The sequence below is a fragment of the Microtus pennsylvanicus genome, chromosome 8, assembly GCF_037038515.1.
Source record: "Microtus pennsylvanicus isolate mMicPen1 chromosome 8, mMicPen1.hap1, whole genome shotgun sequence".
NCBI classification, from domain to species: domain Eukaryota; kingdom Metazoa; phylum Chordata; class Mammalia; order Rodentia; family Cricetidae; genus Microtus; species Microtus pennsylvanicus.
In genome coordinates this window covers 20934263-21078441 of record NC_134586.1, presented here as the reverse complement: position 1 = coordinate 21078441, position 144179 = coordinate 20934263, and the positions used below count along the sequence as shown (strand labels likewise).

The window sequence follows — 144179 nt, the reverse complement described above, 5'->3', positions numbered from 1 at the left end:
CTAAGAGGTGTGGCCTTGTTGAAGTAGGTGTGGAAGTGTGGAGGAAGTGTGTCACTGTGGGGAGATTGGTGCTGAGGTCTCCTATGCTCAAGATATGCCCAATGTGGCACACAGTTGCTTCTACTACCTATAGATCAAGATGTAGAACTCTCGGTTCCTTCTCCAGCTCCGTGTCTATGGTGTCTCTTCATAGTGATAGAAACCCTAAGGTAAGAGCAAATTAAACTTAAACAGAAAGAAAGGAAAAGAGTAAGATAAAAGCCCAAATCAAAGACACTGAAAACAGACAAGAGAAGACCCAGCAGAACCAAGATCAGCTTTTCTAATGAGATCAAACTGAGGAGCCTCCATCCACATAGCCTGGCAGAAGATGAGACACGAATTGCCAATGCCAGGGATAAAAGGGGGCATAACTACAGATCCTATAGTCAAAGGATAGCTCTGGAATATTATATAAAAAATTATGGCAATGTATTTGACAGCTTAAAGGAAACAAAAAGTTCCCTGAAAAACATAAATTAACAAAGTGCATTGTGATGGGTAGTTTTGGCTGTCAACCTGACACATCCGGGAAGAGGAAACCTCCATTGAGGAATTATCTTCACTAGGTTGGCCTGTGGGCACATCTGTGGCCATTTTTCTTATTGCTAATTGCCACTGTAGATGACACCACCTCTGGGTAGGTGAGCTTGGGTGACAGTAGTTATCAAGGCAGAGCAAAACCACAGTAAGCAGAGTTCCTCCATGGTCTCTGCTTGAGCTGCAGCCTTGGCATCTCTTAATTAGGACGGTAACCTGTAAGACAAAATACCACCCCCCTACCCCAACTTGCTTTTCACCATGGCACCAGAAAGCAAACCACGATGCCCATTCAAGAATCTATCATCTACATTTATAATTTCAAAGCTTTTCTACAAGCTTCAAGTTCTGTAAAACATTTAAAGTAGCAACAGTAACAACACTACTCGAACCCTTTATAAACCGAAGAGCAGGTGTGTTCCTGTCTGTCTTAATTAGGGTTTCCAATGCTGTGATAAACACCATGGCCAAAAGCACCTTGGGGAGGGCAGGGTTTGTTTCAGCTTATGGCTCTGAGTCACAGTTCGTCACTAAGGCAATCAGGCAAGGACTGAAGCAGGGGCCACCGCTTATTGACTTGGTCAACCCACTTTCTTATGTCATCCATGATCACCTGCTCAGGGTGGGGGCACCACACACTAAGCCCTTCCACACCAATCATTAATCAAGAACATTACCCCACAGACTTGCCTATAGGCAACCTGATAGAGGTATTTTTCAACTGAGGAGGTTCCTCTTCCCAGATAACTCTAGCTTGTATGAACTTGACAAAACCCCAAAGTTGTTACTAGTTATTCAGTGCTCTTACTAAGATAGATGCAAGCATTTTTGACAAACCACTAGTAAATTTAATACAATAACCTAAAAAAGACTTAGTATCAGGGATGGGGATGGCTCAAAGGGTAAATCAACCAAGTGTGAAGACTTGAGTTCTGATGCCATCAGCCATGTAAGATCTGTGTGGGCTGGGCACCTGTAACTCTGTGGGGGTTGGTGGAAACAGGCAGAGACCTCAAATTCATTGGACAGGCTAGTAGGATCCCTGAGCTACAGGTTTGTTGAAAGGCTGTGCCAAAAGATTATGCAGAGAGAGAGAGAGATAGGAAGCTACTCAAAGTCGACCTCGGCCTTCCTCATACAGCACACAAATGTGTGCATGGGCATGCATTACCCTTAGAGCCCAAAAGACAGCTCCAGATGCCCTGGGGCCAGAGTCACAGACAGTGCAGGAAACAACTCGGGTCTTCTGCAAGAGTCATATGTACTTTCAACCATTGAGCTATTCCTCTAGGCCCCCAGACAATTTTTAAAAATGCATGATAATTTATTGTAGCAATAGACAATAGCAAGGAGTGAACGCACTCTTCCAAGCTTGAAATAATCCTCACAGAAAGTTTGCCCGTTTTGGTCCACCAAACCTCTTGTCTTCTGGGTGACCCTGAGTATCTCACTTTTGTGAGGACCAAGAACAAGACTCTAGTTGGCCAAGGTTTGCTGCTTTTTTTTTTTTAAAAAAATGTTTCTTTCTTTCTTTCTTTCTTTCTTTCTTTCTTTCTTTCTTTCTTTCTTTCTTTCTTTCTTATTAACATGTAAAGATATAATCTCTTCTCATTCCCTTTCCTTCCTCCAGATCCTCCCTTGTCCTTTTTCAATCCCTCTCAAAATCCTGGCCTTTTTTTCTTTAATTGTTATTACACACGTACACCACACACACCCATAAATGTACAAATATAACCTGCTCAGTCTGCTCACAGTTGCTAACATGTACATGATTCCAGGGCTGACCACTTGGTGTTGGATAACCAGCCTCCTCCCTGGGAAAGATGGCCTCTCCTGTTCTCGGCATTCACTGGCACCTGTAGTTCTTTGTGCTTTGTCTGGAGTGGGGCCCATGAGATTTCCCCATCTGTGTTAGCCTTTCTATTGGTGTTGGACTTGCTCAGGTCTTGTTTAGGCAGCCATATTGTTGAGGTATCAGGTGTGAAGATCCTCTGTTATTTTTAGGAGACACAGACTCAGGATAGATTTCCCGGTCCTCTGGTTCTTAACATCCTTCCCACCTTCTTTTCCACCATGTTCCCTACCTCAGGTACAGGGCTTGTATTGTGGATGTATTCACTGGATCTGGGCACCTCATGATTGGTTGTGTATCAGTACATTCCACAGTGTGGATGAATTCAGAGGCAGACCACATGGTGGGTGGAAGGAAACTCTTGCAGGAAAGTTTAGGCAAGGCAAAGCTCCATGATAGGTGATGGAGGAAGGTCATTGGCTAAAAAATAAAGAAACTGCCTTGGCTCATTTTATTGGTTAGAACATAGGTGGGTGGAGTAAACAGAACAGAATGCCGGGAGGAAGAGAAAGTGAGCTCAGAGACGCCATGCTCCCCTCTCCCTGGCAGACGTGATAGCTCTGCTCTCTGAGGCAGACACGATCAAGCTCCAGCCCAGGATGGACATAGGCCAGAATCTTCCTGGTAAGCGCACCTCGGCGCTACACACTTTATTAGAAATGGGCTAGTCCAGGTGCGAGAGTTAGCCAAGAAGAGGCTAGATATAATGGGCCAAGCAGTGTTTAAAACAATACAGTGTCCGTGTAATTATAAGCTAGCAGGCGGCCGGGGTGCTGGGAACACAGCCCCACTGCTCCTATTACTACAGATAGGAAGCAAATTTCCTGTATACAGTTGCCAAGACCCATTGGACTATGGACTTGAGATTTATGGATTTCATTATATGCAAATTATACCTCAGTAAATTATCTTTAAAATAACAAATGCTTTTATTCGTTTGATTTCTTTACAGCTTTTGCTCATAGAGATCAACACGGCAAATTGTGTCCTCATCTCAAGTTTTAGAAATACAGCATTCAGAGCTAGGTACAGGGGCTTGCTATAGGACTGAGGAGGCTGAAGCAGGAGGATGGCAAGTTTGAGGTTAACCTGGTCTATTTAGTGAGACTCTATCTTAAAACAAAAGAAAACCAAAGCAGAAAGAGAAGGGAAGAAGAAGAAGAAGAAGAAGAAGAAGAAGAAGAAGAAGAAGAAGAAGAAGAAGAAGAAGAAGAAGAAGAAGAAGAAAAGAAAAGGAGAAAAAGAAAGTGTGTGTGGGGTGGAGGTGGGACTTGGGTGGGTGTGAGGGCAGTGTTCCAAGCAATCATATAATTTGGCTGAGATCACACAGTTGGGGAAAGAATTCAGTCTTCTACCCCTATCCATTCTTCCCCCACTGCAACTTGCTATTTAGTGTTCTTAACTGAGCCACAAAACACAGCGTAGTTGCGTCTTTTATAAATAAGTAAACAGAATATTGTGCTCCATGGTCAAACCAGACCTCCACGTTCCTGCATCCCAGTACTCAAACAAAAACAAGAAGATAAAAATATCCCCATAGTGGTCTCTCTGCAGGCGTAGGCTCGAGGCATAAATGGCAGTCACTGCCCCACCATTTCCCCTACTCTTTGTTAAATCAGAAAAGAAAGCCGCTCAGCAGCAGAGAGCAATTCACAGCTAACCAGCAGAGCCTCTGATGGCTTCTGGGCAGTGCTTGGACTTGTTAGGCTCACACAGACATGAGGCTGCTTTGGACCTGTGCCCACCCCTACTGCAGCATCCATGCCCTCAGACAGGGCTACCTTGGTCTCACAGATGTTCCTGGGAGCTCAGGACAGAAGTGATTGACTTCTCTGCACAGAATCATCAGGCTATTAACAAAGGGCCACAACTGATATGGAAGGAACCGAGCTTCTGCAAGGTCTAGCTGCATGAAGTTGAATACTCAGGGTTCCGCTGCCAGAGGAGAACTAGCAATCGTATTTCCATTAATACATTCACCTTTCAGGCCACTCAATATTTCTGTTACTGTTCTGGGTTTTCCCGCGAGGCATGTGATAAACACGTGCGAATCAATTTCTGGATGATGTTACTCCAGATGGCTTTAAAATATCACTTGATGTGGGCAGGTTCCTGCTTTGCCTGCTTTTCTGGGGAAAAATTTCAGAACAGGTCCCTTCTTGAGCCTTCTGACCTCTAGATGGCGCTCTTCTCATTCCATTCCAGGTTTCAAGTCCCCACAAGCCAGAAGATGGTACAGATGGTATCACATTCTCCTTCTGAGAAGGCTCTCACCAAAAGAGAACAGTCTTTCGTGCCCTCTCTCTCCTCCTTCCCCTGCCTTCCCTCCCTCCCCCTCCCCTTCCCTCTTTCCCTGTCTCCTTTCCCCCCTCCTCTCTTAATGTCCCATCAGAGTTACTGAGTACCATTGCGTGCCATTGCGTGCCAGGCCCTTGAAACTGTAAGGACGATGATGGAATCCTGCTTCCGGTTTCATCCAACAGCAGAGTTCCTTGTGTGTTGAGATGAGCACGAGACAGTTTTTAAAACTCTATGATGAAGTGACAGGTGACCTTGGACTGTTGAGCTGGGTCTACGTGGAGAAGTAGCGTGTACACTTTCCTCGATGGCAGTGGAGACCCGCATTCGCAGCAGGGAGGAGTCGTGGCAGAACTGAGCAATGGAAGCATTCTGACCTGTGAGCGGGTTGAATGGGAACGGTAAGTTAGAGCCTCCTCCACTGCCATGGCCTTCTCTTCTGTCTCAAGTCTTCCTTTCTTTCTCAGGATAGCAAATATCACCACGATCCACTCAGTCTGTTACCCAAGCCACTCACCATTGTAAGTCTCTTTCGTCTACAAGTCTGACCCAAATTGATTCATTAGGTCTGGTTTGTGTTTAAAACATAACCTGACGTCATCCCCTTCTCTCGATCCGCTCTTACGTCATCCTAGGCAAAACCCCATGGTTTCTCTGCACTTTGTTTTAATTGTGCCCCCCTCCCGCCACACAACTCCATTCCTTGTTTACTGTAGGAAAGGCTGGCTGCTCTTAGTCCCCGGCTTCCATTTGTCCTCTGTAGCCACTCTGTATCTGCACCTCCATAGCTTTCAGTTATTCTCCTGCAAAAGCTCATTTGCCTTCTAGAACATACCATTGTGACATTCCCCTATTGGCTTTTTCATTAGCTAGAACTTTTGTTTAAATGCAAGTTCCATGAAAGGACAAGCATCTCACCACAGTACCTTTGGAAATTAAAAGAGACCCTAGCTTAAAACACATATCTTGGGTATGGGAACATGTTTCATGTAGGGACTGTGGAGGTTGTGGGTTGGGGAGCAGAGTGTCTGTGTATCACAGAAGACCCAGTTAGTAGACTCGGTACTCAGTGAGGCAGAAGTGAGGAGAAGGAGTAAAAAATAAGCCTTAACGGTGCCACTTCAGGTAGAGGGGCAGAAACAGCAAGATTGGATGAATCCATCTGTAGAACACAGTAGGGTTCCAAAAACATCTTATGGAATTGGATTACAGGTATTTCCACTTGTCCGTCTATGGTTCTGCGATTTTTAGCATGTTTTAAATATATCATTTTGGGGAGGTGTTTCATTTTGTATATATTATTTCTTTTGTTTTTAAAAGATTATAAGCATATTATTTTCCCCTTCCCTTTCTCCCTGCAAACCATCTTGCAGAACTTCTCTTGCTTTCTTTCAAGTTCGTGCCTCTTTTTCATCATTTGACATACATATTACATACATATATTTACATGCATACATTTATTACATACATATGAATACACGTGTATTCCTGAATACAGAACTAGGGTTTTTTAGCCTGTATAGTGTTATTTGCATGTACATGTCTTCAGGCTTACCATTTGATATTTGATAACCAGTTGGTGTGTTCTTCTCTGGGGAAGAGTATTTCTCCCAGTTTTAACATTCCTTAGAGTCTCTGAGTAGGGTTAGCCTCATGAGCTTTTCCCCATTCATGTTAGCATGTCTGTTGGCATCACCCTTGTTAAGCACAAGTTTAGGCAGTCATGTTGGTGACAGTTTATGGGTGTGGCTTCTGACATTTCTGGGAGACACAATCTCACAGAAAACTTCCTGAGAGCAGTCTTTCTCCTTCTCCTTCAAAATGTTCCCCGAGCCTTAGGTGCAGGAATTGTGTTGTAGATGGGTCGTTTAGGGCTGGGTTCTATAGTTCTGTGTTTTGATTGGCTGTGGTTTTCTGTAGTGCTCTTGTTGCAAAGGGGAATTTCTTTGATGAGGGGTGAAAGCCCCTGGAAAAGGATGTGAAGTATCTGATTGGGTGGAGAGGTTAGCTGTAGGTCAGGAGAGGGCAGGGAATGATGGGTCCTGGCAGAAGCTGGTTGTGGAGCAGTCTAGGGCAGCCAGACTAGGCTCAGACATTGGATGTGGGACCCAGCTAGAACTGGGGAAGAGCTAGGAAGAATTCGTGGAGGGAAGGGGTTGAGTAGACTCTAAATATATTATTTTCAAGTTTAGTTCATCTCTCCATTTCTGTTTTGAACTATTTGTCACAAGAAATATTTCCTTACAATATAATCAAAGAAAATTCAGGAACATTGTAATATATTTTAACTTACCATGTTTCTGTATAAAATATATATTTTCACTTTTCTAACATTAAGTCCTCTTGTTTTCAGAATATTTAGAAATTTCCCCCCAATCACTTGGACTTTTTTTTTTTTTGAATCTTTAACATGCTGAGAGCCCAGGTAGTGAGATTTACTAAATCAAGGTAGAATACAGTTGAGGCAGGAAGCCTTCAAAGATCACATAATTCATTCAGTTGAGTAGGGGGAAAGCCCTTGTTAATCATAGTTTACCCAGTGCCTGATCTCAAGAGCATTCAAGGCAGACTTGGCCAGTCAGTTCTACCAAATGCCACTGCATCTGAACCTCAGATGTCATCTGCGTGCTGGTAGTGGGTTTCATTTGTCCTCACTCCGACTCTGACTGCAGGCCCCTGTTCCACCGCGGTTGCTGCTTGTCCCAGGCACTGGCTAGCCTCACTTTCCACTGCTCTGTTAGCCTCTTCCCACACTCAACTGACCCAGAAATGCAGCCCAGTGTCGCTGTCTGCAAGCCCTCCCTCTTTCTCCCTTCCGCACCTACCACAGGACTTCAACCCGAACAAGTGCTTTGTGTCCTTGCGCCAGCTGGCGCTAGGAGTCTGGAGAGCCACCATAGGAAGGGAGAGAAGGTGGAGAGTCCAAAATTTTGTCAGAGTTCTTCAACTCATCTTAAAGTCTACCTGGGCTCTCCCTGTTTCCCTGTGGGGACCACTTGAGACTCTTCATTTGGAGAGTAACAAAAGTCACACAGTTTTAAGACTACGGTGCATACCTTCTGTCTCCTGTCATTGTGTGTGTAACACAGACCCGTCAGTCTACCTGATATTTGAAACCCAGGCAGAACCCCCTATCTGAAGGGTCTGTGCTCCATGCCACAAATGGTGATCATTTCGTACACTCCAGAGGAGCCCGTTCTAAGCAAACTTCTCAAAGAGGCCAAAACTTTTATTCAGGAGCCACACAAAGCTCCGGTCGCCCAAGGCACAAGAGGCAGAGTTTATTTTCTGTTCCTAGCCTTCCCAAGACCACCGAATGGTGCAGTTCTGGGACTGGAGGAGACCCAACTGTCATGGAGCACAGCCCCCTATATGCTTGTGGCCATATTGGACAGCTTCTCAGGGTTGCAGTCAGTCAAGAGAGCTGGGTCTGGTCTCCGTGATGTAAATGGCTTTCGACTGGAAAGGTTAGCCTGCCTGTCTAGAGATGAGTTCAAAATCCCAGCTGACATTTAATGCCCTACATAACGTGACTCCGACTTGTATGTATAGACTTGTATGTATGTCTCTGAGAGGCAGATGCATATTCTGTGTTCCTCCCAAACATGCCCTGTGCTTGCTTTCCCATTTACAAAGCTCTATTCCACTCACGCGGCTCTCCGTCAGTCTCCATTTCCTTCCCTCTGGTAACTATGCCAACCAAAATTCTGTCCATCCTTGAGCACCAGTTTAAAGGACACTTTCCCACCAGGGTTCCTGGACTGTTCTAGCCTGAAGGATTTTCCCCTTCTTCAAGACTCTGGTAGTTTTCTTGATACCTAGGATATCAACTGTTACCCACTAATGTGGTCATTTATGTCGCCTGTCTACCTCCTGCTCTAATTAGACTGGAAGTTATGTGAGGAAACATCCTTGTTTTTCATCCCTGTATCCCCACAGCATCTGAGCTGGAGTTTTTCACCTCATAGGAGCCCAATCAACATCTGCTGCTGTCTTATTAGGGCTCCTTCTGCTGTGATGAAACACCATGACCAAAAGCATCTTGTGGAGGAAAGGGTTTGTCTGGCTTACGCTTCCACATCACTGCGCATCAGCAAAGAAAGTCAGGACAGGAACCCAAACAGAGCAGGAACCTGGAAGCGAGGACTGAAGTAGAGGCCAGTGAGGAACACCAGTTACTGGCTTGCTCCCCAGGGGTTGCTCGGCCTGCTTTCTTATACTACCCAGGACCACCAGCCCAGGGGTGGAACTGCCCAAAGTGAGTTGGGCCCTCCCACTCCAACCATCTACCAAGAAAATGCCTCCAGAGTCATGTCCATGGGCCCATTTGGTAGGGACAATTTTCCCATTGAGGTTCCCTTCTCTCAACTGACTCTAGTTTTTGTCAAGTTGACAAAGCTAACCGGCACAGTTGTAAAATGATGAAGGATCAAGAAATGAACTGCCGAGGAACCATGAAATGGGTAGCTAAGGGATTCTGTGGCCTGAAAGACTTAGCTGCTCTGGTTCAGACAGAAAGAAAAGGGGCTGCTTAGCTCAGCCCTTGGAAGCAGCCAGCTGCAGCCCCAGAGAAGCGTCTTCCTATTAGGAACATAAGAAACCAACAAACCAAGTTGGCAGTGGAAGTGGTGATGTCAGCCTCTCATTCCTTCACAGATGTGCCACCCAAGTAAAACTCAGTGGCTCAGACACCAAATGGCCACATCTTTACCTCCCATTTTCCACCGATGCCTTTGGGAATAGGTATGTGTGTACATGTATATGGGTGTATATGCACATGTGCGTGTGTACACACACACAGCCACAAGCATGCACATGTGCATACTCATGCACACACACTCATGTACAAGGGATCAGACAGAAGCTTGTATGTATTCATTGCAGCATCCAGGGTTCTTTATGATAGAGAAAGGGGACTAGTGATGCCCGAGCAATAAATACATGTTTCTAATGTTTAGCTCTGTTTTGGTTAAAAGCCAAGATTGTAGCTAAGAATTGATTCCAGTTGGATTTATACCATTCCTGGCATCAAAGAGATTTCCTTTTAATGATGCTGAAAAGGACTGGGAAAACCCGGCACATGGCCCCAGGGATTCTGGCAGGGAAATGGAAGTGTCCACAGAAATGGCAGACGGCTGGAAAGGGCATGGCCTGAGCAGGGCTGGCTGAGGCTAGGGCCGGAGTGGAGTGGTCAGGAAGAGAAGGAAGAATTTACCTCGCAACAGATCTCCTTATCAGGGATGGAGCTTGTCACTCCGAGTTTCCACGTCTTCCAGGGATCTGTGTGTGGTTTGGATAGGTTTTAGTCTTTCTTATGATTTGCAGATTTATTGAGAGATGTTTGCTATATCTTAAAAATTCTACCTATTGCAAGTGAGCAACTTGATGACTTCTAACACATTTGTAGAGTTGGACAACCGTGGTCACTCTCTACTTTTGTAACACTCTCCTCCTAAAATCTCATTAAATGTGCTCTCTCGAGGTGAACTGACATTTCCCCCTCTTTCCTCCTCTCCCAGCTCATCAGCAATCTGCTATTCATCACTGTAAAGTGCCTGTTCTAGACATCGAGCACACACAGAATCACGTACACTGTAGGGTCTTTGACTTTGGCTTTTTAAGCAAACCGTTTGAAGTCAGTCCACATCACACCACGGCCTAGTGATGCATCCTTTCTACAGTGCCCTATCACATTGCACTGAATGTCTGGATGCATTCTGGGGGTTTACCCTTTCTCCAGACATTTGCACTATTTCCAGTCTGAGACCATTATACATACTGCTGTTGCGAACATTCACTCACAAAGTATTCTCATTCCTTCTGGACAATTTTCTCCCGGTGAAATTTCTGGACCTCCTGTAGAGTTGCATTTAATTTGAAGGAAAAACAAAACAGCAACAATAGCACAAATCTGAGTGAAGTGCTTTGTAAAGTTCGAACCACATTCAGTCTGTCAAGACCTTGCCAGCACCCCGCTTTCTCCATGTCTGCATGCAAGGTGATCTTATCAGTTTGTGGTCGTCATTGTACGTAAGTGTCTGTGTAGCTGCTGCAGTGAGCATTGGTATAACGCGACTTGAGCCTGCGGCTCCTGATGACTAATGCCGACTAGCGGCTGAGCTCCTCCTCCTGTGTCTGCGCGTTACCCTTCTATCTTCTTTGACAGAGTTTGCTCGAGTCTTTCACCCATTCTTAATCGGGCTATCTGTCACACATCAAGTCGTAAAGCCTCTATTTAGAACCTCGATATAAATCGTCTACCTTTATCTCAATCTGTAACTTTTTTGCTTAATTTGGGTTGTTTTTGAAGCACAGAAGCTTTTACATTTAATGAAGTGCAATACATCAGGATTTGTAAGGTTTTCAAGGCTCTTATTTATGGACCTACAGAGATTTTGCTAAGTTTCCACCCAGATTTTCCCCCTAGGCGTGTCGCTGCTGTAGCTCCTTTGTTTAGATGACAGCCCATTCGGAGCTAACTTTTACTGTGGAAGGCGAGAAAAAGATGCAAGTTCGTGGACATCCCTGTCTTGGCCCCTGCTGTTGGAGACTATGCTTTCTACAGTGAACTGTCAATTGCTCATGAACGTAACGTTTATATCTGGATTCTCAGTTCTGTTCTAAGAACATGCACCCCTATATATCATGGTGTCTAGGGAATTAAAGCTTTGCAGTAGCTTTTGAAGCTGGGGAGTACACGTCCTTCAATGTTGTCTCTTACAAAAGTCTCTTACTTGTTCCAGATTGGTTTGTAGCTCCATAAACATTTAAAGGCCAACTTGTCACCTTCTACCACAAAGGGTGATGGGATATATGTTGCTTGCACCAGCTTAGGGAGAACTGAGTGTTTGTTGCTGCTGTTGCTGTTTTTTGAGACAAGGTCTCTCTTATAGCTCAGGCTGGCCCCCAATTTGGTGTCTCCTGGGAGGGTGGCCTTGAACTCCTGATGCTTCTGCCTCTACCACTGAAGTGCTGAGATCATGTAGTCAAATTTGGCCTGCCAGGCCACAAGTAATGACACAGAGACTTGCTATTAATTATGAAAGCTTGGCCTTAGCTTGGGCTTCTTCCTAATTAGTTCTTATAGCTTAATTAACTCATGGTTGTTAATATATATTTTTAATATATATTTTGCTGCGTGGCTCATGACCTCATCTGCTTACTGCCCGTTCTGCTTCCTCCATGTCTATCTGGCCATTCCACCTTTCTTCTTTCCAGAGTTCTCTCTCTGCCCAGAAGTCCCACCTATTCTTCCTGCCTAGCTATTGGCTGTTCAACTTTTTATTACACCAGTCACAGCAATACACATTCACACAAGGTACAAATATCCCACAACAAGACCACAAGCAGGCAGCCACACACTTCACTGAAAGATGATGTCTTAATCATGTGATGTCATCTCGTCTATGAACTTTGCCTCTTGATTTATGAAGCTCTGATGTTGCCCTTAATTTTCCTTTCCCTTCCCTAGTTTCTTATGGTGGATACACAGACTGCTGGCTTAGGTGTTTCTTCTTTCCCAAATCACCCATGCCGTGTGCTAAATCTCCCCACCATTGATTTCTTTCACTGCATCCTTCCAATTTTGATGAAGCTGCATTTAATTTTGATTTAATTAAAATATTTGCATTTTTCTTCTCTCTGTGTGTTTCTTCTTCATCTGTTTGGAATGTTTCCAGCTCCCCCCACCCCCGTTATTGATTTCTAATTTGATGCCATTGTGGTAAGAACATACTTTGGTATGATTTTTCATTCTTTTAAATTTGCTATGGTTTGTTTACAGGCTGAGAATGTATTCTGTTGTGGCGAGGGTTCCATAGGAGCTCGAAAATAATGGACATTTCACTGCTACTGGATGAAATAGTCTATAAATGTCAATTAGACTCAGTTGATTAATGGTGCTATTCAGCTCGCTATATCCGTATTGATTTTCTGCTTGCTGGATCTCAATCACTGAAGGATGGGTGCTGACATCTGCAGCCACAGCAGGGAGTGTGTTTATTTCTCCTTGTAGTTCTATCAGTCTGGGCCCCACCTATTTTGACACTCTGATGTCAAGTGCACACAGCAGGGACTGAATAATCCCTTCATTTTATCACCATCATCCACTGCCCCGTTGATCTTTCATATCCCGTGGTTCACTTGGTCTGAAATCAGTATAATTACTGCACTTTTCTTTTGTTTAGTGTTATTTGGTAGCTCTTTAGCCTTTAATCTGTGTCTTTAAAGTCAGTTTTTTATAGATGTAGTCAGGTTCTCTCTCTCTCTCTCTCTCTCTCTCTCTCTCTCCCTTCTCATTGTGATAATCTCTTGTTATTTATATATCCAGACCATTTGCATTTAAAATCAGATCAATTCCAACCTCAACCTCAAGAACAGCTGTCCCCTATTTTGTTCATCTGTTCAATGTCTCTTTCCTAGTCCCCCCCCCCCTTTTCTGCCGTCTCTGGTTCACACTGATGGTTTTGTGTGATCCCGTTTTCTGTCCTATGTTAACATATCAAGCGTTCTTTGCAAAATATTTAGGGTGTGACTCTGATGGCTGGGAGACTCTGCTGTCCTCACGAGTGCCTGGACAAAGGAACTGGTGCTGGCCTCATTTATCACTGTATGCAGCTTTGTGGTAATTCTGCCCTCACACAGCCCTTACACCAAGTGTGCTGCCGTGGTCACTAGGATGTACCCTACAACCATCTGGTGCCCATGCCAAATGTGCCCAGTCACCCCAAGGACTCTTAGGGTATAAGCCTGAAGAATCTGTGAATAGTCCCACTCGTGAATGGAACCCCAATAAAAATGTGAACAGTAATGCTGGGGAGATGACTCAGGGTTTAAGATCACTGGCTGCTCTTCCAGAGGACCCAAGCTTGGTTCTCAGCACCCATATGGCAGCTCACAACCATCCGTAACTCCAGTTCTGTAGATCTAATGCCCCCTTCTGGTCCCCACAGGTACTACATGCACGAGGTACACAGGCACACATGCAGACAAAGCACCCATTCACATAAAATGGAAAGGAAGAAAAGATATATTCTTAAATGGTACTCGAGTTTGCTTTCTATTGCTATGATAAAGACCATGATCAAAAGTAACTTGGAGAGGAACGAGTTTATTTTAGCTTGCATGCCTCAAATACAGTTCATCACTATGGAAGTCAGGCAGGGAGTGAAGCGGACGCCATGGAGAACATATAGGCCATGGAGAACATGACTTATTGGTTTGGTCCCTATGGCTTGCTCAGTCTGCATGCTTACACAATCCACTTGACCAGAAGTGGAACTGCTCACTACAGTCTAGGCCCCCTCATATCAATTATTAATAGAGAAGATGCCCCATAGGCCCACCTACAGGCCAATGTTATGTAAGACTGTTCTCAATTGATGTTCTTTCTTCCAATATAACTCCAACTTGTATCAGCTTGACAAACAAACAAACAAAATACTAACCAGGACAGCTAGGAAATGGAAACAATCTAAATGTCCTTCAGCCACTGAATGGATGTGAACATGTAACCTGGAGTAATCTCTGAAACAAAGAAGTTAAAGATGGAACGTTGGGGTTGTGGGGGGACTCCAAGAAAGGACTTAGAACACAGGTGCTGTGGAGGAAAGGGCAAATGTATATATTTAAGTCTTCTGGCAAATCACTTCTTCAGTCTTTGGTCACCTGGAAATATCTTTACTTTGTCTTCATTATGAAGGGTCATTTGGCTGGATATAAATTTGGTTGATCAGTATTTTTTGTTAACTAGTTTGAAAACAATCACCACGTTTCCACATCCTGGTTTTGGAACTGATCCATTTGTGTGGTTCCCATCTTTTTATTGAATTCTTGCTGCTGTATACTCTCCCTACAGTTTTAAGTAGAGTTTCTGTTAGCTCCCGGGCACATTTACAATAGACACTTTCCAGACGTTTACCTGCTACCCCAGCATCTGGTGACATCCAGAGATGGCTCCTGTTGGACATGTTTTCCTCCTGAACACAGTGTATCTTCTCTCTTTGCCTGACCCGCACTCCGAAACTCTGTATTACACACTAAAAATCCACCGTGGAGTTACACTTTCTCTTGAGTGGCAATGGTGTCCTCTTTGGCTGAAACCTGAGTCTTCCGCCTCAGCAATAACAGTTCGTGGCTGTGTCTATTTTGTGGAGCACTTTTCTCTGAGATAAACCCTCCATCTTGCAGTAAAGTTCATGAAGACACCGGGTGTTCTAAGCGGAGCTAAAACATTTCATCTTATAAGGAAGCTTGTTAAACTCAAGAAGTAAACAATTCGAAGGCTTCAACAAGTTCCTGAAACTGACCAGATTCACTAGGTTTCCTTCCCCTCCAAGCTTATAGAAGCAGAAAGGAGTACTGCGAGCCACGTTCAGATAAACTGAACTTCCAAGAGGAAGCAAAAATCAGTGGGAGGAATTCCAGCCAATGGAGCTACCTCGAAAGGCTGCTCTCCAACCTGCTGACCTGCCTGCTGGCTGGGCATGACGCTCCAGGTTTCTTGTTTCATGAGCAGTCAGCATGTTAAGGTGGGGTTTTGACGATGTGGTATCTCTGAGACATTTTGAGAGGCCCAGGCCCCCACAGATACAGTGAGTCCATAGCCCTAGCGCAACCCTCAAGCCACCTGGCTCCGGTTTAGAGTCAGGGAAGGAAACACACCCTGAAAACAGGACCAGAACCAGGGAAAGAGACACTTTGTCCCCAAACCTAGAGCCGGAGAGATGACGCCCCTCTGACCCTGAAACTAGGACCAAAAGAAGGCACTAAGTTCCTAGATTCAGGACATACCAAAGATACTGGCCCCAAGGTTAGGTTAAAAAAAAAAGCTAGAAAGAACCAGAAAAGAAACAAAGATTGACCTCAGAACTGGAGCCATTTCTGCCTCTAAATTGAAACCACCCAATCCCTGAGCAGGGAAAAGAGGCCAATTAGAGTCTCAGGCAGTTAGTTACTGGCAGTTGGGAATTACCCTCAGCCAATCCCAAATCTGGAAGTCTGGAATTCCCCCCTCACACCACTAGGGGGCAGCCAATCACAAGCCCTGAGACTCGGAATTTCCTGAGCTATGGGTCTGCTATGGATCTCTTCTGCTCTGTTCCTGGGGCTGCTGCTGTCCTTATCACTGATGCAGGAAGAGAGGAACCTGAGTTAACTTGCCAATAAAGACTTTGTTTTTGGAGTCAGTCTCATTGTGGTGATTCAGGTTCCAGAATTCGGGCATAATAATTTCTTCTAAGTCACCCCTCACTCATTTTTATACAAGCAACCCCCAAGATTGGTTCATGCAGATGGTCCTCGCTTTGGCCTGTTATAGGCTGTATGTCTGGGTGAGAAGATCCTTGGTCACATTCCTTGGGGGAAATAGTGTCACACAACAGTCTGATGCTTGATTTGTGTGTGTGTGTGTGTGTGTGTGTGTGTGTGTTTTATTTTTAATTCTGAAAATCTAACGTCACCTCTTGCCTGCCTAGAAGCTTTTCAAGCAAGACTCCCAGTCCCTGCTGATTAATCTGTAAGTGACTCACAGAAACCATCTAGATTGCAGACCCCTAAGGCTGCCCTTGTTCTGGTTTCCCCTGGCATCTCTAAGCTCCTACATGTACATGGGTGGCCAGCCCCTGGCTAGGGTGCTTAGCTGTTCCTGTCTGATAATAGGTGCACACAACCTTTGGCTAGCCCATGTCACCCCAGGTTTTTATCAGTTTCCCCAGGGATGCTTCACTTTCAGGAATACCCTGCTAAATGCCTACCAGTCACCTGGCCAGGGATTGCTGTGCAATTTCGGACTAGGGGAGCCACTACTCTGTCTGTACCCTTGCTTCTGAGATCATCTCTTAAGCTAGCTCTACTCTGGATCAAGTGAGGGTTGTCTACTTGTGGCCCAAGGCTTTGCTGACCTGCCTTGTCCTGACGGAAGTGTCAGAGCACAGAACTGGAGAGAGGAGTGGGAAGGGTTGTAACTACTACAAGTTCACATTGCTTTCACTCTACAGAAGCTCTCGTGAGCAAACACATCTCAGCTTTTTGCCTGCCAAAAGTCAATTTCCAGAACGGCGTGATTGCCTTGGCAGTTCTGAACAAGCATTGCCGTCGCCTTTGAGAAAGCAGTGTATTAACCTCTCGACCCTCTGATACCAGAAGCTGCTCTCTGAGCTCAGTCTGCTGACCTAGAGAAGGGTATGGGGGAGAGGAGGGGCACAGGACTGAGCACAGGATTGGGTCTAGTCTGGACCCAATCACCTACAGCTCTCTCTGCAGTTCACTCTCCCCGGGACAGGAACTTTCTGCATTTCCTTCCATCTTGAAAATGTTAATGTCTAGTACAGCTCAGAGTCAGCTAATAACTCTACACAGTGGACCCCAAATTAACCTGGGACTGGAGAAATGGCTCAGTGAACTTGCAGCTCTTTCAGAGGACCAGCATTTCCTTGGCATTCACATGACAGGCTCACAGCTGCCTGTAACTCCAGAAGAAAGTACTCCCTTCTGGTCTTTATAGGCAACTACAACTACACATCACACACACACACCAAATATAATAAATATTTATAAAATTTATTGATTCTACATTTTCCGTGGTCCTGGGATCATTTCTACCCAAAGTTTATGCCCAAGGAAGATAATGTGGGCAGGTTCCTCTGAACATGAGGCAATGCAGCCTATGGTTCTGGTAGAAGGAAGAGAGAGCTTACTTATTGTTCCTTTCTTTCATTCTTTTGTTCCCCTCCCTGACCTCACATTTTCCCTCCTCCAATGACTGTGAAGCAGACATTGGACAAGTTGTTTTTTATGTGGTGTGTCTCATTTGCTTTTCACCACAATCTTAACAGACAGTTGTGCCCTGCCTTAGTGAGCTTTTATGAATGAGGAAGTCAAAGAGACTTCCTGGATTAGTTAAAGCTGAATACTTATTAAATCTCTACCTATCAGGCTAGAGAAAGAACTCAGTGGGCAGAGGTGCTTGCCCAGTAAACCCGATAACCTGAGTTTAATGCCTAGAACTCAAGCAAAAGGTAGAAGGGAAGAAGCAAGCTCACCAAGCTGCTCTCTGACTTCTGCATGCATGCTGTGACACATGTACACACACACACACACACACACACACACACTTTTAAAAAGAGTTTAAACACCCGCCATCTCTCAACCCCCTTCCATGCCATAGCAACCCAGTGGATAGCTTGAATGTGTAGTGGATGCGATCATATCTTGGTCAGGACTGGAATAAGGGAAGCTCCCCTGGTGGTGCGATCCTAGGAATGTCTTCTCTCTTCCTGCAGCAGGCAAGAGCAGAGCTGCATCTATCGCCAGGCTTTGGGTAGATGTGGCAAGGAGGTCCCTTTAGACAGAGAAAACCAAGTCATCAAGGCATTGGCACTGCTACTGGAAAACGATGCTGGGCTCTGTACAGCCTGGTTGGGACAGAGCAGTGAGAAGCTCATATGGGAAGGTTCATGAGGGCTGTGAAGACCAACCTAAGGATTTTGTGTCTCATCCTGCAAACACAGAAGCTATATCCACGGAAAGATGTTTGTTGTTATTCTGGAGAGAGGCATATCTAGGGCTGGGCTTTTCTGTCTCCTCATTTGGTAGCTATGCTTAGGCTGGAGGGTTGGCTAGAGGAGATACCTAAAGTAGAAGGCCAAGGTCATAGTGGAAGTGAGGAGATAAAAGTCTGAACTGTGGTTGTGCGGAGGAAAGGCAGCTGTGAGCCATGAAGATGAACGCATTGCGGAGGAAGCTCACCAGGCTCAGGAGGACTCATTTCTGCAGGCTGTAAAATTTTGTCCTAATGCTGATGTTTTCCGTTTACTTAGCTATTTCGCAGTGTCTCAATTGTTTGTCCTAGAAATAATATCAAGCAGATGTTGTTTTGATTATTTTTGTATTCTAATGGATCAAAAGATAGCCATAGATTTTTCTAAATAGATCAATTATTTTGTATTTTATCTTTTTTTTAACTCCAAGTTGTTAGTCAGGATAATTTTTGATGCCTAAAATCTATTATCGCCTGAGTGTACCAGTTTAGAAAATCCAGTTCTTGTTTTCTTTTGTCAAAACCAAAAGCATGCTCTTAAAGCCGCTGATGTTCCCTGGCTTAATGGTAGAGAAATTAAACAATTTGGGGCTGTTCCATAATGCCATTTCCAGCAGGTTTTCTTCATCTTCATGTCTTTGGGGAATTGGTTGGTCCCACCAGACTCTACGCCTGAAGACATTCTGTGACATATATCTCCCTCTGCTTGCTGTGATTCTTGTTCCCCTATTTATTGCATGAAAAGTCAGAGGATTAGGGCTGGATTTAAGAGTCTTGTACATTTTCTGGGATTCGTTTGTTTATTTAGTGTGTGAGTGTTTGTGTGTGTACGTGTGTGTGTGTGTGTGTGTGTGTGTGTGTGTGTGTGACTGCGTGAGTTTATGTGCACCACATGCATGCAGGTGCCCCTAGTGGCCAGAAGAGAATTCTGGTTCCCCTGGAGCTGGATGTACAGGCAGCTGTGAGCTATCTGGTGTGGAACCTGGGTCATCCGGAAGAGCAAGTACTCTTAATTGCTGACCCATTTCCCCAGCCCTGGATTTTGGGTTTTATATAAGTTGCATGCACAAGAAAGCAAAATTAGTGAAGATTGTGTGCACTTGCCTTCCTCAAACATTCTGTGAACAGTGCGCTGCGAGAGATGAGTTCCAATTCTCACTATAACTCTGTCTCCACTCTCCTTTGCTTCTGTGGCGCTGCATTGTGAATCCTAGGGCTATGCCTTGTTTATTAGCACATATGGTTTCTTTAGAGGACACCATGATTTTACACACACACACACACACACACCTTTCCATTCTTCAGAAATACGGGATTCATAATGTTGTGATAGAGAAAGAAGATTCCGTGTCCAGACAGTTCCCACACAGATAGCACTGGTTGGGGGTGGAAACGGTAGAAAATTATACTAATCAGACTCCTCATAACTGTGACAGTTACCTGACAGAAGCAATTTAAGGGGAGGATAGGTTTGTTTTGGTTATAGTTTCTGAGGTTTTAGTCCAAAGATGGCCTCTGTGAATTCTAGGCTCATGAGGAGTGAGGTCAGGGCAGCAGAAGCATGTGGGCATTCCCTTGATAGCAGAGAGGAAGTGGAGACAGAACGACAGAAAGGAGCCAGGGATAAGCTACCCCCAGCGACCTACTTCCTACCCCTGGGCTTGTATCTCCTAAACTTTACAAAACCTGTCAAGATATCACCAGGTGGGGGAGCAAGCCCCAAACATGTGAACCTTCTTGGGACACACCATTTCAAAACCGTAATAGAAGCCATGTGTCCTGGCATGGCCACCCACAGGCTGGGGTTTATTGGCCGAGTCTCTCGGGGCTATCATCTCTTCTGTGTTGTACAGGATTGGCTCTGTGACTCCTGTTAGATTTTGTAAATTGTTGTGGTTCAAAGAAAATGGCTCCCAAGGGGAGTGGCACTCTTAGGTATGGCATTGTTGATGTAGGTTTGACCTTGTTGGAGGAAGTGTGTTAATGTGGGAGTGGCCTTGAGGTCTCCTATGCTCAAGCTACTCCCAGTGTCACAGACCACTTCCTGTTGCCTTCTAATCAAGATGTAGCCAGCACCATGTGTGTGCCTGCATACCGCCATACTCCCTGCCATGATGATAATGGACTGAACCTCTGAAATTGTAAGTGAGCCACCACAATGAAATGAAATAAGAATTGTTGTGGTCATGGTGTCTCCTCACAGCAATAGACACCCCTCACTAAGTTATAATTCCCCAGCTCCATCTGAGTGACAGGATGCTCTGGCTGCTGGCTGCAAAGTAGAAAACCACTGACCATGTCTTGCTTGTCTGGCCTTTGGAGGAGTCCAGATTTGAGATGCCCATAAAGGGAGGCCATGCCCAAGAAAGATCTTCAAGGAGGCCTCCATTCTCATCTCATTTCTTCAGAACTGCCATGAGCATCTAGCCTGATTTCCTCTCATAATTCTGTACAAAATCGTTTCTTCCCAACCAATCCCCCCATGTTCCATGGTGGAGAAAATGGAAGATGTGAATACAGGGTTGTCTCCTGGAGCCTGTTCATTCTAGTAGAGCTGGCCAGCCCATAGCTTTCAGCAGCTGTTAGGTATGACCTTTACCGTGAGGCTCTGGAAGCAGGGCTGTGCTTCTGCATGGAGCCAGGAGAGTCAATATTGAAAGATCTGCTTGTTTTCTCTGGCCTCCACCTGGTGGGAAAAACAATTGTAGCCACTTGTGATAAAGGGAAGGGACCTCAGAGGAATTTCTGTTCTGGGACAGCCCAGCTTTCTGCTCTTCCCTTGGAAGAAGCAGAAATAGAAATGGAGTGTGGAAATCCAAGCCAGAGATGCCAGAAAGAAGATTGCTAGCAAGCTGAAAGGAGACTCAGACAGAGGTTAGCACATGTCCATAGATGATTCCCTATGCCTTTCAAGCCCACGCACACCATCGATATTCCTCCTCCCATAGAGTAGCCCCACTGTGGTTTGGACATGGTTCAGTTGTGTCTCTGAAGGCTCATGTGCTAGAAGGTTGATCCTGTGTAGTGATGTTGAGAGACTGTGAAACCTTTCTGAGCCAGCCTAGTGAAAGGGTGTTAGGTCGCCCACTGGGAGAGCCTCTGCTGGACAAGTGAGACTAGTTCTCACGCCAGAGCACAGCTTGTTTCCTAGACAGATGCTTTCATCGCCATGCCTTCTGCCATATTGCTTTGTATTTGGGGGGGGGGCACACAGAGCTAAGCAGGTTCTTGGACCTCTAACCCTGTAAACCAATAAGCCTATTTTCAGGACAATGCACCCAGCCTTAGGTATTTTGATATAGCAACAACAACAACAGCAGAATACAACCAGACCAAGACACACCTTTCCAAGCTCCAGAGGGGAAAGAGCATATACTACAAGGGTCTAAATGTCACTTAACTCTGATGATCCACCCAGAGCCCCTTCCTATTGCCTGGTTCCCTGTATCCCAGAGAAGATGCACTCACTGTTCAGAACTTCCATCTACCTGGTTCTCTCTGCTCCTCCATCATCAATTTCCCACCCAGTTCCTGAGACTTTAGGACTCCCTAACTCACCTGTGCTCTCTGGTCCTTTTTGCTTCTTCGTGAACTTGGGTCTTGGACTTTTGCTCCCTTTCCATCCCTTCTTGCTGCACCAGATCCCTAACCTCGGCCTGTGAACATCTGAGAGCCTCTCCATGGTTTTCGTCTTCTGGCACCCCATGGAACAAAAGTGAAGACACCACCACAAACAACAAAGCTTCTATTCTTAGCTGACCTTCAGACTCCCAGGACTTGCCATATGCATTTACCCGTTCCGCACTCACTTAACTGTCGTGTCTCAAATGCCTGCTAGATGTCATGCATGGAGGCCAGCAGGATGCAAATCCATTCCCCAAACACCCACGTGTCCTTTGGATGAATAGCCCACTGATTTTCATCTGCCATTTGTTTTTCAGCACGGATGACTTTCTCTGTCCTTTTCCTGAGGTTGGCCTGGGTTGGGTAGGCAGACACAACAAAAGGCCTACAGGAGTTTGGAGGAGTCAGGAAGTCTGGGTAAGAGACACATAGAAAAAGTGGAACTTCAAGAGTACAGATTTTCTGGGTATTCCTATTGCTGTCAAGACCTGGTAGTGGGCTACAAGGCTGTTGGGATTGTAGCTGCTGTTTAGGGCTACAGTCTACCCCTGCTCCAGAACTCAGGCTGTCCTCCTAACACAGAGGGAGTATAGGTGGCTGACTAGCAGCTGGGGAGGTTATGTAGCTGGAGAGCATTGCCTGGGTAAGTCTTACATGGCTAAGTCCCTCTCCTTATTCCACACCCCCTGTCTCTCCATGGTCTCTGCCACACCACACTGCCCTGGTCAGACTTCTGCAATGCCAAGTGGTCCTAAGGAGAAGGCCACATTCAGACCAAGCTGTCTAATTTGCATGGCCCAGTGTGGAATAAGAGTCAGGGTCTGTTCAAAAACAATTAAGATCATCCAATAATGTGATGACAGAGAATTAAACCTAGCATCAAGTCCTTCTAATTACAGGCTCTACATATGCATCCATAGGTCATGTTCCAATAAAGCTGGCCTTGCTTAGGCCTTATTTGCCACCTAGTAGATGCCCAGTCAATAAAAAGGGTTGGATCATGAAGGCCATATCATCATGGAGAATAAGGATTCAGGAATCTTACCTTGCTCAAGGCTGAACACACAGCTCAGGGTCAACCCTGCTGTGCCTCAGTTTCCTATCCATACACAGAAGATCCATTTTCCCTCTATCTCTTCTCAGCTGTGGGAAGAGTCTGCAGTGCAGCAGCTGACCTTAGCTGACCCTCAGTGCATCCTCAGGCTGGTTCCGGGCAGTTCTAGGAAGGAATGGTGTCTGCAAACTATAGGCAACATCATGAAGGCACAGATAGTGTTTTGTCCTGTAGTGGCCATGAGCTGGGATGGACCAGCATCGCCAAGTGGCAGCCATTTTTCTGTCATTAAACAGAATGCCATTAGACAGATGAAGTGTCATTAGACACAGGACCGTGGGGACAGGAAGCAGAATGATGTCAGAGACAGGAGCATGTGGGATTGGGAGAGAGCAGTTACCTATTGTCTGTAAAGAATGTAATCTGCTTTTAGGTGGCCACACACCTCAGGTCTCCTCCCTTAAAGGCTAATGTGAAGGGACCTGTTTAGGAGACCATACATAGGAAGTGGGTTCGCCATAAGATAATGTATTTTTCCTTCCCAGAATTCCCATCCCCCAGAGAAGTCCCTACCAGCTAAGCAGGCTTGAAGTTCATTTGGCTGGGTCAGCCTACCTTTCAAGGATCAATTATTTCTTTTTCTTCTCTTCTGTGTTTTTCCTTCAGATGCTGGCACAGCCTGAGGCTGCTTTTAACTCAGTTAATGCTTTGGGCCGTTTTGCTCTTTCTTCTAAAGCCACCCCCCGCCCTGCCATGGACTTTCTGCCATGGAGCTGACCGCTATGGCAGCTACCTTCTCTATTTCCTTCCTCTGGGAAGCTGTAACGTTTACAGTTTGCCTGCCCTGGAGTTTTTCTACTGCCCTGTGATAAACCGTCCTCAGGTTTCTGTTTACGTCACTTATGAGTTCTCTTAGCGATGAAACTAAGACCCTAAGGAGGGACTCCAAATCCCCTGGGTTGCGTGATGACTCTGCTGGGAACCCCCAGGAGTCTTTTTCTCACTGTTAGTTTTTTTTAATTGGTAGAGAAAGTGATGAACATGATCTTGGAACCCTAGATGGCAGCGACTAGTCCCAGCCAGTCCTAGCCTGTTATTCCACCTGGGCTGTGAGGCCTGACAGTGATCAAAGTCATTGGTCAGAAGGGAGAACTGGTCATTTTCTTACACGCCAGCTACCGTTCTAAACCCTCTTAAAAGGCACATTTGTGAGGATCCTAAAACACCCCCTCTTGTATTTGTTTCCATTTTTAGGATTTTGTACGTGAGGACTATATATCATCTCTGCCCCTCACGCTCCCTCCTCCAACTCCTCTCATGTCCCCCAACTCCCTCTCCACTCCGACCCCCTCCTCTTTGATTATTATTGTACATATGCACATGTCCATACACACGATGTACATATAAATACAGCATGCAGAGTCATTTAGTGTTGTTTACATGCTCATATGCTTAGGGCTGACCACTTGGTGTTGGATAACCTATCAGGGAGCTTGCCCTTGAAGAAGACTCATTTTCCCCACCTCTACGGACATTAATTGCCTTTAGCTCTGTACCTAGAGGTAGGGCCTTGTGAGATTTCCTACATCCATGTTAGGATGTCAACTGATGTCATTGTGCAGTCTTGTTTGGGGGACTGCATGGGTGCAGATCCCTGTCATGTACAGAAGATGCTATCTTGCGGCGCACACCCTGGTTCTCTGCTTCTCCCAATCCCCCCTTCCCTTCTGTGATGTTCCCTGAGCCTTAGGTATAAGGTTAGAGTGTCCATGATGCAGAAACGGTTAGCCATCCACTGACAAGAGGCTCAACAACTTGCCAAGGCTGTAGTTGTCAAGATGGAGCTCACATCTGTGGGCTTCGGTCTGTGCTCTTGACTGCTGGTGTCCTAACCAATGAATATCTGGAGAAACTGTGAGAGGAGAATGATTGCCATCCTGTCATTCTTGGGATGGCTGTAGGCGTGGAAGGCAATCCAAGCCTGCAAAGTCAGAGGTGATAATCACAGGATGACCTTGCCCATGACCTTAGGTGCCTCTAAGTTGATGTCTCTGGCCTCAGTTTTCTTCTCTGTAGAATGGGAATGAGATGGCTTTGCGTGAGATGAGTTCTGCAGTCTCTTCTTGCCTTGGGCTCTGGTATAGGAAGGGCCTCTGTTTTAGATGTAGCTGATAAAGAAGGGCGAGTTATCTTTGGCACAACCTAGAAACTCATGTTTTCTAGCCAGTCCTCAAGCTCAAGTGTCATATTGTCCCATCCCAACACTAGGGGCCAACACACGCAGGCATACTCCAGAACATGGAAGGGAAAGCCAGAACACAGAGAAGGGAACTCCAGGGAAGGCAAAGGAAGGGGTAGAGGACATTGGTCACTCCTGAAACTCCTGAAACAGGAGACGGTGAGCTAGCCGCTGCCTGGCAGCGAGAAGAAAGGATGGACTGTGGTAATTTGAGCCAATAGTGTGGGTTTCTGTCTATTTCTGATCTGGGATTAGAGTGTGCTTATCTGTATGTAGGACAGGGGTACTAATATAAACTTACCAGAGGAGAACACCCAGAAAGGACTAGGCCTTCTGCTGAGAGGTAGTGTCTGGGGAAGGGTCCCAGGCTGACATTTCAGGGACCCTAAATGAGTAGGGTTCCAACGGGAAGAGAAGGAAGAGGAGGCAGATTCTGAGCAAGGACAGAGGCCTCTGGTGTTTGCAACGGGTAAGTGCTGAACGGAGGTTCCCCAGGGTGGAGCTGGAAGATGAATATGGCTTGGGAAAGTGCAGGGGACCTTATGGACCAGGTTGGGGGGGGGGGCATCCTTTAGCCTGGAAGCCTTCGAAGAGTTACAGGGTACTTTGTTAAAAAGCATGTGTTGCAGGGGCTTTAATAATGCAAGTATTCTAGCCCACTGTCCAATACATAAGAAATGTCAGACAAGCATCAAGAGCAAAATACTTTTCTGTTTCTATGTGCAGACTGAGCAGCTGGAGCTGGTTTTTCAGCGGTGAATGCGTTCTCTCCCATGGGTCCACAAAGCCCAGAGTAAAGCCAGTCTTTTATAGTGCCATGAGGGGCTCTGGAGACAGAACCGCCGAGCTCCTTGAGCAAGGGCCCAGGAAGGACCAGTGGAGGGAGGGCACAGGAAGCACCGGGCTCCACACTGTCAGCAGTGGCCCCGCCTTCGCCACCTAGGCTTCAGACAGTGGCAGCCGCGTGTTGCTTTTCTAGGCTGCGACCCCACAAACCAGCGTAGATAGTGGAACTCTCGGAGGGGGGTGCTGCTGGAGCTGGACCGGACGCGCAGCAGGGTGGAGGGCGGGGACAGTGGAACAGGTCGGGCTGGCCTGGCGAATTTCTGACAACTAGGAACCCAGAAGACAGGGGACAGCTCGGACAGCTGCACTGGACTTCCCGCCAGGTAACCCTAGGAAGGTCTTGGGAGGCCTCGCCCCAGCCCCTCTGTTGGGTCAGGAGGCCGAACTTCCTGCAGAACAGCGAAGCACAAGGAAATCTTGGGAGAGGCTGGCCTGGGCGGCGTGGACCCAGGGACAGGCAACTCAGCCTTGACTTCCCCAGGACTGGTCCCGCTCCTTTAGGCCCTCTGCCCTGCACCCTAAAGAGGGACTATAGGAGCCCGGAGCGCCAGGGTTTAGAAAGAAGTCACCTCCCCCACCCTGCTTCCCTACCCCGCGACCCTCTAGTCACACCCAGACTGTTTTATAGAGGAAACTGAGGGTTGTAGTGGTAAAGTGACTAGAAACTCGCACTGCTGGCTGACCGGGAAGGGGAGGGAGGTACTGGGAGCCCTCGTGGGCTGGCATGGTGGATGGTGGTTGAGTCTGCTACCCCATGTGGAAGAAAATAAAACTCAGAGACGGTTTGAAAGAGAGAGAGAGAGAGAGAGAGAGAGAGAGAGAGAGAGAGAGAGAGAGAGAGAGAGAGAGAGAGAGAGAGAGATTCCAGAGCAGAAAGCCAGGCCAGAGAATGGGTGGCTCTTGTGACTTGGCTTCCTCCTGATTCCCACTTGTGACTCAGTGGATTCTGGCCCAGGTGTGTATGTGTTGTGTATGTGTTGTGTGTGTGTGTTTGCGTGCCCATGTATGTGCGCACAGGTGTAACACACCATGGTGTATCAGAATATAGTGACTTCTACCCTTGATTGTGGGTGAGTCTCTGAACCAGAATATCTAGCCACTAACCACAGAGTGCCTGAGGGAATCTGCCCTGTTTGTCTTTGTGGAGGAAATCAGGAATCTCCGTAGCATTAGCTTTTGGCCTTAGCAGGCAGAAAGTGTGAATGAGTGAATGACCACAGAGGTGACAGGTAAGGAGGAAGAACCTGAATGGCACATAAGGTGACGAGTCCCTTAACTCTGGAAGAAGCCAGTACATATAAAATAGACTTTTTAATGGCGCGGACACAGGGGTGCGCAGCTAGGACAGTTTGTCCCATGTGAAGTCAAAGTTTAGTTTGAGGGGCCAGGTTCACGGCCTCTTTTTAGGTGGAATGAACATGCATGTCTTCGTGGGTAACAGTCATCCATGAAAGCTACCCTACAGACTTTTGTTTGGGGATGCTGAAAAGGCGGTGTGACCTCCGAGACCCCTTGGCCTCTGAGTACTATAACACCATGAAGGCACAGGGAGGAGGGGGCTGCTCCTTCTGGAATGTGTGGGACTGGCACGACAAGCTGGATGTGGTCCCTAGTCCAGATATTGAGGAGGAGCCTGAGTCTGGATCCTTCAGCCAGAGGGGCACAAATCTTGGAGGTTGTGCTGGGAAACCAGGAGAAGTACCGGCAAGTGCATTGCATTGAGGAGCATTGGCTGCGGCAGAGGGCAGAGGAACTTGAGTGCTGGACCAGGGAATCTGATCTTTGCCATCAGTCCTGGGAGTACTGCGATAGCCTCTGTCGGGGCTAGGCTCAGAAACACGGAATCTGTGCCAGTTCTAAATGGGAGCCACTGCTGCTTGAGGCTGCAAGAGGCCTGGGAAAGTGACTGTGTAGACCGAGCTGGGCTGGTGGGAATGCAGAGGAAAGGGGTGCCACCAGAGATGGCGTGCAGAGAGGGGAGTGGGCGGGTGACAGTTGTGGGTCATTGCCTCCATTGCAGGAGAAGATTCTAGAGTTGGAAAGGTTAAGCAGTTTGTCCAAGGTCACGTGGCAAGTCCGTGGAGCCAGGGATCTGAGACCAGAAGAGGACCCACTCCAGTAACCAGGTAAGTCAGTGACCACTTGTGGGGACCCAGACACTTAAGACCAGGAGGGACGAGCTTGTGATATGGCTCCCTGGATGAAAACACTTGCTGCTCAGCCTGGGGACTGAATTCCATTCCTGGAACTCCATGACAGAAGGAGCAAACTGACTCCTGAAATTTGTCCTCTGTCCACACATATGCTTAAATGTTAAAAAGAAAAGGAAGAAGAAAAAAGGAGTAGGCAGGAAGGATAACTGTAAAGACAGAATTGAGCCCAGGGCTTGGGTACAAGGGAGTCCAGTATGGGATCAGGTGGATCGGTATTGAGAGATTTGTCATTTGTTAGCTCAGCCTGTAGGCCAGCCCTGCCTCGGGACAAGAACTTGGTGGGCCCTTGTGACAGTTGCCTGGGTTGCTGTTGGGAGGGAGCTTACAGGCTGCTGGGGTGCTGGCCTGGTGGCTGGGAGAAGCGTGGCAGGAGGTGAGGGTGTCAGGAGAGTCCCCAGGGACTCAGCATTAGTCACCGAGTTCCCAGCACCCCTTGCTTTCTTTTCTCCCACACAGAAAGATCACAGTGCATAGGGGATCCCTTGAGGGAGGATGGCTTCTGTTTATTGTAGTTTCCCAGAGCCCGGTTCCCTCCAACGTCTCCCCGTAAAAAGGCTAAATAGACAGTTGCAGAATAGCACGAATTGTGTGTGAGGAACAGAGCAGCCACAGGGCCTCTTACGGAGTCACAGCATGGGGTGTTGGAGGGACAGATGGGGAAACGGAAAGTTTAGAAACGCAAAGTCTTTGGTCAGTTGTCAGCGACCGACAGAAATAGTCTAGACCCTGTGAATCCAGCTCTCAGGTTTTGCCTTCTCCTCCTCCACATGGAGATGACGGTGCTAGAGAGAGGCCTGCAGGCATGCAGCACGCAGCCCTAGGGCAGTGTGTGAACAGCTCCCACCACCAAGTGGACCATTTCCGGCTCATAAACATCATACGCACACACAGACACACATAACACACACATACATACCACACACCCATACACCACACAAACACACATAAAACACACACATATACACATATACCACACATCCATATACCACACAAGCACACATAACATGCACACACACACACCCACACATACATACACCACACAAACACATAACACACACACCCCATATACATATACCACACAAACACATATTACACACTCACACATACCACCACACACATTCATATACCACGCAAACACATACCAAACACACCATACACACACACACCACACCACACACATCCATATACCCCACAAACACATATCAAACACACGACACACATACCATACCACACACATACATATACCATGCAAACACGTATCACACATAACATACACACTATATACATACATACATATACTACACAAAAACACATAACACGCACACACACCCCAGGATATCATCTCTCCAGTGTTCGAATCACTTCTTTGACATCTCAAAGTTTTGTTTCTTCTAAGAGTAATTTGACAAGCCACCGTTTATTGAGAGAGCTTGAACCTGTCCCGTCCGAGTGTGCAGGATCAGGAAGCCCCTAGTAAAGACAAAATATGTGTGTGGACTTACAGAACCCCACAGCACAGACAGGGGAACCCCAAAATGAGTGGCTGTGGGAGCAAAAGCAGGAAAGACCAAGCGGGGAGAAAAGAAGCAAGAGTTCACAGAGCTCATGATGTGCACAGCTGCCAGCCTGTGCCGAGCCATCTTCGGGGGTGTATATCAGAAAGCTGGCGTCCCTGTTGCTCAGGAAGCAGACAGACAGACAGACTGACATAACAAGTACAAGGGCAGGGCGACTTTATGAAGTATTGTCCAAACCAGTTCACTTTGTGGGTGACGGGGAGAACGCTGAGAATGTGACTCCTGCCACTCTAATGGTCCCCATGGCAACCAAGCCCCGCATGTGGCAGGTGTGTCCCAGTGACTTTCTGGCCACTCTCTTGGCAGGAGCTTCAACACACCCCATCGAGGAAAACCTCTTTTCCATTTTGCAGGAAAGTTAACTGAGGAGGAGGGAGGGCACACTCTGTCTGTCCACGCGATCTTTCCTCCTCTGCTCTCTCTGATTGGCAATGGTGGAGACAGGATTCAAACCCAGGCAAATGGGCTGTTTTAGAGCCTGTGCCATAAGCAACTTTTGTCCTCGCCAGAGTCACCTTCTAGGCTTTGTCCACCCTGCTCGGCTGCTCTAAAGGGCTCCTTTCATGCTCACCTGTTTAGTGAGGTGTCCTGGCAGACTAGAGTATCGTGGGCTGAGGCAGATATACTAGACCTCTTAAAGGTTAACGCGGGGAATGGATCCTGAATGCCCTTTCCTGCCTGGGCAAAGGCGTATGTGGTCCCTCTTCTTGTGTGGAGAGTGTAAGATTTCTCTTGTGGTAGGTTCTTCTGTTGAGAACGTGTTCCCTAGGTAGTTTATTTTGGCACCCTGCTCTGGCTTCCTCAGAAGGCTGGCGGGACACTTTCTTCCCTTGCTATTTGTTGACACATCCTGGACAGGTGACTGAGGGAGGGGTCTCCAGTGGCCATGAACTCAGGGTGGGTGGAGCCAGACTCCAGGTTACTCTGCCACACCCACACGTTTCTAGAAGATCCTGAGAAGTAACAACAAACTCCAATTTCCAAGGTCTCTCTTTCCACGCGTCTGGGCCAAGGATCACTCCAAAATGTGGCCCACCTGGGAGAGATGAAGGGGGGTGGGGAGGGCATATCAGCTGCTTTTCTGTAGGTAGCAGTGTAACAGCAGACTGTGTAAGTAAGTCTGAACACATAGGTTTATCCTGGCTTGTCATTTTGGAGGTCTCAAGACCAAGGTTCTGCAGCGGAACTGGTTCTGTGTTGGTGTTACTTGAGACTTCTTGCTGCTGTGACAAACAAAATACCAACAAACGCAATTTGAGGATGGCAGGGTTTGTTTTGGCTTCCATTTTGGGGGTGCAGTCCATCATGGCAGAGCAAACATTGTAGATAGAATGGATCTAGCTATGGCGGCAGGGACGGAGGCAGCTGGTGATGCTGCATCCACAGCCGGGAAAAAGAGAGAGCTGAACGCAGCTCTCTACTCCTCTATCCAGTCCAGAACCCAAGTTCTGGATGACGCTGCCTATGTGCAGGACGAGCCTTCTCTTCTCAGTTAAAACTCTTTAGAAACACCCAAAGATATATTTCCTGGCTGATTCCAAATCCAGTCTGGTTGATGATGACTGTTTTGCTATCACGGTAGGACAGGGTATCACATGTCTCTAAAGAGACATAGAAGAGACAGAGAGATAGGGGAGTGCATGTCTCTCCCTCTTCGAATAAGGCCACTAGGATTCAACCCTGTGGGATATACACTAATGACCTTATATAGGCACTTTCTGATGGTCCTACTTCTAACACTAGACTTGACTCAATAGCCCATCTTCTTGCTAGGTATGGTAGCACATGCCTGTCATCTTAAATACTCAGAAGACTGATTCAGGGGGATCTCGAATTTGAGGTCAACCTGGACCACACAGGAAGTTCAAGACAAACCTAAGACACACCATGAGACCTTGTCTCAAAATGAATAGACAGAACAAGATAAGACAAAACAAATTGACAAACAACACACACACACACACACACACACACACACACACACACACACGAATAGCTGGGACTATAGCTTACCATGGAGTCTTTGCCCAGCATACAAAAAGGAGGTCCTGGGTTTATCCCTCCAAAGCCCAGTGTGTGTGTGTGTGTGTGTGTGTGTGTGTGTGTGTGTGTGTTTGATTCCGTCTTCTTTTTATCTCTCAGTGGGGATTAAATTTCAACACTTGACATCTTGGACATTTAACATCTAACAGTTCTCTGTGTATCTAAACCATAGCCATGGAGATGGTGCTTTGCCCACCAATGAGACTGGGTGGGCTCAGCATCCTGATTCTTGGTCCTAGTGTTCTCCTGGATCTGTGGTTCCTATGCCCTTCCAGAGTTAGCCAGGGAAGGGGCATGGGTAAGGCCTGGCATGGGAGCTGCAGGTGTACCAGGACCCACTTGGCATCCAGTGGGAAACCTTTCCTCCAAGAAGCTGTATTTGTGACTCTGACCAGGCCTTCATTACCCTTTTAACTAACTCTCAGGAGCAGCTAGGAAAACAGGAGATGAGCTACAATGGCTCAATTACCAGTGCAGGCAAGAGGAAAATCTCCTATTACCTGCAAGATTGGTTTATCTTCACTTTATTTACCTTAGAGATTGCTTGGTGTGGAGCCCTGGGTCAATATGGATCCAGCCAGTGTTTTGTTCTCTGGATGAAGCTGTGTCACAATGTCTTTCTCAAAGGAGGCTTCTGGGAGGTGGGAGCTTTGTAGGTGCAGTGGGGGGAGGAAACCATTTTGCCCTCCAGCTGGACATCGGATGCAGAGAAGTGCCCCACACTTGGCTCAGAGTTTGATGGAAATTATCTGGTCCTTAGGAAAGCCTGTGAGTTAGGGACTATGATTATTGCCTCCCCACCTTACAAAAGCAGGCGCTGGGGCACAGAGAGGTGGACTAGCTTTCTTAAGGTCGTACAGCTAGTAAGGAACAGAGCTGGGATTTGAATTCAGGCAGCTCAGCTCCAAGGCCATTTCCTCAATCATTGCTTTGTCTACATCCTCTGAAGGCTTAACTTAGGACCAGTTCTGATTCTAACCAGCCATGCATCCTCAGCACTGGCCCCCTAGAACCAAGCTCCTCCTCAGTGAAATGAGGATGGTTTCTTACTTCTCTGTCTCAAATGCTCGCCCCAAGGATTGTAGTGGCATGGTGGCCAAGGCTCCCTGTGATGGCTTTACCTGTCTCAAGTTTTTCTATTGAGTTCCATTGTCTAGTGCATTCTGTTCCTTGCTAGGTCTTCTTGGTATCAGCATTGGTGGCAGGTTCTCCAGAAGGCAGGGACAAAGGTGGCTAGCTCTCTAGCATTTGTGCTTACTGGCTCCTCCTTGGATCTGACGGATGAGTGCAAGGGGGACACAGCTCAGGCTGTGTTCATAGACAAGTGTGTGGAGCCTGTCCCTAAAGCTTTCAGGGGAGGAGAGGTGTGCATGCTGTACCTAGAAGGACCAGCAGGGTGGTCAAAGCAAAACCCGTGCACAGTGCAGAACTTCATGAGAAGGGCCGGGTCAACAGGCAGGGATTTTGGTAGATAGAGTGCCCTGGACTTGCTTTGGTTGTTTTCCAGAAGAGCGCCCCATTGAGCTGGGGAACTTTAATTTAAGTTTAATTTGCCTCACATTAGCGAAGGAGAATGGGAGATGCTCTGGAGTCCTGGGAGTCAGGACGTTTTCTAGAGCACCAAAGGCCATGGCTGGCAGCATTCCCACTAGGGACAGCCTCTGACCCTGACCCAGACCACATCAGGTTTTACCCTTCTGGGGACACAAAAGCATCAGGGAGGTTCGCAGGATGGTTAAACATGCAGGGCTTGCTTCCTGTGATGATGTGTTAAAGTTGGTCATGGTCTGGGCAGGACTGGCCATAGAGGCTCTCTTACCAAGGAGAGGTTTCATGGTGACAGAGACAGCAGCTATGGTTCCTGGATGAGCTCAGGGCAGGAAGCGGTGAGGGGACCAGGTTCTCAGGAGTTTAATTTCTGTGGGTGGAGCCATCTTGAATGGGATAGCCTACCTGGAAGGGTCCACTGGTCCCTACAAGGAGCCCTGCATCTTTCTGTGGTGTTGTGGCCTGGGGTGACTTTCTAGGAGAAGGCTTGATAATCTTCCTCAGTAAAGATAATCCAAGTACCAGGAGAGGGTGCAGGAGGGTCTTGAGTTTAAGGCCTGCCTGGCCTACCTATCAAGGTGTCGAGGGGAGGGAATGAGAAGGGGGAGGAGACAGAGGGAAAACAAAGAAAGAGGTGGCAAAGAGATCTCATGTCTGCCAGATGGTGACCATGTACACAAGGCCTCCGGTGTGGTGTCTCTCCTAACTGACACCACCTTCGCCACAGACCCACAAAGAAGAGCTCACTTTGCCTTTGTCTTTCATTTATTGTTTTCATCTCTTTGGCTGACTGGGGACTGGGATTTGGGTTTGGTTTTCATATCTCAATGTTTTAAAATTCTATCTATCTATCTATCTATCTATCTATCTATCTATCTAATAAAATTGACCATTGTAACTAAGTAGCGCCACATTCCAAATTCTTAGGGTGTGTTTAGCACTGACTATTGGATGTCCCCCTCTGACGTGTGTGACTCACTTCCCTCTCAGCAAGATGGCCTCAGGGCCAAGACTCACTCTGGCTTCTCTAATCCCCCCTCATTGGTCTAGACAGGGATGTTATTATATAAAACCAACAAAACTGCCTTCCTGGGTACATACACTAGCATCTACCCCAAATATTCCACCGTATGATGGATTGGGCTATATATCATGTGAAGCATGTTCCACTAAGATTCGTAACTGGAGCCTTGAGCCAAAAGGATTTGCTTAAAAATAGCTTAATTATATGCCATAGACAAGCTCCTAATGGAATTTACCAAACTACTAAATTAAGCTTCTCCACTAATCACAAGCATATTATACAAGTGTGAGCTTAGCTCTGACTACGGTCCCCCTCCAGGCCTCCGGAGAATTTCTGGAATGCAGAGGCTGGGCACTGTCTCTCTTCCTGTTCTCACATGTGGCTGGCTGGCTTTTCTGTCATCTTGCTGTAGTCGGAGTCAGCATTTGCTTAGGTAAAAGCTATTTATTCCCAGAGTGTGTCGTGGCCACGGACAGTAACCATCTCTATCGATTTCCTGTTTCTCCAGAGGGTCCTCTCTCTAGCATCTCCATCTTCTGGGCTGTGTCCTCCAGCCTGCTTCCTGCTGCTTGCCATGACCTCTCCATAGACCACCCCACTCCTGTTGTGTCACCTAGTGCTCAGATTCTAGGGGCTCAACTTTCCTTGGGGTAAGCCCTAGGGTTCAAACTTTGTAGATGCAGCTTAAGTCTAGGGGAATAGCCAGATCTCCAGCAGACCTTCATAGTTCTATAACCAGGACGAGGTCATGTGCCACGTTAGCTGTGTCTCCGCCATCCCCACTTCTCCAGTGAGCACAGCAAACCTCAGGGAAGTTCAACGACAGGATCTGGATTCCTGTGTTCAGCCCTAGTGGGACTACCTACACTGCAGGCATCTCGCCTGTGGCACCGATCCCCCTGCACCAGCCTGACTCCCTACAGGAGAAGGGGGCCTACAAGGTCACTCTTTGGACAACAGCCTCTCTGATGACTTCCTTCTCCTCTTCTCTGGTCACAGAGTCCTGTTACAGGGCCTAAGCCCGCTGTTTATACTTTAGCCCTGGCTTAGGTCTATAAATGAGGCCAGTTAACTTTTTCTGCCCCAGCCTCTTGTGTAGGGATGCTCACTTTATGCAGTCACCAGCTGGGGCTCTGTCTGGAGCCTGTGAAACCTGTGTGGCTAGCCCGTCCCAGAGAGGCCCTGGAAAGAACAGAGTGATGTCTACAGCTGACCCATCTGTCCTTGCTCACGAAGCACACTGCCCAGTATGTGGCTGATGATGCTTGGCCTATAAACTTCAGGTAGACTTCAGAAGCCCTCAACTGGGCACCTGAGGGAGAGCCCTTATTTTCTGACACAAACTGAGCTTTAAACCGTATTTCCTGCCCTCCTGTCTGGTCCTAATCTCATCCCATAAAGCAATGTGATGGAAGTCTCCATGCTGTTGCTCCGGGACTTGGGCCCACAGAAGACTGGAGGGCAGGTGAGCAGCTAAGTCCTAGAGCAGCAGAGGAGCTGGGCCTACCAGTAGCATAAGGTGCTGGCAAGAAGAACCTGCTCTAACTTGGCTTTATCCCTCACTCTCTGTGGGTCTCAGGCACCTCATTCTAACACAATGGTCCTTCATGTCTCTGAGGTTGGCCTTGATGATGTAGTTAGGCAGTGACGGTGTGAAAGACTTTAACCTTACAATTAGTTAGTTAAGGGCATTGTTTTCCATTGGGTAGTATAGCCCAGACTGGTCTAAAATTTGAAATCCTCCTGCCTCAGGACTCCCAGTCTCCAGGTGCTAGGTAGGATTGCAGGATTGTGCTACTATGGGTCTTGACACCTTTTAAAATAAGGTTCTTTATCTTATTCTGCAGCCTTGTAGTTCCCAGCCACTGTTTTGGGTCACAGTAATGATCTCTGTGTTAAGACAGGCCAGTCAGCGCCGGCTCAGTACTGAACGACTCTTGTAACAACAGTGACCTGCAGAGTTCAGCAAGGGTAGCAAGGCTGTCAAGTCAGGACCTCTCAGGAGGGAGAGGTCCAGGATCTCTGGCACCAGGCTCCCTGGAACCCTGGGCTGTTTCCATTCACACCAGCTGAGACCCTGGTGAAAGAGAGGGAATTCTATGGAGTTGAGAAACGAGACTCTGACAATGAGCTTGGTGTGGTCCCGACAGCCAGAGTCTACCCTCCTTTTGCAAATATTTGCCGAGGGGTGTGGAGGGTGAAGGCCACAATGCAGGATATAAAAGAGGGGTTCCAGGCAGTGCCTATGGATGGTTGGACACCTGTGTACCTAACCGGATGTAGATTCCAGTCAGTCCTGTTCCCGTGGTTTTCACCATATGCAAAGCTCTGCACTAAGAGGGGGAATCTGAGGCTAGAGCAGCACACGGTGACTTGGTTACTGCTCTGTGGCTGTGATACAATACTTGACAGAAAACAGCTTTAAGAAGGAAGGGTGTGTTGTGGATGTGTGGATCTTTCTTATACAGTTCAAGGTATAGTCCATCCAGGCAAGGAAGTCAAGCAACTGATCACGCTGCGTCCTCAGACAGGGAGCAGAGAGCAATGCTCGTTTGCTTTCTCCACTTCATGCCGGACTCAACATACCTGCCAGGTAGGGTCTTCCTACCTTAACTAATGCATTCAAGATAATGAACTCCTCCCTTCAGGCATTGCCTAGAAGGTCATAAAGTAGGTGATTTTAGACTCCTCCAGGTTGGCAACACTAGTTGTCACACACAGCTAGTAAGCGGGACCAGAATTCAAGTCTAGGCCCAACAGCATCAGAGCCTACTCCCAACCTCAGGGTACATGATCCAAGTGATGTCTTCTATGGTGCCATTTGCTGCTCACGCTGCCATTGCTGGGCTCTGCTTTTCAAATTTTATAGCAAAACACAGGTTTTAAACACTATGTCTGATACAGCCAACGATGCATTTAGCATTTCAAATGAAATTATGGCAGTGGAAATATGTAGTCTCCGAGCTGTAAAATGCTCTACAAATAAGATCAAATTATTGTATCTAATGTATGCTAAGGAGACAATCAGAGATGTTGAAAGGTTTGCCCAAGGGCATGGGAACATAAGCTGGTGCTGTCTGGGGTGCCAGCCCTAGTCTTGGGATTTCAGGGTAAACAAGGGAACCAAGAAGCCTGTGCTGGTCTTTAGTGTCCTTTCCCGTTGCTTGAGCTTTTGTTCCTTTTTAGCTCTTAGTGAAACTGAGAGTCAAGGCAGGGACTGGGGTGCGGGTGGTGGAGGGGGTGGTGGTGGTATCTCTCAGGATGGGGTTGTGGTAGTTGAGTCTTCTAGCTGGAGGCAGGGCTCTGGGGCAGGTGGGTGGAGAGGAGAGGCTGGCTGCTCTGTGAATGGGGCAGGAAGGGTTTTATAACCCTATAAAACCCAGGCAATGAGTTATTTTAAAACTTGGAATTAAACTGGAATTTAGGGTATACTCTTCCAGTGTACATATAATACCATCGCAAAACTTCTTAAGTAAAGAAAACAGAAGTATGTTTGTTTAGAAAGATCCAAGGATTGAACCTGGACCTGTGGAAGGTGTCAGCACGGGCTCCGCCGCAGATGTGTGTAATATGAAGGGCTGCAAGACAGACGTAGTCGGTCTTTGCCGAGAACCGCAGATCGCTTGTTTGTTCATTCATTTTCAAAGGGATTTGCTGTCCAGATCAGAAGCCGTGCAGGGACTGTTTCATGTACGTCTGCTTTATTGATTCTTCACCGAGTCCTTGTGTGCCCGGCGCCATTGTAGGAGTTTTTAAGATGAAGAAATGTGCACACGGAGACAGTAAGCAACGTGGCTCCAGTTCCCCGGAGAGCAAGAGATGCAGCGAGATATGGACCTATCTTACAAACGATCTGCTATTTCCTCGAGACATGCAGAAGAAAGCCTTTTCATTTTCTCTGTTCTTAATCTCAGATCTTCTATTTAAGTCTTCCCTCTTCCTCTCTGAAATACGTGCCAGAAACTTTCCTCCAATGAGAGCCGTGCGTGCCAGTTTTTGTTCTTGTTCCTGACTAATGCCCTTGCTTCTCTTCTGAGAGGAGGGGTTTCGCCCTCCTCCTCTGGAATGTTTGTTGCTGATGAGAAGCCAGCTACTCCGAGGTGAGCCGCTGTAAAGTCCTCAAACCTCGGTGCTGCTTTTAGAACATCCCCTTGGGAGTGCAGAGGTGGCTCAGCGGGTATAGAGCAACCACTGAGGTCAACCCTCTGTAGCAGTACAGGCTAGTAATCTCCAGGCTAGGGGATGAGGTCAGGGGCAACCAAAAGGATCTGGAGGCCTCTGCAGCCAGCCAATCAGGGAGCCAAGGTCATTGAGAGAGATCTTGTCTCCTGCATTCCACTACTTATCTAGCTTTCTTTACTCTGACGCAGTTCAGTACCCCCTGACTAGAGACTGGTGCTTCCCACAATGCACTGGGTCTTCCTACATCATTTAACATTCAAAACACAGAGATGTCCAAGCCTGCCAACGTGATTCAGGCAATCCGCCTCCAGGCTCTCTTCCCAGGTGACTCTAGGTTGACATTTAAAAGTACCCATGACAAGGCCTGGAAAAATAGCTCAGCAGTTAAGAGGAAACGCTGTTCTTTCAGAGGACCTGAGCTAGGTTCCCTGTGATAGCGTAGGTAGTTCAAAACCACCTGTAACTCCAGCTCCAGGAGGATGCGGTGCTTTTGGTCCCTGTTGGCATTCACATTCATATGGACATAGCTACATACATACAAATAATTAAACAACAACAACAATAAAAACAGGGTCACAGACAGGAAGTGGGGCTCTGCTCCAAAACCCTCAGGGCCCACCCACAGTGATCTACTTCCACTGGGCTGGTCCCACCTCCTAAAGTTTTCATCACCCCCTTGAAACAGTGTCACCCTCTGGGGACCAAGTGTCCAACACGTGAGTCTATGGGAGGGGTAGTTCCCATTCAAACCGTAACAGGCACGTGTGATTTAGAGGGGGAGAGCGGTCATTCAAAATGCTCTCTGTCGGTTGCTTTGAAATGCCAAGGTGATTCCTATCAGCTGCAGTCGCCATGCCGCATTATAGAGCATTAGAAATAATAATCTGGAAAGCTATGCAAGATGGCTGGAGATATGAAGAAAAGACTCGTGGGTCGCTCAGCTTTCTGCGACTGTAACAATAACGTCTGGACAACCATAACATAATCCTGTAGAGACACAGCTCATTGTGACTCCTGGCTGGAGGTTTTGGTACCTGTTGCTTGGTTCTTTTGCTTTTAGGTATGTGACAAGGTTGTAGATATTAACGAAGTTCGCTGCTCATGTTCTGAAGGATGAAGAATGACGGAATGGTTTGAAGAAAGAGTGTTGGCAGTGGTTTTGTGTGCTGTACAGCTTTGAAGACATAGGAAAACCACTGGGCTGTCAGTGAGAAGGTCCTGGTGACAGTCCATGAAGGGGTGTAAGCAGAAGCCAGAATTATGTGTAGGTGTATCCTCTAAATGAGAGAACATCTTCCATCGTGGGCTTTTTGTTGGTTGCTGGGGGTGTAACTAACAAACAGGATGCAAGTGAGCCCGTATAGGTAGCACAGAAGACAGAAGACAAGCAACAACGACAAAGTAATTACAGGAGAGCCATCTCTTGGCAGGTCAAGCGTGCACCCAGCATGGCTGCTCTGGTCGCCACGTTGTGTATCAAGTGCCCTTCCTAAGTGTATAAGCTTGCTCATTTCCCAAGTGCTGCACCCTTTGACAAGCATTTCCCTGTCTGTGCACATACCCCAGGCGTTGGCAACCACTCCCCTAGTTTCCTCTATGAGTTCAGCGTTTTATGTTTTACCCAAAAGTCAGACCATGCAATGCTGGCATTCTCTGTCTGACTGTCTCTAAGCATACCAGGTTACGTGTGTGTGTAAATGTACATGTACATGTGTGTACATGAGTGTACAAGTGCATGAGTGTGCAAGTACATGCATATGCATGAGTGTACAGTGCATACATGTACATGTGTGTACAGTGCATATGTGTGCATGTGTATACACGTGCATGCATGTGCACAAGTGCACGTGTATTCATGTGGAGGCCAGAGGCCAACATCGAGTGTCTTCCTTAGATGTTCTCCAGTTTAGTTTTTGAGACAAGGTCATAATGTTCAGCAGGCCTCAGAGGGGTGTGTGTGTGCTTGCGCACTTGTGTGTATACGTGTGTATGTGTCTCACAATTACTTTATTACCCTGCCAGTGGGCATGGAGGTTGTTTCCTGTTTTGGTTGTTGATTAAAGTGCTGAAAATTAGCAAGAAAATGCAGAAATACATTTAAATGATTGGATTTTTTTTTAACATTTGGCTAAATTTTTTTTCTATTTTGAAATAATTTTTGCTATCTTCAAACCTTCATTTTTGAGTCCCTAGAGTCCAAAAAAAGTAATATATTAGAGGAGCTACAAAACATCCCATAAATAATGGAATTGGAACTTGTTGTAGTATGTGGCACTGTATAGCAAATAAAACAAAAAACCCAATGGCTCCAGTAAATGGGAAAGGACTGAGGACTCTGAGCAGCGAGGAAGCAGAGATCAAGTGATATTGAAGTCTGGGGATGTGTAATCAGGCTCGAATGTCTTTGACTCTGGAATATGATCTTAGGAGCCTCCTCATATATATCACAGGATAATCTCAGCAGTAGGTTACATCCCCCCTAAAACAATATCCTCAGCTAAATGAATTGAATGATGATAGTTACCCCATGGACAGCAACAAGACTGAGGAAGGTGAACAGGAGTGTCTGATCAGTGAGGCGGTGATACCGTCGGGTTTGTGGTTCCTTCTGCTTTACCCTCATGCTTCTGCCTCTTAGTCACAACGTGGCTGCAGAAGCCCTGCTTAATGTATGAGGTCACACAACATCCTTCAGAGGAAGGATGCCTGGAACTCCCCCAAAAGCCTTCTGTTGTCTCATGTAGGGAGAATAGGTCAGGAGCTCACCCTACCTTGTTGACAGTAATGGCTTTTTTTTTTTTCATGAACTGAGGTTCTGGGGCAGGTGATGAAGTTGACACAGTGTCCCGAGTATGTAAGGAAAGAGGACGGGATGGCTGATGGCTGGAATTGCTTAGGAAAGCAGAGCTGTCTTATTCAAAGCCTGCACCAGGATGAAGCGTCAGCTACTCCAAGGCCTGCTGTGCCCTGACGGTCAACAGTGCATTCCTCAAAGTCAAAGCAAGGGTCTCTTCTCTCCATTCTACCCACAGGCTGCACACCGACCTCAGCTGCCCTTCGGGAGGCTGACACCGAGCCACCAGCTGCTTCTCAAGGCCGGACAGTGGGGAAGTGCCACTTTTCCTCCATGAGCTCAGCCTGGGCCTCTGCTGGATGCTCGACTCTGCCACATCTTCCCCAGGACAGCGTCTCTGAAGGACCGTGGGATTCAGAAGGAGCTCCGGAAGAGTCCAGGCAAGTGTGCACGTGGGTATGAGACTGTTCCTGGGAAATGTGGGGCCTCCTGCATGGCAGGTGAGGTAGAAGCTGAGAGAGGAGTAAGTGTTCTGAATGACGATGAGGAGATCTCTGTGCTCTCTCTCTCTCTCTCTCTCTCTCTCTCTCTCTCTCTCTCTCTCTCTCTCTCTCTCTCTCTCTCGTGTGTGTGTGTGTGTGCGCGCGCGCGCGCGCGCTATTGATTGTTGCACTCTGCCATTAAAACCCCCTGTCAACTCTAAAGTGTGCTTCTCTAAAGTGTATCTCCATCTTCTCCAGTCTTCTTGAGAGTCCTCTAGAGCGACAAATGGGCCATCATCCCCTCCAAGCCCTACCTCCTCCCCCAGAAAGAGAGGGTAGGAGGCTAATGGGGAGACTTGGACCAAGGACAGCAGATCATGGCCATAGGCAGGGGGTTCCCATGACGACACAGAAATTGGCAGACAACCTGACATCTTAAAGTGTGTCCAGCAGACCTGACGAATGTTCCTCTGCAGACACAGGTTTGAGGAGCAGCGAAAAGAAGAGGCAGTAGGAGGGTGAACCCCAGAGGGAACAGCAGAGTGACAGGCAGCTGAGAGTGACTTCTAGGGCATCCATTGGCAGGGCAAGAATATATGAGACTCATTTGCCCCTTGTGATGTGGTTGTATTTTATGCCTTCCTAGAATCTTCCATCCGAGTGTTGATTCCTTCAGGGAAGTCATGAACTATTTTATTTCTCTTCTCCTCAGCGGCAGTCTTCAATTACTGTTTCTTGACGCATTCCTATAAAACAGGCAGGCCAGTCAAGATCCTAGAGTTTCCCTTCCCAGTGCTGTCATCCGTCTCTGCTGAGAACACACTCAGAAGTGACAGTATCAGACTGGAGGTCACTCTGAGGTTGACTTTCCTAGGGCTGTTGTGACAAAACCCAAGCTGGGTGATTTCTGACACAAACATCCTGTCCCCCAGAGCTGGTGGCAGGAAGTGGGAAATCCACTTCCCAGACGTTGCTTCCTTATTGATGTATGGAGACTCCTCCCTACCGCTCCCTAGTAATTGGCCATCTGCGCCAAGCTAAGGGATCCCTTAGCTTGCAGCCATATTGCTCCGTTTTGTCTCTGTTCCATACAGCATTCTAGAATCCTTGTGCATCCTTACTGGGACGGCTCATTAGCATACAGTCACATTTCCTTTGGGGCCCCTCCTACTCCAACATGGCCTCATTTTAATTAATTGCACCTCACAACCAACTGTCTAAATGACATTGTACTCTGAGATACTGAGATGCTCACTAGAGCTTTTTCTTTTTGAGGTCAAAATTCATTCCAATGACGTTAATTTGTTCACTGTGACAAGGAGAAGGACATAAGGAGGGGTAAGGGGTCAGTGTCAACCATGTCCCTTTGTGCTGAGGGAGAAGCAAGGGACAGAAGGAGCATGCGGCCTCTGCTCCTGGCGAGGTGTAGACATGTGTGTAACAGGTGGGGTTTAGAGGAGCACCCCACAATACCATGCTCGAGAGGAGAAACTGTACCTTCCAGTCCCTTCCCATGTCATAGGACAACTAGGTCAGGTACCATGACAGAAAAGAACAAGGCAGCCTTAAACGTTGGGGGACGCTTGGAAACGCCACCTGCCCAGTGCTGGAGACTTCAAAGGTCCTCGCTGTCTTGAGGAGCTGAGTCATGGCAGAACTGAAGGAAATGTCTCCCCTAGGCAGCTATGGAGGGGTCCATTACCCCTGGGGCGGGGAGAGCTACTGGGCTCAATCAGTGCCTTGCTGTGTTGAGCCCGCTGCTGCTCCCAAACCTGCAGCTCAGTCTCTCTGCTGCCAACTTCTGCTCTCACCATCTGGGAAGTCTTCAGGGTGAAGGGCAGGGGCCTGAGGCTACCAGGTCGTCTGAAACCTGACTGTGTTCTTCTCATGTTGATTGTTTATTTATAGGTGCAATGGCTGAAAAATCAAGTCACTGCAGAAGGTGTTTAGTGAGATATTGTCCCTGCTTCATTTACACATCCTGTCCTGTCCCTAGTAGTTTTAGTAGTGTCTTATGCATCCTTCCAGCTTTGTTTTATAAAAATGTAGTGTGTGTGTGTGTGTGTGTGTGTGTGTGTGTGTATGTGTGTGTGTGTGTGTGTGTATGTGTATGTGTGTGTGTGTGTGTGTGTGTATGTGTATGTGTGTGTGTGTGTGTGTGTGTATGTGTGTGTGTGTGTATGTGTGTGTGTGTGTGTGTGTGTGTGTGTGTGTGTGTGTGTGTGTGTGACAGTGTAGAAGTGGAGCCCAGTTCTCTCCTTCAACTATAGGGGTCCTGGGGTTCAAACACAATTCATCAGGCTTGGCAACAGGCACCTTTGCCCCAGGCTAATGTCAAATTTATCATCCTCCTGCCTCAGCCTGTCTAGTGCCGGGCTGCAGACAGGTGTCACTGCTCTATCCATTCCCTCACTGTATAGTTACAGCGGACTGTCCACACTTCTAAACCTCACCTTTTCCTTAACTCATCCTGCTTTCTTCCCGTGGGGCTTTCTCAGTTTCTCTGATTTGCTGAGACAGTGTTCCACACAGCCCGGGCTGACGTTCAGCTCACTCACTATGTAGCCAAGAATGACATTGCATGCTGGGATTACAGATGTGTAGCTCCACAGCCCGGTCTGCTGGTCACCAAACCCAGGGCTTTGTGCAACCCGCAACAAGTCCCCTGCCAGTTGAGCCACATCCCCAGCTGGGAGCTTCCCCGTTGTGTAGTACCCGACAGGGTATTTTAAGTCATTTAGTGTTACAGGTAATACTGGCCTGAGTTCACCGCCTTGTTGTATTGTGTCTGACTATGTATAACATTTAAGATTTCTGAGTTACTTTTGAAGTAGTCAAAGGACCCCAGAATATGGCTAGCTTCTCTGTAAATGGGACTCTACTTTATTTGACTAGCTGGGTTGTTTATTCCTTTGCCTTAAACCTTGAACTTGATTTGCATTGTGAAGTCCATGTCCTTGTCTCAAAGACGGGAAAGAACTGGGTTGTTTGGTTGTCCTACCATTGTCTGGGTAGTGACTTAGTAACCAGCAGTAAAAATGGGTAGAATTATATGTGGATTACTTTTCTCTTTGCTGCAATCAAATACCCAATGAGAAGTAGCATGTAAGCAGGAAGGTTTCTTTGGCTCCCTCTAGGGAAGGCATGATAGGAGGGTTGGCTTTAGGCGTTGCTGGTGGGAGTCTGTGGCATGACTTGCTCCCATCCCAGCACCCAGGGAGCAGAAAGCTTAGAGCCCCTTTATCAATTGTAATCCTTAGCTCTGCCTCCCTTCACCTTTTGGTGAAGTCCCACATCTAAAAGATTCCAGAACTTTCCAAAGCAGCGTCACCAGCTGGGGACAAAGTATTCAAATTCACTAGCCCATAGTTGGCAACTGGACCTCGTGGGTGTGTGTGTGTGTGTGTGTGGGGGGGGTGATATGAGATAAAGACACGGCCCCAGGGAAGAAGTTTCACCACTATCCATAGCTCCTTTGGACCCCAAACATGAATATTGGGCAACCTCTGCATGCCCGGCCCCTGTTGGGTTTGAGAGATAAAATGAGTTACATCCTGATACATCTCCCTTAGGATGGGGCAGCAGAGGGCTCCAGTGCTACCAGGCAAGTGTAACATGGGAAGGATGCAGGTGTGTCAGCTGGTTCATGAAAGAAACAAACGGAAAGGATTCACCCCGGAGTCAGGAGGTGGCCAGTTCCTGACTGTCTTGAATTGTTATCATTTTTTTAAACAATGCTTGATGCAGGAAGGAAGTGGGGGCCCGGAAGTGGAGGCTGTGAGCTAAGGTGTTGAGCCATCCTGCCCACAGCTCCGATGACTGGCCATGACAAGGTAACAACGGCCAGATGGGCTGAGCTTGCTTTCAGTTTTTCTCATTCATGATCGATTCCTTCTCCAGCCCGTTAGCTGGGTGGCCTTCTCGTTGGACACTCACCTCTTCCCAATGAAGGTAATGAAGCCCAGACAGTCACTGGACAGAGGAGAGGAGGGTCAGGACCAGGAAGGCATGATTGATGGGTCACAGCATTCTGCCACATCCCCAGAGATGGGATCTTCAGACTTGCAGGCCTGGGCTGCTTGCTGCTTTCGTGGCTTTGTACTGATGCTCCCCCCTCCTCTCACCCGCTACCCATCCTCTGTGTACCTCCCATGGCCCCCAGTTTGCAGACAGCAGCATCTAGTATCTGTGGTTATCTTTGAATAACTGGGTTTTGCTTTGTGTGTATTCTTTCTCGGAGTGTGGCAGTACAAACCACAGCAACCTGCCGGCAGAACTGGTGGGGAGGGAGCCTGCTGTTTCTCAGACAATGCTCGGTCCGCAGCAGCAGCAGCAGCTGATGCCAGCAGGGACATGGTAGAAAATGAAGGCACTGAAACAGCCTCTGAGTGGTTACTGAGGTCTCTGCCTTGTGCTACAGATGAAGGAGAAATTAGGGCGTACTTGTTCCAGGTTGAAAGGGACAACAAACTCCTGGTGGGGTTCAGACAACAGGCATATCTAATGAGTGTCTCTGTGTTGATCTCCGCGTGGTGACTCGAGATGTCCTGTACCCTTCCTGTCCTTAAGGAGCTAGTTAGTGATGGGCAGAGGATCAAATTGGATGGCTTACCCAACGTTTCTAGCTTTGCTCCTCAGAGAAATTAGCTGGAGTCCTAATGAGGTCGGTGCTGCCCCCTAGAGGGCAGAGTCATAAATTGTCAGAGAAATTATGCCAGAAGCCCAGGGAAAGTAGTTGGGGAAGAAAAGTATAAATAACATAAGGACAAAATCTTGAGGTGGTGTAATCCTTTCCCCTCGTCGATCTGTCTAGCTTAGATCATTTCCAATGACTCTTTGAACTGAAAGGCCCCAGTGTAGCATACCGTTTCTGTGAAAGCCGGAAGCCACCCACTGGTTTATAGCCTCAGAGTGGAGGTGCTTTGGAAGTTGTTGGGGTCAGAGCTAGGCTCCAGCAGTGCCACAGCTTGTCCACACGTCCCCCTATATGGCAACAAAAGAGACAAATGAGGAGAAAGCTCAGTGGACAAAGCGCTTGAGAGCCCTAGTTCAATCCCCAGTATTCTTATAAAAGATCGGGTGTGTTAGCAGCTGCTTGTAATCCTAATCCTGGGGAGACAAAGACTGGCAGATCCTGGGGGAGGGGAGCTCACTGGGCAGCCAGCCTAGTCTAATCAGTGAGTCCCAGGTCCACTGAGAGCTCTCTATTCTTCAATATTCACCTCAAGGGGCTGGGGAGACAGCTTGATTGGGAGAATTGCCCGACCTGCTTGAGGTCCTGGACTCCATCCCTAACAATGCATGAAACCCCACATGGTATGGCATGCTTGGGGCTGCTTGCTTGTTTCCCAGCCACGCAGACCAGAAATACTCACAGAGAAATTATTTAATATAATATAACAATACTGTTTGACCAGTAGCTTAAGCGTATTTCTAGCTAGCTCTTACATCTTAAATTAACCCATTTCTATTATTTTGTATTTTACCACGAGGCTGGTGGTTTACTGGTACTGGTGCATTGGCATCTTTCTCCTCCAGTGGCTACATGGTATCTCTCTGATCTCGCCTTCTTCCCTCCTCTATCTGCTTGGAATTCCCACCTTACTCAATTCTGTCCTGCTGTAGGCCAAAGCAGCTTTATTCATTAATCAATGGTATTCACAGCATACAGAAGGAAATCCCACATCAAATCTCAGTACTTGGAAGGCAGAGGAGGGAGGGTCACAGCATACAGAAGGAAAACCCACATCAAATCTCAGTACTTGGAAGGCAGAGGAGGGAGGGGAGGCTCAGAAGTTGAAGGTTATCCTTGTCTACATGGTATCTTCAAGGACAGCCTGAAATTCATAAGATACTGTCTCAAAAAAAGTTATTCTGAGACCCTAACAAACACCTCCCAGCTCTACCTCTCTCTCTCTCTCTCTGCACTGTTTTTTTTTGTTTGTTTGTTTGTTGTTTGTTTTTTGTTTTGTTTTGGGTTTTTTTTTTTTTTTTGGTTTTTCAAGACAGGGTTTCTCTGAAGCTTTTGGAACCTATCCTGGAACTAGCTCTTGTAGATCTGCCTGCCTCTGCCTCCCGAGTGCTGGGGCTAAAGGTGTGTGCCACCACTTCCTGGCATTTTTTTCTTAATATGTTAACGATTGAATTATGTCTCAATCATGTGGATTGGGGACGTGTTTGCCGTGACCTGTGCCACATCACAGCACAGTACCCCTGCCCTTGGATACAAGGATGAGCCCATGTGCACTCCTTCACTTTCTCTGCGTTTACATCTGTGCTTGGTTTTGGTCATCTGTGCTTCCACTGAAGGCGTTTCCTTCTTCCTCTCCTCACACACAGGCTGGAAAGGGATTTGTCATCCCTTAGCCTTACACTGATAAAAACAGTTCCTGTTGCCTCCTACATGGATCTGTTACTTACCTGCATTTTTATGGGAAGTGGATCCCATTGTTCTTCCATTCAATCCAAATGTGCCCATGGTCAGGCCGTGTATGCATTGACTGTCTCAGGGCCGTCATTATGACCATCTTCATATTGACTTACATGCCATTAAAAAACTGTGAATTTGGGGGCTGGAGAGATGGCTCAACAGTTAAGTACACTGGCTGTTCTTCCAGAGGACCTGGGTTCAATCCCCAATATCCACACTGTGTCTTACAACCATGTGTGAATCCAGTCTCAGGGGATCTGACACCCTCTTCTGGCCCTATGGGCCTGTTGTGCACAGACAGACATTTGTGCAGGCAAAACACCTATACACATAAAAATAAGCAAAACTTTAAAAGAATTTTAAAAGTTGTGGGGGTTTTCCCCCTTTAAGATTTCAATTAAGGTTAAATGATGCAGATAACAGAACTACTTTATCTAGAGATTTTATTCCAGGAGGTAAAATGTGACTCTCTAAATATATGCCATGGAGATGGAGCACTTGGAATACCGTAGCATTAAAGAATCTCTAAGGTTGGGAACATTCCATGCTGTGTTTATGGGACAGTAGCTGATTGCCTGAGGTTGCACGTCTAACTTTCTGTTGCTCAGTCAGATCGTTAAACAGCGCATGTAGTCATCTTACACTGGTACGCCCCCACTGTCCCGCTATGGTGGTTTCATGAATGCGGGCAGAACATTTATATCCCACCCCTGAAGGTCTATTGATACTTGCAGCATCATTGCGGGGGGGCGGGTCTGTTGTTGAAGTAAATCCTGTACCCCTTCCTGCAGAATTCTCCAACAGGATCATAGCATCCCGTCCTCAGGCTACCAGCTTGGACTGAGAACAGTGGACATGGGAGTGCCCCTGGTTAATGATCAGCCAGTTATCTCATGTGTGGAGGCATCTCCAGGATGCAGGAGTGCAGCTCCATGCCCTGTTTCCTGCCAACTTACACAATGAACCTTTCATTAACGGTGCCCAAAGCAAAGTTTTCTCTGACTCCAAGGCTGGCTCAGCAGGAGAGAAGCTGAGAGGCTTGCAGACTGCTGTATAGGAATTCACAAACTGCATTAGTGGATCTTGTATGTGTACTCCCAGACCTGATTTGGAAGTGTGAGTTCAGAAAGGGCCAGTAGTGTGGGAGCAGAGGTGTGACCTGAAGATGACACCATCTTCTAAATATACCTGGAAAGAAACACCTAGGGACAGCAATGTCTTGACTAAGGGCAAGGGGCAGGGCTTAAAGAACAGGGGGTGGGGAAAGGAGAACAAAGATTCATTATTCTTAGTCTCTAGGTGTGAGCTTTGTTGACATTTGATGGACCATTGTCCTAGAAATGAACAAAGCGCATAGGAATACCTTTGTTTCACTTTGTAAGAATAATGTTTTCACAAAAGGAGAGCTCTTCCTTCCACGGATGGATGAGGTCATCTGGTACTGCTGGGTAGATCGCTTCTGCTTCCCTCCTTTGCTTCCCCTGGCTGACTCTCCTTCTGTTTCCATGCCCTGTGCGCACATACGTGCTGTTGCTAGCCCTTCCTGGGTCCCTGTGCCTCTAGGGCAGAGGTACAGCTGAGCAATAGCGATGCCTCCTCCTGCTTGACAAAAACCAGGGTCTTCCCAGAGTGGCTAGAAGGGTGGATAAAGACATACTAACAGATACCTTGAGCCATGGAAAGAGAAATGACTCCACCAAGGACAGGACATGGCAAGCACGAGACACTGACTGCTCCTTTAGGTTCACCCTACTGTAGTAGGAAGCAGCTTGTTCATTTCTCAGCTACTCAGACTCCCAAAATAATCATACAGAAACTGTATATTTAAATCACCGATTGGCCAATCACTTAAGCATTTTGCTAGCTATTTCTTACATCCAGAATTAACCCATCTCTATTATTCTGTGTATCGCCATGTGGCTGTGGCTTACAGGCAAGATTCCAGCTTGTCTGTTCCTGGCAGTGGCTACATGGCATCTCCTGGCTCTGCCTCCTTTCTTCCAGCATTCAGTTTAGTTTTCCCTACCTAGCTCTGTTCTGCCCTGCTATAGGCTCAAGACAGCTTCTTTATTCGTTAACCAATAAAAGCAACACATATAGAGAAGGACTTCCCACATCACCCTACTGTGAGCAGGACAGACAGATCCTTGCGTCAATGGGCTCAGAATCTCGCAGCAATATCGGTGCTACCTGGTCACACCAGGGATTACTTAATTAGCATGAGCATAGAAATACTGAGAAGGGTGCATCATCCGTTCCCCTTGTACACGAACATGCAACCAAAGGCCTGGAGGATTTCAAGTCATAGACAGGTGAAATCCAAGGTTCAGAGCAAGGAAGAAAATTAGCAAAGGTGGCCTGGTCTGGTTTATGAGTGATATGGAAACAGAAGCCACTTCTGCATTACTCACCCCATCCCAGTCCTGCTTTCATCAGAGCTAGGGATGGGTTGACATGTGTAAGGGCCAGCTATACCAGCATCTTCGTGGACTTGTTTAGACCAAGGGGCTTTTAATGAGGAATATAATGGATAGGAGAATAGGTGAATACTTGTGAATATATTCCGTATAGGTTCCTGCCTATATTCCTATAATATAATATAATATAATATAATATAATATAATATAATATAATATAATATAATATAATAATGTATAGGCAGGAGCTTTTCTAAGTAAAAGGTTAGTCCCCATGGGTACCGTGTGCCTCTGTGTTGGCATCAGAGATAGTAAGCACATACGATGCGGTTGCTAAGAAACAGGTCAGCTCTCAGACACAGCAGTGCACTACGCCCCCCAGCCCCTTTCCTTACTTCCATTCTCTGAGTGTCTGTGCTAGTCTACATTAGGGCTTCTTAAATGGTTATCCTTGTGAGCCTTTTTCACCTGAGAAATTTTTATGTGATCTGGGCTTATAGATATATATAATAAGAATACAAATCAAATATTTACTACTAGTAAACCATAATAAAATTTATTTTAAAACAATTATTTGAGACACATGATCTTTCTATTTGTTAAAGAGGAGAGAGACTTTGCATACCAATGAGGCAGCTGTGTGTATTTATTTTTACATAAAAATTAAATATCGACTGAATATTTTACGCTGCACCTTTAATCAATATTTTGATTTTACAGTCATCAATACTAAGACTGCTGCCTCCATAAATACACAGTATGAAATGCCATAAATAGGTTTAGGATGATTTCAAAAATCACTGGAAGTTCTGCCCTAATTCCAGGCAAAAATTTATTTGACAATTTTTAAAACAAATTCAAGTCAGTAATTCAAACACCAATTAAAAATTGATTACTTTCTAGTTATTATGTTATTATTATTTGTGTGTGCACATGTGCGTACATGCCCACATGCACATATCGCAGCATCTGTATGGAGGTCAGAGGACAAGTTTCAGGAGTCCTTTCTTCCACTGTGTGAGTCTAGAGCCCTGCGCTCAGGTAGTCAGGCTAGGTGGCATGACCTGCCGAGCCTTCTCACCAGCCCTAAACATCGATTTTAAAACCATGCATCTACTACGATACAATTTAAAGCGATGCTAATTTAACATATGAAGGGATGTGAAGGAAAAGCCTTGGTTTTCCTTGGTTCCCATTATGTCTCTATGAGAAGAGAAAGCATGCGTGTACAGTGAAATCACGCCATTTGTGACATGCATAGTCTCACATCTGACCTGAGGTGTTTCGGGATGCATCTTTAGCGTTGCCTGGTGTGATGGCGTGTGCAATACAAAGTGCACATGTTCTGTGTTCAGAACCAGGGCTGCTCTGAAGTCATGCCCTGTAGCATGGACAAGCACTGACACATACACTTTGGGGCCATTGTGTGTTTGATTTTGAATTAATTGTGGTCTTTGTACGTTCAGAAACCTCTTTACTGTTACCAAATTTCTCATGACCTCCACACTCAGTTACCCAATCCCCTGCAGCCCACAGTTAACAAGCTACAATCTAGTGCCTAGATGGTGGCCCTGTGCTGCTCTGGTCTTTCACTCTTTAACTCCAGTTTCCAGACTGTCTCCAGTCTGATATTTGCTCTCTAATGGCTGTTTGATGCTGGGCATGGTACCCAACTGTTCAGATCGTAGTGTGAGAATGAGGATGGGCAGCATCCCGCAGAATCTGGTTAGGATCCTTGAAGGCAGCTGAGGGGTCTAGCTCAATGCCGGCCTCGCACACGTTCCCATATGAACCCCCATTCTGAGATTCACTCCACAAGTAAAGGAATAGCCCTGTTAGGATTCAAAGAGTTCAGGAGCTTGCTGAGGTCTGCATATGCTACTCACCATGCTGGGAACTGTGGGTCTAAAAATGAATGAGCCTCGAATGTAAACAACCAAGTATAACCCAGTGGAAGCAACGATGCTAACGAGAAGCGCGGAGACCACAAGAAGAAATGGCTGGACCACTTGGTGCAGGCCTGAGCCTGACTCTCTGGACCCTTTCGCTCTGCCCTGGACTGATGCTAATTATCCACTTCCGTTTTCCTGATTGCATCCTTTGCTTCTCCCCTCCTCCTGCCTCTCCTCACTGCTCCTGACCTGGCCTTGCCTTCCTCATTTTCTAGACGCCCAGCAGGTACCACCCCTACTCCCCAGCAGAACCCATTACCCTCCTCTTTGTCCTTCATTATCTTTCCTAATTTCTTTTTTAAAACATCTTATTGTAATAAATATGTATATAAAACAGGATAAAAGAAAGTACCCCCATAAGCCCAATAAGCAGATAACCACCATTCATGTTGATTTTCTTCTGTTTTTTTTTCAGTATCTCTCTCCCTCCCTCCTCTCTCTTGCTAGTTTCAGTTTCTCGTGTACTTTTATTTTAATTGGATTGTAAGTTATTGAGACCAGAAAGGGGCCGTGTGTCAGAGACTTCATACCGCTATTATCTAACACAACGTCTTAAACCAGGAGTCCCTTCATAGTGACCAATGGGAAGCCTCAATTCAAAGTAAAGAGTACCTGTAAATGAACAAACACTGATTTGACTCAGTGCTAAGAAACCTCTTGTTTTTGGAGCAATGAAGGGAAAAGAGGGGAGAAGAGGCAGAAGCAGGGAGGGGAGGAAGAGGTAAAGGACAGTGTATCAGCCCCCACACACTGTTGAGAAGTGAACAGGTGGAATCTGGCGACTCCCTGGACACCAGTGAAGACAGGAGGAGCTGGAGGCCAAGTGACTTGCCGGAGGTCAGGACTGGATTCAGCGGCCACGTGGCACCTAACACCTGCCAATCACTACAGTTCCCGGGGATTTGGTGGCCTTTTCTAGCTCCACTCCCCGGTACTACCTACATGTGGTGCATAGATCTTCATGCAGGCCAAATATGCACACACATAAAATAAAAACAAATCTCAAAAATATTGAAAACACTAATAACGCAGTCAGTTCCCCACCCAGTGAACACCAAGTATGTACCAGGCCCCTTGCTGAGGACTCCGTGTGGGGTGTGGCTCACTGTCTTCACTGTGACTTTACTATAGTGTTGCTGTTTTTATACATGTTCAGAGACTAAAGCAATCTAATGATAACTGCTATAGGCCACACACACGCTGAGTGCTGTCCTAGCACTTAAACCTAAGGCTGTTTAAATCCACAGCCCTGTGTTTTCTGAACAAAGAAAACAGCAATTCCCATCAGGGGTCACACGGGAGCTGAGCACAGGCTCTCAAGCCTCCATATAAGCCTCACCCATTTGAAGGTCACTCAGCCAAGCTGGAAGGGTTTGAAGACAAAGGTGTCACCTGAAAGGGTCCAGATGAGACATTTGCATGTCCAGGCCCAGCCCTCCACCAGCTGTCAGCCAGGAGCTGTAGCTGCAGGCATGTTTTTTATTACAAATGAGATAGTGCAATCTTTGAAAGTCATATGAGAATGTTTGTGTATTGCAGATAAGATAGTAACTTATAAATGAGGGGCATAGATGTTAGACATCTTTGTGAACCCTAAAATGCCATATAAGTTTTTCTGGTTATCAGTGTTGACATTATTCAACTGATGGTGTGTACAGGGAAGTCACCATAGTCTGAATTACAGGGCCACTCCCTGGAAAGTCTAATGGCAACTGAGGACATACTATGAGACAAATTCTATGTCCCTACTGGACCAGAGTGCCAGGAAAGTTCTAGCGGGTGCTTGTGGAGGTACTTCAGGAAAAGCTCAGTGTGCCAGGATCCGCCTACCCAGGTGTCTTCAGCACTGGCCACCCTGTCCAGTGCGGACACCAGGCCTCATGTTCAGCCTTGAGCTTCCCTAGATGTTCAGAGCACAGTAGGGAGATAATTAGCAACCTGACAACAAGCCCAGGACAGGTAAGAGGCCAGAAATCTAGCCACCAACATCTGGAAAAGAAAGGGCTCACTCCTGAGGTGAGCTCCACAGCCATGTTCATACCCTTTCTAAATAGAATCACTCCAAGGAATATCTAAATCTGGAACTGGAGAGATTGCTCAGCGGGTAAAGTGCCTGCTGTGTGAATATGGGGTTCTGAGTTCTCATACCCAGTGGTGCACACTTGTAACCCCAGTGCTGGGGTGCAGAGACAGGAGGATCCCTGGGGTTTGTGAGCCAGCCAGTCTACCCAAATCTGTGAGCTCCCGGGTCAGTGAGAAACCTTGTGTTGCAAAAACAAAAAGTCTAAGAAGCAATTAAGGAAGATGCCTGATATCATCCTCTGACCTTCTTGCACATCCACGTGCATCCACTTGCCACACCCCCACCCACACAAGACAGACCGCAAACAGGTCAGAACACCTAAATCCATCCCTTTCCGAAGTGGGCTTTGAGCCCCGCCTCTTCCTCCAAAGATGGTCCTGACATTTCAGCCACTAGCTGCCATTCCCCCATGCCCTTGGTGTCCTGTAGAACTGCTGTGTCATCCCTTCCTCCACTGAAGCTCCTCCACTGTGTTTTTGCTGGCTGGAGCTGTCATCACTGGTTGTGCCCTCCCCTCCCCCAATTCCTAACCTTCGATGACCTCTCTAGGAGATGGCCATGTACAGACTTAGGGCATCTCTCATTGGCTGGCTGATTGCCCTCCTTGTTCCAAAGAGGGGGAACAGGGCCCATTTCGTTATTGGAGATGCACACCTTGTTTTTAATTAACTGTTCATTTTGCTGTGCCCGGCATCTCTTCATCTAGAACATGCATCTTTTGAGAATCAGGCTGGTCTCTGACAATCTCAGTCTCCTCTTCTGAACATCTGTCTGACTTCTCTTGGCGGTAATCAGGGACAGTGTCTGGCTGGATCCCGAGTGAAGGGCTACTGTCCCAACCCAGTTCTGCCCCCTCTGATGCTGGCTGCTTGCATGCTGCCCTGTCCTTTTCTATTACTTCAGCGACTCTGAGCCGCTGCAGTGACTGGGAATTGACAGATTTTGGGGGAAAATTAATTCAATAAATGAAAGTGTGATCGAATCTGAGGCAGGAGTACAGAGGAGGGGGCGAGGCCCTGGGGTAGCCTGTTGGCTGCTTCTGCATAGCTGTGCCCAGCATACCCGGCTGGCATAGACAGTGTAGGGGAGGGAGGCCTTATTTTGGCTTACTCTTTCAGAGGATTTGGTCCACAGCTGCTTGGCCTCGTACCCTGCAGAGCACATCATGGCAACAGAAGCATGTAGTGATAAGGACTTCATGATGGAAAACAAGCAGGGGGCGGAGCAGAGGAGGTCATGGTCAAGATATCACCAAGGACACACCCAAGTGACTTGCCCTCTGTAGACACCACCTCCTAACGTTTTAAGAATTTCAAAATACTGCCACCAACTGGGGACCTGGGCTTTAACACCCGAGTATATGAGGGGCATTCCATAGTCAAACCACAACAGGTCTTATTAGCTACCAGAAGGCTTCAGCTTCAAATAGAAGCAAGGTCAGCTACAGACAGCCTGTGAAATAATAGAGCATGCACTGGCCTGGTGTGGGAGGGCCTCCTGTCTATGTGTTGCTTTTATTGGTTAATGAATAAAGAAACTGTCTTGTTCTGTGATAGGGCAAAAGAACAGAGCTAGGCCAGAAAACCTAAACTGAACGCTGGGAGAAAGGAGGAAGGGTCAGAGAGAGAAGTCATGGAGCTGCCAGAGACAGATACTGGGAACTTTAGCCAGTAAGCCACAGCCACATGGCAATACACAGGTTAATAGAAATGGATTAAAATAATATGTAAGAGTTAGCCAATAAGAAGCTAGAACTAATGGGTCAAGTGGTGATTTAACTAATACAGATTCTGTGTGATTATTTTGGGTCTAAGCTAGACAGGAGGCGAGAAAAAAAAAAAAACAAGTGGCCTTTCTGCAGCACTGACTTAGAAGAGAGGGACCCGAGAATCCCTTTCATACACTAAGACTTGCTTCTTATGTAGCCTTGAGAAAGTCTTGTAAGTCTCGAAGGACATACCTTTGTGAAATTGCTTTGTAAGCCTGGGAACGGCATCACAGTCTGGCCTCTGCCTACTAGGTTGAAATGTGCTTCTTATTCACTTGTGTTCGAGAGGCCAGTCTTTTTATTTACAAAGTTGTTTTTCTCCCCTTATTGTAAATATAGTAATAGATTGTAATACAAAAATAGAAACCTTCCTAGTACAGTTCCTCATGTTGCGGTGACCCCCTCAACTATAAAATTATTTTCTTTACTATTTCATAACTGTAATTTTGCTACTATTATGAATTGTAATTCAAATATCTGATATGCAGGATAGCTGATATGCAACTCCCAAAGGGGTCATGACCCCCAGGTTGAGAACCACTGACATAGAAGAAAATCGGAACAATCCCTTTAAGATTTTCAGCTAGACAGAACACCATTGTTGTGAAATGTCTCCACGGGCTCATAGTTGAAGGCTTGGCCCTCAGCTGTTGGCATTGTTTTAGAAAGAGGTGAAAACTAGGAGTTGATGCCCCCTAGTGGTATAGGTCACTGGGGCCTGTATTGGGGTTGTGTTCGCTCTGCAGGGACCCTCTGTCTTGCTCCCTCAGCCCACCTTGTCCTCCCTGTCGTCAATACAGCCTCACCAGAGCCCAGAAACAACAAATTTGGCTTACCACAGATTGAAAGTTTTGAAACCAAACAAATCTTTCCTCCCTCGGGGACAAAATACCAGAGCAACACAGCTATTAACATCTCATGTCTGGCCCTTGCCATGGTTTTCCAAAGAAGTGTTTTGTGTGTCTGCAGCTGGGACCAGGGCAGGGCAGCATTTGTTCTTCCCTCCTCCCATTCCCCTGGCTTTTGCTGAGGGTTGTTAGTGGGTAACCAGTATAAGAGAGGTTGCTGCCAGAATCCTGATAGCAAGGCCGATGAGTTATGGACTCCGTGAGCACCAGTAGGCGTCTTAGAGGAGGGAACGTGCATCACTTTTCACTTTTTGAATGTGCTTATTGGGTGTGTATATTTATTGCTTGTCATTCCCCGTGGTGTGCGCTTGCTAACGTCACCTGCTGCTGACTCCTGGCACATAGGAAAGTGCCTGCTCATAGTAAATGATCCCAGAGTGAATGGATGAGGACGGTGGCCTCATACAGAACTGGAAGCACCCGATGAGTATTGGCCTCACTTGGACTGAGTGCCCGAGCTCTGGAAAGGCCAGATTCTTCAGTACTACCTGGATCTAGCTGAAGTTTGAGCTTCGGCCTCTCAGTCCATACTGCTCAGCACAATGGCCAGTATATTCTGCAATGCTCTTTCCTGGCTCACTCTGAACACTCAAACTCACTGCAGACAGAGGGCCCATGTCTTCCCTGTTCCAAAGCCTGTTCTCTTTGGCACTGTTTTAGTCTATTTTCTGTTATTTACTGTTACAAAATACCCTTGGCTGTGTACTCTGCGAAGAAAAGATGCGGATGTCCCGTTATCTGCAGCTGGATCGTATCACAGTGATGGCATGGTGGAGGGATTGCCCATGAGAGTAAGGGACCCCACAGCAAGGCAGAAAGCAGGAAGCAGTTCAGGGGTCGGGCTCTGGCCTCTGTAGCGATCTGCTTTTGTGAGCACTAACACCAGTCAAGGGTCTTGCCCGCAGTCAGCACCCATTAGGAGCTTAACGTTTTCCTGCCTCAATACTGGCAAACTTCGGACCAAGTTTCCAAAGTATGAATACCCTTGGGGATCAATCGCAACCAAACCACGGGGAATCCCTTTTAGCAGGTCACCATTATGAACTTTTTGTAAACCCCAGTGCATACCTGTGTCAGTCAGGGCCAAGAGTCTGGCTGCTGTCTGCAGCTCTGACTTCGAGGTGAGCTTTGGTGCTGGGCGGAGCATCAGTAGACTGAAGGCAGTAATTTCAGGAAGGCTTACTAGAGCTGGGTCCAGCATGCCATCAACCCACCAGGCCAGGTCAGGGCTGCTAAGCAGGCTTCTCAGTGCAACTCCCTCACCTTCCCCTTCCTCTACTCAGCTTGGAAGAGGGGCACTAGGCCCATTCCCTGTGGGATTTTGCATCCTGCTAGGAGGACCATTTTCTATCACCCTTTCCTTAGTTGTTATAAAGCCCCTCCCACTGTGTCGCTAATGACAAACAAGGTGTGTGTCAGTTCTTCTGCAGGGAGCCTCCTGCCCCTGTAAAGAGCTGCCAGTCACCAGTCACCAGAGCTGAGAGCTCCAGGTGAGCAAGGGACAAAAGGCCCACAGGCTTCATCTGTCCTTAAGACTCTCAGCTCCAGGCCATGTGCGTGCCAGTGCCATTGCTGTTTAGTAGTCACATGGGGGAGCAGTTCTAAGAGGCCCACAGGTGCTACACTCTGTGGATGCCCAAGGCCACATGACAGTACATGCGGTGATACTTCTGTGTAACCTCCACGCTGTCTCCCAAATGCTTCAGCGCATGCCTAGAAGACTGATAATGCAGGTGAACGCGGCACAAATGGTCATTAGGCTGTATTGTTTGAAGAATAATAACAAAGCCACCTCTCCATGCTCAGTACAGACGCCATTATTTAATATTGTTTCTCACTGGCCAGTTGAATCTGCTGAGGGGCAGCCTGGTGATCTGGAGGGCTGATTCAATTCCTCACGAATCAGTAGTGAGAGCTCAGGCTTGGAACACTGAACACATCAGGCTGGGTTGATGCTGGGATGAACTAAGACCTTTGAAGCTACTGGGATGGAGAAAGATACTTTGCATATGGGAGGATGAACTGTTTTCATGTGGAAAGATGTGAAGGACGAGGGAATGAATGCTATGGCCTGAATTACAACTGTCTTCCAAAATTCCTGAGATAACCTGACTCCTTATGTAGATCACAATAAAAAAGGGGGGGACCTTTGAGAGACATCAAGCTCAGAAGGGCAACCCTCAGAGAAAATCCCTAGCCCCCTCTACTGTGTGAGTGCATTGTACGAAGTCAGCATCTGCCACTGGAGGAGGGATACTGTAGGTAGCGCCATGCCTGCTCTATGCGCTATGGTATGGTTCACGAGTCAGGCAAGGGGCTGGAGACTGAAACACACACACACACACAGAGCCAAGAATGCCCTTTTAATTGTGATCCAGGGCTGCTTATATAGGGTCTCCTTCTACACCCTAACTAACTCTCAGCGGCAAGCCCACCAGAAACCACTCCCCTGCCATCAGGAACTCCTGAGGGTCTGCAAGCATAGGAAAACAAGTTGTTTACTCTGGCAGGCAGGCGTTCACAGGGTCTGGGGGTCCACAGTCCCCAACAGAATACCACCAGAACGCAGCCATGGTGGTACCTAACCTTGGATTCCCCAGTTTAAGGAACAAATAGGGAATATGTTTGCAAGTCCCCTGACCACTATATCCATGGCATTCTTATTATAGTTGGGGATCAAGGCATTAAGCCCAAGTAGGACGTAGCATAGACAAAGGGGAAGGGGAGAGAGAGAGAGAGAAAGAGAGAGAGAGAGAGAGAGAGAGAGAGAGAGAGAGAGAGAGAGAGAGAGGAAGAGAGGGAGAGGGAGATTGGAGACACTAGGGCACAAGCAAGTTGAGAGAACAGGAAATAAAGTAGGGGGATGAGACTGTGGGACAGAGAATGGGAGGTGACAGGAAGAGATATTAATGGCCTGGCATGTTTAAACTTTAGCCTGAAAGCGGTGGTGGGGTCTTTGTGTTAGATACATCTCCCAGACAATGATGTCATAATTCATATAAGGCAGAGTTGTGGTTTAATAAAGATATTTTAATATGGGCTTAGGCATGTGGGCTAAGAGCAAAAGAGGTTCTTAGAAGATATTAAGACTGGATTGATTCATTATAAAGGAAAGAGGTTTCTTCACCCCACAATTCTGGATTTCTAAGGAGACTTTACCAACATCAGCTTCTGGAGAGGGCCTCATAGTAGATAGCACCATATGGCAGGGGCACATGGGTACGAGGGGGTGGGCACAGACTGAAGAGGGAGCTGGAGACCATGCACGGTGCAGCTCACTCTTTCCCAGTGGCTACTCTGAGGAAATGGACCCATCCCTACTAGAGCCAACTCACTCCAAGGGATGAGCACCAACCTCTTCCCCACGCCTGCCCCTACAAATTCCATCACTTTTCAGTAGAATTTCAGCATGTGAAATGTTGGGGAAGAAACCACATCCAAACCGTATGGATGCTCTTGGGTTCAGTTTTACACCTGGGCATAAAATTAGCAATTGCAAGGCTGGAGAGATGCTAATCTGTTAAAAGCACTTGCTGTCCTTTCTGAGAACCAGAGCTCAGCTCCCAGCATCCACATCTGGCAGCTCATGACTCCCTATAATTCCACCTGCAGGGTTTCAGGTGCCTTTTTCTGGCCTAAGTAGGCACCTGCCCCCCCCCCTCTCTCTCTCTCTCTCACACACACACACACACACACACACACACACACAAACACACAAACAAAAGAAAGTTTTAAAAAAGTAGTAATTACCTACTCTGCTATGCTGATTATATACCAAGTATTGTATCAATACACATAATTCTTTGCAGCAGCTCTGCAAAGTTTCATAGCCCGATTTTACAGAGAGAGAGAAACTGAGATGTTAAAGAGGACCTAAGTTGGAATCCGTAGTCTGCCACTAAAATGACTACTTAAGCTCCCAGAAGCAGGATTTTGAGATGCCGCTCTGAACCTGGTGCTGACAGGGCAAACCAAATTAAATGGAAGTTCCTCTAATGGTGTTATTTGCCCATTTTGATGATCTCCATGACAACCGGCTTTTCTTAAGCATTTGTTAATACCTTCTGATTCAAAAGTTGGATAAATGAGAGCTGCCTGACAAGGTAGTTAATCATTGTGCCGTAGATGGTGGGGAAAGAACCGGCCCTGTGCAAGCTGCCCTAGCACGTCCAGATGTGAGTCATGGCACATACCCACTGTCTCCTACCTCACCCATAAATAAGCAGATAAATGTAACAAAAACCAGGCAAATGACCCAAGCCAGAGTTAAATTTCTCTGTAATGTAATTCATGGTGAATTATTGAGGAACAATAATAATTGCTCATTTTGGGGTAGCACCTTGAGAGGTTTCATCATATACACACGTGGTTCTCCTCACGTCCTCTGTCCCTTTATTTGTGACTCATTCCCTTGCCATAGTGTAAACTCGCCAAGGAAACAGCAACTCTTAAATTCCTCTATCCATCTTCCATGGCACCTCCTGCCTACCTTAATGATGTCTGCATCGGAAGAGAAGCATAAAGACTTCCTCGAGAAACAATTGTGGTATCATGATACAAAAGAAAACCTTTGAGAACTCAGACCTGGGATTTGAAAGCATAGGGCTGAAAGAAGATTACTGAAGATTGGGGGCTTAGAAAGGAAGATCTGGAGTTAGGAGAATTTAGGAGCATGGGTTCTGTAGAAAATATGCAAAATGCACCTAAGTGCTGAGGCAGGAGAGTGGCCCTGGCATGGGGTTGCAGAAGCCTAGCCCAAGAGGAATTTTTACATGTGGGTGTTTTTGAGAGGGAATATGCCCAGGAGAGTCCAGTAAGAGGGTAGGGGGCAGGCTGCAAAGGGGAAGAAGCCAAAGCAAGAACTGGGTCAAGGATCCAGGCTCTGGTCCTGCCAAGTGCTTGGGAGTACAGCCCACAACTCAACCTTTGCCCTCTCTGAGACAAGGGTACTGACCCTTCACCCTCACACACAGCTCGGTCACCGGTTGAAAGCTATTAAGAAGCATTGAGGAAAGTTATGGGCATTTTTGGCCTCACCTCTGTGGACCAGAAGCCTGAGTCGGCTCTATAAGAAGCACAGGTGCAGGCAATGAGAAGCGAGAGCACCCGGGAGCCCGGCAATGGTGTACAAATGTTTCAGAGTGTCTGAGTGCCATCAATCACGGCGCGTCCGTTCCTATTGCCAGGGTCAGCTCCACCACACTGATGTAAATCGCTGCAAAACCATGGCCGTATGCAGGGTGCTCATCTATGAAGCAGAGACTGTGTGCCTTTTCTTGTTTACATCTCAGCATGTTTGCAAAAATCAAAAGACAGGGCATGTAGAATCCTGTTGACAAGATGTTATGCAAAGCCAGGAGCTGAGAGCGCCTTTCCCTCGCCGACCTGAAGTCTGTATTAGCACTCTCTGAGGTCCTTGTCTCCCAGGCATCCGAGCTGACAGCCTTTGAACAGATCTTGTTCACATTAGAAAGAAAGCGGCCACTCTTCTCATGTTGATAAATTTTGCAGCAGTTTTTCTCGTATATACCAGCCGCCTTGACACATCTAATTAAGCAGCAGTTAGCTTACCGGGACTGCGCTTGGCTTTGATGTGCTCATCAGCGCTGGGGAGGAAGTATGGGGAAGCTAATCATAATAGGACTTAGCTCTTATAAAATGCCTTTTATCTTCAAAGTGGTTTACAACCACTAATTATTAGAGGAATTAGGATGAATAGCAACCATCTTGGTGAGACCTGAAGCCATTAGCCAGGGCTTTTAATGTATCTTCTAATAGATCAGGACAGTGTGGTGGTGGTGGTGGGGTGTTTAATATCAGCTGTCCGAACCTGGAAGACTTATTTCACAGAGGTAATGCAGCTGTTCCCTGTCTCCCTGGAGGCTAGAACATGGAAATTGGACCTAATTTGAGGAGAAAGGATGCTCACTGGAGGATTGCATAAGCTACAGCAGGTTGCCAGAGGGAAGACAGTCTTTATCTATGGTGTCTGCACACACCTGACCCTTTTGAAGGCTTGTCCCCTTCCTGGTGGGCTGGTGTGGTGAGGCTACTTCACTATGTTCCATCCAGCTAACAGTCCATGTTAGATTAATGAACCTTGTTTTTTTTTTTCTTCTTCATGTGCTTGCTCACTTTCCCCCTTCCTCTTACTCCTGAGAGAGAGGGGAAGAAATGAAAGCTCATGAAGATATATGTGACTGCATGAGAAACTGAAACATGAGAATCATTCCTCCCATAGTCTTGGGCATGTGAACACGTGCTACCAGGTGGTGGCGTTGTTTGGGAGGTTTAGGAAGAGCAGCCTTGCAAGAGGAAGTACGTCACTTAGAGATTAAGAAGCCTTCACTATTTCCTCTCTCTCTCTCTCTCTCTCTCTCTCTCTCTCTCTCTCCCCCCTCGTGCTTGTGGTTCAAAATCTGAGCTCTCAGCATCTCACTCCAGCTACCAGCCCTGTGTCTTGCTATCTTGTCTTCTTACCATGGTGGGTTCCTATCCCTCTGAAACCGTAAGTAAAACTAAACTCTCCGTTCTGTAAGTTGCCTTGGTCATGGCATTTTACCCAGGAACAGAAAAAAGTTACTAATTGATATGATATTATATATATATATATATATATATATATATATATATATATATATATGGCTTGCTGAAATATACCGAGGTGAAGGAAGCCAGCTGGATTTCAACAACAACAATAGTTGTAATAGTGGTAATGATAATACCCCAATAACAATAGTGGCAATGATAAAAGGTAGTTTGCCCAAGGACAGCTGAGGAAGATGCTGTTTTATTATGGGAAAGAGATCAGCTTGTCAAATCCCCCAAACAAATGTTACCCCCCATGTAGCAAATCTCTTCTGTCTTGATGATAATGTTTATTCCCAGCTCTGCCTGCCCTGTCTCCTGCATTTTACAGATGGGAAAAGGAATCCTGAAGATGTCACCTAACTCTTTTAGTGTTACACAGCTAGGCAGTGACAGAGGCAGGATTTGAACCTGGGCAACTTGGCTTTTCCCATTCTGCTGTGCCACCTCCCAGAAGCTCAGGTGTGAGGGTCCTTTCACCCTTTGTTCTCTCCCCAGCACAAAAGCAGGGTGGCTGTATGCTCAGTCTGTTGTTTGGCAAGAATTGTCTACTTTCAGCCCCGCTGACTCTGAGCGAGTCATTGTGAACTTAGGGTCCCACTACACAGGGGTTCTCTTACCACTGAAACCTGGATAGTTGAAGAGATTTGAATGGCTCCCAGGGACACTTTGGGACTTTGATCTCCTAACTGCCTGCTGCAGAAGGGATTCAAGGGGAATCTGTGTGACTTAGTGGCCGCCTTCAAGTGGGCAGCAGGTAAAGCGGGGAGAGAAGTAGCAGCTGAAGTCCAGATTAAGGGAGAAATTCCCTTTAAACCCTCAGGAGGGATCTAGGTTTGATCTACAAACTTTCTGATTGCACACTCAAGCTGCCGGAATTACTCTGGATAACTGGGAAGTCTTCCTAGGAATATTTGAAGACTGGATAATTTGCATCTGCATGTAAAGTCTTTTATGGAATTATCCCAGAGGAAAAGAGTGGTTTAGAAACTCAGTCACAGGCAGGAACAAAGAGTGTTCAGTCGAGAGATTCATCTCAGTGATAGGGTGTGCTTAGCATGGCATGGTCCTGGGTTTGGTTGAGAGAAAAGAGAGAAAGAGGGATGGATGGAGGGAGGGAGGGAGGAGGGTGGAACTCAGTTTGGCTTTTTTTTTTTGTGGCTGTAATGTCTTTTGAGCTAGTGAAAATCTTTTAAGTAAAAAATGAAAATATATTACTATTGTGTATGCACGTGTGTGTACAAGTGCCAGCATATGAGTGTAAAGGTCAGAGGGCAGGTTTATGGAGTCATTTCTCCCCTTCTACCTTTACCTGGGTCCTGGGGATTGAACTGGGCTCACCAGACTTGCGTGGCAAGTGCATTTACCCACTGAGCCATCTCACCAGCCTCTCTAACAGCAAATCTTGAAGACAGGAATCCTGTCTATCCCCAAGGTTAAGGCTTCCTTGGGCATTCTCAGGTGGGAGATAGCTGAGCCCAGGACAGGGATTCCACTTTACTTGGAGATGGAAGCAGTTTTGCTTCCACTATTTTATCCCCCACTGCCCTTGGAAGACCCACACAAGCTGTGCAAAGATTTCAAGTCAATCCAGGGGCCTCAGGAGCTCTGCCCTTCTTCTATGTGCTTAGGTAGCAATCTCAACCTTGGGTTCGAATATTAAATATCTTGCATGTCAGAGATTCATTACAATTCACAACAGTAGCAGAATTGCAGTTAGGAAGTAGCAACAAAATAATTTCATGACTAGGAGTCACCCCAACATGAGGAACTTATAATGACACAGAATTAGATAGATTGAGAACCACTGGTGTAGGGTTTGCTTAGCTCCCTGCGCAGTCTGGAAGTTTCCACAGGGAAATTGCTTAATTTTAGCCATTTTTCTCCTTGACAGAATTGAATATCCAAGGAAAAATCAGGGTTCTGGATTAAATACAATATACCGGTGGCTAGTGGTCCAGAGAATCAGCTACTGTACCCGAGGACCCAGGTTCCATTCCCAGCACCCACATGCCAGCTCACAACCATCTGTAACTTCAGGACTCGGGGAATCAGATGCCCTCTTCTGGCCTCTATGAGCACTGCACACATGTGATGTACAGAACACACATGCAGACAAAACAGCCTGAAACATAAAATTATATATTCATATACATATGCAATAGACTAGGCTATAATGTTTAGGCCTGGGTAGACAGAAAGTGGTAGTGGCTCCAACATAGCAACAACTGATTATCTTCCTCCTCCTTCTCAATACACTCATTGGGTTATTGACATACAGTAAGCTGCATGACTTTGAAGTCTATAGCCTGATAAATTTTGACATAGATTTGTATGCGTATACACACATACGTACATTCATACATGTGTATGGTGTGTGTATGCATGAATGCAGCCAGTCTTCCCTTTGTGGAGGCTTTACATCCAGCTAACCATGGGTGTGCACTGAGCAGGTGTAAGCTGTTTTCTCTAGACTATACAGCGTAAGAAGTGTGTGCACAGCGCTTACACTGTAGCAGACATTATACACTTTCTCTAGATGGCATGTGGTAGGAGGCAGGTGCAGTGATGCATATCTGTGACCCCAGTGCATGGAAGATGGAGGCATGAGGATCACAAATAGGAGGTCAGCTTGGGTTACACCGTGAGGGCCTGTTTCTAAATAAACAAATAAAATATACGGCGGGCTATGCCTAAGTTCTGTGTAAATACAATCCATTTTGTGTAAGGAGCTGGAACACTTGCAGATTTCTGAGCAGAGTGAGGAATCTGAAGCAATCCGTCAGGGATACTGAGAGGCTGGTATGGATCAATGAGTAAGTTAGTAGATCTGTGAATCTACTGTGGCTTCACATGCCACTCAGGAAATGACGACAGGGATCATATCCATTCGTGTCTCAGCTCGCCTCGTTCTCATTCCTCCTCACTCTGTATCTCCTTCCTGCCATGGTTGTTTCCATTTTCCATAGTAAGCTTGGGCAACTGGAAACGAACTTATGTAAACAGGACCACGTGGCACATATCAGTCCTTGGCTTCTTGTGTTTGTGTGATCAGTTTGAAATGTATCCATTTTGTTACTCACTCCGTGTTTGTGCAGGGTAGCTACTGTTGTGTTCACATACACACTACAGTTTGTGTGTCCATTCATCTCCTTCCGTGTTGTGTGGCTATTTAAATTTGGAGCATAGAGGGCGCCCTCTAGCCCGTCTCCTCTCAGTCTCCATGTATTCCTTCCCTTCTCTCATTTGACAGACTGGATGATTGATCAGCCATCCCTGCAAACCACACTGGTCCTGAGCCCGGTAATTGAGAGCTGGTTGCTAAGAGATGCCAGCAACGCCAATGACCAGATCTGGACACAGTTTCTCTCCCTTCCTGCTCTTCTTCTGTCTTGTTCCACCCTAGTCACTCCCTTCTGTTCCCCATCTCTGCTGCTCAGGTTCTGAAAATCCACAAGGAAATCCACAGGTCTGATGGCCACCCCCGAGGGGAGGGCAGACTCCAGCTCCCAGATGTCAGGCTATGGGTGGCAGGAACGTGGAGCCTGCCTGGAGCAGATGGACCGCCCAGAGAGGTTGGAGGTGGAGGAGCAGATGCCAGTCCAGAGTGTCATGCGGAGGAAGGCACAGGAATTCTTCCAGACATGTGACGCCGAGGGCAAGGGCTTCATCGCCAGGACGGACATGCAGGTGAGAGGGGTTTCCACCTCGAGCTTCACATGAGATCCCTGCCAGAGTTCTTTCCAGAAAAGGTCTTAACTCTGGAACCGCCGCCAGTGTGTACTGTGCGGGGAAACCTGGTCTGTTTAGTCAATGGCCCTTACCTGCTGTTGGGCTGTTTTCCTTCCCTGACTCCACCCCGAGGCTGTTGGACCTGGTGGTAGTCACGTGATGGATTTACTATACCACAGGAGTCCCAGGATGTGGCTCTGTAGTAATAGGAGCAGTGGGCTGCTTCCGGCCGCCCTGGCTCCTGCATGGCTAGCTTATGCCCGAAATAATTACACAGAAACTGTATTCTTTTAAACACTGCCTGGCCCATTAGTTCCAGCCTCTTATTGGCTAGCTCTTACATATTGATCTAACCCTTTTCTAATATTCTGTGTAGCACCATGAGCTGGCTTACCAGGAAAGATCTTAACCTGCGTCTGTCTGGAGCAGGAGAATCATGGCGACTGCCTGACTCAGCTTCTTTCTCCCAGCATTCTGTTCTGTTTACTCCGCCTATCTAAATTCTACCCTATCAGAGGGCCAAGCAGTTTCTTTATTAATTAACCAATGAAAGCAACAGATAGACAGATGACCCACCTCCATCAGTGGCTCAGCTGGTAGAGTACTTGTCTAGCTGCCGCTGATGAAGCCCCAAGTTTAATCTCCAGTACCACATAAACTTACATAGATGGGGTGTGGTGGCACACACCTGTACACCCAGCTACTTAGGAGGTGGAGGCAGGACTGTTCAAAGCCAGTGAGTGACTCTGTGAGATCTTTTCTCAAAAATAAAATTAAAGAAATATAGGATGTAGTTAAATAGTAGAGCACTTACCTAGTACCTCAAAGGCTGTGGGTTCAAGGCCCAGTACTGAAAATAAAATGGTCATTTTTGAAATGATCTTTAAGTTTTATATAATTCCTTCTGTGTCACCATGACTTCCTTTTTTTTTTCTCTAGCCACTTCAAAACGTAAAAGCCACCCTTACTTCACTGACCATACAAAACTAGGCAATTGTAGGTTTAGCGTTAGGAGTATCGTGCATAGGATGTTCCTACCTTGTTCCCTGTCCTCTTGTCCCTTCAACAGCTCCTGAGAATGAAATGGCCCACTGCAGGCCCTATGGTACCAACCATCCTACTATACTAAAGCCAAGCACATCACAGTCTGTCCTGGGGCAGAGACTGATATAGCCTCAGCTCTCCCGATGGTGCTCAGAATAGCTGAGCTATGCATGCCACAGGCAGGAAACAGCTCTGCTCAGACTGCTGGGGCTACCCAAAGGAAGAGGGTGCAGTGCGTGCACTTCTGGCCTTAAAGATGGCTCTCCTCCAGCTTCCTCTCCAATGCGAGTGCCACTTGAACAGAGGTAAAACTGTGTAGCCACGTGCTTGAGGAAGGTGGCTGAGCCTGAGTCTGAAGGCCCCTCCCTGGTTCACACCATCTGCAAATTTAATATGGCACCTGTGTGTTCACGTGCGCACAGACAGGTTCAAAGGGTGAAAGGCCACTTGAGGGTCTGCTAACCTTGGATGTCCTTCCTTATCCTTTCCAGCTAAAGTATGATGGAAGCTATCAATTTTCTGCCAGGCCCAGGAACCAGAAGCTCACTAGGTAGGGAGGAAATCCAATCCCAAAGAAAGTGTTGGGATCCAGCTGTGATGGGAGTTGGGGAAGTTTCAGCCTACCTCCAGGGGGAATGTCTTTCATTTCCAAAGGAGCCAGTAAGCTTCCTACTTACAAATCCAACACTCTCCCACCCTGAATTCTTCCCTGTGGTTCCTCCACAGCTGGTTTATGGACTGCCGATGTCTGCTGTGCTGTTGAGTTTCTAGAGTCCTTGCATTCACTTTCCCTCTCCTTCCTTTCTTGAAAAACCCCATTCATATTTAATTCAGTTCTTCGAAATGGCTTTCCCGTTAGCCTCTCTTCCCACTTGGTAATGTGTACCAAACGCCACCGTTAATGCACAGACCCACCAAATGATGCTCTATGGCTCAGCAGCTAAAAGACTGTGAGCCAAGCACCCCCTCCAGGTGTGTCATGGGCTGTCACACCTGCCGATTTCAGCTGTCCACATGTGCGTCCGCTTTCCCTCCTCCAAAGCCCTGTGCATGCCGGCTAAGGCTGTCAGTCACTGGCAAAGGAGGCGTTTGTGCAGCTGGCCCTTGGGTTCCTGAGGAGGAGGGCCAGCTGAGAGGTAACGAAGTCCCTTGGGACTCCTCACTTGGAGATGGGTCTTTAGGTAGAGGAGGACGCTTGCTTTGGCCTGGGGCCATTTCACACCAGACAGACAGATGCCAGAGGGAAGTGTCAACAGCTCAGCTGCCTCATTCCCCGGGCTGTCAGTGGGTGCAGGCTCTGAACCTCCAAGGCCCTCGCCACTGACCTACCTCCACCAGCTGGATCCACAGCCTCCTAGAATACCATCGGCTGAGGGTCTAAGCATTCAATTCCACGAACTTGTGGGGGACATTTCACATTCAAATCAGAGTGGGACACCGTGTGTGTGTGTGTGGGGGTGTCACTTGAAGTTAGGAGGGGCCTTATCCAGCATTTTCAGCGCCAAAGAACCAAATAAGTCCACAACTACTTAGAAGAGTAGCGCTGGGGTCCTGGGGCAGAAGGCCTCCATCAAGGAAGACCCACATAATGCGGGAGGTAGCATGACTCAGGAAAGGGGGTACCTGTAAGGAAATTTCCTAATGCGAGCTCTCTGCCCACGCAAAAATCGCAATCAAGCCAAATCACAACAAGCCATGTTAAAAAAAAATATCCAGGTTTAATGAGATTCCTGTGCTCTCAGGTGGCCCAGAGGGGAAACCCAGAAGCTACTAACTCAACCCCAGGGGTGGGAGGCAGCCACAAGAAAACTTTCCTGGGAAGTAGTTTAAACACACTGAGGGAGTGGTCAATGAGGGAGTGGTCAAGATTTTGGCAGGCTCGCCTTGACCCTTCTCCAGGGAGGGGTCAAAGCTTGGTGGGCACAGAGATTGGGACCTCCAAAGATGGAGGCCAGAGACCGGGGCTACAGTACCCAGAGGAAAAGATCAGGATGCACACGATGCACACAGTGGCTCCATGGGCCTCTCCCTCTCCCTGTCCTTTCCATTTATTTATTTATTTATTTAGTTAGTTAGTTAGTTAGTTAGTTATGTGCTGAGGGTCAAACCTAGGGCCTTGTGCAGGCCTACATCCTCAGCCAGTTTCTCACTTTTGATTTTGAAACACGGTCTCGCCAAGTTATCCAGGCTGTCTTTGAACTTGGCATCCTCCTGTCTCAACCTCCGGAGTAGCTAGGATTACAGGCCTATGCCGCTAGGCCTCCCCCCCCCCCTTGGATCGAGTGGTTTCCAGATGCCGGGTGTTGTGTCTCTGGCTTCCAATCTGTGGTCTCACTTTCCTTCAGAACACCACATCCTCTAGGAATCTACCTAGAGCTGTCCAGTCCTGGACAGCATTGGTCCTCAGCAGTGCTCCGAGTGCCGGCTTCGAAGGCAGACCTGGATTTGATTTCTTGACTGTATGACCCTAGGGCTAGCAATTCACCTTTAAACTTCATCTTTAAAATGGGAATACTGATATCTACCCCAAAGGGGTATCATGAGAATTAAATGTAAATAGATGCATAGGTTTCTTTATAAATCATGTAGAAAATTGTCTGATGTATTGGTTGGCACCCAACAGAGGGTCTCTTCATTAATATGGAAGGGAGGACAATGTTTGAGACTTTTGCAGGCTTGAGCCATGCTCTGGGCCCCCATGGTCATCAGCATGCTGACTAGTGTGGTCTGGATTGCTTTCAGAGGCTACATCAGGAGCTACCCCTAAGTCTGGAAGAGCTGGAGCACGTGTTTGATGCCCTGGATGCTGACGGCAATGGCTTTCTAACCCCAGAGGAGTTCACCACTGGATTCAGTAAGTTCTGCTGGCTGATGGGCACCCAAGGCTGGCAGCCTCCCTGTAGCTGTGTAACATATATTCCTGTTCCCTCCACCTCTTTTAGACTTTGCCTCTGGAGCTTTTCAGCTCTTTCTTTGGGGGTGTAGAGCCAGAGGTCGAGGGGAGTAGATTATGGGGTTCTTTGTACATGCCCACCTTGGCTGTTCATACCATGGCAACCTCTGTGCCCATCGACGGTCATTGCCATGGTCCCCACATGGGAGCTCAGGCAGGTATGGCATCAGCAGGAAGCTGTGCCAGATTTTCTCCCCCATCTTTCCTGCCTTGATAGACAAAATAAGCAGCAAACGTGTGTGACAACAGGATAGCTCAGCCCGAGTCCAGCTGAGAGGTGGTGGCTCTCAGAAGTTTCTAGGTTTGAATAGCACAGTCATTCTCAAGGTCACCAGCAGGAAAGAGAACTAAGGTCTGGGAGCATGATAAAGAATTCAGATCCTGCCAGTTTCTCCATCTCTCTGCCTCCTGCAAAGGGCCATGTAATTTCCCTAAACAAATCAGGTGCTTTTCCTGATCTCCAGGAGCTCTTTGTTGACTTGAGAGGATGGGACACACTGCTGTCATGCCAGCCATCGTGACTATATGTGTGTGGTGGTGCTGATGGTGGGGATGGCAAGGCAGACCTCTGGGGAGTGATGGGGAACGACCTTACTGCTTAATGTGGCTACAGGAAAAGACATGCTGTTCTTCCTCTTTGGTGGCAGTACTTGGGATTGAACCCAGGACCTTGGTTATGCTGGGCAAATGTTCTACCCCCGAACTACATCCTTCAGAGACACATGCTCTCCATCTGACTTTTGGAGATCAGCGGAGGAGCCAGCCTACTTCCCAGGCACTGTCTCCAGGCTCTGGCATCTCTGTCAGAATGCAAATGGAAGATCAGAGGGAACAATCTCTAGATGTGGTGCCCCATGGATCTTTGCTATTGAGGGACCCCCTTCTGCTCTCCAGGGCAATCCTTGCATGCATTTTGGGAAAAGAGGAAGCCAAGTCCTCCCTGAGCTGAGGATATCAGATTCAAGTCCTTGCTCTTTACTCTCCCAGGTCACTTCTTCTTCAGTCAAAATACCCAAAGTGAGGAGGAAGCTGACAAGCAGATGGAGAAGGTGTATCAGTCTAGGGGTGAGGATGTGGAAGGCATGGACCACGATGAGGAAGCACAGTTCCAGATGCTGATGGATAGACTTGGAGCCCAGAAGGTTTTGGAAGAGTAAGTCTATGCTGGGCCCTGTCCATTCCTGCTTACCTCTCTCCCACGCTCTCCACTGTCCTCACTTCCTGCTGTCTACTGCCATCACTGCAGGCCTTGGGTCTGCTCCCCTTGCAAAGGGTGCCCTGCATCATAGATGGCACAGGTGTGTGTTCATGCAGGATGGGGATGCTTTAATGATTGGAGCGTCATGCCCTCAGGAAGAGAAGGGCCCAGGGGGGAAAGCGATCCAGCAAGGTCAGCGGAGAAGTGTCCTGCTTGTAATAGACCAGTCTAATGTCAGAGGTGAGGAAGGCTGACAAAGGTGTGTTCCAGGCAGGAAGGATCCAGGAAGAGGCCCAGGAGAGAGTGTGACTGGTGGAGGAGGATGAGTAGGAAGGTGGGCTGTGAACAACCCAGGATGATGCTCAGGATACAGAAGGCGGGGACCTAGGCAGACATTTGGGGAGCTCATCAGTCAGACTCCCAACTCAGCTTCATGTCAGACAAAAGGCCAGAGCCCAGGTATCACTGCCAGGGACTCCATAAGATCCTCCTGCTGCAAGAAGAGGAGAGAGAGGGCACTGCCAAGAGCCGGTCACCATCACGAAGGGCAGGGACTGTCAGCCACCTTCCTGAAGGACTTTCAAGACAGTGTTCACTAGATGTCACACTGAGGACCACGTCAAATGCCTGTGTAGAACTAAGATAAAATGATACATCTGAAAGACTGTTCCTAGATTGGCCTCTAACGGCCAACAGAGAAGACAGTGGCAGTCCTCATTCCCACTGCCATGGGTTCATCGGTAGCCCGAGGGGCCTGTTCAGGATGGCATAACCACAAACAAAGAGCATAGCAGCTGGGCATGGCTTCAGAGCTGTCTGTTGCTCAATAGAGAGCTTGTGAGTTGTTCTAGGAGAAGCAGAGGGGCGGACTGGTGGGCCTCCTTGGACCACTCTAACCTATACGCCTGGTTGTCCCACAAGAGGTAGCGCACAGAAGTGGGCATCCAGACACACAGCTGTTCTTGGAGGTCTGGTGGAATGATTTTGCCCATTAGTGAGCTATGACTTTTTATCACAAGTTGAGAGTTTTAGCCTCTGTTCATTTCTTTCTTTTTTCTGTGGCCTGATGGTGATAGCATAAAGGAAGGAAGATTCAATTTTCCTGACAACTTCAGAGGAGGTCAGTTCAGCATGGCAGGGAAGGCACAGATGAAGGACTGATGGATAGATAGGTGGATGGGTGACCGAATGGTCTCAATGAATAGGCAGACGTTTGAGTGGGCTAGAAGTAAGAAAGGATGGAAATGAAGGACAAAGTGGAGGAAGAAGAGAAGGAAGGGGGTGACAGGTGATGACCATTCCCTAACGGGAAGTGGATTCAGTCAGCAGTAATTGTTTCTCTTGGTTACAGAGGGTCATATCTGTGCCCTGAGAACACTACTGTCATGGCCCGACCCAGCATCACTTCCGAGCAAGGCTTCTGAATACAGTGTTTACAATGGCCTGAAGGATTTTCTCCTTTATCTTGGGAGTGCCTGGCCCTGTTCTCTGATCATATTGGCTTTAGGATTCAATGGGGGATGAGTCAGATTTGTGCTGCGTGTACTGCAATCACAGCTGTAGGTACTAGGTGCAGAGAGGGAGAGGGAGACCCACACCTGGAGCTCTCCACATCCACCGCTTGGTGACAAGGTCGCCATGGCCTGTCTCTCTGTTGCTCTTCTAGGTGAGTACTCACTGCAGATGCCTGATTGCGGGTGATTCTCGTGACCTGTGACTCCGCACCTCTTCCCTGCACACCGCAGAGTCTGACTTCCCACTTGTCTGTCTGTGTCTCTGCCTCCTTCAGACTGGCTCTTCCCCATCCTTTCCCCTGCCAGTCTCTCCCAGTGCCACCAGACCCCAGTGGGATGCTGTGTATTCACCTCCTTCCCTAACTGGGATAATTACATTCTACCACCCATAAGACAGCACATCCATCTCTCAGCAGTGAGGACATCCTTCCCAGGGGGGATGGCCCCTCTCCGGCTCTCTGTGTTGACTCTACCCAACTACCTCCAGTGTCCTCTCACTCTTGCGATGCTGGCCAGGACATTGCCATGCATTCTCAGTGTGGTCAGTCCATCATGACCCTCACAGGGGAAGGAAGTGTCGCAGTGAGAGAGCACCATGGTCCGAGCATGCCCCTCCTGTCTCCCAGGTCATAGTGAGGCTGGAGGGAGGCGGTGTACAGCGAACACTGTGCCATCAACTCTCGCTGTTGCTATTTCTAAGGAGATGTGGGTGTGTTTCCAGCTGTTCATTCACCTGTCGGGAGTCCCCATACTTCCCAGAGACCCACCCTTACCCACTCCCTGTTGCGGTGTCTCCTTCCCTCACAGTGAAAGTGACGTCAGGCAACTGTGGCTGCAGCTGAAGAAGGATGAACCTCACCTGCTGGCCAACTTCGAAGACCTACTCACCACGATCTTTGCTCAGCTCCAGGAAGCCCACGAGCAGAAGACTGAACTGGAGTATACCCTCAGAAAGTAGGTGCCCATCTCGGCCCAGGTGGGGTGTGCCCTTCTTCCTTTGGGCTCGTTATAGAGTGTTTATTTGTCACTGTCTCCCAAGGAGGGTCAACGTGCTATTGCCAGAATGGTCTATCTGCTTTCCAGTCCCAGCTCACCCTTAGTAAGCACCTTCTGTTTGTTGGAAGCCTTTCTAAATATTTTATGCGCATTATCCCATTTGCTAGGGATTATCCACTGTTATTATTTTTGCTGAAGCATGCATGAGCAGCCCACATGTGGCGATTCTGTTGAACTTGTCCATATTGGGTTTTATGGTCTGAGTTTGATGAGAATGACTGACCAGGTCTTCCTTACCTGTAAGACAGACGTGGTAGCAGTCCCCATCTCACAGAGCTGGATGTGCCAATGGGATCACACTGTGAATGTCAAAGGAGTAATAGCTGTTGTTCGCTGTATCTCGGTCAGTTTGGGAATTCGTCTGGCTGAAAGAGAGAGTTTGAGCTTTGGCATAATAGTGAAGCGTATTCCCAATGTGGCATTGCTAAGCCATACATTGACGTGATGTCCGTGAGCTTTGCGTGTATACCTGAGAGGAAGGGGCTGGCAGCCAGGACATCTGAAGCAATTCTTGCAGGGCTTGGCAACTAGCTGGCTCTTGTCCTCTTTGAACCTCTGTTTGCACATCTGGAAAGCCAGGGGCACGGATTAGTTTCCTTCCTGACCCCAGCAGCACTGATGGCTTGGCTGAGTAGAGCCATAGTGAAGACGGGAGGCCCCTCTCATACAGGGAGGTGGTCATTTTGTTCTTTAAGGAGAGCAATTGCTTCCTGAATTGAGGGTAGCTGGCCTGCCTGGCCCCTGCTCTCAGAGAGAGGCCTTCTCTGCTGCTCCCACTCCTGAGAGGCAACTCCTGCCGTGCTGCAGAGCCTCTTAGCTGCATATTTGAGAGTGGCCGCAGGAAGTACTCAGGCCCTAATTTAGTAATTGCTTTTAACATTCTTGAGATGAAAGTCAAGGGCACTCTTGGCCATGTGTTCAAATCCATCTCATCCCCTTCTTAGCCATCCTCTGTCTAATAGCCCTGCTGGCTGAGGCTGATTGTGGCCAGTTCCCAGGTTTGGGGGTGGGGGTGATGGCAGGAGAGGCTCTGTGCTGTCTGCCGGCTTCACCCTGGGGGACTCTCTGGCTTCAGGACCAGAGAGTCTCAGGTAGTAGGGAGTAGAAGACTCATGCGGGACAGAGGAAGAGCTGGAGTTCTTGCCCAGGTCTGGACACTTAGCAGCTGTGTGTCTAGGAGTTACTTGCTTTACCTCTCCGTGCATGCACTATTTTGTTGACAACATGTGTGAATGGGTTGAGAGTTTTTCAGACCATTTGTGGTTGTGACCAGCCAGAAAGAAGAAATGCAATTTTCTTTGCAGTCTTTATTTTGTATGTACGACTGAAAGCCAAGTTTTGTAAGATAGCTCCTGCTTGTGTTTCATGAGACAGTGAGATTTTCTATTAGAGACTTATAAAAGTCTCGTTTATTCTATTAAAAAATTTGCTCACATCTTGGCAGTGGGCCCGATGGTTTGTAAAGCACCTTGTGATTCGTAACCTTAGCAGCTCTGGAAAGAAACAAAAAACCGGAAATAGGGTGTGAATTTAAATGGTCTCTGAAAGGGACACAAGGTGAGGCTTCAAGCTCTGAACCTGTTAGGGGAGGATGTGTCCTGGCTTCAGAGAACAAAGTAGGCTCAGAGAAGAGAAGCGCTTCCTAAGGCAAGATGGAACCAGAGCCTCCTGGGAACCCTGAGTCCTGCTGAGCTGCCAGAGTTCAGCTCTGCCTGACTCCAGCTCAGGACAGGTGTGACATTTCAATTCCATCTGAAATGATCGCCTGTCACAGAGGCTGAAAGTGACAGAAGCAAGTCATGGCTGCTGTGTCCCGTCCCCCCTCAGTCCCAATGCCGGATCGACTGACACTTGTGTTACCAGTGGGCAGCATTTAATTATCACATCTTCTATGCCAGGCTCTGAGTTAGTCACCACCCCTGAGGAACGAATGGTCACTCTGACTAGGCAGATTTGGAAAAAGCCTGCCCAGTGTTGACCAGGGAACCCGGACTGGAGCTTGGAGCAGTATGGGCAGAGGTGCAGAGGTTCCTGCTTCTCTTCGCAGGGCTCACAGCTTGCTTCTTCCTCCTATGGGGCCCAGAGAAAATGGGGCTGACTCCTGGGCCTGGTCTCCCTCTGGTTGATTGAGGCATGTGTTCCCTGTTCTCAGCTCTGTCCTCAGCTCTGCAGGCCGGACTGGAAACCTTGGGGTGCAGCTTTGCTACGATGAATGGAAAGTGTCTTTTCTTCCTCACATCCAGTTTGTAGGAGGGAGAGGATACTGCCCCTGGAAGAGGGGATGCTCAGGAAAGCACTGATATCAGAGACCAACCACAGAGTGTTGTCAGAAAGAATCAGGGCCTGCCTACCCTTGTTGCCATGGATATGGTTGAAATAGGAGGAGACCTATCTGGAAGCAACCATCTCCTATCCTGTTTGCATGTCCATTGGGAAGGAACACCAGCCCCAGGAGGCTGGGTGAAATGCAAGAGCCTGGGTGAGAACCCACAGCCTCTGTTCAGTGTTCAGTAAGAACTGCTCCCTCTGGGCCTTGCTTTCTCCTGAGGATGTAAGCGTGCCACGATACCTCGGCTGCCGTCTTTCTCATTCCCAGAAACTGGGGAAACTATGCATTCCAGCATAAGGGGTGCACTAGTTACCTGGCGAGAAGCAGGTGGTGTGGGGAGGGAAGACTGATCTGGACTCGTGGCTGGAGGACATAGTCGGTCATTGGGACAGAATGGCTGAGAATGGCTTTGTAAGTGTCCAGTGGCTTATTCTCATCTCAGGAGACCAGGAAACACACAGACACAGGAGGGAGAGAGGGGCACTCATGTGTGAGGGGCAAGGAGGAAGAGAAAGAGCCAACTCTGTAGCAAGTAAGGCTGCACCCCTAAGGCTCACCTTCTAGCCATCTACTTCTACCAAGGTCTCGCCTCCTAAAGGGCCTACAATGCTGCCAAGGGACCAAGGTTTCATGAGCCGGTGGGGACATTTCACATCCACATCATAGCAAGAGCTATAGGTTGTTAAATGTGTGGAAGAATTTCTGGCTGCCAGAAGAAGGAAGTTCTTGGCCATGGAAAGGGTTCTCAGCACTCCCCCTTTTCTGGAAACCAAAAGAAGCTAGCAGCCTCTAAAGGGGATGAACAGTGAAGCTGTGTGGAGCTTCATGGACCCAGAGGTTTGCTTCTGGAGGATGTCCAGATTCTACCTCGGGGAGTCTAGGTCACTTGACTGTGGGAAAGAGTTTAAGTCTATTTTTTTTTATTTTTATTTTTAATCAGGCTGAGACTATATCGTATTTTGCCTGGAAAGGGCCTAAAGCTTCCTGAATCGGAGGCCAGCAAGGCTGATCTGCCAATCTAACTCAGGCTTATCCCCATAATTCCATGGCCTGGTTCCCTAGTTCACCATGTCCATCTAAAGCCCTGAGTGGCCCCCTCAAACTTCAGGAAGGGACTTACGCAGTAGGACAAGCCCACCACCGGAGCAGCCAGCACCCATCCAGGCATCAATGTTTTCCCTGGCGTGGAGCTCTAGAAGCAGGGGAGGGAAAAACCATCATGCCTTGACTTCTAAGAGAATGACAACATGTTTTGTACATGGCAGGTGGCCCTTCCATGCCACCGGTGCCCACTGCCTTCTGGAAGGCCTTGGTGGTGGCTCCCACATGTTCATGTGTGTTGGAATCAGCAGAGGACACGCCACAGAGCCCTAAAGCCGTCTCCCAGGGGGACTAAACACGTAGGTCTCAGCAATGGGCCTGGGAATAGGCGTGGCCATGCATCCAGGTGGCCTCAGAACAGGTAGGATGCAGACCACACACTGAGACAAGTTACTCCAGTTCGTTCTTCCAGAAGGTGTCCACAAACCAAAATCCAACAAAAAACAAAACAAAACAAAACCCCCCAAAACAAAGAACACAATCAGATAAAGATTGGTCTGAATCCATGCGGCTCCAGATAGCATCGTCATTTCATGCCTCTCAGAGACTGCTAGTTTTTTTTTTTATTTCCAGCCCACAAATGCTATGATCTAAGTTTGGTCATGTGCATTGGCTGAGGTAGAGGATGCTTGGTGATGCCTGGCTTAATCAAATGAGGGAGTTTTACAGGTATAACGCGATCTGAGGGCGCCACACATTGTTGACGCTGCCCGGGGAGCAAGTTGAAAGGTGATGACCCATTGTGCTCTGTGCACATCACAGTCATAATCTGCAGACCTGACCCATGAAAAGTGGTTCTCTTCTGGGGGTGAAGCCACACTGTGGCGGTGGTTTACACAGGCGGTAGAATCAACTAGGAAGAGGCCATCTATGTTGAAATCCATTGTCAATCTCATCCCTTTGCAGTTCTCTCTATACTTTTACCTTTCCTTCCACCCATCTGTACTCTAATGCACAGAGACCAACCTCAAAGAACAGTGAAAACCTTAGCTAGGTTTTTTTGTTTGCTGTTCAGAGCCTGCAGTTACCTGACAAAGACGGTAGGGGGCAGTGGTGAGTCTTCAGACTCAAAGCTGGCTGCAGCAGAACCTGCTTTTTTTCCCTCCTCAGGAGTTCTCCAGATGACGGTTCCCATCCTGTGGTGGTTGGTGCATTGCGGGGTGTATGGGGAAGGGCCTCAAGGCTCTCCCACCTTCTGTCCTTCGAGTGCCCGGCAATGTAATTGATCCCCACACCTACCCCTTTCCTTCACTTTCCCTGGCTCAGATTCCAGGGGGAACTGGGAATGTTGACAATCCTAGTTGCAAATGTACATTGTCAGTTTCACACAGGAGTCTGCTTGGTGGAAGCATCACTAGGCGGTGGGCTGTGGGGGAATCGTGCCCCTTCCATACCCTCCCCCAAGTCAAAGCCTGCGTCTTCTTTTCACTCAGCCCCTTACCTGAGCACCTGCTCATTCCCCTGATCTGAGTAATTTTCTTCACATACAAACGAAAACAGTTTGGGTTGGAAATACATGAGCTCCCTTAAGGAAATGTTTTAAATTATTTTTATTTTTAGTTAGATAGAGAAAAGTGCAGCTGTGTGCCACGGTGTGTGTGTGTGTGTGTGTATGTGTGTGTGTGTGTGTGTGTGTGTGCGCGCACGCGTGCGCGTGTGTGTGCATACGTGCATGTGCGTGTGCATGTGTGTAAGTCAGAAGACAACTTCCAGGAACTGTTTTTCTGTTTCCACTGTGGGCTCACAGGATTGAACCCAGGTCACCAGGCTTGTGAGTAAGTGTTACCTGCTGAGCCATCTTGCTGGCTGTCTGCACTTCTCATACATTGTCCCATCTGCAATGGTGAGGGGCTCACTGTCTAAGACTGCCTGGAGCTTAAGTTCATGATGATGCGTGACCAAAATATAGAGAATCACCACATCTTCTCTCCAAGGTCACGGCCATGCCTTCCCTTAGAAAGGGAGGAGTGGTTTAGCCTCTGGATGGTGTTAGCACATCCTTGCCTAGAAGAAACTCGACTGGCTTCAAAGACCTCTCCAAATCCCCAGCACCTTGAAGAAAAGACTGAGGAGAAAGGGAGCAGGAATGCAGGATTTGGACCTGGTTTTGCAGCATCTGTGGCAGGGAACTGGGCCTGCACACTGCTAGCTGGAGCCTCACACTGCTAGCTGGAGCCCCCACACTGCTGGCTGGAGCCCCACACTGCTGGCTGGAGCCTCACACTGCTAGCTGGAGCCCCACACTGCTGGCTGGAGCCCCACACTGCTGGCTGGAGCCTCACACTGCTAGCTGGAGCCCCCACACTGCTGGCTGGAGCCCCACACTGCTGGCTGGAGCCCCACACTGCTGGCTGGAGCCCCACACTGCTGGCTGGAGCCCCACACTGCTGGCTGGAGCCCTATACTGCTAGCTGAAACCCAACACTGCTAGCTGGAGCCCCACACTGCTGGCTGGAGCCCACACACTGCTGGCTGGAACCCCACACTGCTGGCTGGAGTCCCGCACTGCTGGCTGGAGCCCCACACTGCTGGCTGGGACCCCACACTGCTCTCTGGAGCCCCACACTGCTGGCTGGAGCCCCCACGCTGCTAACTGGAGCCCCACACTGCTAGCTGGAGCCCCACAGCACTGAGCACTAATGCTTTTCTTCCAGTAGCACCTTCATCTTTGTGAAGATGTGGGAGGCTGGCACGGTGGGTTATTGCTAACCACACCTCACCTTTGAGTTTTTACGAATGCTCTTAGAAAGGCCTGGCAGCCCTAAGCCTAGAACTTACCCCAAAGTCTGGGTTCTCCACTTTCTTCCATCCCACATGTCCCAAGTTTAATACGCATTTGCCTACTATCACACAGAGGCAAATATACACACAAATATACATGCATACACACAGAGATACATACACAGACACACATGCACAAAGAAACAGACATGGACACACCCACACTCTCTCACACACACAGATACACACACACGCACACAGATACACACAGACATACACACATACACGCTCATTCACACACAGATATACACACTAATACACAGAAAAACACACATGCACATACCCACACTCTCCCTCACACACACAGTTATTGACAGACATATACACATACACACTCATATTCACACACACACACACACACACACACCACCACCACCACCACCACCACCAGCGGTAATCCTACAGGAGGGGATATTTGTCAGAGTCAGACATCTCAGGTGATGCTCCTCTGACTTAAAACTGGGGTTCCAGCCTGTCTTCCACGGGACTCACTCTCTCAGAGCCGCCACTGCCCTTGCGGCTTATCAGTGTGTAGCAGTGACTCCCCCTACCTGTGTGTCTTTCCTAGGCTCAGCCAGGAAATTCTACCATCTTCCCTGTCAGCAGAACAGGCAGCCCCCTCCACGTCTCCTGGTCAGGACTCTACGGTCACAGAGTGACTGCCGGCCAGAGCCCATGAAGAGACTGTGGGATTTCTTTGTTGGTACATGGTCACTTCTTTCTGGTCCATCCTCTCTTGCACCACAGTGACTTTGGACTTGGTGTTCTAAGAGTCTACACCCCTAGGGTGCAGAGGAGAGCTGAAGTCTAAACCATTCTACCCATAGCAGCACGTTAAGAAGAACTTCTTCAGTGCTGTAACGTCGGAGGTTATGTGAACTCTGAATATTGACTCTTTAGCTGAGCCTCTGAGCCTCCGTAGCTCTCACCCACATCTCAGCTGCTTACCCCTCCCACGTGTGTTCTTTTCCAGCCTGAGTATGCTGATATGTGGTTTCCTCCCATTCCTTCTTACCCCTGGTTGATGTCTAAAGCACCTATGGAGGAGTGACTCTCAAAATGGGGTTCCCAGGGACTTCCTTTAACCAGAATTTCATTAGCCGCGTTCTGTCTACGACCTGTTCTAGGTATTTTCGCTGGCAATGTCTTCAACCTCAGCATAACCTCAGCATTAATTAGCTGTCACACTTTCGTCCTGACTTTTCAGATGTAGAAACTCGGAGATTGCTGGTCTGATGCGACTTGGCTGAGGTCAGAAAACTTGTAAATGGAGAACCAGGCCTCCCAGGTGTTGGTCTAATGAGCAGCCAAGTGAGCAGAGCTGTCTCAGCAATTGGGTTCTGGCCTGAGCTATGTCGGCGCCTTCCAAGCACTACCCGGGCATCGCAGGGGGGTTTAAGACGGAAGATACATGTTAATGCTCACGGCTGCTGCTGCTGCTGCTGCTGCTGGATGGCTGCGTTGACAAACTACTTCCTCTGCCTCACTGAGAACTAACTACTGCCCCCCGCCTGCCCCCCATCACACACCCCCACCCCGCTTTCCCATCCTCTCCATCTGCCTCATCTCTGTCTCATCGTCCTCCTGTAGCTTAAGTGACCAGCAGCAGCTATCAGAGAACTGGGTAATTAGACATCACTGGGGGTTAGGTGGAGAAGGGAGTGTCTTAGGAATGGCCAGGAGAAGGCCTGTTGGCTAGTTATGACTACATATTACCGGTAGCTCAGAGGTATAAATAAAAGAAGGTAAGAAGGTCTACTTTATAGCAATATAAAACTCCACCCAGAAAGAGGAGTCAGCACTTAAGAGGCTAAAGTAGGAGGATTGCCCCGAATGTGCGGCCAGCCTGGGCTACAGAGCAAGACGCTGCCTCAAAACAAACAAGCAACACACACACACACACCCCTGTATGCACAAGTGCACCACCTCCCAAAATTCTAAATATATAAACCTTTATGCACCAAGTAACACAGCAGTAATGTATACAGGAAGAAATATTCAGAAAAAAAAAACAAAGAAAATTAAATTGAAAAAAATAGGCTTTTCAAAGCTGACAAACTCCTCAGATTTGACACATTGGTCGTGCAAAGGTGCACTAAAGGCAAGCAGTAAAAGGCAGGAAGCTTTTCAAACCGTCCAACAGCAAGTGAAGACGTGAGTGTAGAGTCACGTCCCTTAAAAAGTGAGTATGTGTTCTTCTCACGGAAGTTATAAAAAATTAATAATGTTTTTGGCTACAGACAAAACGTTAATAGATTCCAGACCATAAACACTTTCCCAATATATTCTAGATTTTTTTTACTATAACACAGTAAGACAAGAAATAAAAAGTTGACATATCTTTAAAAACATTCTTCTAGGGTTAGGGTATAGCTTGGTAGTAAGGAGTTTGGGGCAAGATTAGGCAGGATATGCAAAGACCTGGCTTTAATCCCCATGGCTGCATGGAGAGAGCTAACAGGGAGGAGGTAAAAGTAATTAATGCATTACATACATACATGACATCATCAAAGAAACAAATTTAATTATTAAAAACAACCCTCAGATAAGCTAAGTCATTAAAACAAGTATCATGGATAATTTAGCTTCCTTTCTGAACAGAAGCTAAAAGTGCACTGTCAATAAGACATAGAAGGTCACTGAGTACACTGGATGGCCAAGTGGGATCCATTAACATAATGCCAGTACACACGGCAGCTAACAGAATGACACTTGGGGTATTCTCCAGTGTCCCAAACACAGAGGCAGAGGCTGGAGAGCCAGGATTTGACAGCACTGTCTTTAAGGGGAAAACATCATATTGAGTGTGGAAGTTTTAACTGACAAAATCCATCAATTGTAATGGGGCTGCCAAACAAATCTAACGCATTTTCTGCTGCATGAATAGATACATGTGTTTTTTAGAACAGGAGAGGCAGTGGTCAGCTCCACTCTGCACACATCACACTCACGCACTGGGCATTTGTTTTGGGGCTCCAGTGGTAAAGGGTATACAGTCTGTTGAAAGAAACCTGAGCGTGGAAGGCTTACCAAAGAGATTCTGTGTGAGGCAAGGTGGGAGGGAGAGAAAGGTGTAGCCTGAACCAAGGCACCCCCTTGAACTTGAAGTTGTTCTCAAGTTTATGGGGGGCTTTTATGTAGAAAGGCATGGTCATGGGAACCCAGATTTCCATGACTCCGAATATTCCAAAGAGGACAGAACTGCTCAGAGAGATTGCCAGTCTCCAGTCATAGGAAGTATTCTGACATATTCAGTGTAAATAGCAACATGGGTTATCTTTTAATGGTTTATTATTTTTATTTATGTGTGTGTGTAACATGAGGGCCAAGCTTGTAGGGATTTCTGTTCTGCCCAGTTCCCACAGATGGCAAGTCCCAAAGAAAAATCACACAGAGTCTACATTAGATATAAACTGATTGGCCCATTAGCTCAGGCTTTGTATTAACTCTTATAAATTATATCAACCCATAATTCTTATCTATGTTAGCCACATGACTCAGTACCTTTTTCACAAGGGCAAATCACATCCTGCTTCTTCCATTGTCTGGGCAGGACTGGGAGGAATGGACTTCCTCCTTCCTAGAATTCTCCTGTTCTCATCTCCCTGCCTCTACTTCCTGTCTGGTTGACCCGCCTATATTTCCTGCCTGGCCAATCAGCGTTTATTTAAAACACGATTGACAGAATACAGACAATTCTGCAGCACCATGTGTGCACACACAACATCACATTCACACAGGTACCCTAGAAGGTAGGAATTGGATCCCCTGGAACTGGAGTTACAGGCTATTGTGAACCATGATACTGTTGGCTTGCTCTTAACTGCTAGGCCATCTCTGTAACCTCACAGAAAGGATTTTAATACCAATAAGCAGTGGTGGGATGAGACAAAGCTCCCAACCCTAGAATTCTTCAATTAGAGTCTAGTTCTAATTCTTCAATTCCTTCCCTATGGTCTGTTAGCATCTGAGTTTGATATCCAAAGTATAAGGTGGGCTGTTATAGGTTTTCAGTATTAATCTCTTGAGCCCAAGAGGTTTTTATATTATTGTATTATTGTTACTGTAAAGGTGTGGGTATTCACAACTTAACAGAGGCTGTCTGAGCCCCCGGTGGGACCTACATAGATCAGGACTACTTACAATCCCACGTGGAATGGTCAAATCGAAGTACAGGCATTCTAGGAGTTCCTACAAGGTGTCCATCATTGAGGGTGGGAAAGATGGGTGGGTCCTCTCAGAGAACACTTCAGAGTCTGTGTTTGTGTGTTCTGCAGTGAGAGTGGAAATCCCAGCAACAAAGGTGCGCACAATCAGCAGACACCACCAGTCTCTTTGACTGCAGAACACGGCAAGCCTAGCTGGGCTGCTGCTCTACGCATGCGCAGATCTTTTGCAGGGTGTCTGCCTATCACAGCTCTGTGGAGCTCCCACACTCTGCAGCTCCCGCTACAGCCAGCCAGAGCCTCTGATGGACTCTCCTGATGGGAGCTTTTAGCCACTAAACCTTTTCTTCACCTACCAGTGCCTCTGAGCTCTTCCAAACCCAGCCCTTTCATCCATGAACAGAAACACTCCCTCCTCTGCTTGGCCCATGGTTCCTAATCCTAATTACAAACATAAGTTTATTAGGCCATTGTGGTCTTGGATGCTTTTCACATTCACTTTCTCCTTGGTCCATCCTGACAATGCTGGAAAGAATGTTTAGGACAGGAGGCTTCTTGAACACCACAGCACTTGTTCAAGGTCACACCGAGGAGACAAGCCTGTTCTGCAATAAGGGGCCTCTGACCCTTGAACAGGCTTAAAAATAGCCTATTAAAAATAGTGCCCTCGTGTTCCCATCGCATGGGACTTGGTGTCTTCTGACCCAGGAAGATCATACTGTTATTTAGGGTCTCCAGGAGTCTCCAGGAGACTGAAGTCCACAGAGTAGTCCAAATGGATTCAGCATCACTGGTCCACCTTGAGGTCCCAGGGCTTCTTGGCAGTAGAGCAAGAAGAGCTAGCATTGGATACAATGTCAAAGAGGGCTAGCATCGGGTACTAGTTAGAGACTGTCTGCTTTCACTTCATTTATCTTATAATGGTTGTAAAATAAGTTAATTCACAACAAGCAAACCGTCAAGTGAGCATGGAAAAACATCAAGAATATTAATTTAATCAAGCAAAACTTTGAGCAAAATTAATATAACGCATTTAATGGTATCATAGAATTAATGCCCGGTGTGGCTGTTAGGCATAGATGGTAAACAGCTTATACCCACGACTCTAATCAGAATTGCTTTAGCAGAGCCAAACCAATTTTGAAGTTGCTCTCGCCTCACTTTGTTGGTTCTCTGGTATTTATATAGTTGCATTTTGCTGCCTGAAGTTTTTTTTTTTTTTTTTTTTGATGCTATTTGCCACCTAGTGCCTGGACTGTTTCAAGAGGGTAAAGATAATTCAGGGCTGGAGAAAAAAAATGTGTTTCCTTTTAACTGTGTCTATTCCTGACCTTGGGGTGTCCCTGTTTCACAATATGGTCCTTTTCGTCTTACTTTCCCACCGTGGTTTTCTTTCTGTTGTGACGGGTTAGCTGAGAGAAAGAGCAACAAGCTCTTATACCTGTCGTTTCCAAGAAGAAATGCCTTACTCTGCCCAGAGGAAACGTGACATTCCCAGATGCTGAGCAGATTCATAGACAGCCCTGGACTGTGAAACCTAGAGGGACTGGCGTCTTCTGCCAAACGTGCCCTGAAACCACTGTGCAGTCGCTTCAAGTTTCTGGCTCTCAGGGGAGAGCTGTGAACTGGAATTCAGAGTCTGAGATGATGACCCTGCCATGGCTTTCATTCCCGTTCTCTGGTCTGGATCCGATGTGTGGTTTCTGAGAAGCAGGAATGACCCGGCTCAAAATGGCTCGTCCTCTCTGCTTAGTATGTCCGTGTGGTGAAGCCCTCTCCCCCGGAAGAGGAAAGGGCAGCGATTGGGCCATGGTAAAGCCTGGGCAGTAGAGAAAGGCTGGCCTTAGATTGAAGTCCCAAGTGGATGTGGGATGTGAGGGTAAACTGATGGAGGGCTCAAGGAATAATTGTGGTCCCAACCTTTAAATTTTCTTCAAATGTCTCCTCAGTATTTTCCTAGAACTGGCAATGAGGGCTGTTTCCTCCATTAATAATACACCCACCCATCGAGGTCAAAGTGGGCTTGCCATGCGGAAATTTAGAGTGGCAAGTGATGATTTGTGTGTGTGTGCGTGTGTGTGCATTATATATTCAAAATGGTTCTTGAATACCAAACTAAAGTTCCTTTTACAAGAGGGGGAAAGTCTGGGAAGTGGGAGCCACAGAGAGAGAGAGAGTCTCAATGTATATCTAGAGAAAAACTATGAAAATATGGTTACCATGGGCTGGAGGGTAGCTCTGTTGGTGAAGTGCTTGCCTTGAGAACATCAGAACCTGCGTTCCATCCCCAGAAACTGCATTTGAAAATAAAAAAGCCAGGCAAAGGGACATGTTCTTATCCCGCTACCCATGTCCCGTGGGCTCTTAGAATGGGGAGAGGATGCTCAGAGGCAGAGCAGGAAAAGGTCACCTCGTGGTCATCACCAAGCATTAATCAGAGCCACCTGTCTCCTACTGTGTATCTGTGGCCCCGTGTCTGTAACGGCAGGAGGCCCTGTCCTTTGCAGCAGGCCACTGTCAAGGTGAAATCTTTGTGAGCAGCATGGGCTTAAGCTCACAATTGCACGAGGGTCCTCTGTTGGTACAGTGCCAGGGCTGATGTAGAGAAGCAGAGAATGCATCCACCGAGCAGCAAGGGAATCCCTCCAGGGTGTCTAGCTGCAGAGGCATCAGGGGGAGTAGGGATAGGGAGTGCAGGAGGCCAGGCTCAGTGCTGGAGTAAAGCAGAGTCCAGAAAGGGATCTGGGACAGCTTCCCTGTGGAGCACATGGGTGGTCTGCAGTGGTCTGGAAGACAGGAGAGGGCTCATGATGTCTTCTAGCATCTGCAGTTGGTGTGGCTGGTCTCTGTGCACTCAGCCTTGTCTGATTAGTTAGCCATGAAGGAACGATCCTGAAGCCTGGGCTGGCCTGACATAGGCGGTCCTTCAGCCATCCACAGCTCCAGGAACTCATCTCCAGAAACCATGACTGTAGGGTAGGTGGATCTTGAGAAGAACCCAGTCAGCTTCTCTTCTGTCCCCTCTAGGAAAATCGCAGCTTATGATGAAGAAATCCAGCATCTCTATGAGGAGATGGAGCAGCAGATCAAAAGCGAACGGGAGCAGTTCCTCCTAAAAGTGAGTGTTGCCCTCCTGGGCATGGTTGCTTGGCCTGTAGACTCTGAACACCTTTCCCCACTAAGATCCCAGCACACTACTGTGACTGTCTTCTTCTGCCTTGATGTTCGAGCCACTTATATATAGTGGACTTCACTTCAAGCAAAATATATAGTGGACTTGTTTATCTTCGTCTCACGGTGTCTGTTTCCTACTACTAATGTGTGGGTTCATTTGTTTGCTAACCTAGCCTCAGTTTCTAGAGAATTCCTGAACTGTAGGAGATGCCCCATATTTGCTCAAACAATACGTGAGCAAGCAGGTGACACATGGAGGTGTGGGCGGATGACCTGACAGTAAAGAAGGAGAGAACAGAGGGAGGGACTGGGGATGAGAAAGGATGGAAGAATAGGTGGATGGATGGGTGGATGGATGGGTAGGTGGGTGGATGTATTGATGGATGGATGAATGGATGGATGGATGGATGGGTGGATGGGTGGATGTATTGATGGATGGATGAATGGATAGACTGACAGACGGATGAAGGAAGATAAGTGGATGAATTGTTGGTGTGTGGACAGGAAAGAGGGAGAAGAAAGAGAGAGCAAGAAGGAAATAGGAAAGGAGGGGCAAGGAAGAAGTAAATGTGTAAATGGAGGGATTGCAGACCATACTTTTGCAGCCAAAGCAAACTGGACATTGGGTGTCACTCAGTTGAGCCCTGCACCTATATAGCAGGACCATCAAAACACACCTACTCATTTTATTCTCTAAGCAGCAGCCCCGAAGAAAACAGTCATTAGAGACCAGGTTGCCCACCGTTTCTTTTTAGACAACTATAAAATACAGTCACCAAGAAGAAACAAGGCTACCATCCTCAGCTCCGGGAGAGATAATGTGGAGATTGCACCCCCTGTTCCTACTGTACCCTGATCCTGGTACATCCCTGATCCTGGTACATCCAGTGTACCCTGGTTCTGTTGCAGCCATGCTCCTGCCATACCCCTGCTCCTAGGGCACCCTGGTTCCTAGGGCACTCCCTTTTCCTGTTGTACCCGGTTCCTAATACACCCCTGTTCTCCATGTGCTCCTATTCCCAGAGCATCCTTCTCCTAGAGCACCCATGTTCCTGGCATACCCCTGCTCCCAATGTACCCCTGCTCTGGTGCACCCCATTCCTGGTGAACTCCCATTCCTAATGCACCCCTATTACTAGACCTTTCTAGCCCTTGCTGTTATATTTGGAGGTGAGGACAGACAAGGTGAGGACAGACAAGGTGAGGGCCCTCTCCTCTACCATGTCCAAGCTAAGCGAGATCAGTTTTGGTGTGTCCTATTTGAAAAACAAAGACAAAAACCGAGGAAACTCTATTCTCCGTCCTCCGTGAGTTCTCAGCGAAAGGCTGCTGGTTTTGGACGGCAGCCTCTGCTACCTCTCAGCGCTAAGCCCAGTCTATTGTCTAGCGCTCTTCACTTGATCCAGATTTCAATTTTCCGCTGCTTTGGATTATCCACACCGCTGCTCCACTTGTAATCACAGATGCCATTCACATGACAGGGAAATCAGAATGCCTTCCAGAAATATCTGGCCGGAGCCCATGGAGGCTTGCCAGTATTCCCAGACCACCCCTATTGTCCTTGGGTGCTTTAAACCCTTTGGACCATTCCAGCGTTCCGGGAAACTGGATGGGTATGCGGTCAACAGAATCCACACACGTCCGTCAACAGACCTAAAATAGCTTCTACTAGCAGCAGGCTCCCCACCTCTGCAATAGGACAGCCACCCCCTCCATCCCTGTGACGGGCTGCACAGAGAAGACAAGCGCTGAGGATGTTTTGCCACCTCTGCCCCAGTCATGGCTGTAGCTAATGTATGCTTCCAGCGACAAAGGCCGGACTCAGGCAGGCATGGGGCCTGGGAGTGAGAAGAGGTTGCAGGAAAGAAATGAAGAAGTTAGCATCATTTTAGATGACCTGGCTCTGGTGCTATGTCCCCTTCCAGCCTCTCCTTTCTCAGTTCTAAATATCCAGTCCAGAGAGCTCAGTGCTTGCATGTGAGCTTTCGCTGTGAACATGCAAACTCCAAGGGTGGCTTTGGCAGTGCCATTAAGCCTTTAGATACAGACTTTCACTGGTCCTGGAGTTAGGAGTAGGATACTGCTTTGTAAGGTGCTGCCACCTGATAGGCCACACTCAACATTTCTGGCCTATCTCTAAGCACTAACTTGGTCTCATGGGTTGTCAGTGGTGGGGTAAATGGGCCTCGGGTTTCAGGAGAAGGGCCTCCGAGGGCAAAGGTGGCCCAGCTGTCCCAGCTGATGAGGGTGTTCATGTGCACGCGTCCAAGGCTGAAAGCCAGGTGTGCCGGGTGTAGGACCCACTGTCTTATCTGTTGGCTTGCAGGACACAGAGAGGTTTCAGGCCCGCAGTCGGGAGCTGGAAAAGAAGCTGAGCGCCAAGGAGCAGGAGCTGGAGCGTCTCATCCAGAAGCAGAGCAGGGTAGGTTACTGCACAGACTCCGTGGCCCTTCAGCGAGTCCAACTCACCTTCGCTTCTGCCCCACCGCCTCTCATGGGTTTTTAAACTTCCCCCCAGAAGACTTGTGTGTCTGTATGTGTCTTCCTTTAAAGTCTCCATACGGTGGATATATCCACATATGCATGCAATCATACCACTGGGTAGTATGGCAGAAGGATTGTGAGTTCCAGGACAGCCTTGTGGACAGAGTTCAAAGTACAGCCTGGGCTTTGTAGTGAGACCCTATCTCAAAATGCTAAACGTACTTTAAGCATTTTAAAATTTAAATTTAAAACAAAGTCACAGATGACCCTAGATAACGCCAGTTGTGTGTTTAACCTAGAAAAGTCCCCATGAGTCCCCAACCCCCGTGGATCTGAGGACAGTTTCACATAAATATACACAAGGTAATTAAGGATGCTCAACCTTGAAGCTGGATTAGGTCTCCTGCAGAAGAATCCAAGGAGGGATCCAAGGGAGTACAGAGACACTTGTGAGACCCTGATACTTCAGGAGAAGTGCAGGCTTAGTTGACCTCTTTGGCAAAGTTATGTACAACCCCAGCTGGTAAAGTCTCTTCAAAAACTGCCCATGTGCCTGGACAGGGTCCATGGCCTGCTTCCTCTGGAACACAGCCAGATGGAAACATCGGCCACTCCCTTCTCAATGCCTGAGCAGAGAAACAGACTGTGTGGCACACTCTGCAAGGTGGCAGCTATGCCTGGAACTAAGGACACCAGGCTCATGGTACCAGGCTGCCAAGCCAAATGTCTTGCTCAGCAGCCTCCTCAGGAAAGCAAGAACATTTTTTCGGGGGGAGGGGGATAGAGGCCATGGTAGCACTAATTTCTAGTCTCAGTTTGCCTGGTCCTTGGAGAAACCCAGCCCTTTCTAGACCGGGACACATGGTTTTCCTAGGAACAGAGACTATCTTTAGCAACAGGCAAACATAAGCTTGAAGATCCCCCTACTGAGGCTGGGGCTGCTGCCCCTGCTGATCGCTAAGCTTTAGGTCTAAGCCCCTTTCCTCTTTGTAGCAAGAGGCTGCAAACCCTGGGACCTGCCTGCCGCCTTTCCAACTCCGTCCACGGTCCTACCTTGTCTCGCTCCTCCTTTGCTTCCTCTCCGTTATGCATTAAATTCATAGCAATTACATTTATCCCTCAAATGAATGATTGCCACTCCATTTAATTACCGCACGCCTGCTGATAACACAGGAGTCTCATGAGAGGCTTACGACATTCCTCGTTGCTGCTCTTCTCCCCTCACCGGCCACATTCAGGAAACTAAATTTATTACGATCTATTTGCCTTGGTGTGTTGCTTCGTCTGGAGAGGGTTGGAAGCCCCACAACACCTTTTCAGCAGCAGAGAAGAGCTGAAGTTATCAAAATGGACATTTTAAAGTTGCTTTAGGCATGCAAGGAAAGGCATGGGGTCTGTTTGACCTGGTTTGGTTGCTTCTTCAGAATCCCCAAGGTCCGTGGCACTCAAGCAAGTCTGTCTCTTAGGTGAAGGGAACTGGGGTCCTGAAGTGGAGAGGAGAAAGGATATGGTCAAATTTCCTACTACCTGTGTTCACCACAGGGAAGGTGGCTTTATGATGAACAGTCACTTAACTGTTCTCTGTTCCCATCGGGGACCAAGTCAAAGATGCTGGCTTAGATGGCAAAAGGGATTTAGATGAGGTCTCCTGCCCATGGTGCCTTCAGGAAGGAAGACGCAGGTCATCTGTGAAATTTTCACTGCTAGCAATCCTATAGAATGAGGCCACCCCAGGCCTATCCGGTAGTCGAGACCGGAAGGACAGAATATGCTGTGAAGGCTGCTTCTGCCTGCAGAGTTGTCTCCATGGGAGTGATGGGGCAGAAGAGTGCTAACTTGGGTTTGAGGGCAGTATGGAGCTGAGCCTGCAATAGCTCTGGCCCTGGTTATCCTTCCTCTCTGTCCCCTCTTTGTAGCTGGAAGGCCAGTGCACAGCTCTCCACAATGACAAACATGAAACCAAGGCTGAGAACACCAAGCTCAGACTCACTAACCAGGAGCTGGCCCGCGAGTTGGAGCGCACCTCCCGAGAACTCCAGGAGGCGCAGCAGCAGCTGGAGAGCCTGCAGAGAGAGGCCTGTGAGCTGCAGCAGGAGAAAGAGATGTGAGCCCCTCACCCCCCCCCCCCCCCCCACTGCCGGCTGTTCTGTTCTGGGCTGGGGACCAGTATCTTTCTTTCCAAAAACCTGTTCCCTGGCCTGTGTGTAAAGTGGAGACTTGGGATCCTTATTTCCTGGGGTTCCATCTTCTCCCTCCTCTTCTCTCCTTCCTTTCTTCAACAGAGTCTCACTATGGAGCACAGATTGGCCTTGACCTTATCATGCTCCTGCCTCAGTGCTCCTTTCAGTACGTCCCTAGGTATGTCAAGGTGACAGGCAGGGTTTGTCTTCAAGGCCCTGGTCTCCAGAAAGGTGTTATCAGATAGAAAGACCGGCTATTCTACCCACACATAAGGACGCAGCCTGAGCAAAGACTGAAAGAGCAGAGGGCCCTTGATGCCCATGGCAGGCTAGAGACGAGGAGCCTCAGGAGAATGGGAGTGGGGAGGCTTCTGAGGTCAGCTGACAACGCGAATCATGTAGTATGTGAATATGTATGTGAATCATGACTGGAACCGTGACTCAATCCCTAGCCACTTTTTTTTTCTTGCAGTATTTCTCTGGGAAGACTGGGAATCCCACAGCTCTCAAAGTTTGGCTTCCTGTTCACTGTCCTTAGCACCCTGCCATTGTGAAGCTAGACAGAGACAGAGCCATGCCTGAGAGCAAATCGAGAGGCTCTTCGTCTACAGCTGGAGTGGCTGATGCCAAAGCAGCCCTTCACCTTTGGGGATATCAGCTTTTTGAGAGCAAAGGACTCTGAGACCAGGCAAAGGGACTCTCTTATCTATTTGGCCACTTGTTTATCTACATACTCATTGATACCCTCCCCTGACAAGTGGCCATGGCAAATTATTTCATGCCAGGTACCTTGGGCCTTCGACGTGTCTCACCAAGGTCAAGAATTGGACTTCCTCTCTTTCGATCACACCGTGTCCTTACAGGGCTGGTGGACTGTCTGTCTGACTGAAGGGGCAAGCAAGGTGAAGCCCCAGATGTTAACTGTGACACATGCCCTTCTCACACCCCAGAGGATAATAAGCCTTCTGGACACACCCATTCCCAGCTAAGAGCACCACCCACCTCGCTCGCTCACTCCTCACTTCTTCACCCATCGATACATCCATCCTGCCAGGAATCACTGTGTGCTTGAAAGGCATCAAGCGTTCTGATTTCAGGGCATGGGATGATAGGCTGACCAGCATTAAGGCTCTGCACATCCTAAGTGCCTTTGTTCAGACTGAAAGGCCTCATTTTATCTGAGTGCTGGCAAGATTCTGGGACGTGAAGTACATCCAAAATGCCCCCATGGTTCTGCTTCTGTGTAGAGTCAGAGCCATTTGTGATGGACTGTCTGAATGAGAGGGACAAAATGTGTGTGACCTGGGAATGCCGTCCTAGTATCTCAAATTGTAAGATAAAGAAATGACTCCCAAGAAGCTGTCTTAGAATGAAACCCTGCCCCCATGTCAGGGCTTTGGATTGCTAGTCAGGGGCACCATGCATTCCATCAAACAGGCCGAGTCAGTTCTTCCTGTCTGAGAGCAGGGTGCCAAGGCATAGGGACCTAATTATGACAGAATTAGGGGTTCAGGCACTTCAAATCCAACCAAGCTCTCAAAGCTGTGAACATCTGAAGGCAGAAACATTAAGACAGCGAAGGGAGACAAACACTTGTGCGGAGGGAGCATCCCAGCCCAGCACAGGGAGTTGGAAGCCTTCACACATCTCTTCTTCATTAAAGAAGCCGGAGATGCAATCTCTGAAAAGATGGGGTCAAGGGCATGAGGAGGAACGAGAATCAGGAAGTGCATGTTCAGGAGCCAGGAGTACGGTATGGATGCGGTGGACCCAGGAGAGCCTTCCCGCCCAGAGAAACCGGGGAGAGAGTGCGAGAGCTTGGACTGATTTTCTGAAGAACAGAGACTTAGACCAACACTAGTGACAGCACCATAAAGCTCCCAGTCGGAAAGATCACAGGCTCAGACAGGCCACACATCAGCTAAGATTAAGACAGGGTCTAAACTTCCTTCTCCCGGTGTTCCTGGGTGTCTTGTGGTGCCGTATTGCTTCAGAACTGCCGGGAGGGGAGAAGGAGGAGACAGGGAGTAAGCAGACTCGACCATTTATCAGCAAGCATTGCAAATGGACAAAATTAATTTCCCCATGCTCTGAAAACATTGAAGGTAGGGAAACTAGATTTGGGGATGAGATAGAGGAAAAAAAACCTCTCAAGCAGTGAGATAACACAAAAATGAAGGCCAGACGAAAAATTGTACCTCTGAGCTGATTTTTAATTAACTTTTATCTTGAAGATACAGTTTAAGACAAGATACAAAAGAATGACTCCCCAAGAGAAGTTTGTCTCCTTCCATGACCCCTTTCTCCTGTGGATCCTGGAGTCTGTTATGCATGTGCAAATACATTCTCATACACACACACACACATAAGCACACAATACACATAAATGCACATGCATATGTACATGTACACACTCAGGCACACACTATACACATGTACATGTATGCATACACATAAGCGCACATGTACAAACACACTCACACACTCATACACACACACAAACGCTTTCCTTTGGAGACTGGCAGCCATCCAGACATACAGGTCTGTTTTGCCTTTTTCACTTAACAACATATTTTGTAGAATGTTTCATGGCTCCTTTCTTTCCTAAAAACAAAACCAACATCAGCTCTCTGTGGGAAATGACCAACTTCCCATCAAGGACTGTAACAAAAGGCAGCTGGTCCTCTCTGTCCCAGTTTGTTATCACGCAGGGAGAGGTGACCTCTAGCTCAGAGGGATTAAAAGATTAGCCAATGAAATATCTGAGAGCCACTGTTTAATGATACCCCTTGGTTAACACACAAAACTGTATAGCCGGATATAGCTATATGTGTGCATTTATGTGTATACTAATCACCATAGATACGTGTTCACTTGACAGACAGAGGAGCATGTATTTGCATAAGCATGTTCTCTCTCTCTCTCTCTCTCTCTCTCTCTCTCTCTCTCTCTCCCTCTCTGTGTGTGTCTGCTAGCGCTGTACACAGAGGCAAAGAAGACCTAAATAGCATGAGACTTGTCAACTGCTTTCTCAGCCAAACACTAATGCCACAGACCTCAGCTCTGCAGTGAGTTCCTGCCCTCAGCAGGGGACAACTTCTCTGTGGTCCCTGCTAGGCAGGGGTAGGAACTGGGGAGGAGTGCCTGAGCTGGGCATAGGCCTCTTCAGCAGCTGGGACCCAGACAGGAGCAGGCAGGGATGTATGTGTTGTGCTAACCAGAGCAGAGTCCCAGACAGGGGCTCAGGGACCCGGTTTGTGTAATGGGAAATAGACTGTTTTCCCTTAAGTTGAAATTAAATATAATTGGTAATAAAATGCGAGGAATTCACATCTCTGCAGGAGCCGGCAGACTGGTGTTGCTCAATTAGGATTGTCTGAGGTGAACTTAGAATTTGAGTCAGTTATGGTTGTCAAGTGACTTTGTAATTGTTCTGTAAAGAAGAAGAAAGGAAAAACACGGATTACGCTTAGGGCTGAAGTTATCAGGCACTTGGTGGGAGGGTCCCCAGGCAGACATTCAGAGGTGGCAGAGGGGTGACTGTCCTTACAGCCCAGTGAGCACAGTCAGATGGGAAGTGACAAGTTTATCAGGCTGCTGGTGCTTTCTGCCAGAGAACCACACCGCTGTGGAAACAGGAACCCCAGGGCCTTGGTGGTGTGATGGCAGAGATACTTGGATACTGTGTGGAGGTTCAGAGCCCAGGAGCAAGATGAGGCACAGCTGCCCACTTCTGTCATTCCTTTCCCTCCCTCCCCTTCTCCCTTCCTTCCCTCCCTCAGCTCTGTTGTTTCCTCTCTGAAATGCTGCTGTTTGCTTGTACAATAGTAGCTGATCCCCCTCCTCCCTTCCCCATGGCCTCCACTCATTTGGCGGTGTCTCCCTCCTCCTCAGGGAAGTGTACCGAGTGACAGAGAGTCTGCAGCGGGAGAAGTCAGGCCTCCTGAAGCAGCTGGATTTCCTAAGGTGGGTCTGTCAGGGGTTTCTTCCCTGTCTGTACTCTGGAACAATACTGATACCAAATGGAGTAGTATTTTTCTCATGGGGACCACCAGCCCAAAAATAATGACACAGAGACTTATTATTAGTTATAAAAGCTCAGCCTTAGCATTGGCTTGGTTTGAACTAGTTTTTAGAACTTAAATTAACCCATAATTTTAAATCTACGTTCTTCCACAAGGCCCATTACCCCATCTCTGTTCTGTCCATTCTGCTTCCCCCATGTCTGCCTACTGATCCCTCTTTCTTCTTCCCAGAGTTCTCTCTCTTTGATCAGAAGTCCCACATATGTGCTCCTGCCTAGCCATTGGTCTTTTGACTTTTTATCACACCGATCACAGCAATACATTTCCACACAGTGTACGAATATCCCACAACAACCAAGAGTGCCCACCTTTCCCCCAGTCACCAGCGTATGTGTCGGACAGCTGAGTGCTGCCTACTGGGGATATGTCCTTGTCTCCTTGCATGCCCACCTTCCTCTATGGTCCATTCCTCTTTGTGTCAGCCTCTGCCTCATCCTTGGTGTCCTTAAGGGGCATTGCATGTTCCTTGGTTGAGGTGGAATAGGTTTGGATGTGCAGTTACTCTATGGCAAGTATACAGTCTCACCTCCAACAGAAGCAGGACGTGGTGAATTCTGGAACCAACAAAGAGCATCTTAGTGTTAGAGAAATGAAATCCATGTCTGGCTGACTCTTCCCTCAGCCCTGGAATGAGTAAATGAATCACACTTAGGGCCAAGAAAGGAGTTTCCCCAGCTTGGTATGGAAGGTAAGCCTGGACAATGGCAAAGTGAGCTGCTCATGCTTGAAGAAGGCTCATGTTGGCTAAGTGGTGAGCTGGCGACCTGAATGAGAGTTTAGAAGGCCTTTAAGCTCAACCTTTCCTGGCTGTCATTGAAAACAATAAGATACTGCGAGTGTTCCCTTTAAGAAGGATGGCATTGCAGGTCCCTTATCTGGGTTGTCATTCCTTGGGGCTGCCTGAAATCTGATCCTGCAGGGCACAGCGCACTTAGCAAAGTGCTAGGCTCGCAGTCACAGCCAGCAGATCTCTGCATTATGATCACTAGTGCCTGACTGCTCCTGAGCCTGCTTGTCCCCTCCAGAAGTGAGGACTGGTTTGCGGCCGCCAGCACAAATAGGTGCAGAATCACAGGCCTGATATGAGGGAGGGGCCCTCCCTCTTGCATCACCGGAAGAGCCTTGCAGTTATTTGTGTCTAGTTCGCCTCACAAACAGCCCACATCCTGAGTGTGTTCACTCACCCACTCTGAACTTCCGCTAAACCTTCAGGAACGCTCCACTTTCTACCCTCCCACTTGGTCTCCTGCTTCAGAAATAGCCTAGAGGAGTTCACTGAGCCTGCTCCCCATTGGCAGCACCCATGTCTCTGACTCTGTAGATGTGCTGTGGGCTCCCAGTGCTCCTAGCTCAGGCTATCCCCATGTCATTCTTGTTCCCAACTAGAGTTCTCAAATGGATCCATCCTCTCCTGGTCTGTTGGCTTTCACACTGACTTCCCATCTTTCAATGCTCAATGATCCAGGCTGGCTTTCTCCCCAGCAGTTCCACCCAAACTGTCCTTGCCCACATCACCAATGACTTGGACTTTTTCAAAAATATCAGTCCATTCTCAGGACTGAACCTTTGTCTCTGACAGTCTGTTCTCAGCAGAATTTTGGAGGGGAGCGATCGTCTCAGTGCTGGAATCAAACCATGACCTCCCCTGTCAGATATCCCACCTAAGCCCACCAAAAAGCCATGATTTCCTGCCTTGTTTGGAGTAACAATCAAAGCCTTTACTGTGGCCCCGAAGGCTGTGATTTGTCAAGTCTCCATCCACCCCCTGTTCTCCAACCTCATCTCTATGAGCTCCCTGTGTCCCTCCCTCCTATTTCTCCCACACATGAATTTATCACAATCAACCCTCTGCCCAAATACTCTTTCCCCAGATACCCACCCAGCTCTCCTCCCCTCCCTAGGGTTTGTCAGATGCTGCCTCATCAGCCAGGGCTTCCCTGACCATTTGGGGTGAAAGGCTTGGCATTCTCTGCTTCTCCTTTTCCCACATCCCCGCTTTAGTTTCACTCCCAACCTCATACAAGCTTCCTGAGTCTGGAACTTGGTGGCTGTTCACTCCTGCATCCTTGATGCTGAACTAAGGGGTAAGCAACTCATTCCATCCATGTTCACAAACGGATGAACTGGGTAAAGAAGGAGCCCGCTGGACGGGGGACACACCATCCTGCCCCAAGTGATGGAGGCTGACTGTTCCTCAAGGGCAGTGTGTATCACAAGACCACTCAGTCTTTTGCCCTGCCTCTGAGCTGATTTGCACCTGAGCTCCCCTCTGCCCATAGCCACACCCCCATATCGGGCTTTCTCCTGCAGCCATCTGTCTGGGTAATGGGATGCGACTGTCAACCACAGACTCCATGTTGAATAGCTTTCCCTTACTATCCACAGGGAAAGGAACAAGCATCTCCGGGACGAACGGGACATAAGTTTTCAGGTAATTGGTTCACTCTCTTGGGGATGGGGCAGAGTTAGACAAGGCCCAGGGACAACTGATCAAGACTGCCCTGATCCTTACGGCATGTTGGGTCCTTTCTACATGGGCAGGATGAAAGTATAAGATATTATGCAAGCAATAAAAAGGTAATCACGCACAAATTTTCCATGAAGGGAAATAAATGCCTTCCTCTTGGCACAATCAGACTCAAGCGTTTGGAAGAGCCACGCGTTTCTTGGATGCAAAAGTGACGGTTCCATCCGTGAGATGGCACAGTTGAAATGTCATTATCACCTGAAGTGAAAGGCTCAGTTTGTTCTTTCATTTAAATTTTTATCTCCTGATAAAAATCTCAGACTTGGCACTGTCAGAAAGCAAATTTACAGTGCACACATAGCTGTTTATACAGTACATTTCCTTCTCTCCGTACCTGAGCACAGTGCTCCTTCCTCTCCCGAATGGTGTGCCACCCACAGGGCTTCACCGGGCACGCCCAAGAGACAGAATACTGCACCTCCTTCTCCATCTCCCCTTTAGGACAGGAGACACTGGCTTCCCTGAAAGGGCAGGGTGGCTCGAGAGGAATTCCTCATTGTGAGAATCTCATGCCGTGAACTTGTGTGTCCTTGGAGAAGGAATTGGTTGCCTTTGCCCATGATCCCAACTGTCACTGAAGGAAGGAGAGCTCCTGCCCTCATTCTCCCAGGTTGTAAGGCTATTTGTGGAAAAAGACCATCTCCAAGAGAGGGTGGTGTGTGCTGAGGCCTTGGCTGAGCCCATTAGGTCAGCCTCTGAGGGCTGGTGTGCCTTGCCTCAGGCCCTGCCTGGCTTACGCTGCTGTCCCGAGGGTCCTTGTCATTCCACTTCCTCTTTGACATCACAGGCCAGCGGGCAACTGTCTCAGCTGCCCACGCATGTGTACTGTCAGAGCAAGACTTAAGCCTACACTTGTTGGTCTGATAATGATAATGATTATAATTGTTTTGGAAGAAATACTAATTTTTGAAAGCTCCCAACCAAATGCCTTCCTGAACCCTTCACCTGCCCAACTCATTTTGTTTTGAAAGAGACAGGGTGGAAGGAAGAGCACCAGGAGGAAATCAGAGAAAAGGGGTAGAACCCATTTGCTGCAGAATAGTCATTAAAGATTTGCCTGGAATCATTAAAGTCATGCCCTCAGGGGTGCTGGGGGCTCAGCAGTTCTTCCTCTCATTATGAGTCGACAGAAGGTTGGCTGATTAAGGCAGAACTTTCTCTGTGATCTGACTCCACGCGTCTCCTGGAGGAAGTCTGTCCCAGGTTCTGAGCCCTGCTCCTCTAAGTTTCTGTGTTACAGGTATCTGGGCAGTTTATCCACATCCAGCCTGCTTCCACAAATGACTGCAGAAGTCCTGGGCTAGTGAGGGTGTGGTGGGCAGAGCCCTGAGCTAGCTGCCCCTTTGGGTGGCTCCCTATCTCAACACCTCATGGGCTTTGGTGGGAAAGGGAGATTAGAGCCACAAGGAAGAATTTGACTTAAAATACCAGGAGCTTTTGGACTGTACATATTTTCCTATGTAGTAAATATCTTTGTCTTCTTTTTTGATCTCTTGCAAATTACCAATGTCCCTGTGAAGAATAACCCCGAAGGCCACAGGCACTCCACCCTGTATTCCCTCCTCTAAGTAGATTTCTGGAAGGGAGATGTAGTTGTGGTGTGTGTGGGGGTGGGGGTGGGGATACAGGGCAGTTGGTTACTGAACTGGATGCAGGGGAGTGGTAGTCAGAAAGCCTGCCCTGCTTCTCCCATTTAGAGTCCTGTCTAGAGCCTTCCCTCATTTCTGCTCAAGCATCAAGATGAATCCACAGGCGTGGATCTCAGGGCATTTTGTGTTTCTGCAGAAAGATAAGGCGGCCAAGGCAAACACAGCTGTTTCCAAGGCAAGCAGGAAGCAGAGATCTGGCTCTGTGATCGGCAAATATGTGGACGGCAGAGAAATTCTTGGGAGGTAAGTCATCACCCATCATTCCTCCTTCCTCCATTCAGTCATTTCACACCTTTTGGGAGCTGCCTCTGGGCCCACATCTACTGGTCTTTGAGCTGTGGCCCTACTAGGGAGGCCTAGAATCTTGGAGGACATGGTCCTCTCTGTTGTGACATCCAAACTGGTCGGAGACTACTCAGAGCAAACCTGTAGGACGGACACCATCTCAGCGGCTATCCTGCCTTGCTGAGAGCCTACAGACAGCCATTGATGGGAACTGCAGACCAACTGAGAAAGAAAGGAAGGAAGAAGAGGAAAAGGAGGAGGAAGAGAAGGTGATCAAGGAGGAAGTGACTGGACAGTGCGCCATTTCCTGGATCCACTTGGTTTCTCTGGAATATAATTATACTGACTGTGAGCTGAATTAAAATGTCATATAGAATCACCATTAGCTGGAACCCTTTAGAGACAAAATTAAGGCTTGTGATTGACAGATCATTCCAACGATTCATGTTTAACTAACTCAAAGACAACATGCTATGTAGCTGTTGGAGGGCACATGAATTGTGGAAAGGGTCAGCCTGCTACTCATTGATACAGACAAGCCAGTCCCCTCCTCCTCTTTAGAGCAGGTACTCCATTCACACGGATGGACACAGAGAGGTCATGGCAGCCTTTCCCTCCAATATCAGATTGAGGGAGAAGATGTGTAAAATCACTTACAGAGACGTGCAAGCATGAACTGAAAAGATGCATAAAGTAAAAGTGACTTTGGGATGGAAATGGGCTGATCAGGGAAACCCCTGGGTCAGATCATCATGAATTATCTTGCAATAGTTCAATAATGAGGAACAATCTGGAGGCCAAATTTTTACTCTTGTATTTGCCAGCCTGCTGGTTTCTCCGAACTGAATGGATTTCTAGATTGATTGACTTGACAGTCATTTGTAGATTACTTACTTTGCATCTGACATTCTTTCAGGCCTTGCGACTTTCCCACTATGTCTCTCCACTAGCAAATGCTCATTTAATAGAGAGGTGTTTAGTGGCCACTATTTGTGAGGTCCAGTGCCAGTCACTGGAACAGAGTTTTGCAAAACAGCCCCTTCCCTCTTTCATGAGCTCACAGCCAAGCGGCAGAAATAGAGAATAATCCGCTAAACATCAAAGTGTGTGCTCTGAATTCCAATATCGATTTTGGCAAAAGCAGCTACTCTCTCTACTGCTGGCAGGAAGTGTTTGGTGGCAAAACAAAAATGAGCTTAGACATGCTAAGCTGAAGCCATTACGGAATGTCAACAGCACTTGAGATGTTCCCAAATAAAACACTTTTTCCAAGAAGAGCTTCATTTTAGAGCACGCTTAAATGGTTGTTTCTTTTTCTGGTAGAAAACTTTCAGGAAAGTGTGTGTGTGTGTGTGTGTGTGTGTGTGTGTGTGTGTGTGTGTGTGTGTGTGTGTGTGTGTTTGCATGTGTATGTACATGTTCATGTTGCATGTACAAGCAGCTAAGAATGCAAACGAGATAATCAGATCATGGTCTCAATAGTGTACAGATACAGAGGAAGGTGTGCTGGAGAGAAGCCAGTTGGCTTTTATTTAACCTGTATCATAAGTAGAGAAAAGTGTTCAAATTTCTGTAAATCTTTTGCTCTCTATCCAAACCAATTTACTGCCATTGAAAGTAAAGACTGTCTTAATTTGTCCTTCAGAATCATAGCTAGCTTTAGAAAGTGATGGGTTCACATTGGTTTTCTTTTCCCTTGCTATTATTGACCTTAGGAAGAACAAACACCAGAAGCCAGGAGCAAGGTCAATGACGCTTCTTTGTTCAGCACTGTTTCTGTGTCCCTTAATCAAACAGTTCCTTTCTCCATTTCTCCTTTGACCTTGTCACCTTGCTGGTTCATCTGCATTCGTTTTCATGCATTCATGTGTGTGTGTGTGTGTGTGTGTGTGTGTGTGTGTGTGTGCCTGTGTGTGTGTGTTCATAGATCATGCCTGTTACCTTTGAAATACTCTCACCTTGAACCGTTCACTAGGACAGAGAAGGATCTCAGTGTTCTGGATACCTGTACAGATTTTGCTCCCCAAACCCTTAGAAAACACAGTCTGTGCCCTATGCCCCAACTGCATAGGGTTCCTTCCTCCTCTTGTCCTCTTTGCTCATAGCACTTAAATGCTTCCAGAATCACTAGCTGTGCAGGAGCCGGGCGGGATGAAAAGCAGGCCTGCTCGCCTCATCACTACACTCCTCTTGTCCTCTTTGCTTATAGCACCTAAATGCTTCCAGAAGCAAGTATATACCAAAGTAAAGGCCACCTGCTCCTCCCTCTATTTTAGGAAGTCAGAAAGGAAGAGGGGGATGCATGACCCAAGCCCATTTATAATGATCTGTCTCTGAGTCAGGGGACATCTGTCATGGGTAGGAGGAGGTCCCCCACAGCGACAGGACTCGAACACTGCTGAGGGATGCTTCGTGCACAGGTGCTCTATGAGGGTGCCCTGCGTGGGTGTGTCCTGTATGAGTGTGCACTGTGTGGGTGCGTCCTGTGTAAGAGTGCCCTGTGTGAGAGTGCCCTGCATGGGTGCGTCCTGTATGAGTGTGCACTGTGTGGGTGTGCCCTGTGTGAGAGTGCCCTGCGTGGGTGTGTCCTGTATGAGTGTGCACTGTGCGGGTGCGTCCTGTGTAAGAGTGTCCTGTGTGGGTGTGCCCTGTGCGGGCGTGTGCTACTTGGCTATTCCTCTCATGCATTCTCTTACATATGAACAGGCTAGGTGGGTGGACCCTGTTTTGTGATGAGGAAACAGAGGTGTGAGGGGTCGATGTCCTTCCATAAGGACATGCAGTGGAAGAGGGCGTGTGGCGGGAGCAGAGCCCGGCCACATTATTGTTCTCCTAGGGTACCTATCTCCAACCCTGTGAATCCCTTTCTTCATTCCCTTCTCCTTCGTTGAACAAACCAGGCCATAAGAATATATGTGTGCTGTTTGCTACATCAATCCTCTCTTAGTCCAGCACCACACGAAGACAGGGCCTTTAGTTTTAACTGCTATTTGGTAATGATCTTCACCAGCATCTTCATCACTGGCAGTCATGGCGGCGGCGGCGGCAGGTGGCAGCCCTTATGAGGCTGTCAAAAGCATGAGTTGAGTGATGGGTCTGTTGTCTCCTCTCCTTCCCCAGAGCTCTTTCCAGTGCTGCCGGCAGGCAAGTATCTCTCCGCTTCCATATTGATATTCTATCATTTTCTCCTATGCATCTTCTTCCTGTCCCCGTTCTGATAGCCAGTCAGTGGAGGAGGATGAGGCCTTTGGCATCCTGAGGAGAAGGAGTTCTGTGGGCCTGAGTGCCTATCTCCTGGCAGAGGAGGAGTCTGGAACTGGGGAGCCAGGGACTGGGGTTCCACGTCGTCATGCACTCCGCAGAATCATCTCCATTGAGGAAGACCCCCTGCCTCAGCTCCTGGAAGGTGGCTTTGAGAAGCCACTGAGCAAATGCCCAGAAGAAGAGGAGGTCTTTGACCAGGGGGCAGAAGGGCAAAGCGTGACAGCCCCCGCCTTGGAACTCATCCCTACGTCTCCCCGAGGGCAGCCTGTCGGAAAAGAAGCTCTCTACAAGGTGAGTTCCAGGCAACGCTACTGAGATCTGCCCCCTTACCTTTGAGCCCAGGAGCCCCAAAGGACACTTAGGGGCTGCAGTGGGCCTTGGGATTCATCATATTCTGTGTCCCAAAGGTCTTCTTCCCTTCCTTACACCTTTTCAGCTGAGCAGCAGAGAGACTCATTGTTTTCATAACTTCCCTTGTTAACTTCTGTTCCCCCATATTTCACACGTGCTCTTTGAACTCAGATCTGAAGCATTTACCGAACACGCCCACTGGAGTCAGTGTCTGCTAAGACCCATTACAAGGTCATCTGGTACAGCTCTGTCGAGTGTGCCGGCCATCCTCTTTCTGTTGATCTCGGCCGCTGAGTCTCTACCGTTCCCCAGTGGTCCGTGGACTCCTCCCTCCAGGTGTTTCTACCCTCCCCCCCTCCTCATTCAGGTTTCCCTCTGGATTCTGTAAGGAGAACAGTTCAAAGGTCATGGCACTTGCTTTCTATTACCGAATGCTCTCCAGAAGGGTGATCCCTCTTTGTCTTGTGGGACCTATGACCCTCTGCTGGTTTGTAATGTGTGCTTTGAAATAGGCCATGCAGCCCTTGGCCTTTATTCTGATCCTTCAAAACATCTCTAGAAATTACTTGGCGGTACGCAAAGGGCACATCCCTTGGGCAGCCCCCAGCCAATGGGCCCCTCTCTCTCCCTGTACTCCCTTCCAAATAAATCCTTTTAATACGGGGACCTACACTCACTTTCAGTGGGCACGGATGGATCAATATCAAAGTCATCCAAGATGCCACCCAGTATCACGATATGTGGCCAAGAGGTCTGTAAGAGACAGGCCTAGAGGAGAAGTCTATGCTCCCATGTTCTGAGGCCTGTCTTTGCCGTGGTCTGATGGATGTTGACAAGTGTTTTACCCCTCTGCCAGAAGGAAAGGTAGGAACCCAGAGGGGAGAAGATGGGGCAGCCTGCCTCTCTGCTGGGCTCTTAGCCTTTGGAGCTGTGTGTTCTGTAACTGTCCGTCTCTCACAGAGCACCCCAATGCCCCCAAGGTGCCTCACAAGGCCGTGCCACTATTTTGCTGCAACAACAGAGAGAACCTTGTGTGGAAGGCTGCCCCGAGGCAGACCTCCATGAGGCGTAGGTGATACCACTCTTCTGGAGAGAACCTGGTAATAGGAATCAGGGCCATGACCTTTCAACCGGTACTTCTACTAGTGAAAAGTCAACACTGTAAGTGATGCTTAGAATAGAAGAACATAAAAAAAAACAAGGCTACTAAAGGGACATAAATTATATTGCAATAATTTAGTAGAATGTTACATACCTGCTAAAAGAAATCACAATTTCTAAAAGGTCTTTAGTGATTCGGAGGGATTTGTATTGTTATTGAATAATTACAACTAGGATGAAATAATATATATATTTGGTTCTCAATTCTGTTTAAGTAAAACATTTTCTCATATTTATAAAGTCTGAAAATGCATATAATGTGAATAGTGGCTATCCGAGATCATAAAGAATTTTTACTTTTCTTCCTATAACTGTATGTTTCCCAAACTTAACAGTTAGAATATATCACTTTAAATTTTTAAATATCTATTTTATTTGCAAATGTATGTAGGCACATGTGTAGATGTCAAAGGACAGTTTGTGGGAGTCGCTTTTCCTCTTCCACTCTGCTAGTCCCAGGGATAGAATTTGGGTTGTCAGCCCTGGTGGCAGGCACCTTTATCGCTGAGCCATCCTGTCAGCCCAGAATATATCATTTTTGCTTGGAGGTTTTCATTTTCTGACTTGGGTTCTGGGTGTTATTGTTGCTTGTTTGTCTGTCATCTGTATTGTGGTGTTGGGGACAGAAACTTGGGGCCCTGTAAGGGGGACAAACCCTTTATGTCTATACCCTTGCTTTTTAAGCATGTTGGAGGGAAAGAAAGATGACATCAAGCTTCCTGTACCTTGCCTGTCCCTTCAACCCATCTGTCTGTCCCCAAGAAAAGAGAGCAGGCTGAAGGACCTCCCTGATCTTGTGGGTTAAGCTGTGATATCTGGACCATTCCTGGTCTCCTATGTGAGTTCTTCCCAGGGAAGGGCCAGGTAGCCGTGGGGCTTAAGGCCAGGCAACCCTGAAATCACAGCCAAAACCACCTCTCTACCACCCCCTCCTTGGATGCCACCTTCCCACCCCTTACCTGTTTCTGCTCTTCCATATTTTGTGTGAACAGATGACAGTTGGGAGACACCAGGACAAAAGACAGACAGAAGCTCGTGCCCTGTGTCTTCAATGGATAAAGAAAATGGGGTGCAGGGCATTGTTTTAATTTTATCTTACATTCTTGTAGTTGACTTTAAATTCTCCCCGAAGTCTACTGTGGTTTTGTTCCGAAATTCAAGTGCTGCTCACATCAGCTGTGCTTTGTTGTAGTGTTTGCTCACCAGATAAGCTAATTCCCTCAAATCCACTTTTAAATCCACCCAAAAGAGCCTCCCCCTCTGACCAGCAGTGCTGAGCCAAGCTTGAAGGTGAGGCACATGGTGAGATAGTATTCTGGAAGGAATGGCTGCCTGTGGAGGGTGTCCCTAACCACCTCCTGCTCACTGTCCATCCCAGAGAAAGTTCAGCCATCCTGGGTCACAGTCCAAGGCTGGTGGTAGTTCATTCTTGCTTTGTTCTCTGGGGATCGATGACAGAGCAATGTGTGGTTGCCTGTGGAGACTCCCCACTTCCTGAGTGGGATGGTATTCTAGCCTGGCTTCTGTTGCCATGACCAAAACACTGACCAAAACCAACTAAAAGGGAAGAAAGGGCTTATTTTATCTTATCACTTCCAGGTCACAGTAGGTTGTTGAAGAAAGTCAGGACAGGAACTCAAGGCAGGAACTAAAGCAAATACTATGAAGGAATTGCCGCTTTCTGGCTTTCTCTCCAGGGCTTACTTAGTTTGTTTTTGTATATGACCTAGGACCACCTGTTCAGGGGTGGTCCTATCCACAGTGGACTGGGCCCTCCCATATCAGTCATCAATCAAGAACATGCCCCTCAGCCTTGCTTACACACCAGTCTGATGGAGGCAGTTCTTCAATGGTTCCTTTCTCAGATGGTTCTAGACAAGAACTAGCAAGCTCAAGGGTGGAAAATCACCACCTGGCTATCCGTGGCCGATGATCACGTGATAATTGAAGTTGAAGAGATGGTGCAAGGGCCATGTGCAGAGACTCAAGGGGTCTCCATTCCACCCAGAGACTATGCGGTGACTTCTCTTGGGGACACATGAACATTAACAACTTAGACAGGGTACCTATGGCAGAGTAAATAAAGGATTCCAGTCAGTGAGAGAACTTGTGGGCTAGTTGGGGTTACTTACCAGAGCATGGGTGAAAAACTCAAAAGCAGCGTTACCACCAACTAGCCTACCCCAACAAGGGTGGCGACTCCAGAAAGCTGCAGGCTTGCACCTTACAGGCAATTCCTCCAGAGAGAACTCCAGAGAGTCCCCTCCCCAAGACTAATTATCTCTGTTTGTGTAACCTTAAGGAGTCTATGAGTCTTGGAGCTTTCAGAGCTTTTGAAGTCTCCTAACTTTCTTGAGTCTTAGGAAGCTCCCTCCTCCCTCTTGGAGGGATGCTTCAAGTTAAAGGAAAAAGCTAAGCAATGGTACCCAGTCCTGTGGAGGTTTTTTTTCTCACTCTCCTCTACCTTCTAAAGACTATCTTGTGCTTCTCTGCTGCTGTGATACACACCGCGACCAAAAGTAACTTGGGGAGGAAAGGGTTTATTTCAAATTACAGCTCGTAGTCTTGAAGAGGAGTCGGGACCGGAACCAGGAAGCAGGAACTGAAGCAGAGGCCATTGAAGAATGCTGCTTACTGCCTTGCTTCCCATCACTTGCTCAGCCTACTCTCTTGTAGCACCCAAGACCACCTGTTCAGGGAGGGGGCACCATTCACAATGAACTGAGCCCTCCCACTAGATGCTGAAAAAGCCTTCAGCAAAATACAATATCTCTTCATGATAAAGGTCTTGGAGAGAACAGAGGTACAAGAAACATACCTACACAGAATAAAGGCAATATACAGCCAGCCATCAGCCAACATCAAAACTAAATGGTGAGAAACTCAACATGATCCAACTGAAGCCAGGAACAAGTCAAGGCTGTCCACTCACTCCATATCTATTCAATATAGTTCTTGAGGTCCTAGCTAGAGCTAGCGCAAAAGGTCAAGGGGATACAAATCAGAAAAGAAGTCAAACTCTCAGTATTTGCTGATGATATGATAGTTTATATAAGCGATTCCAAAAATTCTACTAAGAAACTTCTATAACTCATAAATACCTTCTGTAATGTAGTAGAATACAAGATTAACTCGGAAAAATCAGTAGCCCTCCTGTACACAGATGATAAATGGGCTGAGAAAGAAATCAGAGAAACATTACCCTTCACAATAACCACAAAAAGCATAAAATATCTTAGAGTAACTCTAACCAAATAAATGGAAGACCTGTATGACAAGAACTTTAAATCTCTGAAGAAAGACACCAGAAAATGGAAATATCTCCCATACTCTTGGGTGGGTAGAATTAACATAGTAAAATGGCAATCTTACAGAAGCAATCTACAGATTCAATGCAATGCCCATTAAAATCCCAGCAAAAGTCTTCACAGACTGGGTAGGTAGAATTAACATAGTAAAATGGCAATATTAATAAAAGCAATCTACAGATTCAATGCAATGCCCAGCAAAATTCTTCACAGACCTCGAAATAACAATACTCAACTTCATATGGAAAAGCAAAAAACTCAGAATAGCCAAAACAATTCTGTACAATAAATGAACTTCTGGAGGCATTACAATCCCTGACTTCAGAGCTACAGTACTGGAAACAGCCTGGTATTGGCATAAAAACATACAGGAGGACCAATGGAACCAAATTGAAGACCCAGATATCAATCCACACTACTTCAAACACCTGATTTTTGACAAAGAAGCAAAAAATATAAAATGGAAAAAAGAAAGCATATTCAACAAATGGTTCTGGCATAACTTGATATTAACATGTAGAAGAATGAAACTCCAGGCACAAAACTCAAGCCCAAATGGATCAAAGACCTCAACATAAAACCAACCACACTGAACCTCATGGAAGAGAAAGTAGGAAGAACATTTAAATGCATTGGCACAGGAGACCACTTCCTAAATATAACCCCAGTAACACAGACACTGAGAGAAACAATTAATAAATGGGACCTCCTGAAACTGAGAAGCTTCTGGAAAGTAAAGAACACACACACACACACACAAACCCAGCAGCCTACAGAATAGGAAAAGATCTTCACCAACCCCACGTCAGACAGAGGTCTGATCTCCAAAATATACAAAGAACTCAAGAAATTGGTCATCAAAAAAACCAAATAATCCAATAAAAATTGGGGTACAGACCTAAACATAGAACTCTCAACAGAGGAATCTAAAATGGCTGAAAGACACTTAAGGAAATGCTCAACATCCTTAGTCATCAGAGAAATGCAAATCAAAACAACAACTCTGAAATTCTATCTTACACCTGTAAGAATGGACAAGATCAAAAACACTGATGACAACTTATGTTAGAGAGGTTGTGGGGTAAAGGGAACACTCCTCTGTTGTTGGTAGGAGTGCAAACTGGTACAGGTGCTTTGGTATCAGTAAATACTCAAATTAGGAAATAACCTACCTCAAGACCCAAAAATACCACTTTTGGGTTTATACCCAAAGGATGCTCAATTGTACCACAAGGACATGTGCTCAGCTATGTTTATAGCAGCATTATTTGTCATAGCCAGAACCTGGAAACAACCTAAATGCCAAAGAATGGATGAGGAAAATGTGGTACATTTACACAGTGGAGAACTACACAACAGAAAAAAATAACGACATCTTGAAATTTGGGAGCAAATGGATGGATCTAGAAAACATCATATTGAGCGAAGTAACCCAGACCCAGAAAGACAAATATTACATGTACTCACTAGACATAAAGCAGAGAAAAACTCACAATCCCAGAGAACCTAGACAACAAAGAGGACCCTAAGAGAAAAACATATATGGATCTAATCTACACGGGAAGTAGAAAAAGACAAGATCTCCTGAGTAAATTGGAAGCATGGGGTTCATGGGAGAGGGTAGAAGGGAAGGGAAGAGGAAGGAGAGGAAGGAAGAAAAATAAAAACAACAAAATATTAAAAAAAATGCCCTACAGACTTCCCCACTGGCCATTCTGATGGAGGCATTTTCTCAGTTGAAGTCCCCTCTTCCCAGATGACCGTATCTTATATCAAGTAGATGAAAATAAACAAACAACCCCAGCACACTTGCCTTCCCCCACCCCAGTAGAGAATTCTGCCTTCTCCCTAAACCCCTGCCATCTGGCCCTTTGACCCCTTGTAATTCACACCCCAGAGCTCTGGGCACACTACTGTCAGTATCCACTCCATCAGCCAGGCCCTGCCTGCTTGTCTTAGAGTCCCATTGGCATGAACACTTGGGAAAGGCTGTTATTTTTTCTAACAATCTCTTGTTCTTCCTGGAAGGAGCCCCACACTCTAAGACCAGTGCTGGCTGCATTCTGGGGCAGAAGTGGCCTCCCTGTGCTGGGGTCTCAGTGGACCACCGCAGTGACAATAAAAGGCAGCCTAACAGCAGCAGGGGCTAGTGGCAGTGCTCAACAGAGTGTCTTCTGTCCACAGGAGGAAAACACTCCCTCTACCCCAGACCGGCTCTTCAAGATCGTGTTTGTGGGAGACTCTGCAGTGGGGAAGACATCCTTCCTGAGGAGGATCTGTGAGGCCCGCTTCTCCCCAGGCATGGCGGCCACTGTGGGTGAGTTCTCTCCTCAAGGAGGGGATAAAGGGTAATGGGAGGAATGGTGGCACTGGCTGTTCAGTAGTGGGCTAGGAGGAGCAAGGAGAAGCCCATCTTAACCTGCTGGGCTGCTGGATGCAGTGGGGAGGGGGGTGAGTGCTTCATAGTCCCAACCTTGTGTTTAGGGAGTTGTGATTGACAGCGGTGGGTGTGAGGTCTTTGTTCCCCTCTGTGAGCCCCCACCTACCTTTGCTTCTTCTGCCCCACTTTAAGAAAATAATCTTATGTATGTATGTATGTGTGTGTGTGTGTGTGTGTGTGTGTGTGTGTGTGAGAGAGAGAGAGAGAGAGAGAGAGAGAGAGAGAGAGAGAGAGAGAGAGAAAGAGAATACAAGTATGAAGGTCAAAAGACAGTCTATGGGAGTTGGTTCTCTCCTTTCACTGTGTGGGTTCCAGGGATCAAACTCAGGTCATCAGGTTTGACAAGTACCTTTACCCACTGAGCCATCTCACTAGCTCTCTGTCCCCGTTTCAATCAATGGGGCCCCAAACCTTCATACTTCCCCAGCTCTGATGGGAACTCCCACAGAGACAAGCCCTGCTACCCCCAACCTTTCCTATGGGCCTACCCCTGCCTGCCTCACCCTTAGGCCTGTGGATACATGTACACCCAGCACCCTGCAAGGCTTCTTTTATACGCTGACTTGACTTGTCCCATATCCCGGATTTGCTGGGAGTCACGGGAAATTAACTGTAGGAGTGTATTAGGCTCAGTCACCGTTAGATAATCATGGCTGAATGTGTTCCCACTGATGGATAATCCTTTATTCAAAGAGAGGCTTTTGTTTCACCCAAAGCTGCACATGGCGTTGGAGTGTGTGGCGGGATCAAGGGCAGGTTCACCTTTTAGCTTCCACCATGTTGAGTCACTCGACCAAAGAAGAGAGCGTGAGAGTCTGAGAGCTTGCTGTGCCTCTTTAAGTGAACTGATGAGCCAGCTGTACTTGGCAATGTAGTCAGTGCAGTCTTAGTATCTGAACAATGGCCATGACATTTCAACCTGTGATCATTGTGATCAGCCTGATGGATTAAGAAACAGGTCCAGAGAGATTAGGAGCCCTATCCACATTCCCACAATTAGGACTGACCCTCCCCCTCCACACACACAGGACATCATCTAGCCCTTTCCATAGTACCCTAACAATGTTGCATCGTATGCCCAGAGCACCCTGTGAGTGGGAGGGTCCCTTTTCTGCCTTTATAGGTGGGCAGAAGTTGGAAGCAGGAAAGGCTGGGAGTTTCAGTGGACCATTGAAAATCCTAGGTCCTCATCCTAACTCTGCTACTAACTTGTCTGGCTCTGTGACACAGTCCCCCTTTGGGCTTGATTTTTCTTATATGAAAAAGAAAGGATTGGATGTGGGTACCCTGCCTGCTTTCAAGCCCAGGTCTCTAGCCATACTACCCTTTCCACTGGCTTCTGACAAACTAGCTCTACAGGCCAAGCTTTCCAGGACCCTTCCTGTGTCTTCCCACATGCTTCCTTGCCCTCTGCTTTCTGGTGACCTTTTCTTATGCAGTTGTATCTTGTGCCTCCCTCCTGCGTTACTCTACATAAAATGAAGGACATCCCAATATGAAGCATCAGACATGAAAGGAAACAGCGGGACAAGCACTGGATGAAAACCCAGGACAGTCTGACCTAGCTTTTCTAGGAGGGAAAATCGTCTGCTATCAGTGCCGCAGTGGCTGGAGGCAGAAGGGCTGGCTGGCTTTTTTGGAGGTGCTCCAGTGTGGGACCGATAAGTCAGGGGTCTACGATGGGCTCATGGTGACCGAGATGTGTTGTGAGAGATGAGAGGCTCATCTCTCCTGACAGTGGAGTCAAGCCCGCTTGTAGTTCCCACCTCAGGCCTGAGATAGAAGGCTCTGATGAAGAAAACCGACCCATTTGTACTTCCCTAGAGCCCACCACACATTTCGGGAAACTTCCACAATTTAGGAAAAGGACAAACTACAGGTCCTTTATCACAGGACACAAACACACCAGAGTACTAGCAGGTTCTCTAGGGCAAGTTGTCTAGCCCAGGGTGTCCTTTGTGTGTGAACTGATTAGCAACCGCCACATCAGCCACCAGAATACGCTACTTTAAGGATGATGCATCACATCAGAGTCAGTTTCCCAAGACCACAGCAACCCAACCCCCACCCAGAACTCTGGCCAACCCCTTGTCCAGAGCAGCAGATAGGATTCCACTATGTAGTTGGTAACGTTTTACTCTTTGCTCTTTGGGAAACCCATCACCCAGCTCCCAAAAAAATACATGGAGACTTATTCTGTCTTATGATTGCCCAGCCTTAGCTTGACTTGTTTCTAGCTAGCTTTTCTTAAATTATCCCAACTACCTTTTGGCCCTGGGCTTTTATCTTTTTCTATTCTATATACATTTCTGTACTTCTTACTCTGTCACTGTGGTAGACTACTCGTTCATTTCCCAGGTGCTCAGGCCTGAATAATCACACAGAAACTTTATTAATACAACACCATTTGGCCAATAGCTTAGGCATATTTCTAGCTAGCGCTTACATCTTGAACGAACCCATTTCTATTAATCTGTGTATCACCATGAGGCTGGGGCTTACCAGGTAAGGTTCTGTTCTGGCATCTTTCTCCTTCAGCAGCCACATGATGTCTCCTCGACTCCTCCTACTCTCTCTCTATATCTCTTCCAGCCTGGCTATATTCTGCCTTGTTATAGGTCAAAGCAGCTTCTTTATTAACCAATGGTAATAAAACATATTCATAGTATACAGAGGGGAATCCCACATTATGTGTCTTGCTATGTAGCTGGGTGGGTGGTCCCTGGTGTCCTCCTCTCCTCCCATTTCTTACTCTTCGGTCTTCTCTTTATCTCCTTGTATTTATTCTGTCTGCCTGGCAGCCCCATCTATCCTTTCTCCTGCCTTGCTATTGGCCGTTCAGCTTATTAGACCAATCAGGTGTTTAACAGGCAAAGTAACACATCTTCACAGAGTGAAACAAATGCAGCATAAAAGAGTGCAACACGTCTTTGCATCATTAAACAAATGTCTCACAGCATAAATGAATGTAACACATCTTCAACTAATATCCCACAACACCACTCAGCAGCACACACTGGGCCTTTCTTCAGACTCACCTCTGTCACTTGAGCTGACTTCCTGGTCTCCTACACTCCATGAGAAAAATGGTGTGTAGAACCTTTGCCTTTCTGTACAATAAGGTAAACCTTGTGGGGTCCTGCCTACTCCACCTCAGGACCCTGCCTGCTCCTTCATGAACAGCTGTTTGAATCTGTAGACATCAACGGATGGTTTTTGTGGCGCCCTGGAGCTGGAAAGACCCTTGGGAATGGTCTATTCACATCCAGTCAGATTGTGAGGGGAGAGAGGCCCTCAGTGAGAGTGACCATGAGAGAACAAATCTCGCTGGCTGGTCCCCAGGGCTCAGGTGCACTACTCCACATGGTTTCTTACCCTCCCTTTTGATCATGTCCTGTTAGAATGCGCTCTGTTATCTCTTGACAGCCAGTGAGGTCCTCATCCCCATGTCCTGTAGGGAATTCCTGAAGCACCCTTGGGCCCTCCTGTAAGGCAACTTGTGGACATATCCCCTCCCCTCCTTGCATGGTGACAGCCTGGACTGCCTTCACCAGAAAGGCTGGTGTCACCTTCTGGGGACCCTTCAGCTCAACCCTAGCCCACACCACTCTGCAGCTCGCTTCTAGTGACTGGTGATTTCTTTGCTGTAGCTGTCAATCTAATCAGGTGGCAAGTTGAAGGACATCTCGATGTCATCATGGAATGTTCAGGCAGAATTTAGAGATTATGAAACACCAATGTAGTGTTCCTACAAACCTCCATCCCTCCTTATTATACAAAGAACAGAATCTCTAAAACTGAGGTGGGATGACATCATCAAGGTCATACTGCCTGTCATTGGCGGGGCCCAGGTCTTCTGGTGCTTGGACCTTTAGAGTGACAGATGGTCTTAAAACTCATCTGGTCCGGGCCCTTTGGCCCCACAGTACTCTACTGCCTCTTCTGTTGAGCTCTTGTTCTCCTGCCATGGTGTCTGGGTGTGCTCGTTGTCATTCCCTGCTCACCTTATGTTGTCCGTGTGCTCTAGCTGCACACCCAGCCTCTGTGGACTTGCTTACATGCTTCTCTGGCTGCCTGTCTGATGCTGGACAAGGAAATGCCTTTCACATCCAGCGGGGACTCACATCAAGCTCACCACTGCACAGAACACATTTGTCCAGCCCTCCGTCTACTTCACTCCCTGCAAAATAAAGACACCATCCATCCTCTAGCAACCAATCGAAAAGGTAGAGGTGGCTTTCTGGAGGCAGCCAACACCAGCTGCCTCCAGCAATACCCACTCGTCCTTTCCCAGTTTCCCATGCCAAGAACAGAAAGCTCATTCATGGGGCTTCAGGCCCTATGAGGGGTTTCAGATCTGACCCTGCCGGTGGTTGCTCACTCAGAAGTAGTGAGAAAGAAGGGAAGAGCGTACTTCTCCAAAGCATAAAGAGTTGGGGTACCCCCCCTCTCATGCTTTTAACCAAGAGGAAAATTTACCCCCAGTTCAGAAGCTAGCAGGTGTCAACATGACCATGGGCTGCCTGAGGAGAGGAAGATTCAGGTAGCCTGTGCTCCAGGTAAAGATGCTGGAATGGGGTGTGGAGCCTTGACCGCAGTTTCTCATCTCTCCGTGTGTGTGTGTGTGTGTGTGTGTGTGTGTGTGTGTGTGTGTGTGTGTGTGTGTCTGCATACCCTCATGGGTGTCTTGAGGACACTGAAGGCTGGAGGCCTACATGAAAACAGTGGAAATACAGTGAAAAACATTCTACTCTTTTTCTTACCCAGATGAATCCATTCCTGTCTCTGACCCTGTCTATGAAGCAAAGGGCCTGGGGTGACATTTACCACTTCCTGCTTCTTCCGTAACTGCTGAGTTTCTCCTGCTACTCTCTGTGAAGGCTTGTTCCTTGTTCTGCTCTCTCTCCCTGCAGGGTAAGGACTCTTGGGCCTCTGGGAAAGTGGAAAGGGATGCCTTCGAGTTCTGCAACCAGGAGTCATAAATAATAAGGCTTAAAAAACATCTTTATGCATGTTTGAACATTCTTAGGCTCCCAGGAGAGAAAAAGGCCTATGAAAGGGGTATTCACCCTGTGAGCAGAGGGCCATATGTGTCTTATGCTAGTTGTGAATGTGGCCTAACACCAAAGTGTAAACTTACCTGAAACATTACCTGATTTTTCTCTCTGTGTGTGACTCGATTGTGTAGTCCTCACACAATATACATACATACATGCATACATACATACACACATACATACATAGAGTAAGCTATGCCACACAAACCATAGTCATACCCCATTGAGTTTAATTTGTGGCCTAAGTCAATTATTCATCTTTCAATGTAGCTCAGAGAATCCAGAAGGTTGGAGAATCCTAGAAGACCTTGTGTTGAGATTTTCAGTTCTGAGAACTGCACAGACTACCTGTCACTGACCTGCCCCTGACCCTCTGGGTAGTCCATCCCGGGGAGGGTCAAGGGCCACACAACTGAAGAGACGATCATCAATAGTCTCATGATAACTGAGAGTCCTAGACCCTTCTCAGGAGTGAATGCTGCCTTTTTCCCTTTCTCCTACCTCCTCTTTGTTCTTCTGCTCCCTGCTGACCCCTCCCCTCCTCCTCCTGCTCTTCCTCCACTCATCTTCCTCCTCTCCAAACTCCCCCTTTATACACCTTTGGGTTATCTGATAGGAATATTAAAGTATGCTTCATCCCCTCAGGATGTTTTGAATTTACTAGGAACATTTTGAAAGTGGAGTAAGGAATAAATGTGGTGATGGTCATTATCTCAGTCAGCAAATCTCATTGCATGTTGCTTTTGTACATAGGCCCTGACATGACTTTAGCCAGTATCTGTAGTTGGAGGCTGCTTGTTTGTTCCCAGCTGTTCAGCTCCGAAATAACCACACAGAAACTATATTAATTAAATCACTGCTTGGCCTATTAGCTCTAGCTTCTTAGTGGCCAGCTCTTACAACTTAATTTAACCCATTTCTATTCGTCTGTGTATCACCACGTGGCTGTGGCTTACCAGCAAGATTCTGGATCATCTGTTCCTGGCGGAGGCTACTTGGTGTCTCCTGCTGTCTTTCTCCCAGAATTCAGTTTAGTTTTCCCCACCTACCTCTATTCTGCCCTGCCAGGCTCAAGACATATTCTTTACTCATTAACCAATAAAAACAACACAAACACAGAAGGACCTCCCACACCAAGCATCCTAGAGTAGGTGCATGGTGGTATAGTAAGAAGCCCACAACTGAGATGGTTTCATTGATGCCGTCAAGTTTTTCAGTCTGACACAGGACCGGAAATCAAGTCTCATGGCTCCCTGTGCAGTGCTCAGTGGATCTTCCCACACTGCTCAGTAGCCACTAATCAGGGAAGGTGGGCTGCCCTGGTTCCAGACAGAGAGGCATTGTCTCTGAACTTGGAACCTAGGATTCCCATGACCAAGGCAGCTCTCATGGGCTGGTTCACCTTGCAGGCATCGACTACCGAGTGAAGACGGTCACTGTGGACAACGCACAGGTGGCTCTGCAGCTGTGGGACACTGCTGGGCAGGAGAGGTGAGGTCCTGCACACCCGGGTCCCAGGCCAGGGCTCCCAAGGAAGGTGTGTGTACCTGACACTGGCTCTCCTGTGGTAGGTATCGCTGTGTCACACAGCAGTTCTTCAGAAAGGCCGACGGCGTGGTTGTTATGTACGACCTCACAGCCAAGCAATCCTTCCTGTCAATCCGGCAGTGGCTGAGCAGCGTGGAGGTGAGCAGTCCCCTTCCTGGGAGGTCTTGGGCTTTCCAGACTTCTCGCTGCTCCCCGACTCTCCCTTGTGGCCCTCAGCCTACTCACAACTTTATCCCAGCCCCGCCTGCCCATCCTGGACTCTTCTTCCCATTTGGCTCTGACGTCTGACTTCTCCCACCCTCATCTGCCCCCTTTTCAGCATCTCAGCTGAACCATGCCCTTTCTCAGCTGCCGATCTGCATGTGTCCCATTACCAAGAACATTAGGGGACAAAATATAAGCAGATTTAAAAGTTTCTGAGAGAATAGCTAATACAAATCATTTCTCAAAATTCCTGTACCTAAAACACTTACGGGTGTGAAGAATTAAATTTGAAATGCCATGGGTTGTCTTTTCACTTAATTAATGAAAGTGGCAATGGTATGGGTAGATTCTATTTGAACTTTAAACTATGACAAAATCCTTCCCATCCTATTATCCTCTTCAGCATCATTCTCTTCCTCCCTCCTCTTATCCTCATCATTCTTCTTTTTTTTCTTTCTCCTGTCCTCCCTTCCCCTCGCCTTCTTCCTGATCTATTTTTTTGTTGTTGTTGCTGGCAGTACCAGGAGAAACAATACTGATGATTTGGGGTGTTTTTTTGTTTGTTTGTTTGTTTTACACTTTTTGTCCTTAAAGTCCTGGAATCAGGCTTACATTTCTTGGAAGATGGGGCAGGGCAGGGAAATGTTTAGTGACTGTGGGATTCCCCTCTATATGCTATGAATGTGCTTTATTACCATTGGTTAATAAAGAAGCTGCTTCAGCCTATAGCAGGGAAGAATATAGCCAGGCTGGAAGAGATAAATATGGAGAGTAGGTGGAATCAAAGAGATGCCATGTAGCTGCTGAAAAAGAAAGAGGCCAGAATAGAATCTTACCCGGTAGCCACAGCCTCGTGGTGATACACAGATGAATAGAAATGGGTTAATTTAAAATGTAGTTAGTTAACAAGAAGCCTGAGATAATAGTCCAAACAGTGTTGTAATTAATATAGTTTCTGTGCGATGATTTGGGTCTGGGCGGCTGGGAAACGTAAGAGCGGTCTCTGGCTACATACAGTCTCCTTTCTCTGTAATATCTGCTCAACTTTTTTCCAGTTTTGCACATTGGAGGTCTACATAAAATGCTGTTAGACAACAGGGTTTTCATTTGAAAATAGTCAGTCTAGTACAATTTAGTATAATGCATCGCATCTCAAAGTGAAGAAACTGAGCCTGTAACTTCTACAGATCACTAGACATTCTTCCCCTAGCCTCAGACACACACACACACACACACACACACACACACACACACACACACACACAAGTATGGATCTGAGCTGGGCAGTCCTAATGTCTGGCACTGATGGCAGTGATGGAGGCAAACACAGAACTGTGTTCTCTGCTGTCACAGGGTGTCACTAGTCTCCAGGGCTCCCAGAGATTCTGGGATCTCACTAGAGAGGAAGAGATCAGGCTGAATCTGGTGAACAGGAGGAAATTTTGGGAGATATGAGCTTGGTCCTTCACACAGTCGTGTGCTGAGCGAGCGCCATGTGCCTCTCCTTGGTGGAATGGGGTCTTCAACACCGTGATCAGGTGCTTAGGCAGGTACTTTCCTCACAGGAGCCTTGAGTCACTCATGGGCTTAGACACCAGGCTGAGGTGGTAAATTGTACATTACTAACTTGGGATCTTCTAAGTGTGAGTAATTTGTAGTTTAAATCTTGTCTTTTAAAACAAGTTTGACAGAAGGTGCTGATGAACTCTGAAGGAACTCTGAAGAGGCAGCACCTGAGCATTGGGCTCAACACTGAAGGCCAGGCCCTCCCTAGAGATGAACCAGCCCCGGGCCTGGAAAATAAAAAAAAAAAAAAACAGAAACAAGCAAAAACCAAAACAAATAACCAAATAAAAACCAGCCGTCCCGGTGGTTTTGTTTTTCAGCCTCCATAGTTCCTACCACGAATAAGTGCTTCCCAAACTCCTCCATGTCTGGGAGTCTCCCGAGGGTCTTGTTAAAAGGCAGAGCCAGCCACTCATAGGTGCAGGCATATGACATTTCAAACCTCTAACAGCTTCACAGGAAGGCCAATGCTGCTTTCCCTCTCTCAGAATAGCAAGGCTCTGAGTCTTTTTGAAGCACCTCCACCCCTCACCAGGACTTTTCTAAACACGGGCCATGTGCCCAGCACTCGCTAAACCTGAGAGGCTGGACCAGGGAACCCCCCCCCCCAGTTCCAGGGCTCAGGGTTCAGAAGTGAGAGGAGGAGGCTGTGTCAAATGGTTGACTGCGTGTTGAAGGTGCGGAAAAGAAGCATCATGGATGTAATTATTCCCCCATTCTTGAAAAGCTAAGTCATTCTGCCTTGGCAACCGGCAATCAGAGGTGTCAGGTGATAGATTAAAACTTGACACCTAATTTGATCTGAGGGGAACTGAAAGTAATAAGTGCTTTATATTTGTGGAGAACCTTATTTTTTCAAAGAGCTCAGAGCACTTTGCCAACTCCCTCGCCTGGAAAAGGAGGGCGGCGGGCGGGGGGGGGGGAGCTTTAATAACAGTCTTCAGGGCTTGAAGCTGCGTTATTAACAGAATGGTGGCCAGCTATTCCCAGCCCCCCCCACCTCCGTCCACCTGAAGGCTGGGAAACCAAGCCTTAAACTGTTGTGTTTGCCATGAATGGGGAAGATGTGGTCTTCGAAGAGGTTGTGTGGAGAGGGGACAGATGCACAGGGAGGGAGAGGCAGTTCTTACCCTGTCAGCTCCACCGCTTCCTGGCCCTGAATCATGGAATTCTATGTATGGTGCAGAGCATTGAACTCCTGGGGTCAGGAGGATGGTAGAACAAGAGTGGACACATGAGAGAACCTGAGGGTCCTTCCAGCTTGAAGGGTACTAGAGACCGTCATGTAAGAACATCTGGAGGGTAACTCTGACTCTTATTTCACTGGAAAAATATCTAGAGAAATTGTGTATGAAGAAAAGCTCGCTTGGCCCACAGTTCGGGAGAACCAAGGGCATGGTACCTGAACTGGCTTGCTTCACTCTGCCAGGACCCCCTTAGTTATATGGCATCATGATGGAAGATGGTAGGGAGACAAGAAGTGGAGGGGCCAGGCTTACTCTCTTTATGACAACTCTCTTATAAGAAGTAACCAGGGCCGAGTGGTGGTGCCCCACGTCTTTAATCCCAGCACTCAGGAGGCAGAGGCAGGCAGGTCTCTGTGAGTTTGAGGCCAGCCTGTTCTACAGAGTGAATTCTAGATTGGTTAAGGTTACGTAGAGAAACCCAGTCTTGAAAAACAAAACCAAAAGAACTAACCAGGGACTCACGAGAATTATCACTGCCTTCCAAGGGTGCATGCCTCATGATATGATACCACCTGCTAGGCCGCATTTCTCCCGCCGTCGTCACACTGAGAGCAGAGATGGTATGGGCATCAATCTCACTGAACAGAAGTGTCCTGCGTGACAAGGTGGCTCTGCCGTTCTCTCCTGCATCCCCTCCTAGCTCTCCCTCACCAGGTAGCTCCACATTGCCTACGAGCCATGCTCAGAAGAGGCTTGGGCTTGGCCCAGTCATGGTCCTTAATGACTCAACTGTGAGCCGCAAGTCCTTCATGCCAGCTCTGCATCCCCAGCCCCTCACCTTCTCATCACCTCTAGGAGAACGAATCTGACCATTCCAGTTTTGAGAAGGAAGCAGTTCTGCCTGAAGCATGCCATATTACGACCATGGATAAGCTAGATATCTGAAGATCCCAGGGGACCTGTATCTGACAGAGGTCACAGACTTGGGTACAGCAATGCGGGCTGGTGTGTACCCCAAGTCCAGGCTGCAAATCTCCAAAGCCTGTTGTGCTTATTGAACTTCACGTTCAGCTTTTCTTTCTTAATTATTCAGGTAGCATATTGCAATGCCTCTCCATTAAGGAAGTAGGAAATGATGGGAAGGTGAATCCATATAGAGCAGCATCTCTGAGGTCTGAGCTAAACAAACAACACACACATGTGCTCACATGTGTGTATGTGTGCGCGAGCTCTCTCTCTCTCTCTCTCTCTCTCTCTCTCTCACACACACACACACACACACACACACACACACACACCTCACCTCGGAGAACAAAGAGAGGAAGCGACTTGTCCAAAGGTACCCACAGCTTGTGAGGTACAGTTAGAACATGGCTCTTGGCTCTGCCCCTGCATTCTTCATAGGACCATGCTAAAATCTCCTAAAATGTAGGGGTATTGGTCTCTTCTCCGGGCCTTGTTTCTCCAGTCTCATCTGTAGAGGTTCTGGCCCACTTCCCTCTCCCTTCCTGGTTGCAAGCGAAATCTCAGCCTGTGATCTTTGTCCTCGGTGGCAATGCACAGCAGGGAGCAAAAATAGCAGTTTGATTCCCCCCCCCCCACCATTCCAAGTTGAACTTGAAGTGCTGGCAGTTTAAAATGAACTGTACAAATAAATCTTGTTTTGACTCATAGTCCAGGGGGTGGATAAATATGGAAACCCTCAAGATATAATTTTGCAGTCATTTTTTTCTTAGTATAACGGCGTGCTTTAATGTGCTGAAAAGAAATTTTTTTCTGGCTCCAGAAAATAGCAACATTCTCCAGCTAAGTGCGTTTTCATGCCTCCAGCAAACAGATATTCACACATGCACATTTGGACATGCGCACACACGCTCACACACACACACACACACACACCAGCTCAACCCAGCAGCTGCACACCCAGGGCTGAGTGACAGTCCCCTGCTCCTAGTTGACAGTTCTTGTTCTGTAAAGCTAGAGATAGATGATCTTAAATCTATCTTCCATCACACTCAAACATGGAGAAAGGCAGCTGTGGCAAATCAAAGTTCTAGAGAGATTTCTCTGTTAGAACATTCTGGAACAGGGACGTTTTTCTAGAAGCCTGTTTTAAGGATCAGAGACTAGTGGCTGAGAGAGCAGGACCTGCTAGAGGAACCATCCAGAGAGGAGGTGACAGCTCCCAGTCTCCTGAGCTTTCAAACTGGCCTGTGGTGCATATTCTGGGATTCCAGAGCGTTATCAACAACAGAGGGTAAAAAAGAACTGTTCACCGTAGTCTCCCAGGCTTAGTAGAAGAATACTTTGCACTTTCAAAAGGAGATGTTCAACTGGAGGCAAAGCTCGGTGGGAGAGTGCCAGCCTTGCCTTCTGTTCCCGTCACCAAAATAATGATAATGAGAAATGACGATAAATTAAAATACTTATAAATTTAAGAGGAAAATGTTGCAGCCTCTAATAGGTAATTATGCCTCTTTGTACCAAGTCGTACCAGATAGGCTGGAAACCTTGTTAGAAATAAGGAAGGCATCAACTTCAGGTAGATACTTCAGGAGTCAGGGAGGATCTGAAGACAGACACACAAGCCAAGCGTCCTATCACTCTATGGGTGATGGGGTCAGGATCATGAGGACTGCTACTTGTCACAGTTAGCACACCCTCTGGCCTTGGAGCTGTGCCGTGTTCTCTGTTCTCAGGGCAGCCCACGGAGGGGAAGTGAGCTGTCCAGAGTGCTAGTGCAATGCATGAACAAGCAAAAGACGGGAATGGGATACAGCTGGGAGTGTGGCCTGCTTTTTCTGCTCTTTCTAAACTCTCCCCTTCCTCTGTCTAGGAATAGTTCCCAAAGAAGCGTGTCCTTCTTCCTGAGAGCGACGTTGGTGTTTGCTCTGAAGAAGGTCCATATCAGGCATGAGAGGCAGGCCCCACCCCATCTTACTCAGACATTTGGTGCCCATCATCCCCTTTGCAAGGAAGCTGCAGCCTGACCTATTCTATCTACTAATAAAACCTGGGTTGAATTTCTATGCCAAGAATTTAGGTCTGATGCTCATATTCGCAGAATTTCCATGTCAAGAAATCCCACAAACCTTAGTCATTCTCACACATATGTCTACAAATAGATCTTTCTCATGTGCTCTAAACAGCAAGTCTTTTGGCCCAGTTCCCCAAATCCTCCTCTTTTCTTCCTTTTATGTGAAAAAAAAACCCTCTTTGCATAAGTATTCTGTTGTCTGCGCACTTACAGGACGGATTGGGGCATTCCCGTTAAGTAACCCTCGGCTAACAAGGAACCACATATAGCAGTCCATATATGCTGTTAGCTGGTTTTCTCACTGTAGAGAAGTACTATTTACTTGCCAACTACCCATGCGATTTGATTTATTTTAGTGGGTCAGAAGACGGGAGACATCATTGTGAACATACATCTCTCTCTTCCCAGTGGGTGCCATTTTTAGAGCGTTCTATTTAGTAACGTACCAGGCAGCAGAGTGCTCCCTAGAAATATGAATCTAGACAGCAATTTCAGAGAAGGATGGACCCGTGGACTCAGCGGCCTTCGTCTCTTGTTCTGTGGCTGAATTGTGCCTTTTTGGTCCTCTGAGCCTGATGTCCCTGTTAGCAAATGAGGATTACTTTCTCCCACTGAACTGCAGTAAAAATAAATAAACGTGCAGATTAAGTAAACACGGAGGGTTTAATTTCAGAGGTAATTGCATTTAAACTTTAGACCAGGCGTTCTGATCAGATGCTCTTTAGCCGTTTGCATGAGATGCCGAGGTAAAGCAAGTGAGACTTTTGGCAAAGCTGGAACTCAGTCTTCTAAGCATCTCTTATCCCACAGCCCCTCTATTTAGCAAAACATTTAGCTACAGTGAATAACTATTTGTTACCAAATTATGATTAAAAGCTCCTAATTAAGTATTTCAAAAAATAAAACAACAACCTTCTTAAACGTAAACATTACTGTATTTACTCATTATATAACTGTGTGTCCCAGGCCCATTGTTCCACCTCTGGGGACACACATGTAGCACCCCCTTTTTGCCCATAGGCAGGATATGGCTGAGATGTCACAGCCACTACAAGAACAAACATAATTGTCACCTTGTGTGAAGTCATCTCTTCTGAACAGAGAAGTGTGGCTATGGCACAAAGCTCTTCCCTAAGTCAGGAGTGTGAGTCCTTAGTGCCCGCCCCCAGCTAAGCTAACAGCAGCCACTTACGGAGGGAACTCTTTGGTTCAGTACGATGATTCAGATTTGAGTGTCCCCTCAGGGAGCTCATGTGTCACAGAGGTTCAAGATGCCACCTCTCCTCAAAGCAACCATAGACCAGCTCCAATCTACAGTAACTAATTTCCTAGGTTTGTTCTACTTTGTTAGCCTGGGTCTGGTGACTTAGCAAAGCTCTGTAAGTCAGAATTCACCATCCCTTGGTGTCCATGCCCCCTCTCTCATCCTGCTATTTCCTCTTCATTACAAGTGGAAAGTTGGTGTGTTTAATACAAGAGCCAGAGGTTGGTGAAAAGAGAGAGATCGTTGCATGGATGTGGAGTGGGGAGGAGGGGAGAGACAGGTCCTAGCACTTGGCAGAATCATGGCAAATGGCCTCGAATCTCACTCTTCCGTGCTGGGCTCTCCTATGAGTCTGGATTCTTCCAGGCAGCCCTGTGAACCTGCTGTCTGGCATCATCCAGGGAGATTTCTCTCAGTGAAAGGATGATCTGTTCTGCAGGAAGCTGTGGGAGACCGGATTCCTGTTCTGCTGCTGGGCAATAAACTTGACAATGAGAAGGAGCGGGAAGTCCCCCGAGGCCTGGGAGAACAACTTGCCAAGGTAAAAAGTCCATATTTTCCTCTTTCTGAATAGGACAGAGGCCTTCCCGGTATTCATGAATAAGCTCAGGAGCCCTGGTAGGAACTTCTGGAAGCCCTGTTGAAGGGAAACAATTGAACATCTTGGCATCTTGGGAATGACTCGGGTCCTATACGTGTACAGCTGTAAAGAGAGGTGAGGTTCGTAAGATGGAGCTGCATGAGGGACACTGGGTAACAGAGTTGCCCTAACCCCTTTTATGTGTAACATGGAATTACAAGGTCTAAGAAAACGGGAGACTGTCCCCTCTAATCTTGGTCGGGTGCTGAAATACCACCATCTGCATCTCCACTTGATCGCCCGAGACAATGAAAACCTCACCATCCCCCGAGCAGCAGTGTGGACCACTTTGCTGTGGAATATTTTTGATATAAGATCTCAAAAGTGAGATCTGAAAAACTCAAGGAGGAGGCTGGAAAAGTCTGAAAAGTATCAAAAAATAAGTAGCGGCCTTTGGGACCAGCAGGGCCCAGGGGAAAATGGGGGAGCAGAAAGGCTCCCCCTGTGTTCCTTTCTTGCCTCTGGTTTCATGGAACTGTGTACCCAGAAGAAGGCACAGTGCCCAGTGATTTTAAGTTCTTAAATTGTTTACTCAAAACAGGACTTAAGCTCAGAGCCCAAAATGAGCACAGATGGTAAGGATCAAAGGAGAGGATGCTGACGGGTCTGACCGGTGTCTGAGCAGGGTCACTGGGCACGGCCACGGTCCTGACATTCAAAGGATTTGACGATAGGCAGGCTTTTCGGTTTTGTTCCTTTGTTTGTCTTGTTTTTGCATCCCATCTAGCAGGATATCTAACTGGAACTGGCATGAGGCTCTTTATAAACCTTATCTCACTTATGGTGAATATCCAAATGTCTCATTAGAGAAATATTAATATATTTGATTACAACGATCTGTCCCAGACCCACTGAGGGTATTATGTAATGTGTAGTATATATTTATTACCTTTCCGAAATAAGAAACTTTGGAATTTCAAATACATCTAGATAAAAATACTTCATCTGAAGAATACAAACCTGAATTATTATTATTATCATCCCATTTTCTTTTTTGTTCTCTCTTTTTTCATTTTTGATTCTATTTTTGTATTGAGGCAAGGTTTACTATATCCAAGGACAACCTTAAACTCTGATCTTTCTGCTTTTGCCTTCAAGTGCCAGGATTACAGATGTGTGCCAACATGTTCTTTTTATGCAGTGCTGGGGATCACACACACATGCGTGTGCGCACACACTCACACATATTTAATTTTCAATTGGTAAAAAATAAATAAACATGCGGACAGGAGCTGAATGATTCATTCCAAGTGTAGTAGTGTAGGGTAACAGTTGAAGATGAAAGGCAAGCCATGTGTTCTGGGTCTAGGTTCTGGACTTTTCTGTTTGCACCTCCATCCTTGATGTGGCTCCTCTTATAGCCTTCTCCAGAGTCAGTGTTGGGCAGAAAGTAGACAGGAAGATACAGAACATGTGGGGCACAAGGCAGAGACTGGAGCAGGGTCTCTGAGTGTGGACGAAAAGATCTGAATTGGAAGCCACTGTATTCAAAACCCCCTGAGCTAGTCTTCAGAGTGTCTCAGCCACCACCGACACCACCCTCCAAAGGCAGAGCATCCAAACCAGAGCTCGGTTCCTTTAGCATTGTTGATATGAAGTAAGTAACCTATTACCTATTAATGGAAGTGACCAATGGACATGGGGTCCTTGGCCCAGAGCCCCCAGATACACAGCACCACCTCTGCCTAACGAGTGATGGACAGTTACCCATATACCGATGCTCACAGCCTGGGCAGCCAGAGTACAAGCTTACTGGAGCCCCATGACCTCTGCCCAAGTCTACAGAAGAGCAATGTTTTATAGCAGCAGTTTTAGGGGAGCCCTTCTGCTCATTAAATGCCTAACTTGAGCAGACCTGCCGCACTGCCTCTCTAGACTCGGTTTCCCTGCCTGAAAAATGGTAGCAGCGTTGTCCAACTTTGGCCTTTCTACCTGCTTCGAAGGCTGATGTGAGCCTGAAACAAGCAAGTCCAGTCTTGACCGAGCTTCAAGAAAGTGTAAGCACAGGCCGGCACTAGGTTGTTATCATAGGATTGCTATAATTTTTTTCTTTTATTTTTGGATTTTCGAGACAGGGTTTCTCTGCAGCTTTTGGTTCCTGTCTTGGATCTAGCTCTTGTAGACCAGGCTGGCCTCGAACTCACAGAGATCCGCCTCCCTCTGCCTCCCCAGTGCTGGGATTAAAGGCACATGCCACCACTGCCCGGCAAGGATTGCTATGTTGTTATTGTTTGCCGATAGCTCCACACAGAACCAGCATTCATCAGGGGCGTTAGAGAAAGAAACCAAGCGGGACAGAGGAGGAGGCAAGGCTGTAGTCACAGCTCCTTGGCTTCCTTTGGTCCCCACACTCTTCCAATTCCTTCCACATGCCCCTTCTGCTCTGTGATTCCAGGATAACAGTTTAATCTTCTATGAATGCAGCGCCTATTCCGGTCACAACACCAAAGAGTCCCTGCTCCACCTGGCCAGGTAGGAAAAGCACCCAGCCAGTGAAACACTGCTGAGCCCAGCTGCAGTCAGGCTGGATGGTGCCTGCTGCCCTCCCTAGTTCCCGGTCAGGCTGGATCTGAGCCCTTTTTCCTGTCTTCTGAGCCCCTGAGTGCAGGCACAACTAGGATTTTAATGGGAGATCTTTGGGGTCAAAATCAGCCTTCTGAAATAATAGTGGAGGGAAGAAAAGCACCCCTGCCTGTCACCTCTACTGCAGTCCCCCTCAGTTGCAAAGGCTGCCCTTTGCCCAGAAAATGCACCTCCAAAGCATCCCATCAGAAGTCTGCCTTAGCAGCAGCTGACATCGCAATGGGATCAGTTGAGAGCCTGCTTGGGAACCTGTGGAGTTCACAGTGTGGACTCTTGGGTTGGAGAGTGCGGAACCAGAGAGAGATAGGCTGTGTAAAAGTGAAGCAAGCAGGGCACCCTCCTGAAGGCAGGAACAGTACTGAAAGGGCTAGCCATGTAGAGAGTCTCCAAGAGCCTGTCTACACCAAAAACGAGGCAAACCAAACCACCCCGGGGCCTTTTCAGTACCCAAGCTTCGGTCCATCCTTCCAGCCAATAAGCACTGAGCGCTACCCGTGTTACACTCAGCACTCCTGCTGGGGCATCCGAAAATACCTGACTTTGAGTAATTAAGACTCAAGAACAAGTCTACTATGTGTTAGAGCGGCGAAGGGTTGTGACGTACACTGAGGGGAAAGTTCTCGACCTTTCTCTGCCATCACTCACTGCCTACATTGGGAATGTAAGACAATAAGGCACACCCTCCCTGCCTACTAACAGGTAGGTGCGAGTGCCTGGGGCGCACAGAGGAAGACCCTTCCTGGCATTGTCACCTCGCACCTCCTGTGTTTAACCTGGAGCCCTGGGCACAGGTGCCATCCTGCAGAGTTGACAACCAGTCATGAACGTCTGCTGAGCTTCAGATGTGTAATTTGTTATTGTGGTGGCTGCAGAGTCCCCAGGATAAAGGCACAGTCTTGGTCCTTAAGCAAACGCATATGACCCTGAGCGATGGAGTCACACAGAGAGGGATCAGCGTGCTGTCAGGGACAGGGGTTCAGGAAGATGATCAGGGGTGGCTTCCCGGTGGAGGTGCCGTGATGAGTCCATGGTGACTGAGCTCTGTCCTCACAATTATGGTCATGCTTCCATGTAGACTTTAAACACTGGTGCTCAGGTGAGGGCTGCTGGTCCGCAGTGCCAGCCCCCAGCCTGGCAGTTTCTGCGGCTGACACTATCTCTTCCTCTCCCCCATCCCCACACTGCCCAGGTTACTCAAGGAGCAAGAGGACACAGTGAGGAAGGACACCATTCAGGTTGGCCCCCCAGCCAAGAAGAAATCCTGTTGTGTCTGACAAGAGGCCTCCGCGGCCATCCTAACCGCGCCTGGGGTCACCTTCAGCCGACAGGAGGTCTCTGCAGCCATCCTAACCGCACCCAGGGCCACCTTCAGCTGACAGGAGGCCTCCGCGACCATCCTCACCGCAACCGGGGTCACCTTCAGCTGACAGGAGGCCCTCCGCGGCCATCCTCACCGTGCCCAGGGTGACCTTCAGCCAGCAATCCTCTACAGGCCAAGGTCACATGGCTACCTGAACCAGCACTTGGTCTCCTATGTAGCAATACCTGGCAAGGCCCGCCCTGCCTTGTCCTTGTTGGTGATTTGCCTCCCCTAATGGGAGGAAGCGCCTGCAGCCAAAAGGCTGTTTTTTTCTCTATCTTAAAGATACCTTCTACACCCCAATACCTACTCCTTCGCCACCCCCAAGGTGCTTTCGTGAAGGAAAGGAGCAGATGGGATTTTCAAGAAAAGTCACCATGTGCCTTCGACACCTCCCTTCTCCTCGCTGCATGCCCTTAGGAGGCGCTGCACTGCGGTTGCCATGGCAACTGTGCAGGGGCAACGTGATGTTTCTTGAAGGCCAAAGAGGTGCCATTTGGGTGATCCTGAGGTAGACTGCCTTTGCTTTGACCCCTGTTCTCCAGAAAGCAGAGAGCTGCTGTGGACACGCACATCATGGACCTCGAGACACTCGAGGGTCTGCTCCAGTTCCCGGGGCTCTTTCTCTGCTTCTTCCGGAGTTCCCGAACCACAGGCTTCACAGCCTCTCCCAGCAGCCACTGCACCCTCTGGATCTGTGCTGTGGTCTCTGCAATGTGCTCCCTGAAGAGCCTCAACCCTGACCCCAGGGCGAACGGCAGTGACAACTCGACACCTGGAGTCACACAGCAGGCGTATTCCTATGCCTCCCTTGGCAAAGAAACCAAAAGAGGAAGGCGTCTATGGTCAAAGATGGTGGCCGTTTCTGGAGGGTCTGAATAAGATATGTGTCACTGTGTAGAAGGCATTTCCTCCAAATACCTCTTCGGGAAATCACATTTGGTTATTGACAGGGTAGATTGACAGGCAGGTATGGCGGGGGATGGGGACCCACTAGGTCCATAATTATCGGCTTCATTTTATTTCATTTTCCTTTATTCTAGGAGGTTGTATTCTTTTTTAAAATGTAGCTGTGGTGTTGACATTTGCTAGTGCTTAAGAAGTGAGCTGCTTGTAGCTGCTGGCTTCAGCAGAGGGGCCTGACTTCAGGGTCCGTTCCCTGCTGGTGGTCAGCGCTGTCTGGCTGTCTGGATGGCCTGTTGCTGCTCAGCGCTGACTGTCTGGACGGTTGAAGGTACGTCTTTGTGCTGGATGGAAGACAGGATAAAAAGATCACAAAGGTCCCTATTTACAAGTGATTGACATTCCAAGTCAATAGCTGGAGAGCCAGGCACCAGCTCTAGGAAAGGCGGGAGGCCCAACAAGCGATACTCACTAAGGGGACAGAATATTAGGGGCAACCCACACAGCCAAATAAACAAGGAGCAACAGTGAGCTAGAGTTCCTAGGCACATTTTACAGCCTCTTCCCCAGGGCCACTAAGGAACGAGAGCCCCCATAGTTATCGGGCACATGCCCGCCTTCATTTCTCAGGGATTTTCTAATCCCGCATGTGCAAGAAACAGAGAGCAGTGGAGGATGCTTAGCAATCCTCTACCTAAGCATCACCCCTGAGTGCCTTGAGGAGGCCCAGCTCCCGCAGCAGACCCCTGCCCCATCAGTTAAAGACACGATGGCTTATTCGATGCTGGGGGCGTGCTACTCAGATACATAGGGTGCCTTGTGATGGCTCTGTGACACAGTCATTGTCCTTCACGGGCTGGCCTCAGACCTCAGTTTCAGACTGGAGACAATGCCCAAGAAGCTCCGCTCCCTAGCAGAAGTGCGTTGGTGGTAGTTACGCTCGTGGGTTGGAGCATGCAGAAGGGGTATGGGAGCCAGTCAGAGGGAGTGCTCACTCTGCGTGTGTGGAGGATGGGTACAAGGTAGGATGGCCATGGGGAGCGTGGCTGGCTCCTTTGCTTCTGACCAGAGACAGAACTGGAATTCACTAAGCGAAAGGGCTGTACGTCTTAATGCCCAGCACAATGTCCCTACTAGAGCTACCATTCCTGTTTAAAAACCAAGTGCCTTGAAGGATTTGGAGGTCCTGGAGGAACCCTGGTGCCAAGCCTTTGGACACGTGGCAAATTCCGTGATTATCCAGAGGTCCAGGAGTGGGTAGAAACAGAGGAAGGAGGCCTAGGTTGCCCTCTCCCTTTTTTAGCCCCACTATAAAGGAAAGAAGAATGTGAGCTTCCGTGGGGCTCTGAGAAGTCCCTTGTCCCCAGCTCTCTGCTTCTCCTCCTCCCATTCTTTTTAAGATACTGTGTGGTTCTGAGCCACCCTTAGGAGCTGTCACCCTGGCCAGAGGCTGGCAGAGCATTCAGAAGAACCTTCCAGTGCCATCCCATCTGTACCCCTGTTGACTGACCAGCTTTCCTGCTCATCTGTCATAGAGCAAAAGTTTCAATGTCTTCCTCCCATGGAGCTTGAGTTACAGAGACAATGGCCAGGAAGGACTCAGCCCTGTCCCCAGTACTTCACAGGTGCTGGTTCCTAGGGCCTGTTTTCATGGGTCGCACAGAGTCACTGCCCAGCCCACTTTCCAGACCTCTGCCCTGAAAAGACACGCTTACCAGCCCAACTCATCTGAACATCTCACTTCCCTACATCCTTCTCACCCATAGCTGACCTGTGCTGTTTTCTGTCTGCTGCCACCCACAACCTTAGGCTGACAAGTCAGGAAGGCCAGCACCAAACTAATGTCCCAAGTGTTTCGTTCCTGCTTAGGGGTTGATTCTCTCAGCGTCTTTGGGGTACTTCATGTTACCCTGCGAACATGCGGTTTCGTCCTTCTCACCCTTTGTACTTTCTGTCCTGTTCTTCACCTAATTCTGGACTCCCCACTCTCCTCAGAAGCCCGCTCTAGCCAGACCTGTGAACTTTGCCAAACAGCCCTACTCTGTGTCTGCAGTGAACAGTGATCTGAAAGGGCTTCATCTAGTTTCAACTAAGGTGCTAACAAGCGATGGCCCCAGGGCTGCCACTCGGCTTTAACAGGGAGCTCTAAGAAAGGTTGTGTGTCAGGTCAAAGGACCAGTCTCTGGTCGCAACATCTTAATCCCTAAGGGTTTATAGGGATCAAATATTTGAGACCATACTGCCTTTCCCTCCGGCCCTCTCAGAGATCTGTTTGCTTCATGCATTGTGAGCTCCGCTGCTAGGTTCAAATATATTCAAGCAATAGCATCTTCAGTATATAGTAGCATCCTCTGTGTTCACTAACAAACTTTTGTCTTAAAGTCAGGTTGTGGTCCCTCTTTTATTTTCTGTTTACATGGTATAGTTTTTTGCCTTCCAACCTGGGTATCTTTAGAGAGTCTCTTATAAATGCAAGATAGTTGGCTCATGGTTTAAAAAAAAATCCATTTCCAGTATCTTTTAATGGGAAATTTTAGTTTGTTTTCCATTTAATCTGATTAATAAGAAAGGTTATGTCTGCCACTCTGCCATTTCCTTTCTATATATAATATATATTTTAGTCCTTTGTTTTTCCATCACCACCTTTTTTTCTATTAAATAGATATTTGCTGGTTCATTATTTAATTATCTTATCTGCTTTCTATTTTTAAACGATATCTTCTTGGTACTTACAGTAAGGGTTACAATAAACATTTCAATTTGTAACTATATGTTTAGATGAATAACAACTTAATTTTTTTAATTTAGGGCTTTACTTTTTATTTCACCCGACTGCTAACTGACTTAAGATAGCAACATAAATGAACAACAAAATATTAATTATCTGTTTTTAATGCTGAATTCATTATGAATACTAAGTAAATCCTAAAGTGTGATTTTTGAAAAATGTAGCTTTGAGATGCTACAAGTATCAGAAAATTATGAATCCCCATCTTGAGTATTAGTTAAATAACAACTTATTTTTAATAAGACACAAAATTCTGATTCTGTGTCGTTCTATTCTCCTTTATGTTGATATATTATCAATAATTATCTTTATACCAGTGAGCCTGTCATGTAGATTTACAGTTATTGCTTCATGCATTCATCCTTTAGTTTGTCCTTTAAAAGGAGTTATGAGTGGTCAAGGTGCAGAGAATAAATGTCAACGGAATGCTCATCTATAAATGGGATGTTTATATCTCAGTAACCCCAAAACTCAGGGACCATCACAGAAGAAAGGACGATATGACCTCTCTTTGGTTGGGGCAGGCCAGGCCAAAAAGGCATCTTCTGAGTGTCTGACAGGACCTCTTCACACATGAACTCATCGTACCTGTGGTTGCCTGAACAATTTCAAGCCAGTCAACATCCCAGCATCGGGTGGGGGATGCTCATGAACCTCTCCCCTCAGACAAGGAGCTGCTGATGGCTTCTGGGGAGGGATAATCAGTTTTCTTTAAGGGTGTAGCCCCTGGGGAATCAACCATGCTCCAGTGGATGGCCTAACACTTAGGAATATATGGACAGTACTATTTAGATTCAGTGGGGTATTAAAAACTCACAAAAAGAACAAAAAATTGGGAGAGAATATTGAGAATGAGGAGTTGGGTTTGGGAGAAATTGGGGGAGAGATGGGGTGAATATGATCAAAATATATGTACATATGAAATTAGCAAAGAACTAATAAACATATTTATTTTAATGGTGTCATAAGTAAAAGATACATTTATGTTGTCTTTTATATTTAACTGTATAATTTTACCAGTGTGATTATTGCTTCATGTTTTTCATACACCTGACTCTCTCTGTTTGCCTGAAGGATTCCCTTTGAGCTTCTCAGGATCTACCTACCAGAGCAAAACTCGTTCAGTTTCTATTTATCTGGAAATGTATTAGTTTAGTCTATTTGGGGATATAGTTTGGCAAGATAGAAAATTTTTAGTTAGCTTTCTTTTTCAATACCATGTCTATGCTACTCCACTGTGCCTGGCACCCATAGTTCCTGGTATGAAATTAGCTCAGCCCCACTGAGGATCCCTTGTATGAGATGTTGCTTTTCTCTTTGTGCTTTCAAAGTTCTTTGTCTTTCGTGGATGGATTTTGATGTCTGACTATGGGTCTCTTTCCATACATTCTACTTAGATGCTGTTGAGCTTCTTGGATGGTTGACTAGGTTGATAGCTTTCATAAATTTGGGAAGGTTTCTGCCGTTATTTCTTCTCATCCCTTCTCCTCTGCTTCCAGAATTCTCGCTATGCATAGCTGGTATTATTAATAGTCCCCTGGGTCTTTACAGTTCCGTTTGTTCCTCTCCATCCCATTTCCTCGGTGTTCCTCACTACGGAGAACCTCAATTGGCCTGCCTTCAATGTCACCGATTCTTTCCTCTGCCTGATCGAATTCAGGTTTTATGTAAACTTTTATGATCACTATTGTACTTTGTAGCTCCAGAATGTCCATGTTTTTCATTGTTAAGATTGATTTCCTTTACTTGGTAAAATATGACTCGCCCCTTTCCCTAGCTCCTCAGGGATGGCTTCCCCCAGGTAATGTGGGCACATTTAAAATGGCTTGCATTTAGGGTGGCAAGATGACTGAGTGGGTAAAAGCACCTGCCACAAAAGCCTGATGACCGACAGGGAAGGTTGAACCCAGGAACCCTTGGTGGAAGGAGAGAACTGGATTCTAGAAGCTATTTTCTGGCCTCCATATGCATGTGTGGCAATTGTGCACTCTGGTTATACATACACATACGTGCGTGGACACACAAACACACAAACACACACACACACACACACACACACAGAGAGAGAGAGAGAGAGAGAGAGAGAGAGAGAGAGAGAGAAAGAGAGAGTGCTGATGATAATAATACACAAATAACTTTTTAAATAGCTTAGATTTTAAGTCTCACATCTGTGTGCAAATCAAGTCCCTCCTTCCTTTTTCACAGTGTGTATAATACAGCAGGAATCTGGGTTCCCTGTCCACTCCACCTCAGGGCTTCTCCCCAGTCTCTCCTCTCTTGTGAATTGAACAAGGGAAGAATGCATTTCGATCAGTAAAACTCTGTCCTCCAACTGAGCTCCAGGAAGCCCTTGGTGAAATGAGCTCCCCCCGGGAGGGTTCAGGCCCTTAGGTAGGTGAGGGGATGCTGGTGTCCTCGGCTAGATCTCCATGTTCTTACTCCCTGCATTAGAGACTATACAAAGCTCTGCTAACAGAGGACAATGGAGGGAAGGTAGAAAAATCACATCTGGAGTTTGGAAACTAAAAGGCAGTTTTACTGCAGAATATTGAAAGCAGAGCCCACATGCTTGGTGAGTCTAATTCCTAAGTGGCTGCTGGTTGGAATCAAAGCCCCAATTTGACTTCCAGGTCTGGTCCTGACCTTGGCCCTGGCCCTGGGAGCATGGCACCTCTCCTCTCTCCATGTTCAGTCAGGATCCATAGGACATGACTCTATTGATTAACCCTACCCTCTTTGTGTATGGATAAGAGGATGCCCGAGCCATCTGAATCTCCAGCACCCTCCCTAGCTACCTCTGGTGGGGTTTCTGTCAGTGGACATATTCATTACCAGGAGCAACCACGCTGAAGAACCTTCCACATGATTCAGTGGGGCCAATTTAATCAAAGTGTCCTACTTAGGAGAACATTGCTGGGAATGTTGGGATTTGGGGAAACCATATGGTGCTTGGCAGAGGACCTGAAATGGATGTGGAAGCTGAGGCACACAGGTGAGGGGGTGCCATTCATCATCCTGGCTGAAACAGGTCCAATAAGTGACCCTTGTTCCTAGCTGGGACTTCATCAAGGCTATGGCTCAGATCCAGAGGGGACTTGTCATAGTACCAGGAAGCTCCTCTCCCTACAAATGAGGACTCTGAGGACCAGTGAGGCCTGTGCCGTCATGATGAATTATGACTGGCTCCATCTGACCTATAAAAAGTACAACCCATAAAAACCCTGCACTCCTAAGCAAAAATACCCAGAGAACACAGACAAGGGGAATGGGGTTGCTACCTTTAATGCGGAAACCAGAACTGAAATAGAGGTGTAAGACACGAAATGCTATGGGCTCCATTGGGGATTTTGGAAATGTGGCTATGCAAATGTGCACTAGGCCAAGGGTGGTTCAATGCAGCAAGCATGGGCTCTCCCAGCCCCTCTGAATAATGCTAGTCAAATAGCTAACCAGTGTGTATAATGCTCATTCACACACTGACCGCAGAGCTCCAGGGAATGGCAGGCATGGGACTGAGATCCCAAGGGAGGACCACTTATCTTTCCATCTCCAGTTTGGTTTACATCAGTTCTTGAGAGCAAAGCATCATTTCTTCAGAGTACGCCCCATCCCTGGAGGAGGTGCTGTATTGGAGGCCCAGGTCCTACAGGCTGGGCAACTCGGTCTAGGCAGACTCAGCTGGTTCAAATGAGGTACTCCTTCTGGCTTTAAGACAACATGCTGGGGAACATTGCAGCTGCTGCGAGTCGATTGCCTTTCAGATCGTGTGAGGCCCATCAGAGTGTTCCATCTCGTCCCCCGCAGCCACCCCAGCTGCTAGTGGCAATCCATTACCCCTGGGCAGCCCAACAGCTCAATCGACTTGGGCTCAATGCCCTGTGCATAGCAGATGCTTCCCTGCCCAGGTCTTCTTCAACCTGGTTTAAACCAGCCCTCCCTACCCCCACTGTACCCATCTCAGAAAGCTTTCTCTCGCCTTCAAAGGCCTGCTCGGAATAAGGTCCTACATGCATGCTCTGTGGTCTTGAACAACTGGCATGGCTCTGAGGCCACCTACACATCTGTAATGTAACACCCTGTCACCCATTGTGGGCAAGGAAGAAAGATAAATGAAAACTCATGGGGAAAGTCCAGTCAACTGAATGGCTCCAAGGAGGTCATAGTTATTGCATTATCTCCCAGGAAAGGGACCGGGGCATGGTAGGATAGAGGCTGGGGAAAACGTACTTCTGGATAACCAAGAGAAGCAGAGGTTACAGGTAAAAATGTCTCCCATTGCCTCTTGAAGAACTAACTAAATATTGTTTCTTCAAGCTCTGAACTTTTATCTAGGCACACCATGTTTTTTTATGCTGTGCTTTGAAGCTGTGCAGGCCTGGCATCATCAATTGCAAGGTGTTCCGGGAAGAATTCTGGCCTCCTTCAGTTCTGTATTTACCAGGGTGTGGTAAAGAATTGATGTAGGATATATGGACCAGAAAATACTGGAGACAGCGTGCTCCAAAATGACCCACCTTTATACACATGCCTTAGAGAACACTTTAACACTGGGGTAATGAGAAAGTTCTAGAAACGGAGAATGGGAACAGCTCTATATGAGAATGTAAATGTACTTAAAGGTACTAACTTACATATTTTAAGTAGCTTAAACTAAATTCTGTGCCTATTTTAATTAAGAATAAAAACATTTTTGGGAACAATTGTGTATACATCAAGAAAGGATTGATTTTTTTCCCATTTGAAAGTGAAGCTCGAGGGTGCTTCTAGTTGGTTTTGGGATACGTGAGGAGTTGAGGGAGTCTAGAGGAAAACAAGCAGACTTCCTGCCCTCAGAGTTCCAAGACACATGAGAGGAAGAAACCCCTAAAACCCCATAAGGGACATGCCATGATCATGCCACTATAGCACCCACAGTCTTCCCACCCTGGGGACCTCTTCCAAGCCCTTGGCTCTCTACTCCTTCCTGAAGCCTGCAGAGGAAGAACCTCAGGGCTCTTGGTATGCATGTTATCCATGCCCAAGCTTCTGTTTGTGTATTTGCCTCCACCATTGAGGGACCCCTGTGTGCCAACAGGACTATCGAGAGGCCCCAGAGTGGATACAAGAGAGTGTATTGGGAGACAACATCAACAGCCAACAACTCTTGCTGCTCCTGGAATTGTACTGCCTTGACCACAGCAGAAATGATTCAAAAGCACCCAGGAACATGTGAGCTCTAAAGAGATTCACCCTGAAACCATTACTGACGAAGAAAAGCTGGAGAGGGAAAGGGAAGCTCATATTCCAGGGGCACAGGCAGACACTGGCATTAAATTTGCTCTGAGCAGCTCCAGAGGTTGGGTTAGAGCCAGGAAACAGAACATAAGGTTGGAGAATCTCCCAGAGGAGTTGACCTCCTGGAGCTCTGACCGGAAATGGAGTTAGCACTCCTGGTTCTCTGCTCCCAGGAATGGGAGTCATGGAAAGAATGGCTCCCAAGGCCCACACCCCACTGTACCCTAAGACCTGAGGAAAGGAAAGGAGGCACCCACTTCCTCATCACCCAGGTCCTCTCCCTCCATCCTCTGCCCCCTCCTTCCTGTAGGTCCCATGTTGTGGAGGGAAGCACCTGGCCTAAGTGTCCCCCAGAGAGTTCTACATCTTCCCTGCTGTGGGCAGAGGTGCTGAGTCCCTGGCAGGGCCCTGCCACCTTCTCTATTGTAGCAAGTGGAATTACCAGCTTCACACCATAGGTCTATTTAAAACAGCCTTTCACATCTGATAGATTTAAAAATATGCTAGAAGCTGGAGTCTTGCATGCAGAAAACACAAGCAAGCAGATGAGGCCTCTCTTCTTCCGCCTTGCCCTTCCACCCACTACCTCTTCCCCTCCCGCACTCTGCCACCTCTCAAAGTTGGTTCCATTCATGAGGTCCACATCCCTCTTTCTGCCCATCCCTCTCCTCTTAGGCACAAGAGGTCTGCAGCCTGGGGCTGGCTCATGCTGGACTCCATGAGAACTCCAGAGTGGAAAGCCAGCATCAGAGGCCTTGCCACTACCCCACAGGGGGGCCCCTGGAGTCTTCTCACTATGATTGTATTCAAATGAAGACCCAGCTGTCCTGCCCCCATCAGTTCCTTCAGTGCATGGGAACTGTGACCATATCCAAGGCAGGAAGAGGTACCTGCCTAGGCTGCTATGTCAGTGAGCAGTTGCTGGCTCTGGTCCCCTGCCTTTGCTGTCCTCAGCCTTCCGGAGTCTTTACTGGGTGTTCCAGAGAAGAGGTGTTCCACCCTCAGACGACATTCACAGAGAGCCTCAGCCCTTGTAAAGCACCGGCCAGAGTTCCGCAGCTCCCAGAAGAGTCATCGTCACTCTGGTCCCTCATCTCAAAGCACTGCATTCACAGGGAAGCCTTTTAGGGCCATGACCCACTTTTCTGGGATTAACCCAATTTCCTCTTGCTATGAATTAAGCCACGTGCCCCCTGAGACCACGTATCATCTCTCTGAGGTCTGATAAGTGACTCTATTGAATGTCCTGTCTGTGATGGCCACCGTGACCCAGCTAGTGCTGCTGACACTGAAAACGGGGCACACTGAGCGGTCCCCATACCATAGCCCTACGGGTTACCTCCAGCCTGTGCTGTGCCCCTTGTCTGCCTAACCCAGGCCATGCTCCTCAGCTCCGCTCCTGAACCTTGGGTGCGTGCTCAGATCATCTGGGAGTTGAACTAGTTTAGTTTTATGCTACTTTTGATAGCTTTACTTAATTAAAAAAATCAATCCTTGTCACTCCCCGCTCCTAGATATTCTGATTTGATTAAGTGGTGGAAGAAGACCAACATGGTGAGGCATTCCTACAATCTTAACAACCAGGAGGCTGAGGCAGGAGGTTTAAAATTGCAATACTATCTGAGGCTGCTTAGCTGGACTCTGTCTCAAAAGCAAGCAAACCAGCAGGCTGGGGTTGGGCATGGTGCCATAGGCCTGTAATCCCAGCCACTCAGGAGGCTGAGGCAGGAGGATTACCAGTTGAAGATGTACATAGGCTACAAAGTAAGTACAAGGTCAGCTGGGGCAACGTAGTGATGGTGATCTCCTGTCTCAAAATTTAAAATATTTAATACTGAGAGAGTGTCACAGGTACAGAAGACTTGCCTACACATCCAAAATTCTGGGTTCCAGGATGATGCAAAAGTAAAAAAATAAAACTTGAAGAGATTTATCAAGCAACCTTACTATTAGTAGCAACAGTAACAGAATGGACTAGGAGAAAATGGAATATCTCAAAAGCCTGTGAACATTTCCTCGACCTTGGATCTGTGCTTTGATGCTGCTGACCTTGTCAACTCCAGTCTAGACCAATGATGGATCTGGATTCTCTCAGAGAATGTTGCTGACTTCTCTGTGAAATACAATGGCAGATGCCTGACAGGGTCCTCAGCCTCCCCACACCTGCCATGTCTGCTCCATGACTGGGCCTGAGAGCAGTCCACCCAGACTGCCCACATCCGGGACAGAGGGCTCAGTGCCTGCCCTGAACCTCGGCTGCTCCCCACACACTGATGAAACCACATACTGACTCCCCCTTCTCAGCATGAGGTAACATCAGGCCTCACGTGCCAAGGCAACTGAATTCTGTGTCAGCTCTGACCTGAAGGGTCAGAGGTCACGGTTTCAGGCATAGAGATGAATGATCAAAGCTAATCTGTGTTTTGTGCACTGAGTCGGTGACAGAAAGCCCAGGTACACATGGAACTGTCGTGATTATAGGACTTTGTCCATTCATGCTGTGGAAAACAAGGCCCTTTCTCAAAGCGGGGCTGATGACCCTCAGTCCAGTCCTCTGGGTTGCCATGTGCACACCACTTTCAGAGACATCCTGCATGGACCAAACGTCCCTCACTATGCCTCCCCTAACCCTGGGCACCTCCCCAACCCTCTGCCCTCACAAAGCCCTTGAATCCATATCACAAGGGACCATCTCAATGGAAACTCTTGGCAGAGTGACACATGAGCGAGCATCTAATCAGACAGGCAGCAGGAGCAGACACAAATTAACTCCCCACAGGAGAGTCACCCAGCTCTGGTCAGCCAGCAGCCAGCATCCTTAATTCCATTTTCTTTCAGTTATTAAAATGATTTTCCCCCCAGATAGCCTATCTCCATGGAGTCCAGACTAATAAGCGAAAATCAAGGCCAGGAGAAGACTTTCCTGCGTACCCATCTCCATTTCCTGTTGGGATGCATCGAAACGTCTCCAGGATGTCTTCCCGCCACCCTGGAAGAAACTCCCATTCCCAGAAGAAAACCCTAGCATTCATTATAGCCCCTCAAAGTAGGAGACAGGCCCTTCTAGAAAAGGATCGGGCCCATTGTGACGAAACGAAAACATCAGAATCAGAAAGATTCCTCCAGCTGGGTTGACACCGCCATCTTCATAAATGAGAAACAGAGACTGAGATGGTGAGGGAATGAATGACTCAAGGTCATCCCAGTGGGTTCCCGAGGAGAATAAGAGCTATGGGGACAGAGACATAGAGGCGTCATGGTGACAGTCCATCTTCTGGCTAGTCCACAGTATCTGCATGAACCAGGATCTGTCTTCAGTACTGAGAGACAGACATCAATGAGACAGCCTGACTTGTGGAGGGAAGACAGACAGAAAAGCATTCTGGTGAGACTGCATGGCGAATGTGGGCACTGGGGTACAGGAGCTCAGAGTGGACTGAGATGTGCAAGTCCCGGACTGGAACCTTGATAGTGCTCAGTGGAGCAGCATTCAGCAAGAGAGTGCCACTGCATGGATTGCTTAGCTTCTCATTCAGTCCTTCCCCACGCCACTATGGGGTGGGTGACAGAGTCACATGGGGTGGACAACAGAGTCACACGGGGTGGACAACAGAGTCACACGGGGTGGACAACAGTCACACGGGGTGGACAACAGAGTCACACGGGGTGGACAACAGAGTCACACGGGGTGGACAACAGTCACACGGGGTGGACAACAGAGTCACACGGGGTGGACAACAGTCACATGGGGTGGACAACAGAGTCACACGGGGTGGACAACAGAGTCACACGGGGTGGACAACAGAGTCACACGGGGTGGACAACAGTCACACGGGGTGGACAACAGAGTCACACGGGATGGACAACAGAGTCACACGGGGTGGACAACAGTCACACGGGGTGGACAGCAGAGTCACACCAACTTACAAGAAAGAAAACAGAAGCAGA

General features: G+C 47.6%; 1 protein-coding gene across 2 annotated transcripts; it reads left to right on the top strand.

The window, feature by feature from the left end:
• The first annotated feature begins 26142 nt into the window (after positions 1-26142).
• Positions 26143-135925, top strand: Cracr2a (calcium release activated channel regulator 2A). Of its 2 annotated transcripts, XM_075982681.1 has the most exons (20): positions 26143-26352; positions 28050-28155; positions 41649-41850; positions 67479-67728; positions 71557-71668; positions 72755-72920; positions 75287-75433; positions 88940-89030; positions 91413-91508; positions 93487-93674; positions 97645-97716; positions 100221-100266; positions 102148-102254; positions 105518-105851; positions 112565-112697; positions 119287-119368; positions 119449-119563; positions 127123-127224; positions 129719-129795; positions 131096-135925. In XM_075982681.1, the coding sequence occupies exons 4-20, from the start codon at positions 67513-67515 to the stop codon at positions 131178-131180; spliced, it is 2169 nt and encodes a 722-aa protein (XP_075838796.1). In that variant the 5' UTR covers positions 26143-26352; positions 28050-28155; positions 41649-41850; positions 67479-67512; the 3' UTR covers positions 131181-135925. The 2 variants fall into 2 exon arrangements, with proteins under 2 accessions (XP_075838796.1, XP_075838797.1); XM_075982682.1 differs by lacking the exon at positions 41649-41850.
• Positions 135926-144179: the final 8254 nt, after the last annotated feature.

Excerpts from the sequence above, each read along its gene's own strand:
- Cracr2a (XM_075982682.1), top strand. The coding sequence starts at position 67,513 with ATGGCCACCCCCGAGGGGAGGGCAGACTCCAGCTCCCAGATGTCAGGC. Across the intron at positions 100,267-102,147 it reads AACGGGACATAAGTTTTCAG|AAAGATAAGGCGGCCAAGGC; the intron begins GTAATTGGTTCA and ends GTGTTTCTGCAG. Across the intron at positions 112,698-119,286 it reads AGGCATGGCGGCCACTGTGG|GCATCGACTACCGAGTGAAG; the intron begins GTGAGTTCTCTC and ends TTCACCTTGCAG.